Below are 114,255 nucleotides of genomic sequence, written 5' to 3' on the forward strand. Positions count from 1 at the left end.
TCTTATTAAATGCTTAATGCAGATATTATCTCATTTAATCCTCACAGTGACTTTAGGAGTTAGGTTCTCTTCTATTGTCTGCTGTAGTGATGAGGGAACGTACTTGAGAAACTCACCCAAGTTGGGGTTGGAAATCAGGCAGTTTGCCAGTGAAGCCCACACTGAGAACTGCAACACCACCCTGACCTTGACCTTGATGGGTGGTGGTGTAGAATCCGGACCAGTGCAACGGTGGAAAGACACTCCCTAGAGCAGGGGAATTTATGAGTGTGCCTGGAAGTATGAGTAGGAGCCTACCTTTTCCCATACCCACTTAGTGGACAGTGTAGCCAAGAGATAATCGTGGGTTCGAATCGCAGCCCCACCATCTTCCCAGCTGAACGGCTTCTGTTTATCCCCTCTGACCCTGTTTTCTTAATTGTAAAATGGGGACAATGAAAACTATTCCTCTGACACCCCCTGAGGAATAGATGTGATTGGTTCAGGAAACAACCAGCTAGCAGTTGGGCATGTAATGTGGGACAGTGGTCAAGCCGATGCACACATGGGTACAATATCAACAGTCCCTACAGAGCACTTACCACACGCCAGGCACCATTCCAAGCACTTAACATAGATTCATTTACCAATGATCTTATCAAATAGGTATAATTTTTAGGTCCATTTTATAGATAAGAGACTGTAGCCCAGAGAGACTGAATAAGTTATGCTGAGCTAGGAAATGACAGAGTGGAAACCAGGCAGTCTGGCCCCAGAGTGCCTGTGCATAGCATCTCTCTACTGCCTCAATTGTAGAAAGTGGGGTTTGAGACTGTTGGCCAGCAACGCCACATAATCAAGAGTGGGAGGAGGGAAGTGTGTCATCAGGGGAAGCTTTTTGGAGGTGCCATCTTGTCCTTTGGAAAACCTGACTCCTTGGCAAGTGGCAATCATAACACACACAAAGCACCTGGCTTCTCAGACCAGGAAAGCAGGACCCTCCAGAGTATGCCCGGGGTACAGGAAACCATAGCCTAAACACAGCTTGTTCACTCATTCCATAAGTTTTTATTGCGTACCATGAGAAGTTCCACGAGCTGGAAAAATAGCCATGAGCAAAATCAAACAAAAATCTCTGCTCTCATAGAGTTGATGTTCTAGTGTGGGGAGACAGACAAGATGCAAATAAATAAGTAGACTGTATGACCGGGGGTTGTGGTATAGAGAGAGATAAAATAGGGGCGCCTGGGTGGCTCAGTCTTTGAGCAGCTGTCTTCGGCTCGGGTCATGATCCCAGGGTCCTGGGATCGAGGCCCACATCAGGCTCCCTGCTCCGCGGGAAGCCTGCTTCTCCCTCTCCTCCTCCCCCTGCTTGTGTTCCCTCTCTCAAATAAATAAAATCTTAAAAAAAAAAAAGATAAAATGGAGGGTGGAATGACCTATAACAGCTTGCAAGGTCAGATAGGATGGTATTTGGGAGATCTCTCAGAGTGTTTGGCCTGTTGAAGGAATAGCAAGGAGATGGGTGTGGCTGGGGTAGAGAGCAAAGGGGAGAGCAGTTAAGATGAGGTCAGAAAGGTGTAGGGGGAGGTGGGAAGGAGAACGCATCTCCACCCATCTTTAAAGTTGGTGTGTGTGCTATAGAAACAAACATGAGTTTAGAAAGCAAACTATGCATACATTTCACAGTTGGAAAATGAGACTTGAGCATAAACATCCCAACTCACCCCCTCTCTCCCCATCCCTGTGAGCCCATGGGGTTGAAAGTGGGAAAACCAGGTAGGAGTGACTTTGACCGGGTTTCTAAGCACAGGCTTGGGGTCTGAGCCTTGGAGACCACCACTGCCTCAGTGTTCCGAGGAGGAGAATGTCTGGTTTCCTTACAGCTAAGATCTGAGCGTAGTCAAGGAGGTCTCAAGAGCCCTACTTCCAGGCTTTCCCCATCTCTTTGTCCTGGTGCCAGGAGGCCAGTACGTGACTGGCAACAGCCACCGCAGGGAATGTTCGCTGATTCAAACTGAATTCGATAACCCCTCAGGCACACCTGGGAGAACAGGATGCCTGGAAATATTCCTCGGCTCCAGGGCCAGTTTGGGGCCTTCTTTGAGGTTTCATTTGATTGTTTTAGACTTGGGTTTGCTTTGAACCGGTTGACCACTTTGGTTGCTTTTCAGGCAGGGTGGAAGGGGGTGGCTGGAAGGGAACTTTGGTTCAGTTCATAATTTCGTGAAAAACTAACATTGAGTTCAGTTCAGAGTCCAGACAGGCACTTCAGTTTGTTTTAGGTGTTAAGTCCCTGTCTGTGGGGCAGCCCCCTGGTGTTTCTTTTCAACAAACAAGCTGGTCACGGAGGGAGTTGAATATGACGTCATCCTAGGCTGCAGGGGTGAACGGGGACGGTACAAGGCTCAGGGCAGAGCTAACAGCCGTCACTGACTGAGTGGCACTTGCCATAAGGCAGAGACTGGTGAGAGCGCCCCACCCGCCATAATGAAACTGAAGCTTAGGGGTTTCAGGACTTCGTCTGACTCTAGAGCAGGGCTCCTGACCTCTGGGGACACTGTCTCTTTCACAGAGTCCCTACAAGAATATTTGACCAACTTGCTATGGTCTGGGAGAGGAAGAAGCTGCAGGTTTCACAGTATTTTCACACATACATTCAATTTGTTCAAACTGAAATGTGTTAATACACTAAGGATGTCGAGAGACAAACCTCCTATATGACTGGCCTTCATCATTCAACTGAACCTGGGAAGTGGGGAAAAGTTCTGAGTCAAGTATTACGGAAAGTCAGAAGAGGGAACAAGTAACTCTTTCCGGGGCGGGCGGTGGTGGTGATATTTGCTCCAGGCATTCAGCAGTAGCAAACCTGGACTAGGTACTTACCTCCTGCCTGGCTCAAAGGGTCACAGTCCCTGTCTTTGGGGCCGAAAACCCAGGACAGTTTCTCCGGTTTAAGGACCACCTATATCAAAATTGTCCTGATGCTTGTTAAAATGTGAATCTCCCCTTTCCCCAGAGAAGTGGAATTAGATGGATAAAGCGGGTCTGGGTGTAGCACCCAGGTGATTCTGATGCACATTCGAGTTGGCCAGGTGAGTGGGGGTAAGAAATCAGTCCAGGCAGGAGGAAGAGCATGGAAATGGCTTAGGAATCTTTCCTAGCCTTCAGGCACTAGGGTTGCAGCTCAAGACTGTAGGCTCTAGGAGAGGGATCATGTCCGTGCTGTTTACCACCCGGGGCCTGAAACTCACGAGGGCTTCATAAATATTTTTCAATATGCTGGCTCCAAGATAGAAGTGACAGGAGATTCAAAGAAAAAAGGAAGAAGTCAGAGGAGGAAAAAAAAGGTGTTTCTAAGGGGATGAAAACTTTTCAAAAAGTCCCTCTGGAAGGCAGCTCCGCCTAGCAGAGGGAGTTGGGGAGGTGGCCGCTGCGGAAAAGGGCTGAGTCCAGTGGGCTGCAGTGGGCGGACAGAGCGGGAGGCGCCTCCTCTCCTCCCCAGGCCAGCCGAAGGCATGAGGTCACCGGGCAGGGCGCCAGCAGCAGCTGCGAGGACGCGCCCGCGCCGCGGCGGGAGGCGGTGTCAGGCTCCGGCCCCCGCGGGAATTTCCCACCCGCCCCCTCGGGAGGCGTGGCTCGGAGTCCCACCCACCTACTGCCCGAGCCTGAGCTTCTCTACCGCCCCCGCCCGAAGCCACACCCCGCGAGCTGCGTCCTCCTTGTTTCCTCCAGGGTCCCGAGACGCAGGGCCTTTGGCCCCGCCCCCGACGAGGCCCCGCCCCCGGGCCCCGCCCCGCGGCTTGAAGCGGCTCAGGCTGCGGACGCCTCCGAGTCGCGCGCGGGGCGTGGGGCAGTGCTGGGCAGGCGAGGCTGCTGAGAGCTCGACGCCGGGACTGTCCAGGGAGGCGCAGCGCAGCGCGGCGGGAACCCTCAGCCGGAGCAGCCCCGGAGCAGGAGCAGCCGCCGCCGCCGTCCACGGAGCGCAGCCGAACCGGCCATGGCGTTGTCGATGCCGCTGAACGGGCTGAAGGAGGAGGACAAAGAGCCTGTCATCGAGCTCTTCGTCAAGGTGAGCGCTCGCCCGCCGTCCCGCCCCGCTGAACCCCCGGTGTCCGCCCGGCGGGCCGTGGAGGGGCGGCGTCCCTGCGCCCCCACTGCGCCCTCGCGCGGCGCCCGACCCCCCCCGGCCCAGAGAAGCTGCTCCCGCGCCCCCGGCCCATTGTCTCGGGCCCACCCGCGCCTTCCCGCCGCCCCGGCCGGTTGAGGGAGCCCGGGCGGGACCGGCACCCCCGGCAGCCGGCACGCGGAGTGGCGGTCACCGCTTCCAGCTGCGCGGGCTCCGGCGGCCGCCAGACCGTCGTCCCGCGTCGGCGTGGGACGCGCCGCTGCCCGCAGGACCCGGGCGGGGGTGGGCCCGGTAACCCCCGGCCCCGCTCCCGCCCTAGCGCCGGCCCACCCTCACCTCCTAGTCTCCCCCGGCCGGGACCGAAACCTCTCAGTCGGGAGATGATGAACCCAACTTCTTGGAACGCTTTGTCAACGAGCATTTCGCTTCCCGCTGGCATGAAACTCTAACTTTAATTTTCGACGCGATCTTAAATTTTTTTTTTTTTTTTTTTTTTTTTTAGAAAGCGGACATTCCGGGGCTTCCGGGAAAGACTTGGGTTTTCCTGTCTTAGGTATTTTACCACCATCTGGGTTTCTTGTTTCTCAAACTCGGAGTGGTTTGTATGATGCAACATTTTGGCTGCTCCCTTCGGTGTTGCTGCCTCGGGAAAGATTGTGTGTGCCCTTTTGTTTTGAAAGAAAAACTGATGAGGGAAAGAATTCATAACTTGCTTGGGCTTTAAAGGGTTGATTTTCCCCTCTGGTCTCTTTCCTGGAACTATCTTATTTGCTTACAGATTATACCCTTATCTCTTTCCTATTTTAATATTTTTCTTTTTAGCAAAGGAGAAGTTATGAACATCTGGCTCCAGCTGCCTCCCTCAAAACCTCAAAATCCTTGAGATTCTCATAGTCACTTACGCAGGCTTATTCAGAGCTAGGCTCTGAATTGGAAAGTTAACAGGAATCTAGAACAATTTCGTTCTTTTTTTCCCTGAGTTTTTATTTTAAAGAAGGGAAGATACTGAAGGGTGTGTTTGAGAGATGGTAGAGAAGACATGATCAGAACAATGTTTGTTTTAGGATTTTCTTTCAGCTCTCGGTGTTAGAAATATTTTGGTGTTAGAAACATTTTGGATCGGGGAACTGGAACAGCAGACAGGTATAGAACCCCCAGAATATCTTCAAAGATTCTGTTTGGGTGACAGATACAGTACTGGGAAGTGCAGAGGATGTAGGAGGGAACCTGAAATAAGAGAAAGTAAGATGGGTGGAAGGCAGAAGGGTGGGTCACAGATCGGTGTTCAAAAAATTTTATTGAATTAGGAATAGGAAGGAATTTCCATAAACTCAAAAACAGTGTATCTACTAAAGTTCTAAAAAAAAAAACCCACAATACTTAATGGTGAAACTTTAGAAGTAGCATTAAATTTAGACTCAGATAAGGATACTATCAGTAATGGTTTCTTTTCCGCCTTGTACTGGAGGTCCTAGCCAATACAACAAGACAAGAAAAAGAAATCAAGTGTATGAATTAGAGAGGAAGAGATCAATGCTTAATGCTCTGCCTACTATTAATTTAACCCTTCAATTAGAAGGAGAGGGGCATGGTGCATTGTTTCTCAAACTTGAGTGATTGTATACTGCTTCCCAGTTTTCCATATTTGTGTTGGACATGTATTATTATTTACTAAATACGTCTCGTAGTAATACCCGAAACTGATTAGGTGTGGTGATTATATTTCTCCTGTGCCTAACTATTAAAGTAAAAAATGTTGTGATCCACCTAAAAGCATGCTGCTTACCACTCATTGTAAGCCTTTCTGACGGGGCTTGGTGGCAGAGACCCAGGGTTCAAGTCTCAATTCTGTACTCAATGGGCAAGTTGTTTTCCCTTTCTGAGACTTATTTTCTTCATTTGTGAAATAAGAGGTGAAATGTTTTTTGCTGCCCTGTGATTCTGCTTAGGTAAAACATTGTACTGATATAAACCAGGAGATTGTTTCAAAGGAGCAAAAAAAAGGTCCAGGTAAATTGTTGTAAAGAGTATTCTTTTTTTTTTTTTTTTTTTTTTGTTAAAGAGTATTCTGGATTTCTTCTCAAAACCTATGTATGGGAAATGCAAATGGGGGAAGATACCCTGGTAAATATAGTTATTTTGAAAGCACTGAGGGGGCAGAGGCCATGGTTGTTCAGCATGGTATGTTAAACAGTGTTAATTATTCTGCCAAGAGGTATCTGAGTGTGTAGCCAAAAACTGTTATATATACTTAAAGCATATGAGTGAAAAGGATATTGAGCTTCCCTGTTTAGGTAGCTTTAAATTTAAGAGAAATAGACCAGGACCTTACTAACTAGTGTGACTGGACTCACAGCTACGTTGCCTTCCTGGTGAGTGTTGTTTTTGGAGTTCTCTGCCCCTGAGGCCAGTGGCTCCCCATCACCTGGATAAGTGCAGTTCTCCATTTGTGTTTGTTTACCCCAATACCCAGAAGGTAGGGCACCCTCCCAATAGTAAAAGCAGCTTACAAAGGCCGTCATCCTCAACAGTGGGAATGCCTTCTTCCCCCACCAAGGGGGGCCTGGTAGGTGTATATATTTTGATATACCAGCTCTAGTTGGGAACCACTGACCAATAGGGTGAAATTCAGAGCCTTTAGCAAGGGCATAAGCTTCTTTATGATTTGAATGTAATTAAAATTTCTGGTCCACTTTGTTCACTTACTAGTTGTGTGTCCCAGGACACAATACTTAAACCTCTCCGTGCCTCATCTGTACAGTTAGGATATTAATAGACCAAGCTCATAGAAATAAGTTAGTTGGTATGTGGAGCATGTAATAAGATTAGAAAAGTTTCTGATACACAGAAAATAGATACTAAGTGTGTGTCATTTTGTGTGTACATATTTATATGCATATCTCCCCTTCTAGATAGACAGTTCCTTGAAGGTAAAGTCTGTATATTCTTCTAAGTGCCTGGAAAATAAGAGGGTACCAAATGTTTAAAATGAGATTTGTTTCCTTTTTTCTTAGCACTTTGCTGTTTATATATATGTCTGACATGCTTTGGAATTGGGAACTACTTACTTAGGTCCTCATAGTCTGAGTCTCAAACCTTGGTCCTTTGCCTCTAAAACCCCATGTGGTTTTATCTACCTACTTTACCCTCCCTCTAGTTTGTGGTACTTCTAGTCTTTTCTGGTACCTGCCATATTTTCCATCAATATTTCTTCTTGGCCGTGTTTAGAATTTGGGAACCAAGATTTCTGTACTAAGTAAAAATATTAATTATTGAACCACACAATGAGAGAAATTGAAAATGACTGATGTTCGTTTTTTTCTCTGGCTTGTATAAACCCAACTTCTGTTGACACTGCTGACTCCCCAGCCCCTCCTAGTAGCTTTGGTATGATGCGATGGTATTTCTGATCTTAGCATAGAAGGAATCCCTTTGTAGAGTTTACTTTTATGGGCTGGAATTTATTTATTTAACGATTTATTTATTTGAGAGAGAGACAGGGAGAGGGACGGGGGAGAGGGAAAAAAAGAGAAGCTGACTGCCTGCTGAGAGCAGAGCCCTACTTGGGACTCCATCCCATGACCCTAAGGTCACCACCCCAGCCAAAACCAAAAAGTGGGGATGCTCAACTGACTGAGCCACCCAGGCGCCCTTTATGGGCTGGAATTTAAACTTGTTGGTGCATGATTTTGAACCAGGACAATCCCTGTTGGCAGTGGTCACTAAACTGCTGGGATTGGGGTGGTGGTTGTAAAAAATTAGTCTGGTGCAGGGTGGCATAACACACAAGAATAACTGTTTCTTTTGAGATATTTGGCAGGATTTCCAGTGTGCATGGGCCCTGGAGCCAGACTGCTTGGCTTGACTCTGGCTTCAAGTAGTGTGTCAGGCAAGTTTCCTAAGTTCTTAGCGCCTCAAATTCCTGACCTCTAATTTCAGGATAATAATAATAACAACAATTTTATAGGGTTGCTGAAGGGATTAGCTGCTAATCTGTATGTATTAATTAGGGTAGTCTGAAGTGCTTTAATAAATAATTCATCCTAAACAATGATTCAAACAAGATGGAAGTTTATTTCCTTTTTCACTTAGCAGTCCAGGGAGAGTGTTTTATTTTTATTTATTTTTATTTTTTAAAGATTTCATTGATTTATTTGACAGAGAGACACAGTGAGAGAGGGAACACAAGCAGGGGGAGTGGGAGAGGGAGAAGCAGGCTTCCTGCGGAGCAGGGAGCCTGATGCGGGGCTTGATCCCAGGACTCTGGGATCATGACCTGAGCTGAAGGCAGACACTTAACGACTGAGCCCCCCAGGCGCCCCCCAGGGAGAGTGTTTTAGACATTGGGGTGGCATTCTTTCTTAGTCATACAGGGACCAAAGTGTTAACAACTTGTTTTTCCAGCAATCTCCAGAGCATTGAACTCCCCTAAGCTGTCAAAGCTGGTGGCTGGGAAGTTGTTTATAGCCAGTGGGAGGTGGAGTATATGTAGGAGGCACATGTCTCTTAAGGGCCCTAACCCAGAAGTTCTGCCTGTCACTTCCTTTCTCATTCGACTGGGGAGAACTTGATCACATGGCTTCTTCTAATTGCAAGGAAGGCTGGGAAATGTGATCTAGCCATACACCATTCTATGGAAAGCATTAGGAATAGGGCTTGGCACACAGTAAAGACTTATTTTTTTGTTGATGACAATATATTATTCTTTTTTTTTTTAATGACAGTATATTACTCTTTTTTTTAAATATTTTATTTATTTATTTGATAGAGACACAGCGAGAGAGGGAACACAAGCAGGCGGAGTGGGAAAGGGAGAAGCAGGCTTCCCGCAGAGCAGGGAGCCCGATACAGGGCTCGATCCCAGGACTCTGGGATCATGACCTGAGCCGAAGGCAGACGCTTAATGACTGAGCCACCCAGGTGCCCCGACAGTATATTATTCTTAAATGTAGGCTTCATTAATAGCATTCAGGGGATTCTGTATAAATCCTTGAAATTACATAAAAAATCCTATGTGAGTCTTTTTTTTTCTGGGGATTCCTGACACAGGTTTAAGAACCATTGCTCTTAAAAAAGTAAATGGTGGAGTTCTGATTGTCAAGCATAATTCATATAAGCGAGGTGTAAAAGAAGGGTTTGGGCTAGATCATCATTAAGATCACTTCCATCTGATTATCTGTGACTTAAAGCATTTATTGGAGTGAATTAAGTGCCCAGTACTGAACTAGGTACTATGGAAGTTATAAGAAATTATTAAACATTTCCTATACTTACGTTTATAAATTTTATTGGAAAGAAAACAACAACACAAGATGATACATGCTTAAGGAGTCAAGTGTAATTCATATAAAGCTAAGAGATGGGGGAAAGATGGAAGTAGATTTGGACTTGACCTTAAAAAAGTGGGTAGAATAGGTGGATTGGGAATAGCCAAGAATGGGAGTGTTAGGTTTTTTTTTTTTAATATTTATTTGACACAGAGAGAGGGAGGGAGAGAGGGGAATGTTAGTTTTGACATTACTTGTAAACTCATTATTCGGGAAATAGTAGATAGAATGATACTTTTGAAAGAAGGAGCCAGGAGTGATTCAAATCCATCGTGCCAAGGAGACAAGTTATTTAAAAGTTGAGGATGAGACTTTTCAAACCTTACTTAGGTTTTTGCTCAGACATACAATTTTCCCAGCCTCGTTTGTTCTCCTAACACTTCCCTATGTTTTGGATTGCTGTCTACTCAACAGCTTCTCCATGGCATTTGGGAGGGTGCAGTTGGATCACAGAGAAGGGCAAACTGTCAGCTATTTTGCCAGTATAAAGTGAGTTCTGTATATTTTGTATCAAGGGCAGCTTTCAACCTCCTTTTTTAACACAAATGAAATACATTTTCTATAGGAAGTGATGCTGGGAACTTTGTTCTTAAAATTGAACAAAACAAATTCAACATTAAGACAATGTTACCTTGGCTCTAATTGGTTTGACATTCCTTTGAGGTTTCCAGAGAGGAAAATTCAGGAGATAAAAATGAATGTAAAATATGACATTAGTGGGAACTCTGTTCTTTCTACGTGTCTCACCTATTCCTGAAGTCCTCCCAGTGCTACTCTTTGTAAGGGCCAAGGTCACGATTTTGGTTAACTGTAAAATTCTGAGGGAAAGGGACCCCGGATGGGGGCTGCTGAGGTAGGGGACTGAATCAATGCGAAGCCTAACACAATATGAATAGTGATAGGAAAGAGGCAGTGGGGAAGACCTGGCTGTCCCTGAAAATTACAGTTGGTTTGAAAGGATGCTCACAGAGATGCTGAGAAGCCAGTAAAAGGATGCTGAGCAAGACTTTCCCACTTCCTGTTTCATTAGTACTGTGAATCCTCAGCGTCAGGTGTCTCCTGGGTAGGGAATTAGTGAGTCCATAAAAGGGAAATGTGTTAGGCCGGCTGGGAAGTGTGATTAAAGCATTAATTAGGATTTAGATCAGGTAGGGGTAAGTTAAGATGAGTTTACCCATTTTAGAGACTCTTGTAGAGAATGGAAAGGGAAATTTCTGAAGGAAGATTACATCATTACAAACCTTCCAACTATGAATTAACAGGAATCTAAATTTAATTCAGGGTATCGGTTTGTGAGTTCTCTTGGAACTTTTAATCCTGTCTTCTTTTTTTGGACTTGGCTTTTATCCCTCAGTGCTCAGTACTTGGTATTGGTATAAGGAATATCAATTAGCCTTGTTTGGTTTCTGTTTTTTCTTTCATTTATTCATTTATTTACTTTATTATTTTATTTTATTTTTTTAAAGATTTTATTTATTTGACAGAGAGAGAGTACAAGCAGGGGGAGTGGCAGGCAGAGGGAGAGGGAGAAGCAGGCTCCTGACCCTGGGATCATGACCTGAGCCAAAGGCAGATGCTTAACCATCTGAGCCACCCAGGTGCCCCTCCCCCCCCCTTTTTAAAGATTTTATTTATTTATTCATGAGAGACAGAGAGAGAGGCAGAGGGAGAAGCAGGCTCCCAAGGAGCAGGGAGCCGATGCGGGACTCGATCCCAAGACCCTGGGATCATGACCTGAGCCGAAGGCAGACGCTTAACCGTCTGAGCCACCCAGGCGCCCGCCCCTCCCCTTTATTTAAAACCAGAATACTCTATTAGTCTAAATTTATGGAAGTAACAACTTAATGTAGATAAGTAAGACTGTATGTGAAAGTCTCCTGATACATATATGTGATATTTATGTGGTATTTAAAGTATGTGAGATCCAAGTCTACAGGTAGACTAAGAGTATCTTAAATTTTAATGGTTAATGGTTACTTTGAAGAAGTAACAATATTAGAGTCTTAAACTTTAATGGTTTAATGGTTACTTTGAAGAAGTAACAATATTAGAACCAGGGCCAGATATTGACCTGAGTTTATCGTGCATATATTTTGTTTCATAGATTTTTGTTTTGCCTTTTTTTCTTAAGAGGCATGTTTTTTTGTTTTTTTAGGATTTCACTTTCTTTTTTTTTTTTTTTTTTTAAAGAGGGAGAGAGAGGTGGGTAGGGGCAGAGGGAGAGGAGAGAGAGAATCTTAAACAGGCTGGGCTCGATCTCACAACCCTGGAATCATGACCTGAGCCAAAATCAAGAGTCAGCGGCCTAACCGACTGAGCCACCCAGGCACCCTTAAAGGTTTCACTTTTTAAAGTAATCTCTGCATCCAATGTGGGGCTCGAACCCAGAACCCTGAGATCAAGAGTCACATGCTCCACCAACTGAACCAGCCAAGAAGCCAGGCAAAAGGAAGCCCCTTTTTTCTTTTCTTTTCTTTTTTCTTTTCTTTTCTTTCTTTTTTTCCTTCTTTTTGCTTTTCTTGAAGCTGAAATACAGTGTGGCTCTAAGGATCATACCCCCCCTTTTTCTTTTTGTGATAAAATTATTCCAACTTGACATGTGCAATAACTCATTCTTATGAAAAGGATTTCGTTCTCATTATAATAGAGTTGTAAACATGTCAGTCGTCTGTAATAATTGAAGTATTGGATTTTCCCACCACATCGCATAGCTAATTATTTCTATCTGTGAGAGAAGAAAGAAAGAGAATCTGAGGAAACACTGGAGACTAGAAAAGCTGAAGTCATTAAGAACTTGTAAGGATATGTGAGTTCTTTGCTTGTTTTGCTCTGCTAACAACTAGTTCCTTTATTTTGGAGGTGGAGACTGGGTGGTAGGTGACCAGAGGGAAAGTTCATTGAAAACTGAAGACAAACTGAAGTGGGCTGTTGCGCTGCTAAGGAAGCTGCCACTGCGGTAGCCATGACGGCTGCTGGACTAACAGGCTAATGGGAGAAAAAGAAGGTTCAGACTTAGGAAATGAAATTTTGGCCTTGAACATAGAAATGTTCGAGATGGAATTGAAATATTTTCAAAGAAATAAACTTCGAAGAGTGTGCAGTTTTCTGTTACTTGATGTTCTAAATTGCAGCATATTTTAGTTAACACAGAGATCCCAAGTTTTGGCTTAGAAATGTTGAAGGCTTGTCGATTCTTCACTGAATGGTGGAAAAACTGTTGCTAGCTATCGGTAACACAAACTTTGTTTACATTTTGTAATTGTCAGCAGGACCCTTGGTTACAATATTCGGTTTTTTAGTCACTTAGCATAAGTAGTATCTAACTTTGGTCTACTTTTGTTTAAATATTGGCCCCAAATTTGGAAAGTACTGTCATTTCCTTTCTGCTTCCGAGTATATTCATTTTATATGTAATGGGCCTTTTAAAAAAACACGTTTTTCCCCCCCAATTATAACAAAGCGTATGCATTTATTGTAGACAACCTAGAAAACACACATAAAATAAAATTGCTTATAACTCCTCCTTTGGAAATGGCTGCTATTTCTATTTTGTTGTATGTCATAGTCTTTTCTATAAACTTGCATGAATTATTGATGAGAGTATAATATTTTAATGTTCTTCATGACAGCAAAATACTTGGAATGAAAAATGAAGCCCAGTCTAGTGTGTAACATGTACTGAGTTGTGAGTTGGTTTAAAGGAAATATACTTTATTTCATTTTTTTCAGAGAAACTCAGATTGTATCTGGATTTATCTTCCTAATGGCACTAAAAGAGCATTTACTCTGTTTGATCTTTGCTGGAAGAAAGCAAGCTTTTTTTTTGTTGTGAAATTTGCCAACACCTAGAATTGCTCATAGAATAGATATTGATTAAATGGTTTGAGGTAGGCTGTTCTTTTACGCTCTTTAGGAGAAATCTGTTCTGAAAATCCAAATGATTTTTTAGTATTAATTTTCTCCTTCAATCTTATAGTAGGTTAGAGGATATAGGGTACAATCTTTATCTAGAAATGGTCCAGCACAGTTTAGGGATATTATTAATAGAAGCAAATGTTAATTGAATACATTCCATGCAGTAAGTGCTGGAGAGATAAAGAAATAAGAGCAAGTCTCTAGTCTTGAAGGAGCTCACTGTATAGCCTAATGGACAGTCAGCAGGTGAGTAAATGAGCCATGGTTGATGGCTTTTTCCTGTATAGTATAGTAACTTTTTGTCTTGTGCTTTTTAAAATCCAGTTAAGGGGCACCTGGGTGGCTCAGTCGGTTGCGCGTCTGACTCTTGATTTCGGCTCAGGTCATGATCTCAGGGTGGTGAGATTGAGCCCTGAGTCGGGCTCTGTGTGGGGCGTGGAGCCTACCTAAGATTCTTCTCTCTCCCTCTCCCTCTGCCCCCCACCAAAAACAAAAAAAAAATTCCAGTTGAATTAAGACCTTAAGAAATGATTTATGTGACAAACTAAATGAACTAATTGACTTAGAGATGAGTGAAATGTTTATGTTGTATGCTGACAGATGAAGTGTAGTTAGTATTATGGAGTCTAAGTATGGTGTATATTATCAGTTGTTTAAAAAAACTTGTATCTTTTCCCTCAATAATTTAGTTATTATTAATATTCTGTAATTTTAATCTGTCTAAAATAAAACTGATACTTCTCGCCTCAAATGTTAAGTGGATCCTACTTTCTCTAGTTTATTGAATTAGATACAACAACTTGATCTGGCAGTCAGAATCTTCCAGATCATGACCCAGCTATGTTCCCGGGCTTATCTCCCATAGCAGCTGCAAATTTACCTCATATTCTAGCTAGACTCATCCTGAACATGCCCTGTACTTCTCTGCCTTCATGTAAGATTTTTCCTGGTGTTTCCTTCATTTGAAATATCTTTGACTGCTCCAGCGCCTCTCCCACCTCCAATTTCTGCCTACCAGAATAATTATTCTTTTTTCTTTCAGTCATTGAACAGATATTGAGGTAGTGTTGTGGTGGCTTGGCTACAACGAGGAACAGCCTGGAGTTCATATTCAGGTGGCAGAGGCAAACGATAAATGCATGTCTGCTAGTGATAAGGGCTATGAAGAAAACTGAAGTGTAGGGTAAGGAGCATGGGGAATGGTAGGAGGTGCTGTTTTTGACTTAACAGGACATTTGGATAACATTGCAGAGGATAGCACATAAGGAGGCATGGTCAGAAGCAGAGAGACCAATTAGGTGTCTATTTAGTAATTCAGGCAAGAGATGGTGGCTTGGGCTAAGGTGTGAAGTAGTCTGAGTCTAGATATATTTCTAAGATGGAGATAACAGAATTTCCTGATGTGGAATATGAGAGAAAGAGGGGTCAAAGATAATTCTGAGATTTTCGTTCTGAAGAAATTATAGAATGGTGAGGTTGCTATTAATTGAGATGGGGAAGGCTGTGGAGAGCTGGTTCTGACGGGGAGGAGATCAGGAGTTGATGTTACATTGAGTATGTTAAGACCTTATGTAATCTCTTGTCTAGTGGGAGAGGCTTATGTTAAAGAAATACACAAATAAAGACAGTATGTAATTACATTAAGGACAAGAACAGGGCTTCTTGAGAAGGAATGACAGGAAATCCGATTAAATGAAAGCTGAGTGAGGTGTTCTCTGAGAAATGACATTTGGATGAATGGTGATTAGGAGAAGAATGGGGGGGAGAGGATTCCAGGCTGGAGGAATTGCTACATGTAAAGGCTGGAAATAGTCAACAAATACTTTTGTTTGAGGGTATGCCTGGAATGGAGAGAACAAAATTGAGGTCCAGAGTGAGATATAGATGGGCCACATCATGGAGGTCTTTGTAAGTCATGTGGATTTTATCCTTAGTAAAAAGAGCAGTTCTCAAAATGGTTTAAGCAAGCGAGTGCCATGGTTTGATGTGCACTTTAAGATGAGTAGTCTGGCTGCTCCCCGGAAAGGGAACTGGAGAGGAAAGGCAAGAGTGGAAACAAGGCAAACTACATGGAGGCCATTGTAGTTGAGAAAGAGATGGTGGTGGTTTGGATTAGGGTGGTGATGGGGAGAAGAGAATGAATTTGAGATAAATTTTGAAGGTGGAGTCAATAGGAAGATACTGAAGGAGATGTGAGTTTCTAATCAGATTCACTGGTTGGTAGCAGTGCCTTTTATTGAGATGGAGGAGGAGCAGACAGTGTTCAGGTTTTGACTTGATGAGTTTCAGATGACTGAGAAGTCAAGGGGTGATGTCTAGTAGAAAAGCTGGATATACAGATCTGATGTTCAGCCTTGATACGTATGTATGATATTTATGTGGTATTTAAAGTGTGTGAGATCATGCAGTGGATGAATGAAGAGTAGCAGGGAAAATGCCCAGGACCAAGCTCTGAGGAACTCTCAACACTTAACGGGTGCAGTGTTAGAGGAGAAACTGAAGGAGAGCGGGGAGCTGCAGTAGGCAGCGTGGGAAAGAGGAGGACTGTAGGAGTGAAGTACCAGAGGAGCCAGGAGAGGCTTTTAAGAAGGGAGTGGCCATTTGTGTGGAGTAAAGATGAGTGTCTATTTGATTTATCGGCCTGGAAGTCATTGGTAACACTGTAGCACTCTTGGTGGAATCCTGGTGGGGATGCTGGAGTGGCGTAGGCCAGAGTGGTGTAGGTGCAAGAGTGAGTGGAAGCAAGAGTAGGGGCAGCGTGTGAAGCCAGCTCTAATGAGAAACTTGGCCATGTAGAAGGGACAGGTTGGTAGCCAGAAGGGGAAACATTTTAGGGGGAGGCATTTTTAAAAATTATGAGCTGAAAGAGCTACAGTGTTGGAAGGAACACTACACCATCCTGTTAGAGGGGAAAATATTTCCCATGGGAGTTGTCATAATTCACTGGGATGCCTTTTTCACTCGGAGGAAGGTTTGTTTTGTGTATATTTAGAGTAGATGTGCTTATTACCACTGACTGATTTTTCTGTTGCGTTTCCCAAATGCATGAGATAGAATGAATATATAGAAGAGTATTTCATACTTAACTGAAATAATATAAACATTAATGGGGTGCTTTCTATGTGCCAGGCCCTGTGTTAACTGCATTACATGTCTTAACTCAGTAAAATGTATGCTGAGGGAATATACAGAAGCTTTTTTCTCCCTTGCACAGGGTTGATTCCAGAGAAAGCAGGTGGGAAAAGAAGACATAAAATGTCATATGCTTGGGGAAAAGCAAATGCTTATTAAATTCACAGAAATCTTTGTACAAGAAGCCAGAGAAATAGAATATGATGCAGATCGCTGGGCTCAGTTCATTTTGATTTAGTGCCTCAAGACGGTAATTTTAGATTGAAATGAAGATTTACTTTTTTTTCTTGCACAATAGAAAAGAGCAAAGGGAAAGTCCACGATTGTGTCCTGTCCCTGAGTGTGTGGCTTGACAGCCAGTGGGATGAAGAGTTGCAGTCACTGTCTTGATGACTCAGCAGAGACTCCTGTGCTAGATCATAGTGCTACCTTGGTATTGATCGGAAAGGTTCTTTCTATCCTCGGTAGTATTTGGGATTCGAGATCCCAAAGTCAGAGCCAGGGGATGACTGTTGACTTCAAGTATCCTTTGTATTCCCTCTGTAGGCACTAAATAGTCTGTTTCAGAGTTGAGGATGGTTAGAATTAATATTTCAAGTAGGCAGTTGAGTTGCATTTGGAAGACTGGATCTTTGTGTTACATTGTCATGCTGTAGTGGTTAAGAGCGTGGACTGTTTCAATACCGGTACTACCTTTCGCTAGCTGCCTTAGGGTCTTCACTAGGGTAATGGTCTACTTCTTGGGCTTTTGTAAAAATTAAAAGAGCTAATACAAGAAAAAAAACTTAAGGTCTAGCATATAGTAAGCATTGTTGGCTTATTATTATTCCATGGGCCTCTGGAATGCTGAGTTAAGACTGTATCGGCTCATGGTTAGCTTATTTTATTTTATTTTTATTTTAAAAAGAATTTATTTATTTGAGAGAGAGAGCAACAGAGATAGAGAGCATGAGCTGGGAGGAGAGGCAGAAGTAGGCTCCCCACTCAGCAGGGAGCCTGACGCAGGGCTCGATCCCACGACTGAGCGAAGGCAGATGCACCCAGGTGCCTCTCATGGCTAGTTTATATGTTCAATATATGTGGTTTCAATCTCCAGGATGTTACTAAGAGAAGCATCTGCCAGGCTGCCACTACAAATAAATAGGTGGGGGCACTTACCCTTCTTTATCGGAAGAGCATATTTAGTGTAAAAAAAAAAAATCCAAGATTAGACTCAAATTTATTCCTGAATTAAGTGAACCATGATTGTGTTGACACTTTCTAGATAACTAAAGGACATTCAGATTGGACTCTGCCATCTTAAACTCTGCCTCAGCAGCTCTTTCTGGACTAGTAGCTCAAGCTTAAGAGTCTATTATTAGTAAGAGTGGTTTTCTTTTTTCTTCCTTTCTTTCTTTTTTAGAGCATAAAGAAGTAAAGAGGAGTAATCTGTGGCTTATTGGATCTAGTGGTTCTGTGGAAGTACTTTTTGAATTATGGATTTGGCATAATAGCTTCTTGTGCTACTACATTTTACTATTCCTTGATTTTTGTGGTATTATAAAGTTGAGCTGGTCATATATTAACTGACATTTATGTAATGCTTTACGGGAAATACAGACATGTTTAGGAGAGATCAGGTTCTTTCTACTTAATTTGTAGCAGAAGAAATTGAGCTAGTGTAGATTGACAGGTTTTATGCTTAGTAATTTTTAAGGGATTAGAGTAGAGAGAGTTGAAGTCTCCTAATTCTTAATTTATTTCTAGACCCTGAGATTGTTGTTGTTTTAAATTTTTACTTTATACTACAATGGGATGATAAGCAAACGTTAAAACTTTAGCATGGCTATAATTGATAAGTGATGTAGGGATCTTAAACTGATTTTTTTTTAAAGATTTTATTTATTTATTCATGAGAGACAGAGAGAGAGAGAGAGAGAGAGAGAGGCAGAGGGAGAAGCAGGCTCCCAAGGAGCAGGGAGCCCAATGCGGGACTCGATCCCAGGACTCTGGGATCCTGACCTGAGCCAAAGGCAGACGCTTAACCATCTGAGCCACCCAGGCGTCCGATCTTAAACTGATTTTAAAACACTGCATTTTATGATAATGTTTTAAGCTTTTTTTCTAAAAGATTTTATTTATTTATTTGACAGAGAGAGACACAGTGAGAGAGGGAACACAAGCAGGGGGAGTGGGAGAGGGAGAAGCAGGCTTCCCATGGAGCAGGCATTGGGCTCAATCCAAGGACCCCGGGATCATGACCTGAGCCGAAGGCAGATGCTTAACAGTTGAGCCACCCAGGCACCCCGTGTTTTAAGCTTCTTGAAACTATTTAATTTATTCCTGTATAAAATAGAGTACACTGATACATGAAAATAGAGTTAAGTTTTTGTTTTTCTGTTAAAGTCAGAATAAGAGTTATAAAATAGGGCCGCTTATTTATATATAATATAATATATATAATATATAATACATGTATAATATATATAATATATTATAATATATATAATATAACAGTATTGCAAGCTTACTCTCTCTGGTCCAGGCACAGTGTGCCAAGCCCTTTACATGTTAGCTAATTTAATCCTCCTATAAACTCTGAAGGTACTATGGATACTATTTTACATGTGAGGTTTAGAGAGATCATTGCTTGTGTGTGGTCATGGGGCTGGTAAGTAGCAGAACTGGGATTTGTACCAAGGTCTTTGTTATCCAGAGCCTGACTCTTAACCACTAAGAGCTTTTTTATTTGTTTATTATCCTTTCTTTTATTTGAAACTCGAATGTTTATCTAATTGTTTTCACTCTTTGCTGTATTCAGTCACCCTGAAAAATAAAAATAAAAAACTCTGAGAATGTTTAAGGGTATTCCTAAAACATACTAACAATCAGCGACTCCAAATGGTTCGTTAAATGAGTTTGGTTGCTTTCAGTTCTTGCAGTTAGATTTGAAAGGAAACTGTAAAATTTCCATGACCTCACCTCTGTGCATTTTTGAGGCCCGGTTAATTAGTATTTTGTAAAAGTTCTTTAAAGGGTTTATTTATAAACTTGTTAAGGAACTTGACTGGAACATCACATATTTGATTTTAGGATTGTTTTACCATTTTAAGTGTCAAAGCAGTCCGAGTTTAACAGAAATAACATACCAAATTGTTAATATTTTTCTTTGCTTTTTTTTTTTTTTAACCTCTCCTTTTAGAGGAGCAGGAGCCTACACTAATCTTTGCATTGTTGATAGAAAAAAAAGCAAGGAAGTTTCTTTTTGTGGAGAGAGGAAACGGCTGTTAGTTCGGGACTTTATCCATATTAGGTATAAACTAAATATAGAAGTGTAATCCAGGAGTGAAGTCACATCTATAAAGTTTCTTAAGCAGAGCTAATGAGATCAGCCAGTGCTTTTGGATCTGAGGTTTTTTGTTTGTTTGTTTCTTTTTTTTTTTTTAACTTTTGGCTCACTTAAAAGGCTACCAAACTGTTTAGTCCTATGGTCTGTCTTCCTTTGTCCTTTAAAGAAAAACCAAACCATTTACAAGGAATCTTTTCTTTAAAACAAACATACACACACAAATTCTTTCTATATAAAGAATAGTTGCTTATCCCCTTTTTGAGGGAGGTTGTAAATATGTTGATTTCTTTAGTTTCTTGATCCTGTTGTCATTTTCCTATCCCCAGTTCTTCTCTCTCTTTTTTTTTTAAGGTGGTTTTATCCTTAAGTCTTTTTCACATGTATTTTTACTGTGAGACTAGACTCTTGTTGTCTTTTGTAAGATTGGTATTTTCTTGGTTTATTCAGTTTTTAAGCATTAAGTCAGATCTCACTGTGGTCAGTTGGTAATAAGACTCTTCTGGGGGGTTGTTCATAGATATTGTAGAACAGAATGAAGGAATAAATCTGTTTCTGGCCAAAGCACATGTTCTCAAATAAGGACTCTTAAAAGCCCCAAAAACATTCTTACTGACAATAACTGTTTTCAGCTTTTGAGCTCCTTTGAGAGCTCTTTGCAAGCATGCAGAGCATTGAGGCACTTAGGAATGTGCTGTGTTTCTGAAGAGAAGAACCATATACCTTTATGGCATATTTTATTATAACTATTTTGGAGTACACCCAACTCTGTAAAAAGTTTATCTTAACATATAATTTCAAGGGTTTTAGTTCATGAAAACAAATGCCTTCCAAGGTTTTGGCACTTTCTCTGAATTTGTTCCTCCCTCAGCAGAGCGAATCCTTCCCACTCTGTCTGGAGCTTTGTGCATTTGCCTATTCTGCCATTCATCTGAATCATTTCTCATCCTCTCTTTGTTTCAGGCCCAAGTGTGAATTCCAGGAGATCAGGGATCAGGGACTATTTTCTTCATCTTTTATATTTTCCACCCAACACAATCTCTTCATATAGTAGAAAGCTCACTAATTGAGTAAATGTCTTTTGGAGTTTTGGGGCACATTGGTATGTGAAGTCTGGGGACGGATGCACGTAAGAGAGTTTTAAGTCTGTTTTTGGTGTTGGGTTCTGTATTGCCTCATAGTAAAATACCAGAGATAAAAATAGTATTCAGTTATTGAACTTGAGACATGTAATTTGGGTTTTATGTCTAGTGCTCACTAGATAGCCATTGATCTAAACTTAATAACAGATGGGTTTAGAGGTCTAGAATCTTCAAATTACATAACTGGAAGACCAGGTTCAAATTGTTGTTCTCATCTGTAAAGTGGGTGTGTTTCTTAGAACTAATGTCCAATCTAGTCCAGATTTATTTTATGTACCAGAGTAGCCTTAGTCTTGGGTATTTTGGGTCCAGACAGAAAATTGAGACTTGTAATTTCAAAGTCAGATCCAGATAATTAAATTCTCATAATTAGATGCAGTTTATTGGAAAACAAATACAAATGGAAGTAATAAAAATTTTCAGTGATAATGAGGGCAGTTTGTCAGAGAAATGAAGATTTCAAAAGTGAATTCCTTGATGAGAAATATATTTTATTTTCCAAATGAACTACCTGAAAGATAAAGGAAAGATTTTGTTTGTTGTGTCTAAAATAAGACAGATACAGAACTATTTATTCTAGGTTAGAATTTACTTTTTTCATATTTAAGGCACCTGTGCATTGAAATGGCAAGTAAGAATTTCAGTAATAAATATGCTATCTTGTACTGTTCAGATATTTGAAATTTATTTTAGACCAGCTAAGAAGATAGACAAGAATTCTAATGTTAATTTTTCACAGCTGCAGTACATTGTCGAGTATATTATTAAAAAAAATATTTTGTAATATATTTTAATGAAAAATTTAAACATAGATAATCCAAAATAAAATACCAGAGAAAAATTCATTCTTTCATATATTTATTGACTGCTAATATTTTATGTTAAAATTCTGTAGCATTTTTATGACTGCAGTTTTTCATTGTTCATTGTTATCATTATTAATCCACTGTTCTCAGTTATTTACAGGTTCAAAATTTACCTATTAAACAGTACTGTAATGTGTGTCTTTATAGCTAATTTTCTGTGCATAACCATATCATGTAATTCGGTTTTTAAAGTTGCTCACATATCTTGTTTATCCTCTGAATTCTTTATTTTTATTTTGTTTACCTAAAGTGTAATCTCTTAAAAAAGAACTTCCTGGAGAATTTAGATTTTTTTTTATAAAGGGAGAAATTGGATTTTTGATCCTATTGCTGAACTCTTAGTGGAATTTCTAGGTCTGGGAACTTGTTGATAAAGAGAAATACCTCTCATCCACTAAAATCAGGTAGCTGCTGTAAACACAGATTGAGGAGGAAGTTTTCTTTCATCCCAGGTCTCTTTCTGAGTCTCATTTATACTACAGCATGTATATTTTTAAACTACCCTTAGGGAAAGTGGCTGCTGGGTTTTGACTTGCATAAGAATTTCACCTCCCCCGCCACACTGTATTTGTCTTTGGCTGATAAAGGAAGACTCTGGAAATTAGTGAATTTATATTTGGTTAGAAGATGTTTAAAAGAATGAGTCTTAGACAATGGAAAAGTTGGAGATACATTTTTTGTATGTGACCAAAGTGAAAATAACTAATTGTAAAGGACACTTTTTTTTTTAGTAATATAATTAAGATTTATTTATTTTAGAGAGAACGTGCTGGGGGGAGGGGAGAGGAGCAGACCTCCTGCTGGGTGCATGCTGATGTGGGTCTTGATCTCACAACCCTGAAATCATGACCTGAGCCGAAATCAAAAGTAATCACCTGAGCCACCCAGGCGCCCTGAGCATATATTTCTTTTATGTTCTTGAGCATAGTTATAATAACTGCTTGAAAGTCCTTACCTGCAAATTACAGAGTTTGGGTCAGCATAAGGTGTATTTCCTTGATTATTTTTTATCTTGAGAATGGGTTGTGTTTTCCTCTCTCTTCCTGTGGGGAATACTTTTGGATTGTATTCTGGATATTGTGAATGACAAGTTGTAGAAACTTTGGATTTTGTTGTTCTTCTGAAGAATATTGATTTTGCTACCCTTTTTTTTTTTTTTTTAAAGCAAATAATTAAGTCAGCTGAACTCAAACTGCAGAACTCTCTCCCCTGTGGTGGTGGCAGCTCAGATTTCAGTTCAGTTCTTTCAGCTGTCTTGCTTGGAGTCTGTACTGTGCATGTGTATTGTCAGGGATCAGCTAGAGATTTGGGCAGAGTTTTATTCAGATTTTAGGGCTTCTGTCTTTGGCTCTCTTTTTTACAGTCTTCTACCTTATTTTCCAGTGGCGATGGTTGCTCTGAATGCTGTTCTTGAAGCCAGTAGAACTCTGAATTTTCCATTGGAGTTTTAGCTGCCCTGCATGGCATGAGGTTAAAAGATAAAAATTGGGGAAACTTGTCCAGCCCAGCGTATTTCCCTTTTTCCAAATGTCAGTTCCCCTTCAACATCTGCCTGCTTTTGTTTACTCTTCAGTGCTGTCAAGTGGTTGCTTTGGTCTAGAAGTTATTCTTGTGATGGGGGCAGAGGGTTGATCTATGGGAACTTTTTGCCATACTAGAAGCCTCAAATTGTTCATTTATTTTTACTTTTTTAAAAAGGTTTTAAAGTAAGTTCTACACCCAGTGTGGGGCCCAAACTCACAACCCTGAGATCAAGAGTCATATATATTCAACCAACTGAGCCAGCCAGGTGACCCTCTAATTGTTTTTTTAAAGTTAACTTTATTATTTTAGAATGGTTTCAGATTTATAGGAAAATTGCAAAGATAGTACGGAGAGTTCTCAAACTGATTTTAAATGAAAGAAGTTTTTAAAGATTTTATTTATTTGAGAGAGCGAGCTGCGTGCGTGTGAGCGAGGACATGAGTGGGGAAGGGGGAGAGGGGAGAGGGACAAGCAGACTGCCTGCTGAGTCCCAATTCCGGGACCCCAAGATCATGACCTGAGCCAAAGTCAGATGCTTAACCAACTGATCCACCCAGGTGCCCCTGAATGAAAATATTTCTAAAATATATTAATGGTTGCTTGACTTCTTAAAATGCTGAATTTAACTGCCCATTAATGCCAGCATTCTGATGAACTGGGTAATATGGCAATGGCCTGGGGAACTGTTGAGGTATGGAAGACTATTTTTGCCTTTCCGCTGAGTGGCCTCAGCTGTTACACTTTTTGTATCTAGATCTCTTCTCTGTGTGTGCATGCAAGGGTGTGTGTGCGCGCGCATGCGCTTTATTTCTTCCTTTGCCAGCTTAGCTCTGTTGATGCAGCCCATTTCCTTTACTTTTCTGTTGTAATCTGTTGTAGTTTGGTAAGCCAAACTTGTTCAAGTTTGTTTGGAATAAGAATAAATCATTTCTGAGAGCTTGAATGTTGAGTTGTTGAGTCCAGGTACACAACCTTTAGTACATGGTCTTGGTGTTGCTTGTCCAGAGGCTTTTTCTCTAGACATGTGCTGACCAATATGATAGCCACTAGCCATAGGTGGCTGCTGAGTGTTCGAAATGTGTTTAGTTTGAATTGAGATGTACTATAAAATCTATAGCAGATTTCAAAGATTTAGTACAAAGAATGTAGTTATTTTTCATGTTGATTACATGTTGAAGTTATATTTTAGATATATAGAATTAAATATTTAAATTAATTTCACCTGTTTTTTACTTTTTTAAAACTATGCTACTAGAAAATTTGAAATAACGTTTGTAGATTACATTATATTGATTGTAGTTCAGGTAATTTATCTTACTTGGTAGTAATGTCCATATGAATGAGATGGTGGTTGTACCGTTAAATCATGAGATTAAACAGGTAAGATTCTAGTATCTCTTTCTCACCTTGGTGTAAGAAATTGTAGAAGTGCTTAATAGCATGGGCCTCAGACATCAGACTTCAGTTCTGCTACTCCTCAGTTGTGTGACCTAAGGCAAGTTACTGAAGCTTCTCAAAATCTGTTTCCTTATCTGAAATATGAGGAAAATAGTATCTAACTTCTTATGGTTATTGTGAGAATTAACATATGTAAAACATTTTCATAATAGTGCATATCAAGTGAGAAACTGGATTAAACAGTAGCTGTTAACTTGTTTCTAGGCCACTTTGGTGACGTTTTCATTTGTTGTATTTGATTCCTATAGGGAGTAGAATCAAGGTTGATCCAGACAGAAAGAAGCGTTCTACTTTTGGTTATCTTTTTTTTTTCTTTCTTGTCATTCAGTATTTTTAATTATATATGGCATATAATTTGCTCTGAAGAGATAAGAAACTTTATTTCTCCTTAGGCTTTTGATGGGTGAATGTAAATTAAACATTCCAGCAGAACTTGTTTTTGTTACGGTTCTGTTGTGCTTAGATGGGAGTCTGGTCAGTATATCTGACACTTTATTTTAACAAATGATTCTAGCTGTGACATTTCAGATTTGATTTGAGTATAAATTAGAGCGTTTGTTTTCATTTTCAGCATATGCTTCAAATATGTAACAGAACGAAAGTATTCAATAGAATCTTTCTCGACTGTCATTCATTCCCTACTTTATTTAATAAGCTAGTCATTTTTGAGTGATTACTTTGCATTCACCATTTTTTCAAGCAATATGAAGAATTCTTAAAGAATTTCTGTCATCTTTAAGCAGTTTAGTATCTTGGCAGTGGTTAGGGACAGGAATAAGATTGTCACGTGTAAACATTTTGAACATTTTCTCCTTTTGTAATTTTCTTTTTCTTTTTCTTTTTTTTTTAAGATTTTATTTATTTAGGGGCGCCTGGGTGGCTCAGTCGTGAAGCGTCTGCCTTCGGCTCAGGTCATGATCCCAGAGTCCTGGGATCGAGCCCCGCATTGGGCTCCCTGCTCCGCGGGAAGCCTGCTTCTCCCTCTCCCACTCCCCCTGCTTGTGTTCCCTCTCTCGCTGTGTCTCTCTCTGTCAAGTAAATAAAATCTTAAAAAAAAAAAAGATTTTATTTATTTATTTATTTGAGAGAGAGAGAATGAGAGACAGAGCACGAGAGGGAAGAGGGTCAGAGGGAGAAGAAGACTCCCTGCTGAGCAGGGAGCCCGATGTGGGACTCAATCCCAGGACTCCAGGATCATGACCTGAGCTGAAAGCAGTTGCTTAACCAACTGAGCCACCCAGGCGCCCTCCTTCTGTAATTTTCTTAATACCCCCTGCCAAAAAAAAAAAAAAAAAAAGGAGAAGCAAAACAGTACAGAGGTGTATAAAGTTAATACCACTGTCTCCACCTCTCCTAAAGTGTGTCGTGAGGTCAACAATGTCAGTTTTGGTTTGTAGCCTTTCACACTTAAATTTATTTTTAAGCCAAGCTGATAGTTGTACAGTTATCTCTTGAAGGGATTTCTCTGTTTTCCAGCAAAGTATAGGCACACCCCCACCCCCATCTTGAGGCTTTCTTCTACCCAGTTGCTCAAACCAGTAATCCTGGAGTTAATTGATTTCTTTCTTTCCTTCACTTTTGACATGCAAATCCTCACATCCTCACAAGTCTTTAGGATTTTATCCTCCCAATTCAATTTAATCCATGCATTTCTTTCTAACTACGTTGCCTCGAATCCAAGCCACATTCCAAGTCTCCCAATGTACATTCTTTGCCAGCTCTATGTCCCCAGCCTGTTCTCCATATGGTAGCAAGTGTTATTTATTGTCTTAAAATGGAAGTTGGATTTTGCCCTCATATGCCTCTACCCTTCAGTGGTATCCCATTACCCCATTCTCTGGCATTTCCCCCAAGCTCAATGAAGTCGTGAAATTGTTCTCAGCAGGTGCTTTGTTACTGAGCACTTACCAGATGCTGGGCAGTGTTTTAAGAGATTGTCATATTTACTCATTTAATCTCCTAACTATGAAGTTAGGTAATCCCCATTTTACATATAAGGAAACAGAGTCCCAGAGAGGTTAAGTAGTGTACTGGTATCACACAGTAGGTTAGGTAGACTATCAAACCAGACACTCTGCTTCCACAGTCCTTGTTGCTAACCATTGTATTAGATGATTTCTTTCTGCGCGGTAGGCACTTGGTGAACATTTGTTAAATAAGCAAATAAATGTTCCCACTATAAACATAAAATTCAAACTCCTTAATTTGGTCTAGAAGATCTTTCATGATCTGGCCCCTGCCAATACCATTTCTTCTCATAGTCACACTGGCTCCTGCACAGCTGGCTTCTTCTCATTCTGTAGGTCTAAGAGATCCTTTATGACCATCTTATCTACAGTAGGTGCTCCTTATCCTTATTCTTAGTACTTTGTTTCCCTTTTGGCACTTACTACAGTATGTGGTTTTTTGTTGTTGTTGTTGGTTTTTTTTTTTTTTTGTGTCATGATTTTTAAAAAATTTTTTATTGTTATGTTAATCACCATACATTACATCATTAGTTTTTGATGTAGTGTTCCATGATTCATTGTTTGTGCATAACACCCAGTGCTCTATGCATGTTGTTTTTTTTTTTTTAAAGATTTTATTTATTTAAGAGAGAGAGACGGAGATAGCGAGAGAGAGCACAGGTGGGGAGGAGAAGGAGAAGCAGGCTCCCAGCCGAGCAGGGAGCCTGACGCGGGGCTAGGTCACGCCCTGAGCCTAAGGCAGACGCTTAACCCACTGAGCCACCCAGGCACCCCAGTATACATTTTTAACTTGATATATTATCTGTTTGTTCCATACAAATCTAAATTTCAGGAGCCGTCAGGTCTTATCTGACTCATTCACAGTTGTTTCCCCAGTGCCAGCTCCCAGTGCTTGGGAGATAGTAGGTCCTCAGTAAGTATGTGTTGCATGTGGAATAAATATTACCTGGGTTCTGGGCAAGGAGGTGTTCTTTCTGTGAGCTGTCCCATTAATGAGGAAGAGAGCTTATAGCTTGAACATCAGTGGCACATGCTACCCAGCCCACTGAAATCCCAGAGCCAAGTCTAAATCGCAGCCTGTAGAAAATAGAATTAATAGTAAACAAACCAGAGCCCCAGAATGGCTATTATATCTCCTTTAGCTTATATCGAGAACTTTGTTTTTTCTTTCCTTACCATATAAGTGTTTTTATTCTTCCTGCTACTCATAATTGGAGATAAATGGTGAGAATGTTTTGAATACTTATGATTGTGAAAAACAGAAAACTCTACCTCAAATTGTCTTTGACACCTAAGGAAACATATGTAATGAAAGAAGTATGGTAGGAGGTCTGGCTCCCTTCTTTGCGATACTCTTGGCTCTTGGTGTTGGTTGCAGCCTCTGGCTTCCCTGTCAGGTTGGCCACAGCAGCCACAGGCCTCACATCCAAGGGTTTCCTCGTCTGGTGTCTTTGTCTTAAGAGCAAAGAGCAAAGACGAGGACTGGATCTAATCACCGGGTCTTGCTACTAATCACTGGCAAGAGTAATGGAACTATCATGACTGGCTTAGAATCAGTCAGGATTTATTCCTAGCTTTGGGGATTGGGTCATCATCCTCTGTGTCCCTTGGGGGATGGACAAACAGATGCCTCATCAAAAATGGGAGTTCTATCAGCCATAAAAAGTGGGAGAATGGGTGTTGGGCAGCCAACTCTCAGAGTTTGTTATAAGTGGCTTCTGTGGTTTGTTAGCTCTGTCCCAAGTTCACCTGGAGAACTAACTGAATTTTTGAGAAGCATTAATCAGGAAGATTTGACTTGTTTTGTTTTGTTTTGTTTTTCTGTACCGATAACCTGGAGCTCATTCTTTGTAACTCAGAGGCTTTCGTTGTTAGCAATGACTAGAAAGCTAATAAATACTAAGGCACCTGCAGCAGATGAGGTGCTATGGGAGGATAAAAAAAAATGTATGCCATCTCAGTGAAGTTACAGACTAGCCCAGGAGATACAGTGCAGGGAACAGTAACGATTTAAGAGATCACAAGGCAACTCAATACTAATTGTTAAATAAGTGGCACAGGCTTGCTACTTCTTCAAGTTTGTAAGAGATGCAGAATCTTGAGCCCCACCCCAGATCTACTGAATCAGAAGCTGCATCGATCTTCTGATGATTTGTGTTGACATCTGAGTCTGAGAAGCCAGAGTTCTAAGTCGAGAGGACAGGTAACTGGTTTGGGCCAGAGTGATCTAGAACGGTTTCATAGAGGTGAGGCTTGAGCTTCACTTGAAGGGCAGGTGCAGCAGTGGGTATTTTTGTGGAAGATAATGTGATTTGAGTCACAAAAGTGTCCAGGTTCATGTGGCCTTGTTGTACAGGACAAATGGGAGGGGATAATGGAATCATGGTATAGGATCCTCTAGAACATGGGTAGGAAGTCATCTTGGGAGAGGAGAAGTGAGAACTTTTGCAAAGACCTCATTTTTATAGACTATTGTACCTATTTACAGGCTTTTTATTTTAAGTTAAACTATTGGCTATATTAGGTAATTGAATCATAATTTGGTCATTTACTAATGGAAACAGAACTAGCCTGAGAAGCTATTGGAAAATGAATTCTGTTTGACATTCGACAGGTGTAATTATCCATAGTTGTAGGTGGACGAAACTTAAAAAAGAGCTGTATCACTAAACCGTGACATTTGGCTAAGGCAGTGAGCTAAATTGTGTATTTCAGTGATTTCCTCCAACAGCCCTCAAGTAACTTTGAATCTTGATGACTTTAGTAATAACTATAAATTTTAGAAGGTTATTTTATATGGTTAAGCATGATAAACTTTGTCTTATACTTTTAGTTCCTCCCTCCCACATTTAAAAATGTGCATAGTACAAATATCAAAAAGTGTGAAAGGGTATACTTGAGAATAAAATAAAGCAAAAAGACATATTTTTGAATAGTTTTGAATAATTCCTCAATTTGGTGATTTAGACTAAAGCAAGAGAACATCAAGTCCCCTGTTAAAAGCTGAATTACCAACTCAGAGGAGGAGCCATGGCAAGCCCATAAAACTGAAACTCACAAAATCATGGTTTATTGGGGGATGTTTATGACACTTTAAATGTTAAAGTGTTATTTCAATTGTTGGGAAATGTGGGGTTTTTTTGTTTTTTTTGTAAAGATTTTCTTATTTATTTGACAGAGAGAGAGCAGGAGAGCACAAGCAGTGGGAGCAGCAGAGGGAGAGGGAGAAGCAGGCCCCCTGTCGAGCAGGGAAGCCCGATGCAGGGCTCGATCCCAGGACCCTGGGATCCTGACCTGAGCCGAAGGTAGTCACTTAACCAACTGAGCCACCCAGGTGCCCCTGTTTGTTTTTTGTTTTTTGTTTTTTTTTTTAAGATTTTATTTATTTATTTGACAGAGCACAAGTAGGTAGAGCGGCAGGCAGAGGGAGAGGGTGGAGCAAGCTCTCTGATGAGCAGGGAGCATGATGCGGGGCTCCATCCCAGGATCCCGGGATCATGACCTAAGCCGAAGGCAGCTGCCTAACCGACTGAGCCACCCAGGCGCCCCTGGTTTTTTTTTGTTTTTGTTTTTTTTAAGATTTTATTTATTTCTAAGTAATCTCTACACCCAACATGGGGCTCAAACTCAGAACCCGAGATTAAGAGTCGCATGCTTCACCGACTGAGCCATCCAGGAGCCCCAGATGGGGGATGTATTTTAAGTTACACTGTATCCTATATTGATTTTCATTTTTAGTGTGTTCTCATATTCCTAAATTATTCAGATTCAATTTTGTAGAACATAGGTAATACAAAGGTAGGAGCCATGTCTTTTCTTATTCATCACTAGATCTCCAGTATTTAGTGTAGGTAGATCCTCCCATTGTTGATGGATGATTAAGAAATAAAAAATTTTAATTTAAAAAGATTGATTTTTATCTGTCCTTGGGGATAATATAAAAATGGTACAGTAAAAATGAATTATAGTTATAAACTGTTAGTACAGAAGTGGCAACTAGATGAATAATTTAAAAACTAATTCGGAAATAATTTTACACTTTCAAGTTGCAGGAATAAGAACAGTACAAAGACCATCCTTTACCCAGTTTACCTATCAACATGTTACCCATTTGCTTTATTATTTGCTCCTTTTCTTGAAGTTGCAGGAATATATATCTTGTATCACAACATTATAGTTAACCAGCTTCTGTAACGCAGTCTCCAACCCCCCACCCCCTTGCCCCAGACCACCCCCATTTCCAGAAGAGAAAACTAAAAGTCAAAACGGTTAAGTGGGGCGCCTGGGTGGCTCATTTGGTTGAGCGACTGCCTTTGGCTCGGGTCGTGATCCTGGGGTCCCGGGATTGAGTCCCGCATCGGGCTCCCTGCTCGGCAGGGAGTCTGCTTCTCCCTCTGACCCTCTTCCCTCTCATGCTCTCTGTCTCTCATTCTCTCTCTCTCTCGGATAAATAAATAAAATCTTTAAAAAAAAAAACGGTTAAGTGACTTACCCAAATGTAAAGTTCTATAGCTTCTAAGTGGAAAACCCAGGCTGTTTTTCAAGTCAGGTATTGGTCCATGTCCCTAAGAAGAATCTTTTTTTTTTTCTCCTGACAAGTCAAATCATTTAGTAATATAGTAATTAAAATTTGCAATTGTTCTTTTAAACCAGATACAACAATCCCACAGAAGAAAGGACTTGATCTATAGAGGACTCTGTGTCACCATAATGTCCTTAACATTATACTTGACTGTAGGATAAGCCCTTAGAATTATTATTGTTACATTGTTTTGCTTATGCTTCTTGGTTTGTATAAATAAGAATGTTCTTCAATTTGAGTGTCTAGGTGTTTTTGTTTTGTTTTGTTTTTAGATTGTCATTTGAGAGAGCAAGAGAGAGAGTGCAAGCTGGGGTAGGGGGGTAGGAGGGGCAGAGGGAGAAGGAGAGAAGCAGACTTCCCACTGACCGTGGAGCCTAACGTGGGGCTCAATCCGAAGACCCTCAGATCACGACCTGAGCCTAAACTAAGAGTCCATCCCTTAGCCAACGGCTTAACTGACTGAGCCACCCAGGCGCCCTTGAGTGTTTAGGTTTTTGAGGGCTTTTAGGTTGCCTTGGTTTTGGTCTTGATATATCCTACTTTGAGGACAGATAGAGTGGTATTCCTTTAAAGTATGAGAGGAGGCTGCTATTTACCAAAACTGCGTTTAACAAATGGTGACCAGGTTGCTGGTCTACAAAGAGCAGAGTCCAGAAGGCATCATGAGGAATTAAAATTCAAAGTCTAACCGTGGAGTAAACTTCTTTCCAGTCTTTATTTTTGGCATGTTTTTCCTCTGTGTCAGTATTTACCAGAATGTGGTCTGCTCACCAAATGCATCAGAATTAGAATTGCTTGAAGTGCTTGTTAAAAATTGCAGATTCCTGGACCCCACCAAAGACATACTGAATCCAAATGTCCGGAGGTGAGGCCTGGTAATCTGTATTTTATTTATTATTATTTTTTTCTTTTTTAAAGATTTATTTGAGAGAGAGAGAGAGAGCGAGAGAGAGAGAGTGTGTGTGTGTGCAGGACGAGGGGGAGAGGGAGCCCGATGAGGGGCTAGATCCCAGGACCCTGGGATCATGACCTGAGCTGAAGGCAGAGGCTTAATTGACTGAGCTACCCAGGCGCCCCTGTGACTTTTGTTTTACATCATTTTCATATGTTTGGGGTGCGAAGGCTTTTGTTTGCTTGCCTTTTTTTTTTTAAATTTTATTTTATTATGTTACGGTAATCACCATACATTACATCATTAGTTTTTTTTAAATTTTTTATTGTTATGTTAATCACCATATATTACATCATTAGTTTTTGATGTAGTGTTCCATGATTCATTGTTTGCATATAACACCCAGTGCTCCATTCAGTACGTGCCCTCTTTAATACCCATCACCAGGCTAACCCATCCCCCTGCCCCCCTCCCCTCTAGAACCCTCAGTTTGTTTCTCAGAGTCCATAGTCTCTCATGGTTCATATCCCCCTCCAAATCTGCCCCCCTTCATTTTTCCCTTCCTACTATCTTCTTCTTCTTCTTCTTTTTTTAAACATATAATGTATTATTTGTTTCAGAGGTACAGGTCTGTGATTCATCAGTCTTGCACAATTCACAGCGCTCACCATAGCACATACCCTCCCCAATGTCTATCACCCAGCCACCCCCTCCCTCCCACCCCCCACCCCCCCACTCCAGCAACACTCAGTTTGTTTCCTGAGATTAAGAATTCCTCATTATCAGTGAGATCATATGATACATGTCTTTCTCTGATTGACTTATTTCGCTTAGCATAATACCCTCTAGTTCCATCCACATTGTTGCAAATTGCTTGCCTTTTTTTTTTAAACGAAAGATTCATGTGCATAGTACAAATATCAAAAAGTGTGAAAGGGTATACAGTGAACAACTCCCTCCTATCCCCTTGGTTTTAGACCATTGTGCTGTTCTCAGCCCTTGGATTTGTTAACTCCTTCAGTTCCCCTCAACAGCCCAACTAGGTAGGTCATCTTACTGTTTCCATTTTGTGGAAGAGGAAAACTGGCCCAGAGAGGTTGAATCACTTTTTCTCAAAGTCACACAGCTAGGAAGTGGGATGTTCTGTGAGTGTGGCTTTGCTGAGTCAGAGAATATAAGGATGAAGTAGGTGAGTACATGTGAAGAGCTTGTTTGGGGATAGTAGAGAGTTCCTCTTCTGTAAGGTAAATGTTTTATGTGGAACTCGAACAGCGTAGCCTGGAGTTTCATCTAACCCTGGTAGTTGGGTATCTTCATGTAATTTCACACGAATCTGTTCTTCCCTAAATTGCATAGGACCTAACCTGGAGAGTAGACTTCAGGGCTTGGTGATCCTGAACAAGAAGATGGTAGCATCTTAGGTCTTTCCCATGCCCTGCCATTGGCTGTGTTTTATTTACGTCACCAGAGCTTGGGATATAGTAATCGTTCCATCATGTATCCTTTGGCTTTATTTGTGGAATTATTCCTCCACAGTTCTTTCCCCTTTCTTATTTTCTGGAAGAATAAAGGAACTAGGGAGTCTAATGACTAAGTGCTTGAACTGAAGAACCTATTGTTAGGCCTTGAGTTCTGTGCATGAAGCATCTTTAAAGTCAAGTAACATTTACTAATTCTTACCATATGCCAGGAACTGTATGTACCCCAACTGATTTGACCCCCTAATAGTGTGGCGTAGGAAAGTTTCACAGATGTTAAGTAATTTACTAAAGATTACACAGCTAATAAGTAGTGAGGTCAGGATTCAAATCCATATATGTTTGCTTCTAAACCTTGTTGTTTCCTTCATGCTCTGCAGACCCCGTAGAAGGATGAGAGCTTATTAAACCTTAGGACTCTAAATCTTGGTTCTAACATGTGGTCAGGAAAAGCTCTGAAGAAATGAATAATAGAAACCCAATTACTTTGCCCGTTTGTCATGTTGTTTTGAGACTTTTTAGGTTAATCTAAGTCAAAGCAAGCCATTTTGTGTATTCAGACAGCTAAGTTAGAAGCCACACTAAAGGTAAATGAAGCCTTAAAGTTTTTTGTTTTGTTTTGTTTTTGTTTTAAGATTTTATTTATTTATTTGACAGAGAGAGAGAACACAAGTAGGCAGAGTGGCAGGCAGAGAGAGAGGGAGAAGCAGCCTCCCCACTGAGCAGAGAGCCCTACGCAGGGCTCGATCCCAGGATCCTGGGATCATGACCTGAGCCAAAGGCAGACGCTTAACCGACTGAGCCACCCAGGCGCCCTGAAGCCTTAAAAGTTTTTAAGTTTATTCTTTTGGCAGCATGTTGTATGCATTCCCTAGAAAATGTGTCAAGGAAAATAATTTAATGGTCAGGAGCACATTTTTACCTTCAGATCCCAGGCTTGTCTTTCTTACCCTAGTCACCATCACCCCCACCCCCATTCCCTTAAACACAAATAGAGAGGAATGAAGTTCAAGCTCACCTTCTTGGGTGTTTTAAAATGACTATTCTAGCAACTGATTAAACTAGATTTTCTAAGTGAGCCATTCCTTAACCTTGAATTAGTAAAACATTAAAATATTTATGGCATCTACCAGTGACCCCTATTCAGCAATGTAGGAGTTAATCTGGCAGTTTCTGATTAAATACTGGTATTAGGCAATTGAATTACAACAGAGGCCTGAAGGGAGAAGGGTGAGGAATAATGAGTGTGTAAGAGAAACCCCAGATAGCAAGTTAAACAAAACTTACCCCTTTTATAAGAACAAAACCCAAAGGGATGGGAAGATTCATCCTTTATCTGGAAATTGGTGATTATTTCTGTGTCAGTGGGATTCTTCAAGTTTTTGCTTTATTTGAGTTTTCTAATTTTGGGGAAAACATTATGGGCATGTATGTTTTTTGTATACTGTGAAATCATAATATTAGAACTATATTTCCCAAGTTAAAATATTTTCTAGTATGTGTATATTTATACTTGTAATTTGTGCTTATATATTTAAAACAGCTTTATTGAGATATGATTCATATATCATACAATGCATCCATTTAAAGTGTGCAGTTCAGTGGTTTTTAGTACATTCACAAAGTTGTACAGCAATCACCACAATCCAATTTTAGAACATTTTTAGTGCTCCAGAAAAAAATCACTGTACTCATTAGCAGTCATTCCTCAACGCTTTTTCCTTCCTGCCCCACAAAAGCCCTAGGTAGGTAACTACTAATCTACTTTATGTCACTATGGATTTGCCTATTTTGGACATTTCATATAAATGGAATCATATACTCTGTGGTTTTTTTTTTTGTGATTGGCTCCTTTCATTTAGCATAATTTTTCAAAATTCATCCGACTTCTGGCATATATCAAAATACCTCATTGCTTTTTATTGTTGAATACTATTCCACTGTATGGATATACCACATTTTCTACACTTTTAATTTTGCTTTCTTAGTTTAATACTTCTGGGAGACTTCTGCTTCTGGGAAGGCAGAGTAGATGAGTTCCTTGGGTTTTTTGCCCTGGTCTATCCCAGACTCAGAGCTAGAGGAGCTGGCAGCTGGAAACACCAACAGGTGCAGACAAGGCTCTAAGAGAAGTCCACTATCGCTGTAGCCAGAGGACCAGGAAAGGGGCAGCCGAGGCTTAAGACAGAAGACTCAGGCAGTAGCTGCTCTGCTTCAAACACCACAGGGAAGAACTGACAATACTCTTACCCATGCCAGCAAAGGCCACACGGTTAGCCCAGCCTTCCACCCTCCGGCGGTGGTCTGTAATTAACAGATCCTTTATCGGCGCTGGGTGGTCATCAGTGGTTTGCTTTTACAAACGGTGCTTCAGTGTTCCTCTCTCTTGTGTCTTTGGGCATCTGTATCGAAGTTTCTACAGAATAAATTTATACATAGGAAATTGTTGGATGAATAGCATAAATGAAGCCTTCAAAAATAACTGTTAGATGGATGACCTCAATATATGGAAATATATAGGAAGTGGGGTATTTTCAGTCTACTTTTTCTCTGTGCAGAGTGGGTCGTTTCTGTTCTGTCTTCCAATTCAGGGATTCTTTCCTCTGTTCCTTCCATTTGGCAGTTTGGCTGTTGAGCTCATCCTCTGAGCTTTTTTTTGTTGTTGTTATTTTATGTTTTAGTTATAAAATTTCCTTCTGGTTCTTTACGTATTCTGTTTCTTTGCTGAGGCTTTCTATATTCTCACGTTTCAAGCTGTTCATAATTGCTCACTGAAGCACTTTTATCATGGCTGCTTGAAAATCTTTGTCAGTAGATTCTAACAGCTCTGTCATCCTGATGGCGACATTATTGCCTTTTTTCATTCAGTTTGATATGGCTCTCAGTATGACAAGTGAGTTTTGGCTGAAACTTGGGCATTTTCATATTGTGTTATGAGACTCTGGATCTTGTTTAAGCTTTGTTTAAACTTCTCTAACACTCAAATAAGACTTCTCTGATGCTGCTCTGGAGGAGGGTGGGAGGGGGGAAGGGCAACGACACTGCCTTGTTGCAGCCACACAGAGAATGAGTAGCTACAGTGGCCTCCGGATACCCCTGGGTGTCTCCTCATTTCTGCTAGGCGGGGCTTGGGGGTTCTAGTTCCCTGTTGTAGTCTCTGCTGACATCACCTCTAGTTGCTCGGGAGCGTCCTGACTACTGTATACTGGGCCTCCTCTGACCCCCCCCCCCCCCCCGCCGTCCTGATGCGGGGGGTAGGAATAGGGCCTCCTTTTCCTGGCTGGCAGGGTAGAAAGCCCTGGCTCTCTCCTTGGCCCTGTTGGACACCATTCTGGCAGGCACATGACAGCCTCTGGAGGGTTGATTGCATTAAATTGAGAACAAAATAAGGTAGATCATAAAAAAGTTGTATATCGTGTGATCACATTTTTAAAAGAGAAAAGTAGTATGTACACAGAAAATAAAAATCTAGAAGATTAGGGGCACCTGGATGGCTCAGTCATTGGGCGTCTGCCTTCGGCTCGGGTCGTGATCCCGGGGTCCTGGGATCGAGCCCCGCATCGGGCTCCCTGCTCCGCGGGAAGACTGCCTCTCCCTCTCCCACTCCCTCTGCTTGTGTTCCCTCTCTCGCTGTGTCTCTGTCAAATAAATGAATAAAATATTAAAAATCTAGAAGATTAAGCAACTAGCGAATGGTTCAAAGGTAAGGGAACTCTGACCTGCAGGGTTGCAGTTTTTAATTACTTTTAAAATAATGAGTGTACTGTTAGAAGCAGTAAAAAGCGAAGTTCTTTTTTTTTTCTTAAAGGTATACTTTTCTTAGACGCTATGGTTAGGTATACCTATGTGTTAATTTTTGTTATAATAAAAAACTGGGTGTAGAATAAAGGTACCCTGATTTTCAGTGTGTAATGCTTTCCACTATACCAGAACATCCTCCTCAGTGGATTGTACCAGTAGGTTATGTTCAGTATAGTTCATACTGAAGAGCATGCTTTTGATCCTTTACCTTGAGTGGAATTGTATTGAAATGTTGAAATGGAACTTTATTATTACAACATGCATTAAAAGAGGAAGTTTTTGACTTATGACTTTTAGAGATCCGAATTTTTCCAGTTTCACTACACTTGATGAAAACATTATCTGGTTATTAGCTCTCAATCTTCTCATGCTATTAAAAGTTCAGAAAAACTTGTACTTGGCAATGTTTCTTGCTTGAATTGTCATGAGTTTTGGAAGTAGTTGATTAAAATAGCAGTTCTTCAGATCTGTCTTGAAGATTACACATACTTTTATTTGGGTGTGCATAAAAGAATAGTTTTATAAGGAGTATGAGATGTGTAATAAGCTTCAGATATGCCTGAGAGAGTACCTTGGTAAAATTTGCTAGAAAATTATAGGCAAGGGAGGTGGAAGGAGAGGGGGCATTTGCATCCTGACTAGGTCTTCCGGCAGCATCCGTGTCCCAAGATTCTCCGTCTGAACTCCAGCATATGCTCTGCAGACCGTCGTTGGAAGTTGTGGTGTGGTATTTTTGATCTGTAGCCAGTTGCTGTTTATCTCCAGCTTGCCTTGGGTTTAATGTCTTCCCAAGTGCCTATATGTAACATCTTTATTACAAATTCTTTACCAATATAATTATTTTAACACTGCTATGACAGGCATCTTGGGAAATTATGGCTCATTTTATAGATTAAACGAGTGGAATAGGACAAAGTGAGTCAGACTTGTTCTTTGTCTACCAGACTTCACTGCTTTCTCAGTAAGGCTGAGATTTGGTAGACGTTTTCTTGTTGTTATATTTCTGGGGCTAAGCATGTTAATACCGGGAGGGGAAAACAAAACAAGAATGATAGTAAAATTTTAGTATCTAAGGCCACAACCTTGTGTAAAAATATTAATCATCAAGCTATATAGAAAGATATATCTTAACTTTTTATTATCTGTGGTAAACTCACCTCCATGTTATCTGTGTTCTGTAGGTGTTGGGATGGCCAGCATCTTCAAAAAAGCAACCTTGAGTACTGGTTTGTTACATTGTATCGTAGGATGACTTAATACTATGAACTGACTTGCACTTTGAAGAAGGACTGTCATCCTGACCTTCCCACACCAGTGTCTTTCAGCGTGTTGAGCAGATGTTTTGCTTTGGGATCTCCTTGGTCGCCTAAAACAAAATGAGGATTCCTGGGCCCCACCCAGGAATTCTTTTGAATCAGAATCTCTGGATATAGGCCCAGAAATCCTCATTTAAAATGTTTATTTAGGTTATTCTTAATCACCTTAAAGTTTAAGAACTAGGCCTTCTTTAGGAAGTCAAGTTTGTGCAAGTTGCAGTACTAGAAATTAATCCGATTCACTCTGGCTATAATTCTGTGTATGTTTTGTTTCTGATAAAGAACGATTTAAAAAGCAAAAAACGACTTCAGTTGTAACTCGTGCTGTCTGATTAGGGTAGGGTTCTGGGATCCTCCTTTTATGCCCATTTATTTTGTTAGTTGTGTTATGTTTAATCAGGTAACTGCTTTTATTTATTTTTTTTACTTCACCCTATTTCCCCATTAGTTTAGGAATCAGTAACTTTTCTAATGTAGCATCTTACCGAAATGGTTTCTGAATGTTTTGAGAGTTACTTTAGGATAATAAACAGAACTTGAGCCATGCGTCTCTGAATGAGCTGTTGAAAGTTATTTCTGGCTTTCTCCACAGACTTTGTGGTGAAGAAGGCTGTGTTGCTCCCTAGCAAGTGTCAGAATGTTCTCTTCCAGCATGCTGGCTTTCTTGCCCCCACTCCTGTTCTTTGCTTCCCCTGTCCCTCCTTTGTGAACTGGGGGTGTACCTGAGAGGAGTAAAGATTTGTCCCACCCTGATTTCTTGGAAAATTCTACCTCACTGTTGAGCTCGGGGAGGTCGTCAGCTGCTCCATTCATATTAAGTAGGATTACAGATAGCTTTTATAAAGATATCTTGTTATTTTCTTGCTCCTTGAAGGAATGTGTACAGGATATGGGATTTTCATAATGAATATTTTTTTTTAAATGAGTGGGGGTTGGGGATTATTTAACTCTTTGGAGATAGATACACCTGCAAGTTTCCCCCTTTATGTTTTTTTTTTTTTTAAGATTTTATTTATTTATTTGAGAGAGAGAGAAACAGCATGAGAGGGGAAAGGGTCAGAGGGAGAAGCAGGCTCCCCGCTGAGCCGGGAGCCCGATGTGGGACTCGATCTCAGGACTCCGGGATCATGACCTGAGCCGAAGGCAGTCGCTTAACCAACTGAGCCACCCAGGCGCCCCCCCTTTATATTGCCTTATAAAGAATACTGTCTCATAGAACAAGAAATTACTTAATATTTAATAAAATTAATTAAAAGCAAATAAAAAAATTCAGTGGAATTAGTCACATTTTAAGCACTCATTAGCCATATGTCACAAATGACTACTGTATTTGGACAGTGGTAATACAGATCGTTTCTACCACTGCAGAAAGTTCTATAGGACAGTGCTGTAGTAGACTGGCCATTTTTAAGAAGAGAGGGGGGGCAAATGAAAGCAGAGTAAGAGGACCTGAGTTTCCACCCTTCCTTCTACAGTGCAACTTTTCCTGTTTTCTTGAGCTGTTGATTAGAAATCCGAAATTGGTCTATCATTTTGAGTATCACCACTTTGACCCTGTTCTTCAATGTTGATTTCTCTTTCCCAGGCTGGCAGTGATGGTGAAAGCATAGGAAATTGCCCCTTTTCCCAGAGGCTCTTCATGATTCTTTGGCTCAAAGGAGTTGTATTTAGTGTCACAACTGTGGATCTGAAGAGGTAAGACTTTGTTGCAGTTTGAAATCAACTTAAGTTGAGTATATACTGTTTTCAGTTTGAATCTCTCCCCATTCCTCACTTTGCATGCGTATGTTCTCTAAAGGAAATAAATATATTTATTAAATTTCAGCTGATTTGTGGACAAATTTAACTTGTATAAGTATTATGGATAACTCACAGTGTCAGTAAATTGCATTTACTGGCCACTCAGTATTTTTAAAAACACTGTATGTTTACCTTTAATTTCAAGAGCAGCACCAGGAGCTAAATTTTAGTGTGGATGCAGGGACATTTTTGACTTTCCGGGGTAAACGTGGAGCTTTCCTTTACTTTCTAAGCGGACAACTTCTTGGTTTAAAATGTACTAAACACGCGGTGTATGTAGTCTGGATCCTTAAAAACAAGAGTGGGATTTTAGGAGGATGAATACTGCTTTGGTCTATTTCATTTATTCTACTTTTCAGGGAATAATAGGAATTTCCTGTAATACGATTTTAACCATATTTGGTTAAATATGATTGTAAGATAAGAGGGATCATCCGTGGCCCTGTGATTGTTCTTGCTAGTTGAAGAGTGTTTCTAACTTTCCATAGAACAAAGTGGAGAGGGCTGAGAAGAGCCCTGACAAATAGTAAGCTCCTTTGACTCAGGAGCTTCTGTTTTTCCTTAGCAAACAGGTTTGAGGTGAAGAACATTCATACTTAGGGAAAAAGAAGAGAATTAATCAAGGGTTAAGAACAGTTATACTAACAAAATCTAGGATTAGGCAGTGGAAAGGTATGCCTCTTGACACAAAGACGACAACATGGTTTGTTGCTTATTTTTTTTTTAAAGATTTTATTTATTTATTTGAGAGAGAGAGAATGAGATCGAGAGAGAGAGCATGAGAGGGGGGAGGGTCAGAGGGAGAAGCAGAGCAGGGAGCCCGATGCGGGACTCGATCCCGGGGGCTCCGGGATCATGACCTGAGCCGAAGGCAGTCGCTTAACCAACTGAGCCACCCAGGCGCCCTTTGTTGCTTATTTTTTTAAGCATGTCAGTCACGGACAGGATCGAGGAGAAATTGGATGGGCTGTCACATGATGGGTGGCGGAATTCATGTGTGTTATCCCTCCCGGCATCACCAAGTGAGAGTTATCTGGGAGCTGTCATTCCGTTCCCAGTTCTCGGCTGGCATTCCCTTGTTCTGTCTGTTCCTTAAACTTTCTTCTTTACTTACTGCTAGTGCACTTACTTGAGACTGTAGAGACTTAAGGTTTATTTATTGAAAATAAGCTGTGAAGTCTTCCAGGAACCCCTTTAGTTATGTATATGAATGCAGAGGTAAACCTCTGGGGATGGTGAGAGTTCAAACTGCAGGCTCTTTCAAAGGTACACCTACCTCATTTTAGACAGAGCTGCCATAAGAATGAAATAATTCATGCAGTTACCCTTCTATTACTGTTTTTTTCCCTACATGCGCTCAAAAAGGAAGTTTCTCAATGTAACCTAAAAATAGACCATGCTACCAGGCACACACCCTAACCGTGTCTTAAAATACACGGATTTCTCCTATTCCATTTTTGGCTTTGAGCGAGTGAGTTGACTGCCACGCTTTGAGAAAGCGTTCTTTGAGCAGCTCGACACAGTGCTTGATTGTGGTCCATACAGTGATAGTGCCGTGAATGAGGGGGATCTGGTTCAGGAAAGGAAGTGAACTCAGAATGGCTGTTTCACTTTTCCTGTACAAGCTCCTGAAGATATTATTCCTGTAAGTTGGTTGATATTTGAGGACTTGTATATGTTTAAGAGTAATATACCCTACATGTAAAAAGTGACACATGGGAGGCAGGATGAAAGATTCAGGGCTTCCTAGTTAGTCAGTATCACCATCCAAAGAAGATGTCTGTTTATTTTCTAGGGCTTTGTGTAAAATCAACAGAGAGCACTTAAAATTGGAGCCAATAGTAGTTTTCTTTAGAAATCTTAGGTCTATGGTACATCTAAAACATGCTTCTTGAGGGCCATTAAAGGTGTAGAAGAGTAGTACATGATAATGAATCCCCTCCACCCCCAGGCCCTGGTCATCAGCTTCCCCCTCACAGATACCACTGCATTTAGGTTTGGTCTTTATCCTTCCGGACCTTTTCTATGAATTTAGACACTTACAGTCTTGAGTAAGATTTCAAGAGAGTGAACATGGGCTCAATAAAACGTTGAAAGATAACGTTGTCACGGAGGAGTAAAACACTCCGTAGTAAAAAGTACTTTTCATAATCTTAACTTTAAAACTTTAGATATGACTGGTTTTTATAAAACTGTGGGGGAGAAAGTGCCTCTAGTGCTTATTTTCTTGCTTTTCCTGGTAATTGCTAATTCCTTGCTGAAGAGGACTGATTCGTAGAACCAGCCAGTGGAGAGCAGTAAGACTCGGTTGTGAGCTATTTAGAGGCCCACTGTGTGCTCTGAGGAAATTGTTGTTACATGACATTTCATCCATACGAACAAGCTGGTTTCTAGTTCTGGCACCTTGTGACACGCTCTCTTTGAATCTCAGCTGGTGTTAATGACTCGGCTGGTGGTATTCATGTGCCCCTGTGAGGCTTGGAACAGTCTCCCATTGCCTGCCTGTCAGTGCTGCCTTAATGCTTTGGTGGGAGTCATTTCTAAACCTCATTTTCTGTTCATGATGCAGTTGTATTACAGAACTGGTAGATTAAAAAAAAAAAAAAAGTGCCCGGGCTTCAGAAGGAATTTAGGCTTACATCAACCACCATTTAAGCAAAATCTTCGGCTAAATCTAAATGAAAATATTAAAATTTGGGGCATATTTAAAAATGTTATCACATGTCATCAAATGGGGAGCAGTGGATTAGGGAAAGAGCCCTGGTTCTGTGTGGAGAGAGCCCTGTCACTGGTTTCCCTAGGACATTGGGCAAGACGCCTCATCTTTGGAGGTCAGTTACCTCGTTTTTAAATTCACGAAAAAGGAAGGAAAACATTAACATTTCTTCTTTTTCATTGTCTACTATGTGCCAAACACTGTTGGAGGTACTTTTTTACTACTCATCAAACCATTTTCCGACCTTTTGTTGAATAGAATTCATTGTTTTATATCATACTTCCTGGCTGACAGGTTTGGGCAATGGTGAAAATCTTTGAAGACTTCTGCTGCCTTCATTATGCCCGGAAATTTCTAAATCAGTGATCAGCATCTTTAGAGCACAGATAAGCCTGAGAGGCAGGCAAAGGGGAGAGAAGCAATAAAGTGTGACAACAGTCGTCCCCCGGCCCCCTGTCTTTCTCTTTGTCTCTATTTCTCAGACTCCCCCCACCCCCCCACACCCACCCCTGAGACGCTGACTTGGATGTAGCTGAGTGTCACATACTTGTTAGGTAAGCTTTTTTAGTTTTGAGAAGTGATAAGTTTAAGAAATTAGCTTTTTATTGTAAAAGCAGTGATACTTGCTATATTACCAGTGAATAAAATCCCTCCTCCGTGGTGTTCTCTGAGAAAATAAATAAATTGGAGAAGACCGCTTTTAAAAAATCTGGGAAATGGGGCGCCTGGGTGGCTCAGTCGTTAAGCGTCTGCCTTTGGCTCAAGTCATGATCCCAGGGTCCTGGGATAGAGTCCCACATCAGGCTCCCTGCTCGGCGGGAAGCCTGCTTCCCCCTCTCCCACGCCCCCTGCTTGTGTTCCTGCTCTCGCTCTCTCTGTCTCTGTCAAATAAATAAATAAAATCTTAAAAAAAAGATCTGGGAAAGGTATGCTTCCATTTTCCCATTTCCTCCTTAAACGCTGACACTTCCTCATCCTTTGCATTGTCACAAATGGTTTCCTTCTGCTGCACATGTCAACATACCTTTGTGAGGTATTGTGTAAGACTCACTTAATAACAGCATAAAGTTTTGGAAGCTTATTATGATAGTTTAAACTTTAACAATTTTGTAACCATTTAACATGGAGCCATGGAGCCATAAAATCTTGAAAGTCATTTATAAACTCAGAACAAAATCTGATTTCTAAATAGATTCTTCAGCTAATTTGCTTTCCTTATCATGTCTCTGTGGTTGCATGCTTCTGAAAGCTGTCTTCAGCAAGCTGAGAGATCAGTTTGGTTTCCATGTGGTGACAGCGGTGTGAATGACACATACAGAGAGAGACTGAATGGAATGGAACAGGCCAGCCTTGCAGAGAAACCCTCAATTTCCTGCTATTGGCCAGTCAGGAGAGTCCAGACTCGCTTCTTTCCCTTTGTGAGGTTGACTTGAGCTACATGAAGCCCTCGTTACCCCTGCAAATGTGTCTCGTAAACACATTCTGAATCACGCGGACGCCCCGTGTGTGTGTGTGTGTGTGTGTGTGTGTGTGTGTGTGTGTGTGTGTGTGTGTGTGTGTGTTTTGAGGGCGAGGGGACAGATACACGGAGAGAGACAGACATGGACAGGCAGAGAGAGAGAGCATGTCTCGTTACCACATCTTCACGGGCTTTTTCAAAATGATTTCAAAGATGATAGATCCTGTTGAGGTTACTAAGAGCTGAATCAGAAAAACGGATTATTGGTGAATGTTTTTCTAAACCTATCAGTGTAAACTCTAAGTTGTATTAAGAAAATCTCTTAAGAATTACAGAAGCTGTATTTGAAACCTTTTGGTTGGTGCTGTTTTGTTTTAACATGATTGCTCTGCAAATTGACATTAAAGTAGACAAAGATTTAGCAGTATACCATGTCATGAAAATAAAATCCTTTAACTGGTTGAATTGGGATACATAGACAAATGCTTAGTAACTGGGACCTTGGTGTGTATGTTTTGGTGAATCCATGATTCATTCATTCCGTTGATGACTTTAGTCAGAATATGGCAAACCTAGTGAAGAATAAGTATTCTGAAACAAAGTATTTTTGGTGTTAAGTTGTTTTTTCATACTTGCCATAGAGTGTCCAATATTCTCTTGATTTGTGTGGATGAATTTTATGCCTTGAAAATCAGTACCTTCAAAAATAAATCAATTAAAAATAGAAGTTCTAGGGGCACGTGGGTGGTTCAGTCTATTGAGCATCTGACTCTTAGTTTTGGCTCAGGTCATGATCTCAATCTTGTGAGCTTGAGCCCAGTATGAAGCCCACGTGGGGCTCCATCCTAAGCAGACTTGAGGTTCTCTCTCCCATTCCCCACCCCCCACACCGTGTATACATACACGCACACTCTCTTTCTCTCTCAAATAAATAAATAAATGAAATCTTTTAAAAAAAAATATAAGTTCGGGCGCCTGGATGGCTCAGTCGTTAAGCGTCTGCCTTCGGCTCAGGTCATGGTCCCAGGGTCCTGGGATCGAGCCCCGCATCGGGCTCCCTGCTTGGCGGAAAGCCTGCTTCTCCCTCTCCCACTCCCCCTGCTTGTGTTCCCTCTTTCGCTGTGTCTCTGTCAAATAAATAAATGTCTTTTAAAAAAAATATTATATAAGTTCTACATGGTATTTTTTCCCTCCATTTAGTGAAGTCAGCTAGTTACAAAATAGGTCATCTCTAAGACCCAGCTCCGGGGGCCTGTGGCTATAATGTACTCCTTTTATAAGCAGCAGCTGGAGCTGAGCCACCAGCCCAGTGTTCGCCAATTGTTGCAAGTGTGCTGAATTAAACTTTAATTGAAGTTAAGCCACTTAAGTTGCTTAAGGTATTGGGTCCCATGAGGTTCCTCCTAGCTCTCCTTTCCCTCTCTGTCTCTTGTATTAGTTTGTTTCTCTTTATTTCCTTTCCTTCAACCAGAAGCAAAAGAATCTTTTTTCATCTACTCTGACAAAAAATAAATAAATAAATAAAGACTACTGAGATAAGTAACATTAAAAATAAGAAAACCCCCAAACATTGAAGAGTATTTGTGCTCTGCATTTTGCTTTTTCTAGATGTCACTTAAGGAAATGAGTTTGAATGAATCATTGATTATTTATTGAAGGGCTTTTATGAAATAAACCAAAGATGTCCTGACAGTTTCAGCCATTGCCTGTCTGTTCAGTTTCATTTCTGTCCTCCTGCACTTTCTGAAATGTTAAGTTTCTATGCAGCATCTGTAAAATGAGCCTTTGTGGGTCAAACCAAATACCTGAGGCCTTGGGAGTGCCAGGTGAGATTCTGCTTGGCTGATGACTCCATAGATACAGCTTAAGTCACCTCAGTGCTTGCAACTTGAACATTTATTTTGAAGTCTGCTAATCCATTCAGATGCATCCAAGTTTCTTCTGGGATCTACTTTCACTTGGAGTAAGGACCCAACATGGTTGCCCTTCATCTTAACACTTAATCCTAGAAAACAGTTTTATCACCTTTGCTTTTTAAAAATCGATACAGCTTTTCAGCAGAAACAAAATGGAATAGTCACTAGTCACTGATATTAGTAGAAAATTGGTAATCATATGCTTGGTTTCACTTTACTTTTTTTTTTTTTTTTTAAGGATTTTATTTATTTATCTGACAGAGAGAGACACAGTGAGAGAGGGGAGAGAGGGAACACAAGCAGGGGGAGTGGGAGAGGGAGAAGCAGGCTTTCCGCGGAGCAGGGAGCCCGATGCGGGGCTCGATCCCAGGACCCTGGGATCATGACCTGAGCCGAAGGCAGACGCTTAACGACTGAGCCACCCAGGCGCCCCTCACTTTACTTTTAAGACTCGATTTTTTTTAAAGATTTTATTTATTTATTTGAGAGAGAGAGAGAGAGAGAGAAAGCACGAGATGGGGGAGGGTCTGAGGGAGAAGCAGACTCCCTGCGGAGCAGAGAGCCCAATGTGGGACTTGATCCTGGAACTCCAGGATCATGACCCGAGCTGAGGACAGACACTTAACTGACTGAGCCACCCAGGCCCCCAACTTACAAGCCTCTGTTAATCAGATTTCTTATTACCAGTCAGTTAATGCTAGATAACCAGTTTTGAACCATCAGACCTCAAGTAGAGTTTAAAACTGCCAGTCTCATCTCCTGCATAATGCTGTGTTAAATGTGATCCTGAAAGCAGGCGTGGATCTCATTCGCACACTTTGGTTTAGCTCACGTTCACATGCCTTATTTGATCTTCACAGGCAAAGCAGGTCTTGTATCACAGTACAGAGCAGGAAATCCGAAGAGGTTGTGATTTCCTTTGTCACATAGCTGGTAGATGGCAGAACTATCCAATTTGGGACTTTAACCAGGTCCTTTTTATTCAGTCTTTGACTCTTTCTTCTATACCATGTCAACTCTATCCCTCTGCATTTTTATTTGGAGAGCTAAAAGCTGTCATAATTTATTATAGAATAGCTGTTACTTATTTTGCTGCCCTCCCCCCATGGGTTATTGTAAAGCATTTATCCTTTCTTCCCCTTTAATAACTACCTTGTTCATGAAAAAATTATTTGTAAAACATACAGATGCATGTTACTACCTTATATTTAGGCGTTAATGGACTGTTAGTCATAAAAAATGTTGATGCATATGTTTTATAACTTTGGAATGAGAAAAGTCCTTTTTTTTTAAGATTTATTTATTTGTTAGATTAGAGAGAGTGACAATGGCGGGGGGAGGGCCAGAGAGAGAGAATCTCCAGCAGACTGCCCGCTGAGCTCGGAGGAGCCTGGTGTGAGGCTCCATCCCATGACCCGAGTCATGACCAGAGCTGAAACCAAGAGTCGGATGCTTAACCAACTGAGCCACCCAGGTGCCCTCCCCTTTAACTTTAAAATGTTAAAACTTGAAAATAAATTTATACACCCTGAACTGTTAGGGTTTCTGGACCCTTGGTTATGTACAAGGTCTTTGTGAGTTGAGGAAATAAAGTGTAACTGGGAACATCTGTGAGCTGTGAGTGGGAACGTGAGGGGACTTGAAGACCAAAGATGGCACAGTCTGGGACCTGGTGGACTTGTTAGTGATCAAAGAACAGGTGGTCAGGGTGAGAAGTAAAAAGGACTAACCAAACAAACCAAAGACATGAAACCTAGAAACGGATTAGTTCTGACCTGGAGTTGAGTACTTACATGAGTTCCAAGAGTCTCATGTGTACATCACTGTTTAAATACACGTGGATCTGGAAGACTTACTCAGCTTTCATGTTTTCCCGTCATTTTGTACTCAACTTTACCTTCTCAGACAAAGTCTGCTCAGGAAAGGTATCAGAATTGAACATCAAATCAGATTTTGACTTTTAAAAGTCCTCTGTTAGAGCTTAGGTTCTTCTTTTTTTTTTTAAGATTTTATTTATTTATTTGAAAGAGAGAGAGAATGAGAGAGAGCACATGAGAGGGGGGAGGGTCAGAGGGAGAGGCAGACTCCCCTGCCGAGCAGGGAGCCCGATGCGGGACTCGATCCCGGGACTCGATCCCGGGACTCCAGGGTCATGATCTGAGCCAGAGGCAGTCGCTTAACTGACTGAGCCACCCAGGCGCCCCTAGGGCTTAGGTTCTTAATACAAGTTGATAGAAAACATATTTTTCTTTGGTTTGGGAGGGAGATGGGCTCTAGAGCTTGGGGGGGGGGGCGTCTGAGCTAGAAAATTTGGAATGATCAGATAATTAATAAGCCTTTGTATTTTTGGAATGTAGTCATAGAGGAAACACTTTCCAAACCTGAATGGAGTGGAGGGAGAAAAAAGGAGAGGGGCCATGAAGGAATAGGTGTAAGACCAGGGAAAATTGGTTAGCGGGGATGAGTAGAGATTTTGAGGTACACTCTATTTTAAAAAATTTTTTTCAGTGACAAAGTATTTCATCTTCATGGTACACTTAGAGATAGCCTTTGTTCAAGTTCTGTGCATTTATGTTAGGGAATGAAGGAAGGGCTGGAATAATAGGTAGGGGAAAAGTTCTTTGAAGCTTTTTTAAAGTTTTTCAGAGTTTATCTTTTTAATTATGAAGATTTTCAAACATACACAAGAATAGAATAAACTTCCCCCTAACTTCAACTCAGTTATTGAGATTTTACCCATTTGCTTTGTCCCTTTTTTTCCTTCTTTTTATCCCTCCTGATATGTTTTAAAGCAAATCCCGGGAATCCTGTCATTTCAACCCTCCATACTTCACTGTATATCTCCAAACAGTACTTACATTTTCTCACCCAACCACCCTGCCATTATCATGTCTAGTCCCCAGCATATGATCCGATCTCCCCAGTTACCTCCAAAATATCTTTTTTTCTTTGCCTGGTTTGTTCAAATCACGATCCAAACAAATTCTACTCATTATATGTGGTTGTTATGTCTCTTAAATTTTTCTTATTCTACAACAGTCCCTTCCAGCCACCATTTTTGGCTTTTTTCCCCTCATGCCATTGACTAGAAATCCATTCTGTTGAACTGTAGAGTGTCCCAAATTCTGTATTTGGCTGATTGCTCTGTGGTATCATTTAACTTTGTCCTGCATCTCCTCAAGTTTCTTGTAAATGAACTTTTTGGTCTCAGAACGCCCTTATACTCTTAAATTATTGAGGACCTCAAAGAGCTTTCAGTTATGTGGGTTATATCTATTAACTTTACTGTATTAGAAATTAAAGCTGAGAAATTTAAAACATATTTACTAGTTAGAACAATCGTGAACCTATTATTTGTTATCACAGAAATATGTTTTTAATTAAAGCTATATTTTCCAAAACAAAATTAGTTAGAAGAGTGGCATTGTTTTACATTTTGGTACATCTCATATGTCTGTCTTAATAGAAGACAGATTCTCACGTCTGTTTCTGTATACGATACTTTGTAATACCACACAACAAGTAGTCTATGGAAAACTCTACAGGCAGGAGAGAATGAGGGTGGAAAAAGTAAGTGATGTCTTAGTATTATGAGAATGGTTTCGACTTCATGGACCACCCGGTGAAAGGGTCCCCTAGATCATACTTTGAGAGACAGCTGCCTTAGGAGGCTTGATTCTAGATTTGGGTTAAACTTCTTTGAATTCTTATAAGAATATTTCATAGATGGTGATGTATGCTTTGTATTTTATCATTAGGATATACACGCTATCTGGTCATTATTATTGATCCTAGGATTCACTGGTGGGCTTAGGGGAGCCATTTTGCTTTTTAATAGAGTGGTGCCCACGTTCCATGCTATTAGTAGTTGTGAGTATCCACTTTCACCATCTTTATCAGTGTTCTGTGTATTTTCATTTTTTCCTAATTAATAGGAGAGAGATGTCATCATAGTTTACACTTGAATTTCTTTGGTAATTGGTTTGTTGTTTTTTTTTTTTTACATTTTTCTGTGTGTTCATTTATTTTATCTATTGTGTGTCCATTTCTTTTGGCTCCTATCTGTTTGACTTGTTGATGGCTTTTTAATGAATTTGGACAAACTTCTTAATCTAATATGTATTTGAGCCTTTCTGATTCACTATAATATTTTGCCCTTTTCTGTGTTGTGTCTTACCTTTGGTTAGCTATGTTTTATATACTGAAGTCATTTCGACTGGTGATCTTTTTCCTTGTTGAGTGTGGACTTCTAGGAAAATGGAAAATTGGTAGCAGCTGAATTTGGAATCTCATAGTTAGGACTGTAGGAATCAGCGGCTCTTCCTTATTAAAAAAAAAAAAAAAAAAGGAAGACCTAGAGAAGTTATTGTTTACTCATCTTTACACAATGAGTTGGTGCTAGAGTTGAGACCAGAGACAATTTCCTTTCAATTCTACCACCATTTCTAATAAGCACTTCAGTTGAATTTGGAATAAGAATGGGGAACTTTGTCTTTTGGTTAGAATCAGAGATTCCTGATTTTCTTATCTTGAATTTTGTGCTTTGTGAAGGTTTGCTTCTCCGTAGAATAGTACTGCAGCTGTTTTAACTAGTGGAAAAAAAAATACTACTTCTCTTTCTTTCGAGAGAGCAAGTGAGCAAGTGCGAGCTGGGAAGGGCAGAGGGAGAGAGGGAATCTTAAGCAGACTCCACGCCCAGCATGGAGCCCGATGTGGGGCTCGATCTCACAACCCTGAGATCATGACTTGAGCTGAAATCAAGAGTCAGATGCTTAACTGACCGAGCCACCATGGCGCCCCCCCAAAATACTAATTCTTACTCATTTTTGTATATGTAAACATTTAAAACCACTCTGAGTATTTAAAGTATTGTTGCCTTCCCAGAGTTAAAAATGATCCAATTTTGACTGTTTTGCCTAACAGGAAGCCTGCAGACCTGCAGAACTTGGCTCCTGGGACCCACCCACCATTTATAACGTTCAACAATGAAGTCAAAACGGATGTAAATAAGATTGAAGAATTTCTTGAAGAAGTCTTATGCCCTCCCAAGTGAGTATCAAGGAAAATATGCATGAAAATATTGCCGTCTCTTTAAAGCTTGGTCTTTTCTGGCCTTTAGAGATCTTTCTCTGGATTGTACTGGAGGTAAATCCATACAGCATTAAGTTGCAGTAATTGGGGCTTCTCTTCATTATAATTAATGCTACAACTAATGCTACACAGATGTCAGAACTGCCTTCTGGCTAGGCCAGTAAGCATAGGTAGGAATGTGATTAAGCTATAGAGTATACATTGAAAGTAGGTTTGGGACATGGGAGCTAGGTTAGGAAAGACTATTTGAGGGGAATTGGTCCCAAACTGAGAGAGAAGTTCAGGGAAGACAAGGGATAAGGAGAGACAGGTTCGGACTGAACCCGCCCAGAATCTCTAAGCAGGTCGCTGGGGGTTTCTTATCAGGCCATTTGAAAGGTAATTGTCTGAAGCTATCACCCAAGGGAATTGACTTTTTAGACTGTGTCCCTGGGATTCAGTTTTTCTTTATGTATTTCTCTGAAGTGTTCTAGATTCCCAGGTCCTGCACATTAGTCCACATAGTTAACGATTCTAAGGTACTCAACTATTTCCTATAGTGTGAGGTACAGGTGAGGGATAGATGGACTATAGTGACAGTTACCTGAATTGCAAATGTGCAGTTTTGCATCATACTGTAATCTTGGCATTGCCGTTTCGGATTGCTTTAGGCTTTTCTGCCTTGATTATCCTGAAAACTGAAATGTTTTTCTTCTGGCCCAAGCCTTTCTTGCTAGTTGATTTGACTTTTACTCTCCATCTCCAGATAAATTTCCCAGGAATGGGATTATTGGGTCAGAGAGTTCTAAAATAGTCAGTTACTCAGAATTCACTCATTCATTTGTTCTACAGTTACTAGGCAACAAAGCCTTACAAATGAGGTAGTGACTAAAACATCATTCTTATCCTCAGGAAACACAGTCCAGTATGGATGGAGAGGTCGTGGTGGTGGTGAGGGAAAGTGAGTGGAACCAGGAAAGGCTTTAAAAAAGAGAGAACATTTGGATTCAGCTTTAATTTACAAAAAGTGGCATCTCACAGGGGAATGAAAGAACGATGGGCATTCCAGGCTTTCTTCAACTGTAGGAACAGTTGTAATTATTCCTTCTTGCTGTTTTTCTCAGAGGTAATGGACATGAAGATAATGGTAGAACTAATATCAAAATATTCTGGTTTCTTGCAGCCTCTATAAGACATATCATAGCTTTCTTAATTGGACCTTGAAAATAAACATTTTCTTCTTCTTTTTTTTAATATTTTATTTTTAAGTAATCTCTATACCCACTGTGGGGCTCAAACTTACAACCCTGAGATCAAGAGTTGCACGCTCCACCAACTGAGCCAGTCAGGCAGTCCCAAAATAAACATTTTCACTTTGCTTTTTATATATAGAAATTTCAGCTTGATTTTGTTTGGGCATATTCATAGAGATACTCTAACCAGAGATGGTCTTTTCTTTCAGTTTAAATAATTTAATTTAAAGCTTGGAGATCTTTCAGTTCTAAAGGGTTCAGTGTGCTAAATTCTCTCTAAGGGTATTTTCCTTGTGTGTTTTTTTTTTATTATTATTTTATCATGCTAAGTGTACTCTTTAATCCCCGTCCCTATTTCCATTATTTTCCTTATTTTTCTGTTGTAGTTTATATTCTGAAGAGTGTTTCTACATAAAGTTTTAAAATTTCACTTTGTTTATAGAAGGGAGTATTTTTGATGTTGCTGATGCCTCTGCTGTTACTAACTAACATTCAAGTGCTAATTATGTGCTATGCACTGTACATTGTGGATTATTTTGTGGATTATCTCACTCCTCTCCAAGACTTTGGAGAAACTGAAGACGAGGAATCTAAATAACTTGTCCTCGTTTTATAGTTGCTGGTGACAGAGCTGGCATACTTCAAAGCCAGGCCTATAGGACTTCAAAAACCCATGTCTCTTCTATTTTCCTCCTCCTGTTTTTCATTTTGTTGAGTTTGACTTTTACAAAAGAGGTGACATGTAAGTCTTTTAATTGGAATTGTGCTTTAAGTGAGTGTAAAATTTCAGGCTGGCTCAAGCTTGGAGGAAAGGCAGGAGAGAAATCAAAGAGAGTTTCCTGTGATGAGCAAGTGGGACTGAAGGGGGCTGTCAAACTAAATTTAATGAATCCTTTTTAAGAAATAGGTGAGGCTTAACTTCTGATGAGTTTTTCTTTCTTTTCTTTTCTTTTCTTTCTTTCTTTCTTTCTTTCTTTCTTTCTTTCTTTCTTTCTTTCTTTCTTTCTTTCTTTCTTTCTTTCTTTCTTTCTTTTCTTTCCTTTTCTTTCCTTTTCTTTTCTTTTCTTTTCTTTCTTTCTGAGAGAGTGCATGCAAGTGGGGGGGGGGGGGCAGAGGGAGAGAATCTCAAGCAGACTCCCCGCCGAGCACAGAGCCTGAGCCAAAATCAAGAGTCAAACGCTTAACCGACTGAGCCACCCAGGTGCCCCCTGATGAGTTTTTATTTCTGTGCATTGGAACAGCATGTTTAGATTGGGAGTGCCTTCCCCTGACTGGGCTCTGCAGCCCCTGATGTGACATGCTGAGGGACAGGAGAGCCTCTGTCCAGAGGAATAGCAGGAGGAAGTTCTTTCCAGGACTGCCATGGGCATTCCTTTCCCTTTCCTGTGTTCTAGGGCATTCAGGGACCATCCTGGCTCTCTCCCTTTCCCCTCTAGGACAAGGAGGTCTTCGGGTCCTTAACTCCTGCTGCTCCTCCTCACACCCTGATTGAGAGCCTTCTTGTTTCTAGACTGGATGAAGAGAAAAGGCAGAGGAGTTGCACAAGCTAGCAGACCAGAATCTAGCATTTCTAATAACATGTTTTTGGCATTTGATGATACCGAGAACAGAGTGTTTTTGTGAGAGCACTTCTGATTCAGTCATGACAAAGATAAATACAGGCAACTGCTTGTTCCAGAGTTCAGAATCTAGAGAGCAGTGAAGAGCTTAAAGCAAGAAGCTTTTGCTGGTTTGTGTGACCAGTATACATAGAAAGAAGAAACTTTATTTTCTCCTCTGGGGAAAGTATTTATAAATATATATTTAATTCCCCTTGCTTGAATGGAGGGAGTACTTTGCCCACAAAGAGCTTTGAAACTTGGATTTTTTAACTGAAGCAGACCTGTGTTCGTGGCTCCCTTACTGATGAAAGGATAGAAGGGTAGGGGAAGTTAGTTTTGGAGAAGAGCCCTATAAAGAGTTCGTAAACCTTTTTTTTTTTTTAAGTGAAATACAATGAAAGTTGAATTTACAAGGGTAACTTAATGGGTTGTGTAATCAGACTTTATTCTTATATTCACATGAGAAAGAAAATGTCTGAGATCTTTCCTAAAAGGATGGAAATATTCTTAGCTAGGCCTTAGCATTAATAGTCTGTGATGTAATACAGAATAAAGGACGGATCGGGAAGTCTGCACGCTTGTGCCCACGACGTTGTTGACACATATCCTTTCATTGATTATTTGCCTGCCTTTTGTCAAATGTTGAAACGAGGCTCTCAGGCTTTGAAAAGTTTTGCTTTATCAGGCTATTTGGGAAAGTGAATAATGATGAATTATTAAAATCCAGTGTTTGGGGAATGCAAAATAAGCTGGCAACTGATTGAGGACCTCTTGGTTTAGAATTTATCTTTCAGAGAGAACCTGATCTGTAGTAAAACAAAAACAACACTTGATTTGGGGACAGGAAAGCTGTGTTGTAGTTTGGCAATACTTTTAACTAGTCTAGGGATTTTGGGGGCCCAAGTATATAAGCTTTCTGGAATATAATTTCCTTTTAGGCAAAACGAGAGTTTGAGGTGAATGGTCTCTTGTAGTTCTAGTATTGTATGCATTAAATTAATAGTACAAGTTTAATGGTTTGTCTTGGAGAAGAATAGGGCCTGTTTAACCTGCTTTAAAGAACAGTGGTTTGTTTTTTGTTTTGTTTTTAAGAATTGTGATAGCATCTGTTTTCACATGGATAAGGCTATGCCAATTGCAAATCCTTCTTCTTACCTGTTCATTAAAATAGGTCTCTAGTAAATATGCTTCTAATTGCTCATCTAAGTGTACAACCTCTGCACTTAGTATAAGCCTGACATAGGGTAGACCCTTAATAGTTAGAATAAGTGAATATATGTGAACAATGAATGTATAAATGATCTGCAGTTTAATCCTACCTTCAAGCCTTACTTCATTAGAAAAAGTAGGTACAGCTAAATATTGGTCGGGGAAAAGAATAATTTTGGAAACTTGGCTAGAGGAAGACATAGATGTATTGAAGAGGCACTTAATGTTCCTTGTGCTGTTTTTTGTTTGGAATGAGTCAATGAAGTTACTGTATTACAAGCAGTAAAAACATTTAAACTGGAGGCTGGTTGTTTTTATAGTCAAGGGGAATTCAGGGATGTTGAACCTGGAATTAACTCTTTTAGCCCAGGCAGGGGGAAAAAAAGGATAAAGTTTTCTGTAGTTAAGAGGAAAAAAGGGAAAAAAAAATATATATACATATAACTATATATTATTAATATAGTATACATAATATATAACCTCATGAAATTCATTTACTATAATTGTTCACCGAAAAATTCATTATGTTAAATATTTTTGTTTAAAAGAGAAATCTTTAAGCTTAAAAATTGGGAGGTATTAAAAGGGAAGATAAATTGAGCATGTATGTATTCAGTAGGTATTTTATAATCTCCTATGTCCAGTTTTTTAGATCTCTCTCTCCTTGAATTCAGAATTGCACGTGTAAAAAAAATATGACTAAAAAAGCTAACAGGACACTACAGCTTGCAACTGAACTAAATTTCTTTCTAAAAATACACCTTCATTTTTAAAGAAGTGACAAGACAGCATCCTAAAATACATGAAGAAATATAAATTACTAGTTTAATGTAAGATTTTTTTTCCCCCAGAGTCTTAACTGCCCCAAGCCCAGTTTCCAGTGAAATTTTACAGGGCCTTTAAGTGGATGAGTCTTCCCTAAAATGGTGCTAATGGACGGAATTCCTGTGGAGCCAACTCCCAGAGGGTGTAGCTCTCTGCTGAAGGGAAGAGGGAGGAGCTGAACCTTCTCACATGTATTTCCCAATTTGAGGAAAAAATAGACACTGAGTATGTGTGTTTGGAATTTAAATATATAAAATACACATTTGTGTGGTTGAAAAAAAAAAAAGCTGTGTGTCATGAATGTCCGTTTTCAAAGCAGATAAACTTTGTGAGAGCACTTGTTAGCAAAATTCCCAACCTCCTATTGTTCCGGTGCTCAGTCCCACCCTTACAATATCTAGTCCATGATGGGTGCCTGGGTGGCTCAGTTGGTTAAGCGACTGCCTTCGGCTCAGGTCATGATCCTGGAGTCCCAGGATCGAGTCCCGCGTTGGGCTCCCTGCTCGGCGGGGAGTCTACTTCTCCCTCTGACCCTCTTCCCTCTCGTGCTCTCTATCTCTCATTCTCTCTCTCTCAAATAAATAAATAAATAAAATCTTTAAAAAAAAAAAAATCTAGCCCATGGGGGGTTCTGGAAAATCCCAAGTGTGGGATTGAAGTGAGTGATCTGCTTCCTGCTGTTTTTGTCCTTAAACTACTGCGGATGACCGGGATGCCTGCTTGTCCCTGCCGTCTGGGTTCCGTGGTACTGCCGCACCGGGTGCTTCGGTGCACGGCACATACCAAGGATCTGGTTGGCTTTTCTGTTTCGAGAAAGCTGTATAGTTGAAATGTGGCTAGTGCGATGGTGGAAGTGAATTTTTAACTTTATATAACACCAGTTCATTGATATTCAGATAGCCAGCCACACTTCACTAATGGTTACCATATTGGAAATTCAGATATAGAATATTTTCATCATTACAGAAAGTTCTTTTGGACAGTGCTGCTCCAGACTTCTCTTTCTAAGATGCCCATTGGCTTGGCACATGCCTCTGAACAAGTAGACTGTTTCCCCAAGCATCCTAATTTATAAAATGGAGGTGGAGTGCAGATGCCCTTTGGCTGCCAAGAATATTAATATGCGAACAAAAACACTGCAGAGCTTTGTTTCCTAAGGAAAAAAACACATCTTAAAAATATCATAGAAAACAGATGATGGCATTTCTTAGAGTAATAACTGTTAAAAGATGTCTAGTAACTGCTAGCACAATGGTTTGTTGATGGAGAGAATGTATGCTAATGTATCTTTGGAGTATCTATTATCCATTCTCACTTTTCCCCCTTAGGTACTTGAAGCTTTCACCAAAACACCCAGAATCAAATACTGCCGGAATGGACATCTTTGCCAAATTCTCTGCATATATCAAGAATTCAAGGCCAGAGGCTAATGAAGGTAAAAAAACAAAACAAAACAAAACAAAAAACCCAAATGATTAGATTACCACTGGAGATAAACAAACCAAAAAACCCCCAAATAAATCCAAAAATCCTGTTATGACAGTGATTTAAAATAAATATTTTGGAGTCCAGACCTTCCCATTAAGTATTAAAAACTGGCTTTCAAAGTTGATTAGAGATTTGATGATAAACCAGGGTAAGTCCTTAAATTGCTATTTTCCTGTTTCAAGCTAATGGGACAATGCCTAGCATATGGTAGTTGTATGACACAGTGTTTACTGAATGAATGGTTTTCATGAAGGGGGAGCTAGACAGAATTAATGGTGCATCAGAAACAATGAATGGTGTGGTTGTGGTGGTTTGGAATAGATTGATACAACTTCATTTAAATTACTACTAAATCTTTTGTTTATTGTTGGGTTCTGGTAGCCTAAAATCAGCCTGGGTGGATTTTTGTGATAATTATCCTTAAAGAGCAATTTCGGGAGTTACTCCAACAGAGCATTTATACTCCCCAGTTTCCTAATTTCTCTGCATCCTAAAATGGGATTTTAGTTTCAAGTCCTGTTTTCATGTGAGAATTGTTTAGGGTAGTGCAGATACAAACTCTTTCTTCTATTTGTTAAAGGACCCCATCTTACTATTTTGTTTACCGAACTTATGTATGGTGAAGGGAAGCCTCTTTGAAAGAGGTCTGTTTAATGAACCTTGTCTCAACTACACCATTCAGTAATTTTTCTTCTCTTTGAGATGTTAAGCATCGTTCTGAGTAAAACTCTCTAGAGAGAACATTAGTGTTTGATTAAAAGTAATTACAGTAACAAGAATGCCAGCTCCTAAAGACACTTTGATCCATCCTGGTTTTGGACAGTTTGGTGGCTTGGGTGCGGTTCTTTTGGGTAGACGTTTATGGCCGCAGATGAACAAGAAAACCAAAGGGAAAAAAATTATCAGTGCTGGTTAAGCAAGAATAAACATCTTTTAAAAAATGGAAACACTTGCCGATTTCCTTATGTGATTGCAGTGGGCAGAGTTCCAAGCTATTCAGGTTAGTATTTTTTTTAATTATTAAATTTTAAAATTGCGGCATTTTATAATCTAGTATTGAATTTCAAGGGTTTCTGGGATAGTATTCGCTGCATGTGATGTTTTTCTGCAGCAGAGGGAAGAAGGAAAAAGCCGTAGTGTCCAAGCCTGGCTTACAGCTCTTCAGTGTGTTCCAGTAGCTGCCTTGGTTTGGGGACAACTTTCCTAAGTAATTGGCTTTTTTCCCTGACTGATGTTTCAGTCTAAGCATTTCATACGCTAAACAAACAGTTACGATGGAGCCCCTTCTATCCGCAGACAGTATCCTTTCTGTCATACCCTGCCTTCCTGCAGGTGACTTCTTTTCACAAAATCATCCTTTTATATCCAGATGCTCTTGCCCATAGTTCCTGAACCCTCTGAGTTGAATTCATAATGTTTTTATTTCTCTGTGTAGTTTTGGAAGCTGGAGGGTGGTTGAATTTCTTTTGACACTTGGTGGGGAGGAGAGAGGAATAAAATATGTTTGCTTAAAAAAAAAACAAACCACAAAGAACAAAACCAAACAATTGCTTTGGGGATGAGATAGAGGGGAGAGAACAGGGGAGGAAGCGACTCATTTAAGTATAACTTTGTATTCTATTTTTTCCTATCAGTTTATTACTGTCTTAAGTAGCCACCTACGCTTACTGTCCTTAGAATGTTATAACCAATAGGGACAAACAATATAATGGATCACACAGTGTATAACTTAGAAGGCTTTATAGTAAATTACCTATTGGTAAATAAAAATTCCAGTTGCCAAGCAACTTTCCCCGCAGGGCCTGTCACTGCCAGGAGACTTTAGAAAACAATATTCCAAATCACTTTGGAGCTTACTGAGTATAGGTAGATTTGTTGAAGTTTAATGCAATAAAATGCCTTAAATCAGCCTTGGAAATGAGTGTTCCAGCTCCTTCTTCCCCCAAACTTTATTATAAACCGCTTACAAAGAGATGGATTTGTCATTTTACATGGTAAATCAGAGTAGGCAAGGTTTTGATTAGTCTTACCAGCCTATGAAATATTTTACAAAATTCAGTATGTTTGGACAATTTTAAGACATAATTCTAAGTAAGGAATTAGATGCCTAGATGCTGTGGTATTGGGCCAGTGAAAGAGAAGGGTCAGTGCTTAGATGGGGTACAAAATAAACAAATAGGGTTTAAAGAGTAAAATAAAGGGAAATACGGTAGAGAGAGAGAGAGAGAGGGAGGGGGGGAGAAAGAAAAAAAACAAAGAATGAATGAATTCTTTTGGTAACATGCCCAAAACTGATTGGGAGTAAGTTTGTGTAATCTTTTGAAGCATTAAAAGAAATTAATAGGTAATTCCTTTTGTAAAAGGGAATGGGTTAGATATGACTTGTCCCAGATCTGCTTTTTTTTTTTCACTTCTATGATTTCATTAATTTATATAAATTATTAAGCTCCCAAGTGTAACTAATAGATAATTTATTAGTGTGTTGGTATTTATAATATTCTTAAGAGCTCAGTGAATTTAGCAGTGATGAAATCTGCCCTTATATGTCCTAAGGCATATTTCATAATGTCCAAGTTCCTATTTTTAAGTGGAGGCAAGGAATCTATAGGTTCTAATTAGTTCCTTTTTATTCAGAATTCCCTCCCTGCCGTTCTCCCTTCCTTTTTTTTCTCTCTCTCTGTGGAGGTGTTTGGAATCAGAGGATGGTTGTTCATCATTGTAGCTATGGAACCTAAATGTGTATTTTGTCATCTTTACATACTCCGTTTTTTAAAAAAAAAATTTATTTGTGTGTGAGAGAGACGGCACAGCAGGGGAGCAGAGGGAGGAGCAGACTCCCTGTGGAGCGGGGAGCCTGACGTGGGGCTCGATTCCAGGACCCCGGCATCATGACCTGAGCGAAGGCAGATGCCTCACCGACTGAGCCACCTAGGCACCCCCAGATTTTATTTATTTATTTGAGAGAAAGAAAGAGCACGAGCAGGGGAAGCGGGAGAGGGAGAAGCAGGCTCCTCAGTGAGCAGGGAGCCCGATGTGGGACTCGATCCCGTGAGCCTGGGATCATGACCTGAGCTGAAGGCAGAGGCTTAACCAACTGAGCCACCTGGGTGCCCAGTCATCTTTTAAATACTCCTAACCTCTCCCTATTTTCTATTGGCCTTTAAAAATTGTTTGCGTAAGATTACCCTTTATTGAGATTAGCAGTAGCTTTAAAATACAGTTTTATCCTTGTAAGGGCTCATAATTTTGGTTTTCTTCACTGTGAATTGTATTCTTTTCCTACAGCAAATATGGTCATGTTAAATTTAATGCTTTCTGTCTTGTATTTACTCAAATTATACAAGTAATTGAGTAATGTATGCTTGTTGAAAAAGTTAAAATAGTTTAGGAATAAATTTAATAAAATTTCAGTGCCCCTTAACCTCATTTGAGCTCTTCCCCAACAGTTAATATTCATCCCTTTTTTCTATGGAATTTTGCAGACATTGTATATGAGTGTGTATTTATGTGTATATTTACATTCTGCCATCCGTTCTTTTCACATATTATGTGGTAGAAGTCCTTCCATATCAGAATATAGATCTACCTTATTTTTTAGAAATATCACTTAATGTTCCATAATATGGATTTTTATTTAACTGTTTCCCTGTTGATAGTCATCTGGATTGTCTGAAGTTTTTTTATTGTGACAAACAATGCTGCCAGGGAATGTCCTTGTGCTAGATTCCAAATAGGTCAAAAGGTTTTGTTTCTCAAAAGTCTACACCAGTTTATATTCCCACTAATGTGAAAGTATTCATTTCCCCATACTTCTGACCTTGGCATGGGTGTATGAGTGTGTGTGTGTGTGTGTGTGTGTGTGTGTGTGTGTGTGTGTGTGTGAGAGAGAGAGAGAGAGAGAGAGAGAGAGTTTTAAAATTTTGCTGTAGTTTCATAGGCAAAAAAAAGTTGTTTTGATTTTCAGAATTAATTTAAAACTAATCAGATGGACTCTATTACATTTAAGTACTAATTTTTTTGGAGAGCTTTTCAAATACCTTCTTAGAGATACCAGCATTACCACAGCAGGGGTGTTAGGGAATGGTAGTGGTAAGACAAGGGCCTCCTTTCTCATAGCTTGCTACTGCCTTCTAGTGGTTAGTCTTGGCATTTTCTTGATCTTAACCAGATTCCTTTGTGGTGTGTCTTCAAAACTTCATTATGTTTATTGAATGATGCTCTTTAATACCTCTTGGCATCTCTGTCTTTCTTTGTTTTGTTGGCCTTCCTCGTGTTGTTACATAAAAATTGAATGAAACTAATTCACCATTCTTTGCATTACTATACCCGTTATTCTGAGATTCTTAATGAAAAATCATTAACGTTCTAGCGAGGTACAGCAGTTCAGCTCCATTGCAGGTCCAAAATTGTAGAAAGAAAGTAATTTTAATGTTTACCAGATTCTTAATTTTAGCCTTTGTGTTACATCTAGGATTATACGCATCGTATGTTTCAAACCTTGTAAATTTAGAATACTTTATTTTTTCTATTGGATATATTTGAAAACTAATTCAGGAAAAGGATGAATTTAGAGCAGGTTGAAGATCATAAACTTGCCATACCCCTCAAGTGCCATTTGAGACTTTGTTTCAGTGTTTGACTTCAGACAGTATTATCTTTGGTAGAGGCCATGGCTCTGTTCATTGTAATCTGATCAAAGAATAAGTCCTTATTATCTGTCTTATATCTGTGTATTTATTCTGTATTCACTGATTTTTTAAAAAAGATTTTATTTATTTGATAGAGAGAGACACAGCGAGAGAGGGAACACAAGCAGGGGGAGTGGGAGAGGGATGGGCTCGATCCCAGGACCCTGGGATCATGACCCGAGCCGAAGGCAGACGCCTAACGACCTAGCCACCCAGGTGCCCTTGTATTCACAGATTTTGATAGGAAGCATATGGAATCTTTAAGTTGGTTCTTTCACAGTCCTGAGATTTACTGTCCCTTCATTCTCGCCACCCCCCACCCCCTTTAAAGTACAACCATGGAAAGTTTTCTGTCCTGCCCTGGACTCCTTACTAACCAAGCTATTTCCCACATTTCATTCTCTTGTCAATTTATAAATTCAACATTTTATGACTATGTGCATGATCAGTACCTTGTATGTAATCAATGAAAGGTTATATCTATTGCTTTTGTATTTTTGACCTTTTATTTTAAATGGCTTGATTCCTTGTCACTCCTTAGTTGCAGTTGAACTCAATTCCTCAGCTTTAGTTTACTGGGCTCCAGTGTCCTCCTGCTTAACTGTTTTCTCTAAGAAATAAACTAGTTTGATCCTGGCTATGGCTAGAGTAACCTTTTATTAATAAAAGAGGTAGTTCTTTGATCTTGATCTTGTCATCTGTCACTTGACAGACATATATTCCAATTTGTTTGATATTTACCTAAGTAAAAAATTTTACCAATTTTTCTTTACATTTTAAAATGGCTCTTATGTTCTATAGCAATATGTAGTTCCTACCTCCTTTTCAGCTTCCCACAAAGATGTAACAGTCAGATACAAATATCTCCATTCATCTGACTTTAAAAGTGTCTATTCTGCATGTTCACCTGGTTTCCTTTTGAACCTTCTCCACACATTTAAGAAACTCCAAACTTTTATATTTAATTATTGGCTTTTCTCAGTCTGTGGCAGATGTTGATCAGATGTTTAATTTGTGCTTGGGTAGAATGCCACGAATTTTAGGGGATATACAGAGGAAGCACAAGACAGACTTTACCTTCAAAGAAAATAGAGTGCAGCTGGGGAAGCAAGAATAATGCATTGACTTAATAACAAGAATTAGAAGGAAGAGGTTCATGACTTAGTAGACTTTTAGTTTAATATAAACCAGCCCTGAGTTTAAAAATTTAACAGCTCTAAAAATCTAACAGTGCTAATATTAAGATACTGAACATAACTAATACTTCTTTTTTTTTTTTTTTTTTAAGAGACAGTACGAGCGGGGAGGGGTGGGGAGGGGCAAAGGGAGAGAGAGAATCTCAAGCAGGCGCCACACCCAGCATGGAGCCCAACAAAGGGCTCCATCTCACAACCCTGAGATCATGACCTGAGCTGAAATCAAGTGTTGGACACTTAACCGACTGAGCCACCCAGGCACTCCACTAATACATATTTTTAAAACATGGTAAAAACTACAAGGTACTCTGTTATCAGATACTGACTTTAACTTTATTATAGATATTCAAAGGTAGAAGAACAACGTGGGAAATTTCAGCTAAGAACTGGACATTATAAAAAACCAAATGGAAGTTCTAGAATTTAAAAATACAATCTCTGAAATTATGAATTCAGTGTATGAATCGAACAGATTAGGCAATGACAACTGGAAGATAGGTCAGAAGGAAATAACTAATGGAAGCACAGAGACAAAAGGAAAAATAAAAACAGAGGAAAGAGTGTGAGACTTGTGGAACACAATGAAACGAGGTTGATGTATGTGTAACTGGAGTCCCAGGGGGAGAGGGGAAGCTGGAGCCAAAGGTATAGTTAGAGGTAATGGCCAAGAATTTTCCAAAACCGATGAAAGATAACAAGCCATGGAGTCAAACATTACACAAGCCAAGCAGAATAAATATAAAGAGAACCACACCTGTGTGTACCATAGGCACCTGCTGAGAACCAGACAATCTTACAGGTGGCAGAGAGAAAGCTCTTCAAGGTAAAAGCAGCGGGAGTGAGCTCTGATTCTCAATAGAAGCAGTAGAATCCAGAAGACAATCTTAAGAACTCTTCAGAGACCTAAAAGTGAATTAAAATTCTCTAAGTAGTGAAATACTCTCCAAGAGCAAAAGCAAGCACATCCAAATAATGTTTTGTTTTTGCCTCAAGATAGGACATTTATATTTATTGCCCTGGATTCATATACTTGCTAAACCGGTCAGCTTTTTCTCATTGCCTTTTCCGTGAACCTCTAAAATTTACCGTTCAGTTTACAATTCCAAGTGCTCAAAACACACCCACGTTCTCTAAGATGTCAGTCAGGTCTCTTTTCTTTGATGTTCAGAATAAGGCAGATTCTCCTTCATTTCTGTATCTTTAAAGTAGGATATTATCTGCTCTTCCCATGTCCCATGGCTGCTCTGAGAATTAATTCTATTATATATTCCCCAAGTGTTTCAGCTGAAAAAATACTATAAGAATGTAATAAGACATTAATTTTTTATTTATGAATTTTAATAAGTGATGGTGAAATAGACATTTTAAAAAAATGAGTTCTTATCTCCGTAGACTCCCAGTAAAAGAAACACTTAATTTTTCAGGCAGAAGGAAAATGATTTCAGATGAACACCAAGAGACGCAAGAAGAAAGGAAAGCAAAAAGTAGTATAAATATAAATATAGTATAAAAAAAGTATAAATGAATACTGTTTGTATATAACAGTAATGCCTTGTGGAATTTAAAATCTATGTCAGAGGGGCGCCTGGGTGGCTCAGTTGGTTAAGCGACTGCCTTTGGCTCAGGTCATGATCCTGGAGTCCCGGAATCAAGTCCCGCATCGGGCACCCTGCTCAGCAGGGAGTCTGCTTCTCCCTCTGACCCTCTCATGCTCTCTCTCTCTATCTCATTCTCTCTCTCTCAAATAAATAAATAAAATCTTTAAAAAAAATTAAATTTGTCAGATGAATATACATGACAATAGCAGCCTTCAGGACAGGAGGGAGGTAGTGAAGGCAGAGTGTTCTGAGGCCCTTGCATTATCCTGGAAGTGGTGAGCAGGAACAAAGACTAGTAAAAGACTGTGCAACACACTAATAGAGGGAGAGATGAATAATGGATTTTAAAAACTTACTCCAAAAGAAGCAAGAAAGAAGAGAACATGGAAGAACACAGAACAAGTAGAAATCAAAATGTATGATGACAGATTCAAACCAAAGTTTGTAGTAATTACATTCAGTGTAAATGACTTAACTACTCCAAATTGAAGACCTCATTTGCCAGCTGGCTCAACGATATGTTGCTTTTATGTACAAGAATGAATACACACATATACGTGAAACACACACATGTATTCAGGAAAGGTGAAAGGAAAGTAGTGCAAATACTAACCAAAAGAAGGGGGCAAAGCTGGACCAATGCTGGACAAAGGAGACTTTAAGGAAAGGGGCACTAACTAGAGATAATGAAGCATGTTTCTAACTGATTTAAAAGGTTAATCTACCTGAAAGAATGATTCTAAATTTGTATTACTATATACCTAGCCTGGAAATATGTAAGTCAGATTCACAGAACTAAAAGAGAAATAAACGAATCCACAGTCTTGGTGGGAGATTTTAACTCACTCTCTTAGTAACTGTTAGAATCACCCAAAAACTAACAGAGAGTCTAGCAGAATTGAACAACACAGTGAACATGTGTAGTCTCGCTGATATGTACATAGAACACTGTCCCCAACTACTGCAGAATAATACATTTGGTTTTCACATGCTCATAGAACACTTCATCAAAATTGACCGTAAATATACAAATCTGATTTTCCAAAAAATCAAATTGAAATCATACAGAATATTTTTTTCTGACTGTAAAGAAAAGAAGCTAGAGATCAGTGACAAAAATCGCAGCTAGAAAATTTCTACATCTTTGAAAACTTAGCAGTAGGGCGCCTGGGTGGCTCAGTTGGTTAAGTGACTGCCTTTGGCTCAGGTCATGATCCTGGAGTCCTGGGATCGAGTTCCGCATCGGGCTCCCTGCTCAGCAGGGAGTCTCCTTCTCCCTCTGACCCTCATGCTCTCTCTCTCTATATCTCATTCTCTCTTTCAAATAAATAAATAAAATCTTTAAAAAAAAAAACTTAGCAGTACATTTCTAGTAATCTGTGGGCTGAAGAAAAATAAAATTAAGACAGCAGGTCTAAATTTATGTGATATGGCTAACAATGTGCTTAGAGGGAAACTTATACCTCTAAGTGCTTATGTTAGAAAAAAAGATTGGAGGGGCGCCTGGGTGGCTCAGTCATTAAGCGTCTGCCTTTGGCTCAGGTCATGATCCCAGGGTCCTGGGATCGAGCCCTGCATCGGGCTCCCTGCTCAGCGGAAAGCCTGCTCCTTCCCTCTCCCACTCCCCGCTGCTTATGTTCCCTCTCTCGTTGTGTCTCTCTCTGTCAAATAAATAAATAAAATCTTTAAAAAAAAAAAAAAAAAGATTGGAAATCTGACGGTCTCCACCTCGAGGGTTTAGGTAGAAAAAGATCAGCAAATTAAACCCAAGAAAGTAGAAGAAAGGAAATACTAACGAGCAGATTTCCTTGAAATAGGAAACAAACATGACAGAGGGTCAGTGAGGCTAAAAGTTAGTCTAATAAATAAAATTGATAAATCCTTGATAAGAATCCAGAAAAGTGAGAAAGGCAACAATAACCAATATTAGGAATAAAAGGAGATTGTTACGGATCTTACGTTGAGGTGATTTTTAGAGGATATTATAAAAATTTTTATGCTTACAAATTTGAAAACACTGTCGGTGAAATTTACAGAAAGTCTATATAGTGTAACAGAATTACTATAGGAGGGCATAAAATGTGAATAGTCTTATATCTGTAATTAAAAACCATTTCATAAAAAGAAATTCCAGATCCAGATAGCTGCACGAATGCACTCTTCTAAGCATTTGGGGAAGAAGTAACACCGGTGTTGCACATAGTCTTGCAGGGAACAGAAGACAGGAAGATACTTCCCCGCTTGCTTTTTGAGGTCAACCTTGACACTCAGACCACACAAGAACATCAAAAGATTCTCCTAAACATAGATGCAAAAGTCTAAATAAAATATATCTAATCCAGCAGTATGAGAAAAGATAATACACACAACCGAGTGGGGTTTAAGTCAGGAACAGAAGATTGTTTAAACATTAAAATATCTGTATAAATTAATAGCATAAAGGAGAAAAATAACTTCAATAGAAGCAGAAAAGTACTTGATAAAATTTGATACTTATGGTAAAATGATATATATATATATATATATATATTTTTTTTTTGTCTTAAACTAGATATAGCAGGGAACTGCCTTAGTTTGGCAGAAAGAATCTACCAAAAAAGCTATAGCAAATATCAAATGTAATAGGGAACTAGTGAAATTTCAATTTCCTTTGAGACTGGGACTAGGAAGTGGTGCTCCCTATCACCACTTCTATTCAGCATTGTAGTGAAGGTCTTGGCCAGTACAATAGGGCAAGAAAAAGAAATAAAAGGTATGAGAATTGTAAAGGAAGGAACAAATTTGTCATTATTCTTTTTTTTTTTTAAAGATTTTATTTATTTGACAGAGAGATAGAGAGCACAAGTAGGCAGAGGGAGAGGGAGAAGCAGGCTCTCTCTGCTGAGCAGGGAGGCGGATGTGGGGCTCGATCCCAGGATCCGCAGGATCATGACCTGAGCCGAAGCAGCTGCTTAACCGACTGAGCCACCCAGGCGCCCCAAATTTGTCATTATTCTTAAGCAATATAATTGTGTATATAGAAAATCCAAAGGAATCTACAGATAAACTGTAAGAATAAAAAAATGAAAGAGCAAGGTTACTGGATATGAGGCCATTATAAGAATCAGTTGTGTTTTTACATGCTAGCAACAAACAATAGAAATCATGCAAAAATACACCATCAAAATGTCAGATATTAAAAAAAAGTCAGATATTTAGGAATAAATCCAATAAAAGATGGTCAAAGCCTCTACACAGGAAACATAAGATACTGAAAGAGATGTTTTAAAGAGTTAAATAAATGGTATTGATAGATTGGAAGCTTCAGTATTGTAAAGATGCCAGTTCTCAAGTTGGGGTTCTGTTGAATCTGTAAATTACTGAAAAGCCCAGCTGGTTTTCTGTGCATGCGCGCGTGTGTGTAAATTGACATGCTAATTCTAAAGTTTATTAGGGAAATGGAAGGAACCAAGAATAGCCAAGATAATCTTGAAGAGAGACTTATATTACCTGATATCCAGACTTACAAAGGGATAGTAGTTAAAACAGTGTGGTATTAATACTAGGATAGACAGACAGAACAATGGAACAGAATATGGAGTCAAGAAAATACCCCTATCTCATACCTACACAAAAACCATTTCTAAGTGGATTGTAGATATAAATGTGAATGGTAAATAATACGCCTCTCTAGAAGATCCTAGAAGATACTATCCTAGAAGATAGTGGAGGATATCCTCATAATTTAGGGGTAGGTAAGGTTTCTTAATCTGGATGAAGCACTGGAAGTTTGGAAGAAACAAGATTAATTGGACGTTAGGTTTAGTAACTTCTGTTCATAAAAAGTCACCATTAAGGGAGTGGAAAGGATGGAGGTATACGTGATACATAGAAACACAAAGGTTTGCATCTGTAATTTATAGAGAACTCCTACAAATAAGACAGGCTGTACAATGAAAAATGAACAAACGGCACTTTACAAAAAGAGGATATCCAAATAGTCGGTAAATATGAAAAGCTGTTAAACCTAATTTGTCATCCCCCCAAATGGCTAAAACCGGAGAGACTGACGGCACTGAGTGGTGTTGAAGACGTGAAGTCACTGGGATGTCTCTGCACTGCTCTTTGTTGTGTTGGACTTGGCAAGTTGATTGCAGTTTCTACTAAACCTGAACACAGGTATACCCCGTAACCCACAACTCCATTTTTGAGTGGAATATGAACAAATGTGCACCAAAGAGATATGGCCGAGAATGTTTGTTCCACGATTAGTCATGAGCCTCAAACCGGAAACAACACAGACCTCATTAACAGGATGGATGAATATTTCTTACACATATAGTGGAATGCCATATAACAACGAAAATGGCTGATCTGCCATGCACAACACCACGGATGATGTTCCTTAGGGCGCTACCCTGGGCCCCCCCGCCTGTCCTTCGCCTCTGTGGCTTTGGTGTTCATTTATGTTCTCAGGATTCCCAGCCATACTGCTCCAGCCCAAAGGCAGCACGCACTGAACTCTTGTCCGCCCCCTGAACTTGCTTCTCTAGGCAGGTCAGTGTTTCAGCAAATGATACCAGCGTTTACCCTGGGAATCGTTTGTTGGCTGTTTCTCTGTACTATGCCGACTCCCCAAAATGTAAACTCCAACTGCTTTGTTCAAGAGTGAATTTAACGATGCTTAGAATAAGAGTTGGCATGTAGTAGGGGCTCACGTCTGTATTTTGTTGAAAACATCTACCCTCTTTCCATATTCAGTTTTGCTTCCAAGCTTTGTTGGTTTTTATCGCCTAAGTACCTCCAAAATCCACTTATTCCTTTTTATACCCACAGCCCCTTATCTAGCCCCTTATCTGCCGTCTGTTGTCTGCACTGCAGGGGAGGGGGGCGGCCAAGGGATGAGTGGGTGGGAGCAATTTGGAAGAAGAGGTTTTGGGTTAGGACATAACTTACGTTGCTGGTGAAATATCTAATATCTGGTGAAATATCTAATATGCAGCATATAAAACTTTTGTCTTTTTCTCTAATGGCACCAAATTTATTCAAACTTATAACTGTATTGGTTGTCACCTCATGATATGTAGCTTTCTTTTATGGCCAAGCACTGTGGTCACCAGTGTGAGCTTGTGCATTCGGGGGGTGGGGGGTGAAGGCGGCCTGGGAAGGTAAAGGATAAGGGATAGCAGAAGACTGGTCTGCTGGTACTCCGTATCGAACAACATTCCCACCCCCTCTGCTAAAGGTCACTAACCTTGACTTTCCAGATATACAGGGATGGCTCTGTCCCACTCGTCTCTGAATTGGAACAGTCATAACATCTTAATCTATTGGGGTGAAGAGCCCCCTGATTCACTTTTATAAATTGAACTCTCTAATCTGACGTCTGTGTTTTCCGTGTTTTATAAAATAGTGCTATTCTTGACTTCTAGTGTATTACAAGATAGTGCAAAAACTTCAGGCTTTCTGCTTGGATTGTCTGTATCAGAGTATCTTAACGTGTTTCTTGGTGATAAATCCAAATATTCCCGGGGAAACAGGCATTAAAATTCAGGGCAAGAATCTCTGTCTTGGCAAGATTTTCTTCCCTAGACTTGAATTAATAGGTTTGCCTTTTCTCACTAATTTTTCTAGTTTAAACATCCACTGTATTGGGCCATAGTGTGTTTGTAAGTGGGACATTTAGTTATTGAGTTTTTACAGATTCCAGTTTCTGAAACGGTCATGCTCATTTCTGTACTTACCTGAACAAATGTACCTATTTGTCTCATCCCTTGCCCCATGTAAATAAGCTTCAGGAGAGCAGGAACCTTGTCTGTCCTGTTCTACAGTGCTTCGTGTCAGAGTAAGCAGTTGATAAAATAGTTATTGACCGAAAGAGTAATGCTTCTACTTCGGGGCTTTGGTGGTTTTCCTTCTTACAGTATCCCCATCTTTCTTTCAGCATTGGAGAGGGGTCTCTTGAAAACCCTACAGAAACTGGATGAATATCTGAATTCTCCCCTCCCTGATGAAATTGATGAGAACAGTATGGAGGACATTAAGTTTTCTACACGTAAATTTCTGGATGGCAATGAAATGACATTAGCTGATTGCAACCTGCTTCCCAAACTGCACATTGTCAAGGTAGGCCTGCAGGATGTGGTGTGACATCACCATTAGACCGGGTATTCTCTGTGTACTAAGATAGCACTTTCTTTGTCTATAAAAATTTTTTTTTTTTTAATCTGGTATATGACTAGGAACCCCGAACAGTATAACTTAAAGCTATTTAGGCAACAGGTGGAATACCCTCGAGTTAACAAAATGGAAAATTATGTCTTAAAATTGAGGCATATGAGAAAGAAGAATTTTTTCTTTTTTTTTTTTTTTTGGTGACTGTATAAAAATTCAAAAATGTAGCAGGTAACTTTGAATTGGAGTTTGCTACATTGACTTACGTTGTCAGATTCTGCTGTGTGATCACCTGGTTATTTCTATACAAGGCAAAGAAATATTTACTGAGCATTTATTGTGTAAGACACTGTGCTAAATAGAATAGTAGTAAACGCTAGTTGTGATAAAGATCAAGACCAAGGGAAACAGAGATGTAAAATCATGTGTGTGCCTTAAAGTATTTCCCCGGGGATTACACCTGGCTGTCTCTCTGGGTCACCAGGGCAGGTGTTTGTGGTCCCTGTCAAATTACTGAAGTTCAGATGTACTTTGCAGTCCTTGTCATTATTTAAAACTCTAGTTAGAATGAAGGTGGCTTCTTCTCAAATAGAAGCAGTTCTCAGAGATTCACAGAATTAGTTTGCCCTAAAATCAGAGATTAAGTCTGGTTTACAAGTCATGGAAAATAAATGTTAACTTTTGATCTCTTTGTATTTCAGGTGGTGGCCAAAAAATACCGCAACTTTGATATTCCAAAAGGAATGACTGGCATCTGGAGATACTTAACTAATGCACACAGTAGGGATGAGTTTACCAATACCTGTCCCAGTGATAAGGAGGTTGAAATAGCCTATAGTGATGTAGCCAAAAGACTTACCAAGTAAAATATCCCTTCTGAGGGAGATGTCTTTGCATCTTCCCCTAAGAATATGCTTTTCCTAACAGACTGCTCCTGTTCCTATAAAGTAGAAATTTTATTTTGCATGAACGTGCAGTTATTCAAGATTAGGATGAAGGACAGACAAGGTGTAGTAGCTATCTTTAAATATACACTCCGAAGCAGGATTATGTTAGAGCGCTTTATCCTTCCTCCCTCCCCTGCCCCATACCCTCTTCTCCTCGAATCCGAGACACTCCGCCACACCCTTCACTCTAGAGGCAGATTGCCGCCCCTCCGGAGCCCTCCCCGTTGTGTCTGTTCCCTGTGGACTGAGGGCAGAACTTCGGAGGGCCAGTGTGTGACTGTCAGAATAGTACCCACGACTTCATCAGTCAGCCCCAAACTGGTGCACGATGCATGGTACAAGGCATGTTTATGTATTTGGGGAATTGTATAATACTTAGTAAGAGTATATGGAAGGATTGCTACTGTATCAGAATACTCTGTCTCAACTCAGTCTGTCCTGGCTGTGTCACCACCAGTGAAGAGAGCCTTCCACAGAAAGTCACTACAGATTTTGCTGTTTTACTTTGTACATGGATTTTTACTTTTGCCTAAAAGCATTTATCCTTCATACCAGTTCTCACATCTGACACTATGTAGGAGCTACAAGTTCAGAGAGAGGGATGATATTCTCGAGATCTTCCTCAAAGCATTTTATCTATCTGAGAAAAACCTATGGGCACCTGCTACTCTGTCTGAATGTGTTGCTTTTTGTGTGTATTTTGCCCAGTGCCATTCATTCGGAACCTTATTGCTTTCCTCCTTTATTTTAAGAAGCTCCTTTTTAGGTAAGCGTAGACCTTGCTGCGTCTGTAGATCTTCTGAGTAACACTACATAAACTGATTAGTTGATTTAACGATAGCAGTATGACTTGTAATGTAAAAATTAACAGATAATAACCTAAGGAATGTAGGGTGGGTTTGTCAAAATGTCAAGGAGAATTTTGTTTCTGAAGCATATTTAATTAATATGGATAATCTAAAGAATGCCTTTTCCATCATATATTAAAAACAAGATAAAACAGCCATCACCAGCTTTCCCATTCAACCCCCGTTGACTCTTAAACTTTGGGTAGAGCATGGTTCACTCCTTTGGAACTAAATTATAGTTGTTATGGTGAGTACGTATTTACTGCAGTTTTGCCTAATCTCAATCATTGTACTTCCTTCAATTAAATTTTTCTAAAGCCACGTTGAGGAATAGCACTCTGCATGTTTGTTTTTTTTAAAAATTGAAGTCCTAAACCAGGAATGATTTGTGCTCTAACAAGGGAGGATGAACTTGGTAAAAATAAAAGTTGGCTACGTATTTATTCATTTTAAAAAAAATGGACTAAGTACTACTGCTCCAAAGACCATAGTTGTAACTATCATACAGTTTTGGTAATTTTTTATATGTAACTTGTTTAAGAAGTGCTATTTCTCCTAGGCTGTTTTTGGAAATTTACGTTATTGCTTTAAAATGGCAATGTTTTCCCCCGTCTGGTGTGTTAACATTTAGTAATCACTGGCATTAGGGAAGCAGCCTGATTTTTATAAGCGTATACTGCATTTTTTAACCTATCAGTCAGTAATTAGCTTGGTATAGAAAGATAAGCTCCATATTGCATCCATTTGGCTCAGGGAGGTTTCTTTGCCTTGCCTTTCTTAGAACTCCTTATTGCAGATCAAAAGTTTGGGCACCCACCTTTAATTAAATATTGGATGATGACTTACCTGGTTGCAAGAAAAGCACTCAGGTTATCGCTGGGAAGTTCTATAGCAGTAGCTTCGGTGGGAGAAAATGTCACGTGTGCTCCAGGACACAGGCAGCCATCACCACTTCTCACCTCCTTTTAAAATAGTAGTAACTTGGCATTCAGGTGATACTGAACCTCGCCTCCTGGCTCTCAAAATATGAAAAAGATTCAAGAGAAGGGTCTGTTCTTTCCAGTGAGCAGGGGACTAAGTGGTGCAGAATAGAGGGGCTAATGAGGACGGAGGTACATTTCTCAAAATAGAGGGATGAAAACCACATTCTGAAATTCAATCGTGAACTACTTTCACTTTGGATATTTATTCTCTTCATTGTCTTTTTAAAATTTATCCCATGATTGTACTTGGCTGTTTGTCTAGATGTCCAAGGAAGGCAGGTCTGTCTGTTACAATTTTGATGTAGAAAGACAGATCTTACTATTACTTTATCAGGGAAGATAGATGAAATTGAGATTGGCAAATGGACAAAAGCTAGGAAAAAGGATGATCCCAGAACATGATTTTTTTCCTCCCATTTATACTTGTGGAAAGATCATAGCTTAAAATCTTGGGAGATTTTAGGGCATAGAAGTTTTCATGGTAGTTCGTGTAGTTTATGAACTGACATAATGCAGATCATCTGATACTATTTCTATAACTACTAAATCATTTCCCCCTTTATGTAAACCCCTTCTGTCCCACCTCACCGAGATTAGAGTCTGAATGGAAACTCTCACTGTTTTCCAAGGAATTCTGAGATATTTTTGTGTTGAACAGTTGGAAAGCTCTTTACTATTTCAGTTGATATAACTTTTTTTTTTTAAATGTAGGTGCAGATTTTCTATACCCCTCTGCTATCTTTTATTAAGAGCATTGACTTTTGTGATGAAAATCATATTAGGTTTGATTTCTTGATAACTCAGCTTACACAATAGTTTTAAACTCTTGAGCGATCTGTGTACAATTTAGAGATTTCTGACATTTATTCTTCACTAAGTTGATCAACTCTAGAATTTAGGCATTTTAACATCGGTTGAGTTTTGGATCTTTCCAGAGTTATGTAGATAGCTTTTGTTTCTGTACATTTAGAATATCCATTTAAGAAATATCTACAAGGTAAAAAATGAGAAGAAATAGCAATGTATTTTTTCATAAACATTTTGATACACATTTCATCGATTAACCATTTTCTTACACTGGTTATAATCAGTATTTGATTCAGAGAGGGAAGCATTCATTATTGATATACTAAATGGGCTTTTTTTTTTATTCCATCTTTTACAAATGATCAAGAGCAGGGCTGTCGAAATTATATTTTTATCATGGAAAAAATTTCAACTCCCTAAGTCTTAATGTTGAACAGAATTGGAGTATTTTCTTTAGAATTGCTTGAAAAGGCAAATGAAAGCTTATTATAGAATGCTTGTATTTTCTTTTCTCTCTCTAGAACCAGTATATTGCTGGCAGCTATTGTATTAAAAAAATAAAGTATATTTTCACTATCATGAAAGGTTCTTTTTTCCCCCATCATGAAAATAAATAACAACCTGGGGTAAAAGTGTTTTACTTGAGACTACTTTTTTCCATGAGTGGGTGACTCAACACATTTAATAGATTAAAGGGGAAAAAATCATATGGTCATCTCAGTAGGTGCATAAAATAATTTGATAAAAACTTTCATGATTCTCATTCTTAGCAAAGTAGGGCCAAAGGCAAAAATTTTTTAACCTGAAAAGCCATCTGCCAAGAACTTAGAGCAAATTTCATATGTAAATATGAAACAAAAGCCCTTCCATTAAAGCCAGGAATAAGACTGGATTGCCTTCTGTCACAGCTATTATTTAGCTACTTTTTACAGCTACTTTATTAGAAGCATCCTAGTCAATGCAGTAAAATCCTTAGAAAGAATAGGGAATGGAAAAGAAGTGACCAAATGGTTGCTCTTTGCAGATGATGCATATACATAAAGGAAATCCAAAATAACCTATCAGAAATAATAAAAAAATTCAGCCAGATTACTAGGTAAAATATTGAGAAAATATAAATTATACTAATATTAACCATATTAAAATTAATAAGCTAGTAACATTGGATGACATTTCTTCTGGACAAAACCTGGGTGACTGAGGGAAATGAGTGGGAAATTGTCAATTTATACTTTTTGAGCTTTGAGAAATTTGTAACATATTACCTATTCTAAAAAATAAAATGCTTTAAAGGATAAACTAATCTTTTTATTAATCTCTTAATCTTAGATCAAATCTAATAAAAAATGCAATTCCTTTATAAGAAAAGTGCAAAATATTATCAAAGGACCTAATAGAAATTTGCTCAGTGGATAGGTATACCATGTTCATGGATAGGGAGCTTAAGACTCTTAATTAAGAGTTTTAATTCTGTCTCAAGTAATTTATAAATTCAATAGGTTTTTCAACAAAATCTCAAGTGTGTGTATGTGTGTGTGTGTGAGAGAGAGACAGAACCAGACAAATGCATTTTAAAAATTCATACGGAAGAATTATGCCCCTCTATAGCCCATATATATTTGGAGAAGGGAGGGAAACCTAGGAAACTTGCCTGACAAGTTATAAAGACTTAAAAGTTTACAGTAATTGATGGGTAGGATATAGTAGGTCATAGCAACACAACAGTCATACCGCAACTAACAAAAACACCAAAATAATATTTTTATTTTATTTCAGAAAACTTGAAGCAGTAAGGACTAAATGAATTGGAATTTCAGAGAAGGAAGGCTTTCTGAGGTGGACTGGTGGTTTGGCCATTTTCTTCCCTGGGGGGCATTTGCTGATTCTAGGCCTGAGACTGAGGATTGGGTTTGGCCCATGCAGAGGGGCTCTGCTGGGGAAAAGAAAATCACAAGACTCTTGGTTACAGGGCACACTGGAAACCTGGGGACCCCAAATACATGACTGGTTTTCTCACAGGACATCTGCTGAATTCCAGAGCTGTACATGGCATCCTAGAAGCTAAGCCCAGGGCTTCCAAAAGGCAGAATGAAATGTCCCATAATCTCACCGTATTTAGGAGACAAGATTTCATTAGCAGGAGTTTACCCAAAACACACAGAAAGCAGCATAATGGTTGCCTGGCACTGGGGGCAGGAGTGGGAATTGCTAACAAGCATAAGGGATCATTTTGGGATGATGGATCTGTTCTAAATATGGATTATAGATAAGGGTCTAGTGTCCAGAATACATAAAGAATTATTATAACTGAATAATGAGCAAAGATTTGAATAGATACCTCTTCAAAGAAGATACACAGATGGCCAATAGACACATAAAAGAAGCTTAACATACCACACACACACAAAAAAACCCTGTCTAGTATGGCTATCAAGAAGACAATTTTTTTTTTAAGATTTTATTTATTTATTTGAGACAGAGAGAATGAGAGAGAGCACATAAGAGGGGGGAGGGTCAGAGGGAGAAACAGACTCTCTGCGGAGGAGGGAGCCCGATGCGGGACTCGATCCCGGGACTCCAGGATCATGACCTGAGCCGAAGGCAGTCGCTTAACCAACTGAGCCACCCAGGCGCCCAAGAAGACAATTATTAAATGTGGGCAGTGATGTGGAGAAATCAGAACTCTCAAACATTGCTGGTGGGAATGTAAAATGGTGCAGCCACATGGGAAAACAAGTCTAGCAGTTCTTCAAAAAGTTAAACATAGAGGAGTCATATGACCCAGCGATTCCACTCTTAGGTTTATAACCAGGAGACATAAAACTTTGTCCACACATCTTGTACATGGATGCTCATTTCACTGTTACAGTAGCCAAAAAAAGTGGAAGCAACCCAGATGTCAACAGATGAATGGGTAAAAGAAAAAAAAATCTTTCCATATATGCATATAATGGGATACTATTCAGCCATAAAAAAGTACAGACACAAGGTACAATACAAGAAGCTTGAAAACATGCTCAGTGAAAGAAGCCAATTGCAAAAGGCTGCATATGATTCCATTTATATGAAATTTCCAGAATAGGGAAATCTTATAGAGACTGACAAATTAGTGGGTTGCCAGGAGTTGGGGGAGGAAAGAATGGGGAGTGACTGCTGGTGAGTATGTGGTTCCTTCTTGGGGTGATGAAAATGTTCCGGAACTAAGTAATGGTGATGGTTGTTCAACTTGGTGAATACTAAAATACAAAAAAAACACTGAATTGTGTACTTTTTTTTTTAAAGAATTTTTTATTCATTTGAGACAGCAGGAGCAGTGGGGAGAGGCAGAGGAAGAGGGAGAAGCAGACTCCCTGCTAAGCAGGGAGCCCAATGTGGGGCTCGATCCCAGGACCTGGAGACAATGACCTGAGCTGAAGGCAGACACTTAACCATCTGAGCCACCCAGGCGCCCCTGAACTGTGTACTTTATAAGGTTGAATTTTATGGTATATATCTCAATTTTTAAAAATTGCATGGAGGCAGCTCTGCCATGCTGAAGTTTTGGATAATCAGTATACTGACAGGTTAATTGGCAAAATTAGTGATGTGGATTTCCTTTGTGTTTGAATTAAAATTCAATTTAAATGTCATCCAAAATATTTTCCTTTAAAAAAAAAAGATTGAGAGCGAGAGAGAGCATGAGAGGGGGGAGGGGCTGGGGGAGAGGGAAAGAGAGATGGAGAAGCAGACTCCTCACTGAGTGTGGAGCCCAACATGGGGCTTGATCCCAGGACCCTGAGATCATGATCTGAACCAAAATCAGATGTTTAACTGAATGAGCCACCCAGGCACCCCTTTCTAAAATACATTCTTAAGAAGGAAAAAGGAAAAAGAAAAAAAGACTTTTCTATAAACCATTTAATTGTGTTCACCTAAAATGGGTGAATTCTACAGTTTGTAAATTATGCCTTAAGCTTTTTTTTAAATAGCTGAAAAGCACAAATCTGAAATTATTCCATTTTATGGGCTTAACAGCAAGATGGACACAGCAGAAGACAGGATTAGTACTTGAAGGTAGGTCAACAGAAAAAATCCAAACTGAAGCAAAGACAGTAAAAAGAATGCAAAAACAAAACAATCTACAAGAAAAGCATAGGAGACAAGGAACACAATATAAAGATATGTGTAACTAAAGTCGCAGACAGAAACATAATGGGGCAGAAGCAGTATATAGTGAAATAATGGGTGAGAATTTTCTCAAAACTGTTGACATCAAACCACAGATTCATAAGCCTCAGCAAACTCCATATGGAATAAAAACAGACCACATCTAAGAATGTCATAGTCAAACTGCTGAAAACCAAAGAGAGAAAATCCTAAAGACATCCAGAGAAGAATGACCCATAACCTTTGAAGGAGTAACAATAAAACTAATGGTTGACTTTTCAGCAAAGACATTGGAAGCCAGAAGACAGGGGAATCTTTAAACTGCTAAAAAGAAAAGAAAAAACCTGGGGTGCCTGGGTGGCTCAGTCGTTAAGCGTCTGCCTTCAGCTCAGGTTGTGATCCCAGGGTCCTGGGATCGAGCCCCGCATCGGGCTCCCTGCTCAGCGGGAAGCCTGCTTCTCCCTCTCCCACTCCCCCTGCTTGTGTTCCCTCTCTCGCTGTGTCTCTCTCTGTCAAATAAATAAATAAAATAAAATAAATAAAACCTTACCAATTGAGAATTTCATACTTAGGGAAAGTATTCTCACGAGCTAAGTCAAAAAGGGCATTTTCAGACAGACAAAAACAATTCGGCACTAGCAAACCGGTGCTACGAAAGATACCAAAGGAAGTACTTCAGCCCAAAGGAAAATGACCCCCAGTTTGAGGTACAGAGTCAGAAGGGAGAATAAAAAGCAATGGCAAAGATAAAATCTGTAGGCAAATGTAAAAGCATATTGATTAAACAGCAATAATAATATCTTGAAGACATGCACTGTTGTATATTTCTGTGGAAGTAAACATTTACATATTCTGTGGAAGTACATTTTGTGGAACGTGTAACTGGCTTACAGAAGTAAAATATGGAGGAAAATAGATAATGTGGAATATATAACGGTAGTTATGTATTATGAATATATAACTGGTGTAAGTGTAGTAGGAAAGTGGAGTTAAGTACTTGTAGGATCTTTATTTGGCAAGTGGTAGAAGTACTAATTTAAGAAAACTATAATATTGCAATGTCTAGGGTAGCTATTATGATAATTATAAGAACAAATAACTTAAAAATCTAAGCTTCAAGGGGAAAGGAGTTAAAAAAAAAAATCCAGTGAATCCCAAAGAAAGCACAAGAGGGCTAAAGGAACGAAGGATAGGACAAGTTAAAAAAAAAAAAGTTTAGCTGTAAACCATACACCATTAGTACTTCTATTAAATCTTAAGTGGACTAAACAATCTGATGAAAAGTCAGTGTTGAATGATAAAAAAATAAAACCCCAATATATGACATGCATAAGAACCCAACTATAAGGATACTTTTGGGAAGGCTGAAATTAAATGATGGAACAGTCAGTCTGTGGAAACAGTAAATCAAAGGAAAGCAGATGTAACCATTTATCATACAAAGCAGGCTTTGAGGCAAGAAGTACTACTAGAGCTGAAGAGAAGGACATTTTATAATACAGGACATTTATAATGCCCGTTTGTAATGAAAAACTTATTTACTCGGACGATACAACAGTCCTAAATTTATATGCATCTGATAACAGTCTTGAATACATAGAGCAAAAATTAAGCCAGAAGGAGAAACAGATACACCTTCGTAATTAGAGATTTTTAACATAGCTCACTCAGTAACTGATAGAAAAACAGAAGGAAAAAAAAGCACCCATCCCCCCCAAACACACACTAAGGAATTTGAATAACTCACTTAACCAACTTGACCTGATTGACACTGGAACACTATATCCAACAACAGCAGAATGCACATTCTTTTCAAGTACACATGGAACTTTTAGCAAAGTAGACCATATGCTGGCCCATAAAGCAAGTCTCAATAAATTTCAAAGAAATGAAATAATACAAAGTATGTTCTCTGACCACAGAATTAAATTAGAAACGGACTGAAAGACAGCAAGAGAATCCCCAGAATGAGGAACCAATTATATAGCAAGTGCAAAATAAGACTAAGACCTACATTGAAATTAAAAAAAATTTAACATATGTGCTTCTTATATGCCAGGAACTATGCTAAGCACTCTACATATATTAATTCACTTAGTTTCCCTAACAATCCTATGAGATGGAGACTATGATTCCCATTTTATGGATGAAGAAATTGATGCACAGGGAGTTAAGAAAGTTGCTCAAGGTCACACAGCTATTAAGCTCAGAGCCAAACTTCAAGCCCAAGGCGCAATATGCAGATCGTGTTCTGCAATCTGCCCAAGTGTCTGCTTTTACCTGGGTGGACTTGGTGGCCCAACCCCTGTTGGCTAAGGTCATTGGGTGGCCAGGCCAGCCGAGCTCCAGCGGGAGCAAACCTATTCTTGTCTGTTGTCGGGGGCAGGCTGTCCCTGGCGAGGAGCAGAAGGTAGAGGGCCCAGGCCCGCACAGGCCCTGCCTCCTCCGGGAAGGCTCACCGCCTCGTGCTGCAGCAAGCGTTAGCTTTGCCCTGGCGGGCTTTCGTTTCGCCCGTTGGGTGCGGTTCTAAAATGACCGGCAGGGGGCGCAGGCTCCCCTGCTGTGGCTCCCGCGGCTGCAAACGGCCGTGACAGCTGCAGACCCTCGTCAGTTTGGGGAGCCGTCAGCTCAGCTCGGCCGCCTCGCGCGCTTCCTTCCTCTTTATCAGATCTGTCAGGGCTGCCGCGCGCCGCGAAGGCACCTCCGGCCTCCTCCCCACCTTCCGGTGCCGAACGGCCGCTCTCACCCGCGCCTCCGCGCCGGGAGGCGAGGCGGCCCGCGGGCTTCGGCTCCCCGCACAGTCCGGCTCCTCCGCGCGCCCTCGCGGGGTGGGGTGGGGGGGGGAATGGCCGCGGGGAGCGCCTGGGCCGCGACGGCCGCAGCCGGTCCGGGCGGCAGGCGGCTGTAGGGAGGGCCAGCGACGCGGCCGCCGCGGGTCCCCGCCGCGCGGACCCGGCTCCCCGAGCCCGGCGGGACACGGTGCGGGGGACGGCGCGGGGGACGGCGCGGGCGAAGGGCGGGGTCGCGGGGCAGGCGCCCCGCAGGAGGGGTCCGCAGCGGAGCGCGGCGGGCGGCCGTGGTCCCCAGGAGGGGGCACCGTTCCAGGCCCGGCCCCGGCCCCGGCGGGAGGAGTGGCATCCGGTGAGGGGAGCCCCCCGGGGCGGGGGGCGTCCTTCGGGAGAACGACGGCCGGCGACGCATTCCTCATTCTGGTTTGTATACAGTGAGAACGCGCATTCCTCGATTTTTTTCAAGTAATCCTTCTTTCTCTGACTTCCTCAGTCAAATAAGTGTAAATAATTTTCAGTAAACACCATGTGCCAGTTACTGTGTTAAGCTTATACATAACGTACATATAAATATATAAAATGTCTTGATTTATATGTAAATAAAATGTTTCAGATCTTTTAATCTAGTCAACAATCTATTGAGGTAGGGATGACTGTTAACTCCATTTTTTTTTTTTTTAATGATAAATTTAAGCACAGGAAGGTTCAATACTTTGCCCCAGGCCACGTGCCCAGGAAGGTGATAGAGGCCCGTCTGGCTCCGGAATTTCCCTATGGCGCTGGGTTGGGAGAGGCTCAAGTGGGGACTCGGCAAGGCTGATTTCTCGGCCCAGCGGTGGGGCGGCCCGGAACTCCCCATTTCGACTCTTCCAGGGGGCCATCCAGGGGGCGCAGGGCTGTACCCGGCCCAGCTCCAGCTCCGGGGCGCAGTGAGGTGCTGTGTGCTGGGTGCTCAGCAGCGCTGAGCCTTTCCAACACTAAGTACCGAGTGCACCTCGCGCTTTGGAGGAGGTGTCCTGTCTGATGAGAGGGGGCCTCCGGGAGCTCGGGGAGAACGACAGGGGCCTCCCTACCTCCTTGGCTCAGAGCTAGATGTGCAACTCCCTGCTGTCTGCAGAGGTCACTGTAAGCCAGCAAAATCGTCCTGCTGCTGAGGCGGCGTGGGAGGGTTCCTCACCCAGGGAGGGGCAGAAGAAAAGCCAGGGTATCTCTCCCTTCCCTTCCTTCACTGGAAACCCCGTTAGGTCAACGATGTCCTGTCCTTCTCCTAAATGGTTTACTGCAGAGAGATCATTCTTCATCTCTACACGTGCTTCAAGATAGGGATGGTCCTTAGCAGAGTCTTAAGGTTACCTATTTTAATTATTTTTAAAATTGGACCTAAAGACAAAAAATGTACATAAAGTGAAATGGAGCCCAACTCACTGGTGCATAGTATTGATCTGATTATCAAGAGAGCCTTTTTTTTTTTAAGAAAAATTCTACACTGTTCTTAAGATACCTACCAACTTGATATTCTGAGCCAACTTTCATTATCAGATGCTTTTCAGAACTCTGAAAAGTGACCAGCAAGCTGCAAATACTCCAGCACCCTTGGCTCATCCAGGAACGAACTAAGGATGAGTGACTTGCCCACGGCCCCTTAGTTAATTAGTTGCAGTATGAAGACCCCTAGGACAGTGTTCTAGGGACTAGACAACGGGAGGGCCATCAGGTAGGGGCACAGTGGCCCCTGGAACCACAGCTTGATCCCTTCTGCTTGACTCTCAGGGAGTTCCCTGACTTCATAAGGAATGGGTTTAACAAATAATCCTTGGGATCCACAATCTTAATCTCCTGTTAAAACACACTTAGCTATATCAGATGCTCCATTCATTAAAAAAATAACACTGAGTGCCCCCTGGGCACAAGGCCCTGGCTGATCATGAATAAATGGAGACACATGATTTCTGCCTTCCAGGAGCTTCCAGGATCACAAGGGAGAAAAGACATAAACACAAATAACCAGGCAATAAAAGCAGAAGGTGAGAAACGATTCGCAAGAGACTTAAAAGCTCTGTTCATTCCTTCACTCGTGCATATTTATGGAACCTACCTTGCATCGACTCAAAAAGGGAAAATTGCTTTTCACTAGGAAAATCAACAGTATGTCAAGGAGAATACATTCATAAAAGGTTTTTAACCGTTTAAACGATTACCAAAGTGATTCTGCCTGCTGTAAAAATTTTGGAAAGTACAGAAAAAAGTAAAGAAGCACATACACAAATTTCCCCCAAATTCACCACCAGAGGCAACCCCCATTCATGGTGTGTTTCCCCACCTATTGGCTAGGATTTTTTTTTTCTTTAAGAATTTTACAGCTGACTTTCCATTACAAATCTATCATATCATAAGCATTTCCCTCATCATCTGGAACTCTCGATTATTATAAGGCTATTTGCCTAACGCTTTCCGTCACATGGATGCATCATAATTGACTCACTGATTCCCCGGCTGAGGGGTGTTTAGGTTGTTTCCAGCTTTCTGTTATCACACATTTACATCGCAATGGGTATCTCTGTGCGTACATCTTTGACCGTCATTCAACTTCCATGTTTCGGAGAAAATAATCAGAAATGTGAACCAGAAGTATGAACCTCCTAAGAGAATTGACACGTATCACCAAGTTATTTGCTGGAAAGTTTCTAAGGAAATGGCTTAAAACGTTATATGGACAGAAAGTAGGAACATTTTTCAGGCTTTTGATAAATATCACCAAATGGCTTGCCAGAAATACCACACTGGTTTACAACCCCCCCCCCCGCCCCCGCCGCCCCCACCACCCAGCACTGGGGTGGATGCCATCTCGAGCAATATCTTTGCTAACTTCATGGCATCTTATTGTTATTTGCATTTCTTTGGCCTTTTAGACAGATGGAGCATCCTTTTTCCCCTCCAAGTGTTTACTGGCCACTTATATTTGTTTCTTATTATGTCTTTTGCCTTTTTATCCATGAGCATCTTTGTGTTTTTTTTTTATTGATTTATGTGGGTTCTTCATAAATTAAGGGTTCTAACCATCTGTCTGTGGTATTTGCTGCAAACATTCTTTCCAGTTGTTTGTCTTTTAATTTTGCTTGTATTTTTTAATCACACCGGAATTTTTTGTTTTTTTGTAGCACGGATCTGTCAAACATTTCCTTTGTGGTTTCTTCCACAGCTTTGAAGCTTAGAAAGCCCTTCCCTGTGTACAGGGCAGTTGGGGAAGAGAGTTGCCAGGTGAGGGATACAATGGGGCCTTGGCCTGGAGGCCAGAGGTGAGGCAACTCTGGGTGCCCGGATTGGACTCGTAGTTTGGGGACAGATCAGGGACCCTTTTTAAGGCTGTGCTGTAGGGTTCCAGACAGGGGAGCCACTGATAGTTTCTAAGCTGGGAGAAGACATAGGGAAGGGCCTGCAAGAACAGATTCTGTGTCTTCAGGACGAGACCTGAATATTGGAACATCTGAGGTTCACTGTGACCAATATGGAACCTATTCTGGAAAGGTCTTATGGGAAGCCCAAAGTTCATAGCTCAGTGAAACTTGAGAACTCTCTCCTCTTCTTTGTGAGTCTGCAGCCATTTTGGAATTGGAGGGTGATATTTCTGCTCTGAATCTGTTACTATCAGCACTGGGAAGGATCTCCCAGGGCCGCAGATTCCCCTCTTACTTCACAGCAAGGTGATACTTCCTGCTCTGTTTGCCCACGATGTTGCGACACCTTCTCTCTCCCTCACCAGTCCAGGCAGTTCTGTGAACCTTGGGAGTAGGCCTTCACTTTTCTGCCTTTAATGTAAACGGTAGTTGCCATAACCGATTCTGTTAGAGAAACCACACTTGAGCTATTTGTAAAATCTCTGGGAAGGAGTTCTGGGTGGTCAGATTTTTTTGGTGAATAAAAAGCGTACTCCTTAGAAGACTATATTGTAGTTTCTGGTTAGACACCCTACAGATATGTATTTTACCTCAACCCTTTAGTTCATTCCTTTGAAAAGACAGTATCATACATTCTTAGAGGAAATACTTAAAGATGTAAAGATGGCAAATGAAATAAAGATGTAAGGATGGCCAGGAATCCCTGCCCCCCAACACAAACATTTCCGGTTCTTTCCCTCCTGCCTTCCAGTGTTTGTGCGTGCTGTAGGACGTAGATCCTTGTACAGGCTCTCCCATGTCACTGACCAGAGCCTGGTCACAGGTGTCTAGATTTTATACAGTGCATGTAAAATGGTCATTTTAAAACATTTTGTATTGAAATAGGGTGTATATACAGACTAGTAGCAAATGCACAGCTTGATGAAATTTTGCACACTAAACGCACCCATGATCTGAACTAAACAACTCCCAGATCGAGAAGTAGACCATTATCAGCATCTGGGGGCCCCCTCCTGACTGGCCCCAGTTGCTAACCTCCTCCTCTCAAAGGGAACCACTACCCTGATAGCACAGATTAATTTTGAGTGTTTTTTTTAATTTAAATTTGTTTTTTTTAAGATTTTATTTTTTATTTATTTGACAGAGAGACAGACAGACAGACAGAGAGCGCACAAGCAGGGGAGCAGCAGAGGGAGGAGTAGCAGGCTGTCCACTGAGCAGGGAGCCCGATGAGGGGCTCAATCCCAGGACCCTGGGATCGTGACCGGAGCTGAAGGCAGACGCTTAACCGACCGAGCCCCCCAGGCGCCCAAGAGTTGTTGTTGTTGTTGTTGTTTAAGTTTTATTTACTTATTTATTTAAGTCATCTCTACACCAGATGTGGGACTCGAGCTCACAACTCCGAGATCAAGAGTCATGTGCTCCACCGGCTGAACCAGCCAGGCACCGCAATTTTGAGTGTTTCTGACCTCTTTATCAATAAAATCACAAAGAATGTCCTCTGCTATCTGGCTTCTTTTGCTCAACGTTGTGAAATTCACCCACATTGCCATATGTTGTATGTAGCAGACGTTCCTTCACGTTCCTTGCTGCATGGCATTCCATTGCATGGGGCATCATTTATCCACTGCTGTGGAGCAAGTTACTCCCAAACCTAATGACTTAAAATGACAACATTTATTCATTTATTTTAATTTTTTTCTTTTCTTTTCTTTCTGTTTCTTTTTTTTTTTTTTTTTGGTGATCAAAGCATTTCATGGAGGGGTTTTGGGGAAAGGTCAAGGGTCAAGAAGATGATGAGAGCCTATGTCTTTGGCCTGGCCAGGATCTCTTTCCAGCTTCACGGACACCCAGCCACAGCACTTACTCTCTTGGCGTTTCCGTGGGTTAAGAATTTCGGGAGCAGCTCAGCTGGCGGTTCTACCTCACAGTCTTTCATGAGGTTGCACTTCAGACATCAGGCAGGGCCGTGTCGTCGGAAGGCTTGACTGGGGCTCTGGGGTCTCCGTTCCCAAGATGATGCGCTCGTGTGGCTATTGGCGGGAGGCCTCAGCGCCTCTCCACCTGGGCCTCTCTGTCGTGGGGCTTGCGTTCCTTCATGACATGGTGGCCGGCTTCCCCCAGTGGAGTGATCAAGAGACTGAGGTGAAAGGGCAACGTCTTTCACGACCTCTCCCTGAAAGCCGCCTGTGGTCCCTGCCACCATGGCCCATGGGTCACCAGGTCAGCCCTACTCAGCGTGAGATGTGGCCTCACAAGCGTGTGACTAGAAGGAGGCAGGGCCTTTGTGGGGCCTCATGGGCATTGGCCACCACGTATGGAGAAACTATTTCTCCATTGCCGAAGATCACTGTTTATAGCATCTCCTGTCACATTGTTGGATTATATGGTATTTGCTGTTGCAGTTAATATTGACACAAACCTCTTTATGCCTACAGCTTCCTAATTCTGCTGAAGTAGTTCTTAGGAATCCATCGCCAGGGATGGAACTCCTGAGTCAAAAGACCGTACCCTGCTTCCAGCTCTTTCGCCACTGTCATCCATTGCTTCTGGACGGATGGTCCTGGTCTTCAGTGCTGCGGGCAACCAAATGGTGGGCTGAGGCCACTTCAGCTTTATCTACAAAACGTTGCACGTGGGACATAAAATGACCCTCTGTCATCAAGAAAATGGCAAGTGATGGACAGCGGTCACTTCTGGGCTACAATACAGTGGTGCTGGGCGGGGGGTCTGTATCGTGAAGAACCGATGACTCTTCTCTAAGAGGCACGAGATAATAGATCCTCTGGATGTATTGTAACCAAACTGGTTTAGAAATTGCATTTTCTGCCACCTCAAGGAAGGGCAGCAGTATATCCGTCTATAAAATGGGGATCATAACACCGAACGCCCAGGATGGTTGTGAAGATTACAGGGATCATGGATGTAGCATTCCTGGCACCTCACGTAGTAGGCGCCCAACAAATGTTGGTTCTCTGGCTCTCTCCCTCTCCCATGTCCTCTTCTTAGTTTAGCAAGTGTCACATAGTTTATGGTCACTGGCTGAAATATGTCCTGTGATACGTCCTTGGTTTCTCCTGGAGGAAAAAAAAAAAGTACAGTATTCTTTTCCTAATTATAACAGTGATACATGTCCACCAAACAAAAATTTGGAAAGTGTGGGAAAGTACAAAGAAGGAAATAAACATTACCCGCAATTTCACGCCCCAGATCTGCCCCTGCGAACATCTGGGTGTGTCTCCTCTGGGGTGTTGGGCCACTTCTGATTCTCAGAATTCTAAGGTGTGGCTCTGGGGCAATGTGACGCCGCTGTCCAGGCCCCAGTGACGCCGAGGATGAGGGTTCGTGGGAACCATGGGGTCCCAGCTGTGAGGGGTGTCCTGGAGACCGCCTCCCCTTTGGCGGCCAACCGGAGGCCCACGGGACTCAAGGCACGGTCCTCACCACCCACAGAGAGCAAGACAGGGAAAGCCTGGACAACAAGATGGGCTTTAGTCTCCCCTCCTGCCCTGAAAGGCCCTGGCCAAACTCCACCAGACATGCGGCTCTCCCTGTCTGTGCGCCTCACGTCCCTCATCTGTCAAAGGAGCAGAAGGGCCTTGATTTTCAGGACCAACATTGTGTGACGCCAGAGGTGTATGGGAAGAATAAAGGGCTTTGGAGCTTGCAGGGCCTTACCCAGAGTACACCCTCGTTATTTCTCTGGTGCCCTCAGGGCTTCCCTCTTAGAAAAGAAGAGGGCAAACCTCCTACCAGCCTCCGATTGCGTTGGGACCTGGGCCAGCTCGGGTCGGCCTCCTCAGCTGCCCTTAGAGTACCTGAGTCGGGCCCGCACGCCCTCTGGGAGCTTTGTGAGGGTTAGAAGTGATGCACGACGAGGCCTCCGAGGGGATATCATCCACTGGTCGCACGGTTGCTGGAGAGAGACTGCTCAGGTTCACATGCCAGCGCCACCACTTACTGGCTGTGTGACCTCAGGCAAGTTATGTAACTGCTCTGGGCCTCCCTCATCTCTAAATTGGGAAAGATGATGGGAATAACGTGTGGATTAAATGCGTTAATAGGCACGAGGCCCCTAGAACAGCGCTCGACACACAGTAGGTGCTGTGTGAGTGTTAGTGAAACCAGGGAGGGCCCCGAGGTGTGCTCTTGAGAATTGTGAACCGATCCCCAAAATGCAGATGTGTTTGACATGAAAGTGAAAGTTCTCTTCCCCCACCTACTCTCACTCTCCTGAAGTAACCACTGAACAGTTCAGTGGGCCACCTTCCAGATCTTTCTCTAGGCATACACAATGATCATATGTATCTAGGGTTTTCTTTTATAAACAACACATCATGCAGGTTGCTCTGCAGGTTGCTTTCTCCCTCGGAATGGCATAGGCCTACCTTGGTGTCCGGACGCGCAGACACACAGCTGTTCGACTTATGCCTCTAGTCCTCTCCTCGTGGACAATTATGCAATTTCCAGTTTCTTCAACTATACAAAGTGCAGGAAGGATGTTCTTACTCCCAAAGGGGGGTCCCAAGGGGGAGGGGGCACAGGGGACAGAGCTGTGCGTCTGTCGGTGCTCCTCTGGGAGGACCGAGTCAGAGGCGGTGGTGATCCGCCCTTCTGGGCACTGGATTCCGAGTGGCTCTAACGTGTCACCCTGGGAGGATGCTCCCCACACGCCCGAAGCAGGCAAGGGCCTGCCCAGGAGGGTCTCTCTTGGAGAGAAAGACGACCGTGCAGGCTGGGGGGAGGAGAGAATTCAGCTGACCCCGGGACCCCTTTCGCACCATTTCCTTTACAAAAATTATGAGTAAAATCAAAATAGTTCGTAATTTTTGTTATGAAAACTGTCAGATGCACAGAAAAGATGCAAGAATAGTCCAACAGGGGCCCTGGGTGGCTTGTTTGGCTGAGCATCCGACTCTTGGTTTCGGCTCAGGTCATGACCTTGGGGTTGTGAGATCGAGCCCTGTGTTGGGCTCTGTGCTCATTGTAGAGTCTGCCTGGGATTCTCTCTCCCTCTCCCTCTGCCCCTTTCCCTGCTCATGTGTGCATGCTCTCTCTCTCTCTCAAATAAATAAATAAACTCTTAAAAAAAAATAAAGAATAGTCCAACTATTCTCCATACTTACTACCTGGATATAATAGCTGTTGACATTTGGCCATATTTGTTTGCTTATGTACATTATTTCTCCATATCTATATTTCTCCGTATCTGTATGGACATCTGTATCTATACATTTTGTCTGAAACATTTCAAAGGAAGTTGTAAATGTCATGACATATCACTCCTAAATAATCCAGCCTGAGAAAATTAACTATCGTGTTCTAATCTCAACTAATAATAAACTGATTTTCAGATTCCCCAAGTTGTCCTCCAAATATATATAATATCTATACAGTTTTATAAACCAGTGGATCACTGTTCTCTTCCTGCCGGGACCCGTCAGGTAGAGACAGCTTGTGTGGCGCTTTGGGGCAGATTAGAAAATGTGTCTCTTGTGGGTACCGCTCACATGCCAGTGCACAGTCAGGTGGGACTGCAGCCCCAATTCCAGCGGCAGCACTTTGTGCAGTGTACGAGCTGTGCAACCACCCGTGGCGGCCCCAACGGGGAGGGGTGTATTTAGGCTAGCGAAAAAGGGCAGAGAGAGACCATGGCCCGAGAGCAGGCAGGGCAGTCTTAACAGCGGGCTCTCCGCCTCGTGGCAACAGCAGTACTGACCGCTGGTATTTATTGAGAGTTCACTCTGGGCCGAGCCCTGCGCTGAGGGCTGTAGGGAGTGCTCTCGTATTTTCTTCATGCCCCCTGTGGAGGAGGTGCCAGTATCACCCTCACTTTAGGGATGAGAAGACAGGCTCAGAGAGGTTCAGTTACGTGCTCAAGTTTACACAGCTCATAAGGGGCTGAGTTGGGGCTCCATCCTGGGTCTTCCGGCTCTTGGGATTAAGCCTGAAGACTTGTGCCCCACAGTGCAATTGTCAGGGGCCTGGGAGCCTAATGCAGGTGATGCCAGGGCTTTGGGGATTCCGTGTAGTGGGTCGGAGGTGGGCGCTGAGCAGTCGGTCCCTCCCTCTCCCCCAGGGGTGTACCCGATGTGCCCCCCATCCCGCCCCATTGAGAACCACTGGGTGGCAAGAGCACGTGCAAATCCAGCCACTGTCACTACTGGGGGTTGCTTGCCAGCCTAAGTCCCCAAGGCAGAAGTCGAGTCACCTGAAGGCTAAATGGGGGGGTCAGGAAGGCATCGGGAACTTGTGACTCGGGCAACGCAGGGCTCAGTCCCGTCACTCCTTGTCCCTGCAGCATCAGACACAGGGGATGGCTGGCAGGAGGGAGGTGTGGTTGGGCGTGGCCCACATGGGCACCCAAGTGTCCTGATCACACTGCCAGCTGAGCAACCTGGGATGGGCTGGGGAACAAGACTCACCCTGGGCTCCCCCTACCCTGGCCGTGACCTTCGGCTTGGGCCTGGAGGGGTTATAGGAGCTGGCAGCCGAGTCAGGGGATCCTGAAGCCTCCGGCTCATGTTCCCAAAAGAAGCAGGGGAGTGTGGTCTGGGAGCAGATTCTGAGGCCACCCCACAGGCCGTCCCTCAGACAATGGGCAATTTACTGCACCCCTGCCCAGACGTTGGCACACGTTCTGCGGGCTCAGACTGGCACTCCCTTCTGGAAGAACCCGTTGCTAACTTTGACAAATTCACTAAGAGATTCCGCAGTTTGGATGGGTGGGTGCTCAGAAGGGCTGGGAGGTTTGCCAGATTACCTTTGTCCAGGACAAATGTCTTGCTGCAACCCACATCAGAACTCAGGACTGTTTCTCAGTTGTTAGATAAACGTCGTGTTTTCTACAACTGGACCTGAAAGAAATCAGGCAGGGCTTCCAGGAGATCAGGCAGCGGACCAAAAAGACACTGAGGCTGTGCTTCCTTCTGGTTTGTTTGTTTGGAGGGTGAGGCACTTTGCCGAAATTCTTGGCTGCGGCCCCCAGCTGTGAAGGCTTGGAGGGGAGGAGGGAGTGGCCATGGGTGAGGGGAGCACTGCTGGAAAGTACGGTGGGTAGTGTCAGGCTGAGCGAGAGATCTGTGTGGAGATGGGGCCCCCAGACTCCCAGAGAGGAAATGGAGCGGCCAGCGGTGAGCTCAGAGTCACAGCTCGAGGCAAGGCACAACTGAGTGGACACACCAGGCATCTCTCCAGGCCACCTTCATCCCTCGGCCTGGTGACAGAACCTGCATTTCCCCTCCCCCATGCTCAGCAGTGGATGCACTGTCCCCCTTGTCATCACTGTCATGCACCCCCAGTCTCCCTTTCTGACTGCCAGTCTGGGTGGCACGCAGTGACACCGGATCCCTCAATTGCACGAGGCCTAACCCCAGAGCAGACCCTTACCCTTCTTCCTTACCCTTTGCTGCTCCCTGACCACTCCTGCCCCGGCTTCCTCATTGCTTTTTCCCTTCCCATCTCCTTGGCACAGGCCCTCCCAAGGTCACCGCCAATGATAAAAAGAAAAATAACGCCAGGGCGCATGGGTGGCTCAATCGGTTGGACGTCCGACTCTTGGTTGCGGCTCACATCACGATCTCAGGGTCGTGAGATCAAGCCCCGAATCGGGCTCTGTGCTGGCCGTGGAGCCTGCCGAAGATTCTCTCTCTCCCTCTGCCCCTCCCTCCCAAACAAAAACAAACAAAAAAAGAAAAATAATGCCTCCCATTTACCGGGACTGTACCAGGCACAGTGCTAAGTGCTTACAAGCATCACTGGGCCCTCCCGCAACTCCACATGGGGGGAAAAGCGGTCTCTTGCTGCAGCCCAGGTGGGCGGGGAGCCGGCAGTTTTGGAGAACATGGAGGCCCTTTCCATGGTAGCTCCAGAAGCTCCCTCCACCCACCCAAAGGAAAAGAAATTAAAGTCAGCAAATGGGTATGTGTGTGTGAGAGAGAGAGACTATGTCTTGTACCAGACTCAGCTCCCAGGCCCGAGAAGGGGACAGTGGGGAACAGGAAGTGAGATCGGGCTCCCTGCAGGTGACCATGACTCTGGGTGTTCTGCAGGAGCCCAGCGGGGCATCCCCACCCCCCTCCACCACAGTGGCAGCCTCTCTTCTCCCTCATTGCCCATGGTTCCAGACCATGGAAGGTTCTATGTGAAAGGACTCTTCTGGGGATGGTTCCAGAGCTCTACCTTGTAGGGTTTGCTTTCTTCCCCTGATGTCTTTTTTGCCAGCACGGCTCTCTTTCTGTGTGCACGCATGTGCACAGACACACGGACATTCTTACCCACCTGTCTCCCATCACCTGCATCTCCCCTAACTCAGTCCCCTAGACTTTCCGGAGTCGTCCTCGTTAGCAGCCCGTGTGATTCCTCGTGCAAGGGGATTTAGTGCTTCTCATAAAACTCCACTTCACCTTGTTTTCTTTTCTCCTCTCTCTCTCGGCCCCTGGCCGCATAGCCTGTTTTTCTCCCGTGTTTGGCCAGATATATAAAATAATACATCCACTGTGCAGGAGGAAATGACCCTCGGGTTCGGGGGCTTTTTTAATGTGGCCTGAGCACGGCTGATAGCTCTCCACGTCCCCCGTTTGACCCTTTCCCGATCTGAGTGCCCGGGCACCCGCGCTAGGCCCCAGGCACTTCGGGCCTTGCATTGCCCCTCGGTTTCTCACCGGGCTTCACCTTGCTTCCCCTCTGCCTATGGACTTCCTCTGGATGTGGGTTTTTTCTTTATAGTATAGGGAGAAATGTGTGTTTGCCTCTAAAACTATCAGCAGTCTAGACATGACGATCCCCCTCTCTTCTTGTCCGGATCTGTCTCCCGGCAGGACTCATGGGACTGGCACGTCCCGGAGCAGCTGTCCCTTTCTCATGCCCCCTTCTAGAATGTCAGGCCGCCGCTGGAATCTCTACCACAACAGGAGGCCCGCCCTTCGCAAAGGTTGAACGAAGGAGTGAATGAATGAACGAAAAGACGGAAGCTGTGCTGGGCGGTCTGTCCCCAAGTGGGCCTCTGATCCCAGAAGACGTGGCTTCAGCCATCCCAGAGCTGGAAGATCCTGCTTTGGGATGTGGTCCCGCTCCTTCCTCCTGCGTGACCTTGGGCAGATGTCTTTACCTTTTGGAGCTTTAGTTTGTCCCTTTATTTGCAGTGTTTTATTATTGTTTTTTTGGTGACAGAAATGTACTGGGGTTCTACTTCTGTATTGAACATATACACATATAAATAGCATAACATTAATAATAGACTCCATGTATGGAACTCTGTAGTGGGCTGTGAGGATTTTGATGCCCATCTTACAGATGAGGAAGCCGAAGCCTGAGAGGTGAGTGGCCCATCTTCCATGCCAGCAAAGGCGGCCGTAGACACCTGAACCCTGTGGGGACTTGTTGGTCCCTAAATGGACATTGGTCACAACAGCCACCGGGTGGGCAGGGATCCCGGGGGCTGTCTCTGCACAAGGGGGGGTCAGCCTGAAGAATGGCTTCACAGGGACCAAACTTATCACATCACAAGATGTTTGGCATCAGAAAGACCGGGGTTTGTGTGCCAGCTGCGCCACTTCCTGGCTAAGGGACCTCAGGCAAGTCCCTTTACTTCTCGGGGCCTCAGCTTGCTCATCTTTGAAAGGGGTGAGAAACTACCTTTCAGGCTCGTGTGGATTGAGCATGTGGCGGAAACGAAAACAGCAGGTAAACTGTAAAGAGCTGCTTCTTCATCCCGGAAATGAGCATCTGTAATGGACCTGCTTCCTGCTAGGCCTCTCTCCGGCAAGCATGACAGAGAAGGTCGTGGTCCCCGGAGGTGACTTTCCAGGGGTCGGAGCCGGACGGCCAGCCGGGAAGCCAGTGAGAGAGTCTGGAGGACGGTGGCAAGGGCGACGCAGTGGGGCGCCGGTGCGGCTGGGCCCAGGAAGGCCTCTCTGGGCGGGTGGCATCTGGACGTAAGAGGTCCATGGCTGAAGCTCTTTAGGACACGTGTCATAAATAGAGGGACAGCCCTGAGGAAGGGAAAAGCGGGTCTGGCTAGGGACAAAAGGAGGCCAGGGCTGGAATCTGCAGGGCTCGAGGCGTCGAGACACGGAAGACGGTAGGTGGCTTTCCCAGGGCTGCTGATGTGACTCACGGTCCCCACCCTGGCCGAGGGTCCGTTGGGTGGTGCCTGCGTACAAAGTCTCAAGAGGTGGGCCTGTGCTTGAGGACATGGGTCCTTTTCTTGAAACAGAGAGAGCTTCCCAGGCTGGATGGGCTGGAGAGAAAGCAGGAGGGGTCCCCAGGCAGGGCCCCTCAGGGGCGGGATTAGGCACCTGCCTGAGCCCCTCATGCGTCTGGCCCTGACGGGAAGATGGGGGGGGGCGGTTAACGGGCAGGAACGGGGCAGGGGAGGAAAGCAGGGGGCAGCAAGGGGGCGACAGGAGCCCTGAGGTCCAAAGGTGCAGGGAGGCGTGGGCAGGCCGGGCAGGTGCCTGGAGCTGGACCACAGAGGCTCAGGGACACATTTGCAGATTGGCTCTTGAGGCTGCCTCCAGTACCCCACACGCAGGGGTTGGCCTGCTCAACCCAGACATCCTGCATCCTCAAAAAACCCCCCAAAGGTCCAGTGCGCATTCACTGACCATGAGCCTGAGCAAAATGGATCTTTCTAGAAATGTCATTTTCTCCCCACTGCAATTGGTCTGATTGAAGGTATTTTCGCTTTTAAGCTCCCCGGTCGTTGGCTTTGTCCTTCTGAATCCCAACTTCCCATCTTTCTGGCTGTGCAGCATTGGGCAAGCGGCACCACCTCCCTGTGCCTCTGTCTCCTTGGCTGTAAAGCAGAAGCCAGCTAAAGGCAGGGCAGCTGGACGAGGTCTGTGACTACGGTGATAACGGATGCTCAGCTCCAGGCATATTCATTCGCAGACCAACTGCTGTTCTCCGAGAGGGGTCCGGGGCTTGCCCAGAGGGCTGGGACCGGCCTTCCAGGTGCCAGCGCAGCTCGGGGGACAGAGAGCTTTGTGTTGGCCACAGCAAACTGCAGCTTCAGTTACCCTCCTTGGTCACAGCGTGGGGAGGAAGGGGAGCCCGGGGGGCAGACGAAGGAGGCTGCAGAGCTTGAGCCTCCGTGGGGGCCCAGACAAGGGACAGCCATCGCGGAGCTCAGAGTGGCCGTGCTCTGTGACGATGAAGTCCGCAAGCTCCAAGACACGGCAGTCGTGCTCCTGGTCCAACCCCCGCCTCCTGCCCGCCGCAAAAGCAAGCACAGGGGCTTCACTGCTCCAAGGGTGGACGAGTAGCGTCAGCATCTCCTGGGAGTGGGTCAGAAATGCAGATTTCCAGGCTCCACCGCAGTCCTACCAAATCAGACTCTGCCCCCTCACAAGAGCCGCGGGTCATTTGTGAGCTAAGTCTGAGCAGCGGTGGTCTAGGGGACAGTGTCCCGCACAGCCTTGTCTGTGGCAGGTGTCCCTCGCTGGGGGATGGGGAGGGCGTGCCACAGCTGGAGGCAAGGTGGCCGTGTGCCCGCGGGGACACACAGGGATCCCACGTCGTGGGCTGAGCAGAAGAAGCAGGAATGGGGACGAGAACCCACGTACTAGAAACACGCACATGGAAAAATAACAGACAGGACAGCGTTGGGACAGTTGGTGGAAGGAATGTGGACTGTATGTCAGGGAACAGTGTTGTGTCATGTGAACTCTCCCGAATGTGATCGCTGTTCCGGGTTAGGTAATACAACGGTGCTTGTTCTCCGGAGGCGCCCTCGACATCCAGGGCTGAAGGGTCCTCATGTGTGCAGCAGACGTCCATATGGGTCCGTCCAAAATAAAGTACACTGGTACGTGGAGAGAGAGCACATACAGCAAAATGTTAATAACTGGTGAATCTAGGTGAAAGGGACATGGGAGTTCATTTTGTTTTTCTTGTCGTCTTTTTGAGGGCTTACATTTTTTTTTTCAAATTTAAAGTAAGATAGAATACTAAAAAATTCCGCACAACACATTTGTGCCAATTTAAGGCAATATGTATTTTAGGAGAACAGAGAGAACCGGAGAGACTGGCGAAGTGTCCTCTCAGGGAAGGGGAAGCAAGTGAGAGGCGGGCCTTGCTGACTGGGGCACCTGGGACTCAGGAGGGTGACGGGTGTGACACTGAGGGGCCTGGCCCCCGGAGCCCTTTCCTCACCTGTGAACAGGGGAGCAGGGGACCCATATGGACGTCTGCTGCACACATGAGGACCCTTCAGCCCTGGATGTCGAGGGCGCCTCCGGTATTACCTAACCCGGAACAGCGATCACATTCGGGAGAGTTCACACGACACAACACTGTTCCCTGACATACAGGTGAGCAGGGGTACCTTGCCACGAGGCTTGCGGCTCTAGAGTTGGAAGGACCCTTTACACAGTTGCTGGGCCCATAGTGAGAACTCAGCGAACTGGGCTGTCCCGGTGCTGGGTCCTCCTGTCCCAGGATCACAGACTCTGGATGTCAGAGAATCCACCCCTCCGTCCTGCGACTGAATCACCTTTACGGAGTCCTGCTGGCCAGCGCCCAGCCTCTGCTTGATCTCCTCTTAATGACAGGACACTTACTCTCAAAGCAGTTCATCTCATCTCAGGTTGGTATATTGGCAGCTCTTTTTTTCTTTTTTAACTTTTTTTAATAAAAATCGAGGCATAATTGACATACCACATTATGTTAGTTTCAGGTGTACAACATAATGATTCGATCTTTGTACAGATTGCAGATGATCACCTCAGTAAGTCTCGTTACCGTCTGTCGCCGCACATAACTACAATTTTTTTCTTGTGTTGAGAATTTTCAAGATCTAGTCTCTTGGCAACTTTCAAATATGCAATGCGGTATTATTAACGGTAGTTGCCATGCCGTACATCACATCCCCATGACTTGGTTATTTTATGACTGGAAGTTTGTACCTTTTGACCCCTTCTCCCGTTTCACCCGCTCCCACCCCCAACCTCTGCACCGCCAATCTGTTCTCTGTATGTGTGAGTTCGGTTGTTTTTTGTTTTTTAGTATTTTTTAGAATCCATATGTAAGAGAGATCATACAGTGGCTGTCTTTTTCTGTCTGGTTTATTTCACGTAACCTAATGCCCTCAAGGTGCATCCATGTGGTTGCAAATGGCAAGATTTCCCTCTTTGTTATGACTGAATAATATTCCCTTGTATATATAGATCACATCTTCTTTATCCATTCATCCGTCGATGGACACTCAGCTTATTTTCCATATCCTGAGTGTTGTAAATCATGCTGCAAAGAACTAGGAGTGCAGATATCTTTTTTTTAAACTAGTGTTTTCGTTTTCTTCAGATAAATACCCAGAAGTGGAATTACTGGATCATGTGGTAGTTGTATTTTTAATTTTTTGAGGAACCTCCATACTGTTTTCCACGGTAGCTGCACCAATTTGCATTCCCACCAACAGTGTGCAAAGGTTCCCTTTTCTCCAAATCCTCCCCCACACTTGTTATTTCCTGTCTTTTTGATAATAACCATTCTGACAGGTGTAAAGTGATATCTCATTGTGATCTTGATTTGCATGTCCCTGATGATGAGTGATCTTGAGCATCTTTTCGGGAGCCTATTGGCCATCTGGATATCTTCTTTGGGAAAATGTCTATTCAGTTCCTCTGCCCATTTTTTTCAAATTAGATTGTTTGTTTTTTTACTATTGAGTTGTAGGAGTTCTTTACATATTTTGGATATTAACCTCTTATCAGATATATGATTTGCAAATATTTTCTTCCACTCAGTAGGTCATCTTTTTGTTTTGTTGGTGGTTTCTCTTGCTCTACAGAAGCTTGATGTGGTCCCACTTGTTTATTTTGGGTTTTTTGTTGTTGTTGTTGTTGTTGTTTTTGTTAGTATGGCGTCAAGTCCAAAATATTATCACAGAGACCAATGTCAAGGAGCTTACCATCTATGTTTTTTTCCTAAGAGTTTTATGGTTTCAGGTCTTACATTCAAGTCTTTAATCCATTTGTGTTCATTTTTGCGTCCAGTGTAAGATAGGGGTCTAGTTTCATTCTTTCGCGTATGGCTCTCTCGTTTCCCAGCAGCAACATTTGCTGAAGGAAATTTGCTGGGGATTGAGGGAGCAATCAAGGGGATGCACTCGATTGCAGTTGGGTGCTCTGCCCTGGGGTGGCGGGGTCCTCAGAGCCCGGAAGCCTGGGCTGCCTGGTGCCAGGTGGAGGCTGCTGCGTGGGAGCTGGACCACGGCGGGGATGCAGCTGCTGCTGGCCATCTCACTTGACGAGAAAGATTCCAGCTTCTGTCTCTATCCCTCTCTTCCGTCTCCCCAGACCCTGCCTCGCCTGGATGGAACCGCGCTGGCAACCCCCTGGCAAGGGAGTCTGGGACATGCAGCCCACAGACACCGGCCCCCTGCCACACAGGAAGGAAGGTGTTGGAGGCGAGAGGCCTGGGACTGGCCCTGTGACGACTTGTCCTTAAATGCTTCAGGTGTTGGGGAGCTCACTCTCGAGCTCTGGAAGGAGCAGCAACAGTCCATTTCGTTGCCAGCTGAGTATGAACGTTGGCTCAGAATAAGGAAGAAATTTCCCTGTGACTCCCCACCTAAGCCGAGGGATCCATCTTTGGAGCATCAGCCCTTTGTGTAGTAGGACAGTTGGCTGCCTCAAGCCTCCTGGCTTTGCTCACGCTCTCGTATCTGCCAGGAAAGCCCTTCCCACCCTCCACTGCTTGGCTACTTTACCCATCTGATGAGATCGAGCTCTTCCAGGAACCTTCTGGCACACCCTGTGCCCTTCTATAGCACCTCAGACTTCGTTCTCTGTTTGGCACTAACCATGTCACGGTAAACGTGGATTTCCGCGTTTGGCCCCCCTGACTCACTGAGGGCACGGAGACTGATGGCCTTGGGCAGCATCACATTACAGAGACACCTCCAGTGTGCCGAGCCTACCAGAACTTTGCAGACGTGATCTAACTTAATCCTCCCAGTAACCCTGAAAGTAGCTATGATTAATCCCCAGTTTTCAGCTGGAGGATCTGCGCAGAGCTGGGATTTGAACACAGCTTCTTCTGGCTGGGAAGGCCACGTTCCTTAGCCGTGGGCCACGTGGTCTTGTCACGGCACAGCTGGGCAGGGGGTGTGACTGCCTCAATGAGACGTTTTCGGTTCGGCTTCTGGCGCCTCATCCCCCACCCTCTGTCCCAGCCCCTACGTCAGCCCCTCGCAGACGAGGATGCCGTTCCCATGGCCACTTCTCCATTCTGAAATGACCAAGCGGCCAGGCTGGGACGGCGGCTCTAACCACAGATTGACAGATGTTTCCATGTGTGGAAGTGGGGTCTGAGTCTTGAGGCGCTGTGTTCGCTGTTCCCTTTTCGGCTCTTTTCCTTGGGCGACGTGGCCCATCATGGTTTCGTGGCCCTGATGTGTTTCCCATGTGTACTGCTCACAATCTTTAGACTGTTCTTAACAGTCCTTTTTGTGAGCACAGCACGTTCCAGTTTGCAGAGCCTGTTTATACATATTAGCTCATTGGATCTTCCCAGCAAACCTAGGACGGGGCTTACTTGACAGATGAGGGTTCAGAGAGTCTAAGAAATGACAGCAACAACAGTTTGCAGCCCTTGGCTGAACTCTTAGCATGCGTCCCTGAAGCACCGTGCTAAACCACGTGACGCAGCCGTGGGAGGCGGGTAGCGATATTATTCCTATTCTAAAAGTAGGGAACTTGAAGCTCAGAGAGGATAGCTGACTTGCCCAAGGTCACAGAGCAGCAAATCCAGACCCATCTCTTAATTCCTGGTCCAGTGTTCTAGCCAACTCTTGAGAACAGCTGTAAAACTGAGCAAAAATGCATTGCTATATCTCAACAAATCTATGACATCACTGCATACAGACACACCACTATTTTATATGCCATAGGAAATAAAAATGCTGTCAGTTAGGCTAAGACAATACTTTCTTATCACTTAGACTTTTTTTATTTCACACTTAATAAAAGAGCTCCTTTAGATTTAGGTGCATAACATACAAGTATCACTCTTGTACATACATAAAAGGAACATTTATATGAAAAAAGTGATATGAAATTTACACAAAAATGTACTTCATCACATTCAAAATCTGGCTCTGAGTCAGAGTGCCCAATGCCTGTGCTTTTTTTAAAAAAAGATTTTATTTATTTATTTGACAGAGAGAGACACAGCAGGAAAGGGAACACAAGCAGGGGGAGTGGGAGAGGGAGAAGCAGGCCTCCTGCTGAGCAGGGAGCGTGACACGGGCCTCGATCCCAGAGCCCCGGGATCATGACCTGAGCCGAAGGCAGATGCTTAACCGACTGAGCCACCCAGGCGCCCCTACCTATGCTTTTTCAAACAATATTGTCCTCTATGTCAGCAAGTGTTGGTGATTTCTCTCTCTCTCTCCCTTTCCGTTTTTAAACGCATTTTATTCAGCAAAAGCTTACATATAATAAAGTGCACAAATCATAAGAATATCTGATGAGTTTTTATCTATGTAAATATACATCTGTGATCATTGGTGGGCTGATTGTTAAATATTTAGGAATTGTGCAAACCAGCTTTTAAACTGTTTATTGTTCAAAATCAGCCATCGTGGGAATATTTACACCATGGAAACTGGCAAATGCTACAATTCTGGGCTTTTTTCTCCCTCAGGGACCAGTTTACCAGCACAGTATTGAACTACCACTGGGTTTAGGAGAGAGATTTCCAGCACCCCCTAGAAGGCTAACTTTATGCTCTCCCTCACCCCCCTGCCACAAGCTAACCATTCTGAAGCAGCTTTTCTTCTAAGAATCCGTAGGTGGACTGATGGCCGCAGGTGCCAGGCCCTCCAAGGGCTCTGCATTGTGCAGTGCTCCCCACTTTTCACTCCCACAGGAAGAATGCTGCTAAACACGTCTGCTTGCCCACGTCCCCTGCCCTGTACCCACAGCCGTCTGGTTCCTAGAGGCAAAGAAGAATACTTCTGTATTGTCTCCAGGATTTATTTTTCCCAAGCCACAGAAACCCATACTAGAGAGATGCTTGGCTTGAGAACTCCATCCAGAGGGCCCCTGGCCAATAGCCCTGGTAAGACACCACCCCAGTTTTCAGAGATAGTAAAATATGGAAAATGGCGCCTCTTAGAACTGCTGAAACACTGAGCACTATTACCCTTCTGAATGTCTTCCTTTCTGGTTTCCTTTGAGAAGCAGCTCAGCCTGGCGATTGAGCCTATAAAGATGTGCCTGCGTTCCCTGGAGGCCAGCGATCTCACAGGGTGAGCAGGGTCTGCCCGCTTCTCTGGGGTCAGCCCCGAGCTGGAAAGAGAACCCGAACCCAGCAGGAAATCTCGGCGTTGCCACCAGCCTGCTTCTGGACGTCTCTGGGGATTGCTCAAAGTGTACCCTTATGGGGTGGCACCTTGGATACACCCCTGTGATGACTGTTTCAGGGTCAGCATCGTCTTCTCCACCCGGCAGTGACCTTCTGCGACTGGCTTTTAATCACCCTTGGGCTCCCGCAGAGCCCAGCACCCCCCCGACATGGGGCAAGTGCCTGGGATATATTTGGATGAGTGAGCAGATGACAGAGCAGGGAGGGAGAGACTTCATCCTGAAGGCCCGTCTCACTGCCCTTGAGAAAGTCGCTTCTCTGTCAAATCCACAGGGGCACTTGAGATGACCACGCAAAATGGCTTCGCAGGAGCTCTGCGGGCTTAAGAACATGAATCATGTGACCCCTTCGGAGAAGTCAGGACTCACGTGCTATTTGAGTCCTTGCCCTGGGCCCGGACACAGAGCACTTTGCATGAATCCCTTCAGTGCTTCTCAAAGTGTGGGCCACAGACCAGCAGTGTCAGCATCCCTCCGGAACTTGACGGAAATGCAAATTCCTGGGCTCCTGCTGAATCTGAAACCCTGGGGATATGGCTAGTAGTTTGTCTTTGACAAGTGCTCCAGAAGGTTTTGCTGAAAGCTAACATTTGCAAATCACGGCATGAGCTCACCATCAACACAGGGTTTGATCCCATGACCCTGAGTCTGCCCACCAGTCCTGTGAGGTAGGTACTGTTATCATAAAGAGCAAAAGCCTCGGTCATGCGGCTTGGTCCCCAACATGTCCAGACTGGAAGACAATTTTTTTTAAAAAAGGTATCATTCCTACACCATACAATTAACCCTTTTATAAGGTGTACCATTCAGTGGTTCTTAGTATAGTCATGAGGTTATGCGATCATTACCACTCATGTTCATTGCCTCCAAAGCAATGTTGTACCTTTCAGCAGTCACTGTGCATCACCCCCTCTCCCAGCCCCTGGCAACCTCTCATCTACTTTCCATCTCTATGGGTTTGCCTATTCTGGACATTTCATATAAATGGAATCCTATAACTTGTTGTCTTTTGTTTCACTGAGCATCATGTTTGCAAGGTCTATCCATGTTGTAGCATGTGTCAGTCCGTCTTTCCTTTGTGTGGCTGAGTAATATTCCGTCGTATGGAGAGACCACATTTTGTTTACCCATTCACCCACTGATGGGCTTGGGTTGTTTCCACCTTGTGGCTATTGTGAAGAGTGCTCCTGGGAATATTTGTGTACAAGTGCTTGTTGGAACACCTATTTTCGATTCTTTTGGGCATATATCTAGCATTAGAATTGCTGGATCATGTGGTAACTCTGTGTATAACTTTCTGAGGAACTGGCAGACTGTTTTCCAAAGTGGCTGAACCATTTTAAATTCCCACCAGCAGTGTATGAAGGTTCTAATTCCTTCACATCCTTGCCAACATTTGCTGTTTCCTTATTTTTTCCCCTTTAATTGTAGCCGTTCTAGTGGATGTGAAGTGGTATCTCATTGCACTTTTGATTTGCATTTCCCTCATAATTAGTGACGTTGAGCATCTTCATGTGCTTGCTGGCCATTTGCGTATCATCTTTGGAGAGATGTCTATTCAAGTCCTTTGTTTATTTTTGAATTGAATTTTTTTGTTGTTGAGTTTAGGAGTTCTCTGTATATTCTGGATATTAATCTTGTATATCAGATATATGATTTGCAACTATTTTCTCCCATTCCATAGGTTGTCTTTGGACTCTGTCAATAGTGTCTTTTGCTGCACAATTTTTTTTTATTTTGATGAAATGCAATTTATCTATTTTTTTCTTTTGTTGTTTGTGCTTTCATTTCATATCTAAGAATTCAAGGTCATGAAGATTTAACCCCTATGTTTTCTGTTTTCTTTTTTTCGAGATTTTTATTATTTATTTATTTATTTATTTGAGAAAGAGAGAGCATGAGTGGGGGGAGGAGCAGAGGGAGAGGGACAAGCAGATTCTGTGCTGAACATGGAGCCTAACACAGGGTTCGATCCCATGACCCTGAGATCATGGCCTGAGCTGAAATCAAGAGTTGGATTCTCAACCGACTGAGCCACCCAGGTGCCCCAACCCCTTTGTTTTCTTCTGAGAGTTTTATTGCTTCCGTGTTTACATTTAGGTCTTTGATCCTTTTTTGAGTTGATTTTTGTATATGGTGTGAGGTAGGGGCCGAAACTCATTTTTTTCATGTGGGTGTCCAATTGTCCCAGCACCGTTTGTTGAAGAGACTAGAAAGAGACAATGTTTTAAAGAAAAATGTCAAGTAAAATACTAGTGTAGCTGATATAGCAAAAAGTGGGAAGGTGGTACTTGAGTGGGGAGATGTTGTTTCTAGTGGATTCTTGCTTCTTAAGTATTTCCTCTGTCCTGAGGACATGCTCTGTTCACTAAAAGATGCCAGGACTGAGGTGATTATGGCCACTGGTCTCCTACCCAGAGGGGCAACTTGGCAAGACCCCAGCCAGGTTTCCCCTTCTCTGCTTTTTCTAGCCCTACATCTATGAACAAGGGGTCTCTGGGAGTAAAGAGGAGTGATCTCCCTCACTTGCTCACCCAGTACCCGGCTGCTCCCTCCTCTTCCCCTAACTGGACCTTGGTCCAGCTGCCAGGCCCAGCACCTCTCCCATCTGGCCAAATGCATTTCCAAAAACAACCTCAAGAGCATTTGGATATGTTTTCTTGCCTGGACTAATGACACTTCTGTCCACATCCTGGGCCCAAGTTCCCATTGGGTGGGGTGGCAGTCCTCACCTCCTGAAAGTTGGTGGAAATGTGTGGTTTTTCCTTTTCTCATTTTGCTTTTGGAACATAAGTACCTTTCCAAGTCTCTCTGGCCAAAAGATGACAGTGCAGGCCTTCTGGCCTCCCTGCCCAATCCGAGTGTCTCCATGTGTTGCCCATCTTCCCATCACCCACACGGTTCCAGGTGTATTCATTTCCTAGAACTATCAATACAAAGTGCCACACACTGGGTGGCATAAAATACCAGAAATGTATTCTCTCACAGATTGAAGACTGGAAGTCCAAGACTGAAGTGCCCTCGGAGTTGGTTCTTTCTGGAGGCTCTGACGGAAAATCTCTTCCATGCCTCTCTCTTGGCTTCTGATAGCGGCTGGCAATCCTTGGTGTTCCTTGACTTGTAGAACATCACTCCGGTCTCTGGTCTTCTCCCTATGTTTCTGTCTCCGTGTCTTCTCCTCTTACAAGGACACCATTGGATTAAAAGCCCACCCGACTCCAGTATGACTTAATCTTAACTAATTACATCTGTAGTGATCCTATTTCCAGATTAGTTCTCATTCTGAGGTTCCGGGAAGGGCATGAATTTTGGAGGGGAGACTATGCAATCCATGGCACCAGGCAATGCCAAAGGCATAACTGGGAAAAGGCTGTAGCTGACACTCCATTTCTGAGAGCCTCCTGTGTGGTTCTGCTTCTAACAGCCTGCACCTGAGCCTGGGAGTTAGCGCTGACATGTAGCACTTCTTCCTCCATATGACGGGGGTGACCAGATGTACTGCTCATAGTCTGTGTGCCAGCCCGTGAACCAAACCTGAGTCCTTTGCTCCTCTGACAGGTGACTGTAGAGAACTGTGACCATGAGGCCACAGGTGTGTGTCTAGGGATAGAGATAGGGACGACAGAAGCAGATGACATGGGGTGGGGGTCTGATGCACCTCTTCACTTACTTGGATCCTCTGGATCTGCCCAGCCCTGATTCCGAGTGGTATATGATTTCTAGTCTATACGGGGTTGCTGCTATGCCCTCCTACCCTTATGACCTGGTGGATCTGATAATCCCTAGCTCAGTTTGGAAGCTCAGGTAGTAGAGTTGCTTCCTGTCCCAGGTGCTCCGTCTTTCTTAGGATCCGGTAGCAGGCCAAACACTGTTTTTCAAAAGGAGAGTCATTTTCTGCTGCTGACAACCCTAAGTGTCTGCACTAGCACACTTCTACCAGGTTTGCCAATGACTTCGCCCAATATCCTTCTCTTGCTCTGTGGAATCTTCTTAGTTGTGTGGCTTGAAGAGCAGGGCATCATAGCTTGGACCTTGGCAGAGTCGTCTCTCTCTTCATCTCAGAGCTGATAGCTTTCTCTGACAAATGTCAGTGAGGATGTAGAGAAAATGCACTGTTGGTGGGCATGTAAAGTGGGGAGGCTGCTGTGGAGAACAGTATGGCGGCTCCTCAAAACATTAAAAACAGGACTACCGTATAATCCAGCCATTTCACTTCTGGGTATGTACCCCGAAGAACGAAATGCAGTGTTTGAGGAGATATTTGTACACTCATGTTCATAGCAGCACTGTTCACAATAGCTGGAACATGGAAGCAACCCAAGTGTCCAACAACGGATGAATGAACGAGCCTAATGTGTATCCATACAACAGAATAATATCCACCCTTAAAAAAGAAGGAAATCCTGTCATATGTCAATGTGGATGAACCTTGAGGACGTTATTCTAAGTGAAATCAACCAGTCACAAAAGTACATGCACTGTATAATTTCACTTATATGAGGCACTGAGAGTAGTCAAGATCATAGAGACAGAAAGGAGAATGGTGATTGCCAGGAGTTGGGGAGTTATTGTTAAAGGGGGATAGAGTTTCATTTTGACAAGATGTAGAGTTCTGGAGATGAACGGTGGCGATGGTCACACGACAATGTGAATATATTTAATGCCACTTACGATGGCTAATGTAGACTTAAAGTGGTTAAGATGGTAAATTTTATGTTATGCGTATTTTAACACAATTAAAAGCACCCACTAGCATTCTAATCACCTAACAAATAGGTCAGAGTATTATTCCCAAGTGTGGTATATGCTGCTTCCAAATTCAAAGAGGCCAAAGAGGGTGCCTTTAAACAATAGATTCCCTCCAAGTTCTAGAGGTCAGAAGCCTGAAATCAAGGTGTTGGCAGGGCCATGTTTCCTCTGAAGGCTCCAGGGGAGAATCCATTCTTTGCCTTCTCTAGCCCCTGGTGGCTCCAGATATTCATTGGCCTGTGGCTTCATTACTCCAATCTCTGCCTCTCTGGTCACATTGCTTCCTCCTCTTCTCTGTGTATATCTTATAAGGACGTTTGTCATTGGATTTAGGACCTGCTCAGATAACCCAAGATGACATCCTCATCTTGAGGTCTTTAAAGACCCATTTTTTTCCAAATAAGGTAATATCTACAGGTGTCAGGGATTAGGACATGGACATATCTTGGGGGGGGTGTTTTTTTTTTTTTTTTTTTTTTGTCTCCTGCATGGTAGAAGAGGAAAGGTACAACATGTGTTGTCTCCCAGGTGTCTCAGCCCCTTGGGTCCTTGATATCTTCATCAACATGATGGACCCCTGAATCTTCATGAGGTTCATTTTCTACCCTCTGGCACACATGGTCTTGCCCCTCCCTGCTCCCCAGATTCACAGCAGCAGGGGAAGGGGGGCATTGGCCTATGAAGGGGATGTGGGTAACTTTCCAGAAGCTTCCACTACAATGTCCTCGATAATCTTGACATTCCACAGACATCACCCAGGTCCATCGTGTAGACATTGCGTGAGTGTTGGCTGCTAACAGTGCACATCTGCCCCTTTCTCTGGAGACCTGCTCTCTGCCCAATAGTAGGGATCTTACCAGGGAGGTTAGGTCTCTCCTGGGGATCGGCAAAGCCACAGTCTGGCTGACCGACACTGGAGTCCAAAAGGCTGGCTCTCGGTGGGGAAGGGGCACCTCAGTGGTGCCGTTCATGCTCCAGAGGCCCCTGGGAGACCAGAGTGAGGCCAGTCTCCAGCCCAAAGACCTCACCAATTAGCTCTCTCCCCTTGCTCTGTCCCCCTTCTCTCATTCCACTCCTGAAAGCCCACGGCCCACAGATCCCTACCTCTGGATCTGCCTCTGGGAACCGGAGCTAAGACAGTTGCTGGCCATGATCTGACGGGGAACAGGGCCTTAAGAGAGGCCCTGGGCAGGGCCAGGAAGCTGTTCTGTGGCCCCTGCCTTGTAAGGGCCAACGGCTCTGCGGGTCTGCCCGCTGGAGAGACGGCAGCAAGCCCAGCAGCTGAGATTGGGCGGTCCCGTGCTGTCCCCTCCTCAGAGGGACCCTCCCGGGCCTAATGTCGCCTCCCGGCTCCCAGTCTTCCTCCAGCTCACTCTCCTACTTTATTTTTTACAGCCCTTATTACTCTCTGAAACCAGGTGACGGATTCGCTCGCGGCCTCCCTCTGATCCGAGGGCCCGGGACCCCAGTGCCTTCGCAGCTGGCTCTCAGGCACCCGGCGCGCCCTGAGGTGCTGAACCAACACCCAGCGAATGAGTAAAAGAGCAGGCTGATGTTCTTTCACTTAAAGTGGACAGAAGGGAAGAATTTGGGTTTTCTGCAGAGATTCTAAAGCGAAGGCCATTTCTGGGGGTCACTGGGGTGGGAGAAACCAGGTCAAGGCAGGCTGTCTTCCAGGTGCTGAAAAATCCCGTCGGCCCGGGCCAGACCCTCAGTGGCCGGGCTTCTTGTTGGGTCTGGCACAGACCTCAAGGGAACGTAACATTTTTAATAAAACCTCAGAGTCAATAAAGCCGAATGGTCTCTGTGCCTCTCTTGCCCGCCCCAGCTGTTGACTTTAGAAGTCAAGAGGTTGGGGTGTTGCCCAATCCCCGCGTAGTCCAGGGAGATATAAGCGAGGAGGGCCTGGCCCATTTTCTGTGAAAAAAACACAAAACAAAACAAAACTCACTGGGCCCTGGAAAGATTCCACCGCCAGCCAGAATCAAAGGTCCATTCAGAGCGACAGAACTCCTCACATTCGCTGCTAATGAAAACCAAATTTCGCGTCCCTCTGAGCATTTCCAGGGGCTGCAACTGGAAGGGGCCGCCATGGAGCTCTTGGCCACCCCTCCTGCCACCAGGAGGGCCCCACCGTGTTAAAATCGTTTTATGATGATATGGGCCTCGTATTTTTCTAATTTCAGGCGTTGGTGATTTAGGACTGAGTTGTTTTCATGGAAAAAGAAATAGAACTTGTGTGAGGCAGGGCGAGACGGCCACCTCGGCAGATAGCCCCCTGTGTGCGGGTCCTGGGGGATTGAGCCCCATGGCCCACCTCCAGGGAGGCCTCGTTCATGGGGCGTCCTCTCGGAATGGGGAAGGATGGACTGGGGGGTCACCAGAAGGTTCAGAGACACGGATTTCCGTCTTTCGATTTCCTGCTTTGTGGCTCTCAGAATTGCAACCCAGAAAGGCACATACTCTCAGAAGCAGAGAAAGGGCCATAACACCTTGTGTCCTTTCTGCTTCTGCTTTTTATATTATTTTTTTTTTTATTTGAGAGAGAGAGAGAGCACAAGCAGGGGGAGAGGCAGACTCCCCATTGAACAGGGAGCCCAATGTGGGACTTGGTCCCAGGACGTGGGATCATGACCTGAGCCGAAGGCAGACGCTTAACAGACTGAGCCACCCAGGAGCCCCAACTGCTTCTGCTTTTTAAAAGAAAAGACCAAAAATTAGAAAATGATTTCTTTTTCCTTTCTTTTTCCCTTTGATGATCAGTCTTCATGCAAGTACGAGCCATGGGGCACAAACCCAGGTGTGCAGGAAATAGTGCCTTTTCCCTGAGGTCAGTTCTTACTTTGAGTTTCCAATACCTTCAGCTGCTGATGGGGAGCAAACAGCCTTTTCAGGTATTGCTCTGCCCTCACTAGAATCGGGAGGGAATTCTGTTCTTGGTCCTCAGTTTCCTCATCTGTAAAATGGGGATAGTGATAGTATACACCTTAATGAGCTGAGTTAAAAATGGCAAAATATTTGGCAGGCAGTATTAGCTGTTGTTGTTGTTATTATTTCAAAGATAAATGCAAAGAGAAGGCACCAAACCTAGCACTGCGTTATCAAGGAAGGCTCTCTGGAAGAGGTGATGCCTCAGCTAATGTCAAAAGCTTCGGTCCAAACCCAATCTTGAACTCCTCTGCTTGCATATTTAGGGTCTAGAAATTTAATAATATATGATCCCCCTGACAAATGTGCTCATTTTGGAGAACTTTGGAAAACACCAAAAAATATAGAGAAGAATATGGAAAACAGTTATAACCCATCCTTTCAGTGATTTCATTCTAGATCACTTTTGTTTCTATCTTTAAAATGCATTAATTGATATATTGTTATACAATGTATACCTGGCTAGAAAAATGTTTATTCCTGGAAAAGTACATATTTATAGAAAATAGAGTTCTGGATGGGGGAAAAAAACACTGAAAATATAAACAATGCTTATCTTTGGTGGGTGGGATTGTGGGCGATTTTTCTTGTGCTCTTTTTGGTGATCTGTATTATCTCCCTTCTCTCCCATGACTATGTATTATTTAGAGTCGTTTTTTCATTTATTTATTTATTTATTTATTTATTTATTTATTTATTTTTGAGAGAGACTCTTAAGCAGGCTCCACACCCAGCACAGAGCCCAACTCAGGGCTTGATCTCACGACCCTGAGATCATGACTTGAGCCAAAACCAAGAGTCAGATGCTTAACTGACTGAGCCACCCAGGCGCCCTGTTATTTAGTGTAATTTTAAAATGTGATTTTACAATTTGTAATACATAGAACTTGGGAACCTCAAACTCAAGGTCTTATAACTATTACATCTTCAGGCCACAGAGGAGAGTGGGGTGGCTGGACCAGACTCTGAGCCCTGAATGCTTTAGTCTGAGAGGCTGCCTGTGCCTTGGGTGTGGTGGTCAGGGGGTTTGTCATGAGGCAGGACAACCTGTGGGGGGGGAGGTCAGGGAGAGGGCAGGGCTGTTGTTTTTGCACGGCTGTCAATAACAAGAACTATTATTGCAACCTTGTCTCCGGTGGCTCCTTCAGAGGCTACAACCCTGAGAAACCGAGAAAAACAGAGCTGAGGTTTAGGGCCTGGGGTCCTTCCTGTGACTTCAGTATTAAGAGTGCCTTAGGAACGCTTTGCTCCTCCTCCTGCCATTTTGCACAGGCTCTGCCCTCCTTTGCCTGGACCATTGCAGTAGCTTGTGAACAGGTCTCTGCACCTGCGTGCAGCCCCCCTTCCACACCACCACGGTGCTATCCCCACCAACACACACCTATCTGAATGTGCCGCCACACCTCAGCTTGGTTCCCCAGTGTCTGCAGAACCAAATCCCCTCCGACTGGCCGCCGGCCCCTGTGACCCGGGCCCCCCTACCTCCCCAATCTGTTGCTGTTACTCCACTTTCCCCACTGCCAAGCTCCCGTCCTTCAGGCCTGTGCACAGGCGGTGCCCTCGGCTTAGAAGACCCAGCTGCCGCATCTCTGCCAGGTGAATTTCCTGATCTTTCCGTCTTGTCTCATCCACACCAGGTACCCCATGGGTCAGCACACCTGTTTTCCTGTCTGTCAGCCCCATGTGCGCCTCAAGAGCACGGCTATGACTTATTTGCCAGTTTCTTCCTGCTGTCTGGCAGCTGCTGGTACGGTGGGGCTTGGGTCTATGCTTGGCGAATGAGTGAACAACCCTGGCGAAGGCCTTGCAGACATCAGGCCGAAAGAGCAGAGTGGGGGGGTGTGGCCCAGACAGCTGCCGCCCATTAGGACACCAACGAGGCCACAACTGTTTCCAGCAGTCGGCGTGGGCACAAAGGAAGGGTGGCTCCAGAAGACTGGCTCTGGGGCTGTTCTACTCTCCTTTCCCCTGAAGCCTTCCTCCTGGCCGGGCTCAGGGCAGGCTTTCTCCACGGGTGAATATAAATATATAAAACAGCACGAGTTTAGCTGCAAAACTAAAAATAGGAAGCCTGGAATCCGGCCCTCCAGGCTCCTCTCGCCGCTAGACCACACAGGTGTGGATGCGGATGTTGGGGGGTGCGGCCCATCCCCCTTCCAGCTCCCTGGCCCTCGCGGGGAGGAATGGGGGCACTCCGAGTTTCCTCAAGGAACAGTTCATTCTTTCACTCTGGCTGCCCCCACCCCCATTTGTTTGACAGCTCATTTCATTTACGACCCCAAAATGAACCGACCCACTGAGGTGCCATTCCCTGCTCATGTGGCCAAGCGGGTGTCTGGTGAGGCTGAGAGCTGCCCCCTGGGCCATGCCAGCGGGGGGAGGGGGGGAACCTGGGTGCCTGTGTTTATGGGGTCTGCGTCTAACCCTGATCCTCCCCGGAATACCCCCGGCTGGCCCCCCAGGAGTCTTCTAAGACCCTCACAATATTCCCCTTGGGCACGTGTCACTTTCTCGGGCCATAAAATCCTGCCAGGACGTCCCTCTCAGAATACGAGCCAGAGCCGTCCCTATGGCCGGAAGCCCTGCAGTTGCAGGACTGCTCCGAGGGGGGGCAGTGCTTTGTCTGGGGGCCACATCTCCTCTCAGGAGGTGCTAAGCACAGCCCCGTGCCCAGGAGGCCACCTATGGGAGCCCCAAGGCCTGCACCGCCACTCTCAGCCTATGGCCAGGCCAGCCACACACACAGGCCGTGGGGCAGGCGTGGGGTTTGGTTTGACGGTAGGCCCCGCCCAGCCCAGAGCAACTCCTGGAGCCTCCAAAATGGAGTTCTGGAGGCCAACGGGCTCCCAGACTCTGGGACAAAATGGCCTCCTCATCCCGGACGGGCTGCTTCATGTCCTGAGCTCCTGATGGCGGCTCAGGGGAGGTGGGGGCGCCTGGCCAGGGCTCCAGGACTCTGGGGTGGCTGAACTAGGGATGTCAAACTTTCCCTCAAGCCAAGTAAACCGCTGTCCCAAAGCAGGGCCTTTAGCGATCATGGGACCTGTGATTCCACTCACGCACTGGTACTCAGACACAGTGTGAGCTCAGGTACTATTTGAATAGAAAAGGAAGCTCAGACAGGGACGGGGACCACCCACTGCCACACAGCTAAAGGGGGAAAGCAAGTCGTTCTTCCAACCAAGACATTTCCCCGGGCCCTTCTGAGGATGAACCCTCCAAGATTAGGAAGTCCCTCTGAACCACCACCCTGAGGAGAACTTGCATGCTCCCCATCTGCTGCCACCTGCAGGCCACTATGGTTACTGCAGCACCGTCCCCACAGCCCTCAAGCTCTGTGACCCCCGCACCCCCCGGGGCCAAGTCCCAGGACCTCTTCCCGCCTCAGTTCCCGTCTTGGATGGGCTGCGTGCGCTGGTCCGTGCCTGCTGGGGGAAGGCGATGGAGCTTTGAGTCAGGGGCTGTAGAGGTCACAGCTCCTCTCCC

The 114,255-nt window shown here is 42.8% G+C and overlaps 1 protein-coding gene across 1 annotated transcript; it reads left to right on the plus strand.

Annotated features, from left to right (window-relative positions):
* Positions 1–3,798: 3,798 nt before the first annotated feature.
* CLIC4 (chloride intracellular channel 4) lies at positions 3,799–75,969 on the plus strand. Its single transcript, XM_027577692.2, has 6 exons — positions 3,799–4,051; positions 40,419–40,528; positions 51,648–51,773; positions 58,011–58,117; positions 71,576–71,757; positions 72,507–75,969. The coding sequence occupies exons 1-6, from the start codon at positions 3,980–3,982 to the stop codon at positions 72,669–72,671; spliced, it is 762 nt and encodes a 253-aa protein (XP_027433493.1). The 5' UTR covers positions 3,799–3,979; the 3' UTR covers positions 72,672–75,969.
* Positions 75,970–114,255: the final 38,286 nt, after the last annotated feature.

Source organism: Zalophus californianus, chromosome 4 (genome assembly GCF_009762305.2).
Source record: "Zalophus californianus isolate mZalCal1 chromosome 4, mZalCal1.pri.v2, whole genome shotgun sequence".
NCBI lineage: Eukaryota > Metazoa > Chordata > Mammalia > Carnivora > Otariidae > Zalophus > Zalophus californianus.

What these genes read in the sequence shown, in the direction of transcription:
- CLIC4 (XM_027577692.2), top strand. Translation starts at nt 3,980, where the DNA reads ATGGCGTTGTCGATGCCGCTGAACGGGCTGAAGGAGGAGGACAAAGAG. An exon ending in TCATCGAGCTCTTCGTCAAG is followed by an intron (nt 4,052 to 40,418) that starts GTGAGCGCTCGC and finishes TCTCTTTCCCAG; the next exon opens with GCTGGCAGTGATGGTGAAAG. An exon ending in GAAGTCTTATGCCCTCCCAA is followed by an intron (nt 51,774 to 58,010) that starts GTGAGTATCAAG and finishes TTTCCCCCTTAG; the next exon opens with GTACTTGAAGCTTTCACCAA.